The 116,954-nt window shown below is 47.3% G+C and overlaps 1 protein-coding gene and 1 long non-coding RNA gene across 2 annotated transcripts; both read left to right on the forward strand.

The window, feature by feature from the left end:
• Positions 1–20,206: 20,206 nt before the first annotated feature.
• Positions 20,207–29,042, forward strand: LOC144105294 (uncharacterized). Its single transcript, XR_013308748.1, has 3 exons — positions 20,207–20,368; positions 22,253–22,299; positions 29,004–29,042. It is a non-coding gene; the product is annotated as an uncharacterized LOC144105294 (long non-coding RNA).
• A 1,084-nt stretch (positions 29,043–30,126) lies between these two features.
• Positions 30,127–81,554, forward strand: LOC144103498 (uncharacterized). Its single transcript, XM_077636198.1, has 8 exons — positions 30,127–30,189; positions 30,246–30,278; positions 48,123–48,222; positions 58,374–58,480; positions 60,499–60,537; positions 63,295–63,330; positions 69,268–69,412; positions 81,410–81,554. The coding sequence occupies exons 1-8, from the start codon at positions 30,127–30,129 to the stop codon at positions 81,415–81,417; spliced, it is 531 nt and encodes a 176-aa protein (XP_077492324.1). The 3' UTR covers positions 81,418–81,554.
• Positions 81,555–116,954: the final 35,400 nt, after the last annotated feature.

Raw genomic sequence — 116,954 nt, forward strand, 5'->3', positions numbered from 1 at the left:
TCCCGGGCCAGACACCGGCGCTCCAAAAACTGGGCGTGTCCCCGCACTGCTCCGGTCCCCAATGGCACCCCGTCGCGCACACGTGCGAAGGAAACACACGCACACAAAACTCAAAGGAGGGCACACGGGCGACGAGAAACACAGGCAGTAGTCAACGATGCCGTTCGTGGAAGACGCACTCTCCCTTCCCCCAAAAAAGACAGAATACACAACAACCTCCCGGCCCCAACAGTGGCAGCACTACACACACAACTCGAGGGGGTAGAGAAGCCGGCCTTCGGCCACCGGCCTTCGCTATGTGGATCTGTTGGGCTGCTTCACAACACACGCTCGGACTTGGTTATCTCTTCCGTGGATCACTTCGACGATCCTCCCCGTCTTCCACATGTGTCGCGGCGCCTTATCCTCGCGGAGGAGAACTAAGTCTCCTACAGAGGTCTGTCGAGCCTGTTGTTTGCCGCAAGTGTCCGCCGACATTAGCGTCAAAAGATATTCGTTCCGCCATCGCCTCCAAAACTGCTCCAGCAATCGTTTACGGTGCATCCACCTTCGTGTCACAGCTTGCGCTGACGAACTGACATCATGACACGGAGACAGTAGCGACGTCAGTCTCTTTCTTGTCAAAAAATGCGCCGGAATAAGAATTTCGGGGTCTTCTGGCGACGAAGAAATGTAGGTTAGGGGGCGGGAGTTAACAATGCTTTCCACCTCCTGCAGTACTGTTGTAAGCTGTTCGAAGGTGAGTCTTGCCTGGTGTAGGATTTTACGGAGGCGAACTTTCACAGTCCTCACCATCCTTTCCCAGAATCCACCCCACCATGCTGCTCTTTCCACGATGAATTTCCATTTGATGCGTGTCTTGGAACAGTGGTCGTGGAAATTTCCGTCAAACAAGGGGTCTCCCAATGCTGCAAATTCTTTAGAGGCGCTCAGAAAGGTTTTGGCGTTGTCAGTGTATATCACTGATGGCAGTCCTCGTCGGGCGGTAAATCGTCGGAAAGCCAGTAGGAACATTTCGGATGATAGGTTCGAGACAAGCTCCAGATGAACTGCTCTCGTAACGGCGCAAGTGAAGAGAGCAATGTAAGATTTGGAGACCGTGTCCTTGTCCTTAGTGAAGAGCGGCCCGGCGAAGTTATGCCAACCACTTCAAAGGGCGCTGTGGCAGCTTCTCCAGGCTTCGCGCGACCATTGAGGCACATGTTGCATTTGTTTACAACCCTTTTTACTTGTTGAAGTCCTCGTGGGATCCAAAACCTCTCTCTCACTTCTGTGAGGGTGTCTCTAGAGCCGCCGTGTAATGTTCGTAAATGAGCGTCTCGAATAACGAGCTCCGTGAACGGATGACTGGGAGGGAGGAGCAATGGATGCTTCACCTGTTCCTTCTCTTCAGAGAAGTGCAGCCGCCCTCCCACTCGTAGCAGTCCCTCAGGGTCCAAAATGGGCTGTAACTTCTGTAAGCTTGATTGAGATTTCAATGAGAGCCCTTGGCCAAGACGGGATATGTCATCCGTGTATGCTTCTTCCTGAACGACTTTCAACCAGTATGCTTCGACCCTTTCTACCTCTTCCGTTGCTAGACAAGAAGAAACTATGCCCGACGGATTCCGGCAAGCACTTATGAATCTGAACACCCAGTTATCCGTAAAACTCGGAAAAAACTACTGTGGTGAGCCAGGTCTAAGATCGGCATAAATGCCCTTATTTGCAACACCTTTACTTGTTTCCTTTCCTCCGAACTTTCCTCAGGCGTTGGGACGTAACTCTCATTCAGAGCTGGCCAGGACTCCTCTGTCTCTGAAAGCCATGATGGTCCAAACCACCACAGTCGGTCTCCTTGAAGACTCTGTAGAGTCACTCCACGTGTCACACGATCAGCGGGGTTCTGTGAACCGGGGCAATGCCTCCATTCGTCTTTCTCTCTGCAGGTTTGAACCTCGGTCACTTTGTTTCGCACAAACTGGTTCCACTGCAAAGGGTTTCTTTTCAACCAATGAAGGGTTATGCTGGAGTCGGTCCAGTAAATCATTTTCAGTCGACCAGCATACATCATTAAGCAGCCTTCCAGAAACTTGGCTATTCTAGCACCTATCAGTGCACCCATCAGTTCAAGTCGGGGAAGAGTCATACCTTTTAGAGGTGAAACTCTCGCTTTCGCGTAGATGAGTTCCTTGTGAACGCTGCCGTTGGAGTCCTGTAGTCGCAGGTAGGCGCATGCCCCGTACGCTCGCTGACTGGCGTCGCAGATGTGCAACTGTACACTCCGCGGTTGAACTACTGGAGCAGCACATCGGGGTACGGTCAGTGAACAAAGGTCCATTAGCTCCGACTTCCAGTCTTCCAACTTCCTGAAAATATCATTGGGCAATTTGTCATCCCAACCGATGTGCCGTTGCCACAATTCCTGAAAGGGTGCCTTGGCTTGTATGGTAAATGGCACTAGCAATCCCAGAGGATCAAATATTCTGGCGATGGTTTGTAGAACAAGTCTTTTGCAGTTGTGCTCTCTGTCCAAAACGCTTGAGAGAGACTTGGTGGCCACGGTGATCGTATCCTCTGCAGGATTCCAAATAAGCCCAAGAATTTTTACTGTTACAGTTGAGTCATCCCGTCCCTCCTGCGACGCAAATAGGTTTTGCAAGCGCTTTGAGTTCGAAGACCACTTTCGCAGACTCATTCCGCAAGCTCCAAGACTATCGTTGGCTTGCGCGAAAATCTTCTCCGCATCCTTTTCTGTGTCTGCTCCAACCAACAAGTCGTCGACGTAGAACGACTCCGCCAGAAGCGCAGCTATTCTCTGCTTTGGCTCCTCAACTGTCTTAAGGTGGTATTGCAGAGTGGCATTTAGCAGGAAAGGGCTAGCCTTGGTGCCAAACGGCACACGCTTCATTCGCCACTCTTCTACTTCAGGATCAGGTTCTTCCTCTGAAGGCAAGCCGTTAAACCAGAGAAAGCGCAAGGAGTCTCGGTCCTCTTTTCGGACACTGATTTGCAAAAATGCCTTCTCAATGTCAGCTGTCAAAGCGATCTGATGAAGTCGAAAACGAATCAGCAGCTTGACCAGATCAGCTAAGAGACAAGGCCCCTTCTCCAAATGTTCGTTCAGGGAGGAAGACCATTGTTCATGTGAGGAGGCGTCAAAGACAATGCATAGCTTTGTCGTTCTTGAGTCACTGCGCAAAACAGCGTGGTGTGGCATGTAATAATCCTGATCGGTGGCTTGCTGTTCAGGTGTTACACGTTCGGCGTAGCCCAAATCTATGTAGCTCCGCATTGTACTTTCATACTCCGCGCCAAATTCCGGAGTGCGCTGAATTCTTTTCCCTAGGCTCTTCAGTCGCTTTAGTGCCTGTGAGCGGTTGTCAGAAAGTTGTCCACTGTTTTCTTTCCACGGAAGGGCGACTTCGTAGCGGCCGTTCTTCATTCTGATGTTTCTTTCAAACTGACCCACAATCGCTTCCGCTTCCTCATTCGGCCCTCCGGTATGATCCATAATGCCAATGCTTTCCAATTCCCAGAAGCCTTTCACAAGTCTTTCAGTGCTTTCAAGAACTGTGCTTACCCTGAGGACACAGGAGTTGGCTGAATTGTCAACTGAGGTATGCACGGATATCGGACCCTGAAACATCCAAACGAAGACCGACCCCAGGGTAACCAAGTCAGCGCTTTGCTCGGAACGTTGAATTTCGCCCGTCATGAATTTCCACAGGTGTTCAGCGCCAATAAGAAGCCCAATTCCTGGTACCGCTGGCATTCCCGGCAATAGAAGCTTGTCCGCGACGGGCCGTCCTGTCTCTTCTATTGCTCTGACAAAGTTGTTTGCGACAGGCACCTGGACTATGTCGTTGCAGATGAAAAGAACCTCAATGGCCTCTATAATGTATTCCTTGTCACTGTACTGGCTGCGAAGACGTACTTCTACAAGACGACCTCTTTCTGGTGCTGATGTGGCTGTCCCGAATGTACTCAGCTGGATTGAGGTCTTTCCATTTTCTTTGAGGCCTAAAAGTTTAGATATGTCCTCACGGATAAAAGTGCGGTTACTTCCCCCATCCACGATGCCTCGAATGTAACCGCGCCTACCTTCTCCAATAGCCCAAAGCTGGCAGGTTTGCAGAAGAATTTCATTGTTGAGGGAATTTCGGCTGCTTGCATGCAAGCTGTTAATCTCCAATCTTGGAGTCACCTCTAGTTTCTTCGGCTTCCAGTTTGGGTCGCATACTGATAGAACATGTCTGCCGCTACACTTACCGCATTTCAGTCGGCGGCGGCAGACTTTCGAACGATGTCCTCTCAAGGTACATCTGAAGCAGCGGTTGTCCTTTTTAAGCCTTTGCAATCTTTCCTCCCTGTTTATTCACTGTCACAATCTGCAGCGTTGTGAGTAAGTGAGCCGCAGAAAAAGCACTGTTCCCTTACTTTGGAAGTTGCGTGCAGTACAGCAGACGTCGGCGGGAGAGACAACGATTTCTTTTCGCTTTCCTGTCTGACTCGCTTGTTGTCTCTATTGCTGCCAATACCGCTCTTTTCCCGGCTTTCAACTTCGACTGTCAAAAAAGATAGAAGTTCCTCCAGCTCACCGTCTAAAGGGCTCGTGACAGATGTAGGCTCACCGTTCTGAGTGTCGCTAGCTGAACGCGGCCACTCCGGAGTGTTGGCCAGCCGTTTATAATAGCCCACGACGATGTCAGCTGGTAGGGCTTTCAAAAGAAAGTCTATCATCATGGCAGAATAAGTGGTCGAGATCACCTTCAACCCATTCAGTCCGCGCACATGGCACTGAACGTGATCCACGAGCTTCCGCAGGCCTCGCACGTCGTCCGATGATGTTACAGACGGTAGCGATCTCAGCTGGGCAAGGTGCTCCTGTATAATCTGTCGGGTGTCGCCAAAGCGCTTGGACAGAATGTTTACGGCATCGTCGTAGCATTCCCCTGTCGCCTGTAATCCGGCTATCGATGACGCTGCCGCTCCGCTCAGAAGGCTTCTTAAGTAATGAAACTTTTCTCCCTTTGTGAGGTTTCCATTCTCATCAACGGCTTCTTTAAACTGCTCCCAAAACACGCGCCACTGTCGAAGCTCACCGTTGAAGGTCTGCAGCTGAAGGATGGGCAGCTTGACTGCACTGCGACGAACAGCTTCGCCGCCGCCATGTTGGCTTCCTCGTTGTGGCTCTGCCGGGCGTGTAGCCAATAGGCGAGGAGCTCTCAGCAGTTCAGCTTCTTTCGCCTTGAGCTGTCCAAGCATGCCCCTGGCTGCGTCCTCGTACCGCATGACCGTCTCAAACTCAGAAGCGAAGTCTTCATCGGCAACGGAATCTTCCAATTCGGCGTTCAGCTTACGCAACTCGTCGTTGCTGGCTCCAAGTCTTTCGATTAGGGAGCACAGCGTTCCGATGTCTGTCGTGCCCAAAGCTGCCTTGGCCTCGTTGATCAGCTTGGTATTTTGCTGTCGACGCGCTGTTCTCTTTTCTTTCGATCTCTGCATGATTGCGCAGAACACGGACCGTGGCGTCACTCACTTTCTCCGTTACCGTCGCAGCCTGGTTCCAGCTTTCAGAAGATCTCCAAGTCCTGGAGACTGCAGTTCCCGGGTTTCGGCACCATGTGGTCTTTGAGAAAAACTTCGCTTGGGAGAGCGGTCGAATCGTGCGACGGTGAATATTCAGGAAAAAGTGACGACTCGGAGGCGTATTCTTTAACAAACAGACAAGGAAAACTGTATTTACTTTACGGATACACAAAGAGTGGTCAGACAGAACACCCGGCACAAACGTCTCTCTTCTTTGCCGTCTAAAAAGCCACTGTCTTGCCGAGAGTCCGAGGGGCCCGACCGCTTTCAGCTGCATCCGGCCGTTCCGCTGCCCAACTCGCCTCCCGGGCGCCGTCGTCGAAACTCGATCCCGGGCCAGACAACGGCGCTCCAAAAACTGGGCGTGTCCCCGCACTGCTCCGGTCCCCAATGACACCCCGTCGCGCACACGTGTGAAGGAAACACACGCACAAAAAACTCAAAGGAGGGCGCACGGGCGACGAGAAACACAGGCAGTAGTCAACGATGCCGTTCGTGGAAGACGCACTCTCCCTTCCCCCAAAAAAGACCGAATACACAACAGAGACCTTAGCTCCTGCTGAAGAACCTTAGAGGTTTTTATCTTGATCATTCCTTCACCGATCGGCACGAGAGCCACAGGGATGACGTCAATTCCATATTCCCTAAAAAGGTCCAGCGGCAAGCTTTGGGTGGGCCAACTGGCAAACCAGGCTGCCGACCCTCCGCCCGGCGAGGTCAGTGACATACCTGAGCAAAATGCGCCCTCAGGTGCACATTAACAGCGCCTCAGACTTAACCTTAGACCTGGCCAAATCCCCCACGCAGAACGGCCTCACCAGAGATGAGCACGCAGGCACCACCAGGAAACCACAGGTACCACAGGCTCATAACTCGTAGGTAAATCTCACCCCGAAGGCTTACTCGATAAGGACCTCAAAAACCTGGTACCTGGTTTGAATTTTCTTGTTCCTTCTTCATCTTCGCACCCATTTGACGCGGCGAATGCGCACAGCGGTGGCAGCTAGGTTTTGCCGGCGCACCGCGCAGCGGGTAGCAGCAGCTACTCCGCACCACGTGGCTGGTGACGTGACCAACCACGTGATCAGCCACGGCGCCGCGTCACCGGAGGCTGCTCCGCACCACGTGACCAGCCACGTGACAGCGTGGTGGCACAGCCACAGGGTGGCGGTGCCGTCACCGCCACGGCGCAGCTACGCTGAATGCTCGAAATGCTACAGTAATGTAGCTATCGATACAAGAAATCAATACATAAATAATGTGTGCTACTCGGGATCAAGTTACGGTCATACAGTGTACCAAAGCTTGCACAGCGCGTTTTTTTAACTTTTAGAGATTTTTCATTTCTAAAACTGTGAGATACCCATCGGCGCGCTGGGTTAAGCTGGATTGTGTAGCAAGGTGCATAGAGTAGCTCATATGAATGGCTAATTAGACAATTAACCTAATCTACCTTATAAACATTTTTTTTTATTTTAAGGGAAATACTATATTTCGAAATTTATGGCCGTTAACAACTAAGGTGAGCTCTCTTTCCTTATTTTTTGATCGTCAATATGGTTTGAAATATGAAACGTTGAAAAATGCGCACTCGAATGTTTGTTGAGTTAGATTTACGTATTACATCGTTACAAAAAGCGTTGCTCAATGTGCTTTCATCGTTGAAATGAGTTAACTTCTGTTTCGACATCATATAAACCAACTGTGCCTGTAGTTTATTCATAATCAGTGTGAAAAACTTCATTGGTATATATACAATGCGGAAAAGCTCTCAGCCAACTGTGAAATGGTTATGTTACACGTTCGATCTTTCGAACAAAATTTCTGATTAAGAAAATTTTAAAACACAGCTCACATTTCAGGTTGACGCGCCTCCAGGTTCAAAATATAACCGTGCCCTCAAAAATCGCAACTGAAAATTTCATAACCCGTAGGTAAATCTCACCCCGAAGGCTTACTCGGTCAGGATCTCAAAAACCTGGTACATCGCTGTGGTTCCTCTCTTACACAAAAGCACTTCAAAAATTGCGTAATAATCTACATACGTAAAAAGATTGCCCGAGTAGGCCGTGCCAAGGTGTTCTGGAAGGCGTTTGTCACAATATGATAAAAATATATCACTCGAAAAGGGGGCAATACATGAGCAATATTTGGGCAATATATGTAGCGAGCAACATGGCACGCAGAAATAACCTGATACTATTAATATAGTATAATTCTAACATACAACTTTACAGCTTTTTATACTGCAGTGTTTGTGCATTCTTCAAAGCTCCGGCACGCCGCTTTATCGCTTTTTTTGCGATGCAAGACGCGACCGGATTTATCTCGATTGATTGAATCCAGGCAGAGCTCATTCTACGTTGTTCCAGAATGTTCTAGTAACTTTACACGCTTTGTCTCGAAAGTTCGCTATCAGCTTTAAATCGAGCACGGCTGACAGCAGCGGGCATTCTGTTCGACGACAGCCGAGCACGCTTGTTGCTGCGCCGCCGCCGAGTGATTCAGTCCATTGTGGCCGCAAGTCAGCCCAAATAAAGTTTTATTTAGACACCATTTTCGCAACCTTTCTGATCTCCGGACTGCAGTCACCACTTCGTGACAGTATGTTCGCTGATGGCTATTATGAACCGCAGTAACAGACCTCTCACTTCCACTAACTCTCCACAATAGACTTAATTTTGCAGAGGACTGGCGTAACCAACGCTGATGGAAGTTATCCCTAATAAAAAGTGAAACTATAGTTATTTAACCGCTAACGTAATCATCTCATGTACCCTTACAGAATCTCGCATGTTGTGCACGTAACTATGCCCTTTATAGACCTGGGTGAAACTTTGTGCAGTGATCTCAACTGGACGAGTGTGTCGCTGGAGGCATATAATCCACATTACACATACATACACATATTCTTTATTTCTCTAAAAGAGGAAAAGGCCCCTGGTCAAAAAGCTAAATCAGAGTAGCTTGACTAGGCCCGGGGCATATTACAAGGCAGCATAGAGCATACAGAAATTCACGAACATAATAAAGGACAGGGTGAATTCGTATAAGCCATGCACTTTCAAAGCTCAATAGAGACGAAACATGTAATTTTTTTACCAAATAAATAAAGTTGACATGGCACAATATGACAGGCGAGAAGAACAATCCATTAAATTATGATCATACATCTAGAACACAACGCTACTTAATAGTTTAAAGTAATAGACATCAGTACAAGATAAGAAGTTCACTATGAGATAATAGAGATAGAGGGGCGACATTTTCTTTTTATAAGGGGACACAGTGAGGATGTACAAGCATGTACATCAAACAATATTTGAGAGAAAAACTGTCATCCTCCATGCGACTGAGAAAATTTCTCATAAAAACATTTCCATTCTAGGCGGCATTCTCGCATTACAATTCACTTTAAATAAGTGTGTTAGGAACTAAGAATTGCAGCATTTGCTTCCCATAGTTGGTGCGAACCTGAGGTACCGTCCATTTCTTTCTTTGATGTGTATTTCTGGGTGGGTCCACTTTTGTAAGGATGCAAGTTTGAGAAGGAATTTACTACAGTGGGAAGCCATAGATTTCATAAGAAGCAGGACGTTGTACTCAAGCATTTTGTTTACTGGTAGAATATTGTGTTGGATAAAAAACGTACCACGTAATAGGTGGAGGAAATAATACGGATGACCTTTCTCTGCATGTTGCTAACATCATGCAGCTACATGGTGATCATCCTCTAACAAAAGCCTTGGATTTTTAAAACGTCACACATGGCATGCGCAACGAAAGCAAAACCTGCCTGCATACAAATCACTTGTCCGATCTAACGCAGAATATCCCTCTGCTACCCTGAAGTGTAACACGTCTATATAAACAATACCCTGCAATCACTACAGAATTGAGCCACTGGATTCAGTTGTCATTGCTATTCATAAAATATCTCCTTAGTATTGTTAATAGAAAAGCCTGACCTAAAAAACCTGGCCCGTTATTCATGTTTTTTTTCTACAGTGAACTTTGTCATCCTGTCTAGGCCAGTCCTTCGGCACGCATTTCAGTCCGGATTGGTCCTCTCATTCAATGTGCTCGGTCAGCTGCGCACATCAAAATGTTTTCCACTTCATTGCTTTCCTGCTGTGCATTGTCCTGGAACGAATTTCCACATATCACGGCAATCACTTGTCCTTCCATATTTGTGAACTATATAGAGCTTATGTTTGCCAGTAACAAACCTTAATATAATGTTTTATTTATCTGCTTAATTTATTTTACTTACGCTACTGGCCCTTTGTTGATTACGCCAAATGCTGGGGGCTTTTAAGGAGATATAGTAAAGTATAGAAAAATGTGTTTACTTCAGGGGCCCATTTGGGTCCTTTGGCGAAGGTGGTTCTCTTTTCTGCCTTGTTTTTTTTTTGCTAAATGCATTAATTGGCTATTTGAGAATTTTATACGTTAAATGATATGAAATACTTTTAGAAACAACGATGGGATTAGAAAATGAATGAAGGGGAATATCTACTGGATTTTACTTACAGGCTGAAGCTACATCTGTAGCACAGTTCTCCCCATAATTGATGCGCCCGTTGAGGCAACTGTGGCAGCAGCACAACAGCTGTCCAATGCCGTATGCAATAACAGTCGCTGCTTGTGTGTTGTATAATGCCATTACTGCGTTATAAAATTTCTTCTTTGAGGTGAAGAGCCGTCCTGCGAACCACATCTTTATCGCGGGAAGCAGCACAAGTAACTTCGTTCCAAAGAGGACTCAGAGGAGGTGCACAAGCTGGCCTTTCCTGAAACAATGACGAGGTTTTCCGTGCCGTAGGAGTATGCGGCCAACTGTGGGCATAAAGCAGAACGTCATACAGCACCCCATTGAGGCATGCATCCTGCTCTTTTTTTCTTAGAAGTTTGCCACAGGGGAATCAATGAGCAGATACTGTTCCGAAATTCTAATCAGAGTCAGTGCTTGAAAATATGAATTAAGAATATTTTCGAAGTGTATTTTGTATCCACTGCAATTTTTTACAGAGTTTTGTATTTACCTTCTTCTAAAATTATTTGCTCTCAATGTTTCAGCCCTCCACCCTTTTAGGACTTTTCCTTGCTAAAAGAATTCTAAAGATGTAAATAAACTTTCTGAGCTTATGTGTTCTATGATCTCGCTTTGTGTTGTTTTTATAAATAATTTCCTACCGTGCCCGTGCTAGGAGCTTTATTTATTTATTCATTTATTAAGAGAAAAGATTAACGCCATCGCAGGAGATCATTACATAAGAGTAGGGGGAAATACATGAAACGCACTGTGCAAAAATATACATAATACATGAACAGAACTATGAAAACACAAACGAATGCGGTAGCAATGGCAAAATACTTTGAAAGGAAGTGAACGCAATGAAGAGGAGAAAAGGTGTTAAGGTCAGAAGTTAAAATGAGAAAAAAAAAGAAGGGTAGGTATACACTAGCAAGCATAAATAAAATTTAAAGAGGACCAGCAAGAAATGTAGGCATCACATAAAGGCAGTGAGATCAAATATATGCATCAAGGTGCGATATATACTGCAATACAAAAAGTTCAACACAAAAAACAGAAAGGTAATAAATACCAGTAACTGAGCGGATGAGTTCTTGAAATTTAGATACGTTTAATTCGGTGAAAACACTTGACGGCACATAATTGCAATCGGTTATTGTGCCTATAATGAACGATTTTGAGAAAAGCGATGAGCGGTATACGATCCACTTCACTTTAAAGGGGTAAATAAATAAATTTTTCGGTGTAAATTACATTTTTCACAATTTTACGACACATAAGGTTGATGATGGCAGACAGGCCGCGCTCCTGTCTTACTTCTAGCGTCCTCGCCCTCCGAATTAAACGGCCTCCGTATCCAAAAAAATTGGCAGCGGCTTAGCTGGGCTATGCCAGGATATACGTAGCGAGAGGTACATTTCCCTGGCTGAGCTTGTTGTGGTCACTGTTTGTTTAGCAATGAGAGGCATTGGGTATATATATCTTTTGTTCATTTTGCTTGACAGAGACGAAGACTGCCCGATGATCTGTGAAGTAGCATGCAGCGTTCTCAATTTTGTCGATACAGCATTTCGATTTGGTAGAACCGCTTTAGTATACAATCTGTATAGTGGTTCCCCATTCTGTAGTCTGGACGCGAGGGTCCGAAGCTAAATTAAAGTCAAGCCTTTCTTTCATACATTGACTAAGAGAGTCTTATTTCCTGTTGAAATTACTCAGTCACACACAACTGTGAACCCGTGCCGTAGGCTGGTATACACGTGGCAACCACATCAATCGTATGCTTGACAGAGATTCCCGATGCCACGTAGACCTCTTGGATGATAATTCCCCTCTCCAGAAGCCGAACACAGCAGGCTTCACCATTATTCACCGCGATCGAAGGGAGTTGTCTGACAGCGGGTATACTTGTTTCACGTACAAACAGACTCCAGCGTTCTTATTTGGTTCAAGCCAACTGCCAGGCGACAACCTCAGGATCGGAAGAGTTTATCTTCTCTTGTCTATACCACCGTTTAGCAGCGGTTGGACTCTCCTTCTGTGCATGCATGTCAAACGTTGTGATGCAGACGCCCACTACATCTCCACCTTTTGTACGCAATCCTGCGCATGCGACGCGGGGTTCGGCTGCTAGAGCGGCGTGCGGCGAGGCGGCGACAAAGAACGCAGCGCAGCTGTGGGACCTCTCTGGTTACCATGGTATTAGCTCGTGACGTCACGCACGACTCCGACGGTGTAGCGGGCGCGCGGCCGCGGCGACGGCGAAGCGCAAGCCGCACTTGGCTCCTCTTCGGTTGCCGTGGTAACAGCGCATGCGCACAACTGTCCTCTCCCATGTACCGGGAAATGCTCGACTGGAAGCCCAGTGTAGCTATCGCTACAAAAGCTCGTTGCGGCCTCAGCCAACGCGCTTTCTATTTCCTTCTTTGCGGCCCTGTGATCACCGATGTCGATGGGAGCCTCGAGGGGTCCTTTGATGGAGGAGTAGTTAGCGTTCGGTGAGCACAGGCCGGATTCATCCCAGAGGTGGTTCTTATGCGGGAGCTTACGACTTTGCAGCAACTCGCTCGACAGGAGACGATAATCTGATCTCTCTAGGGACCAGAGCTCGTCTTCCCCAGGACTTTCAGCTGGGTTTTTCTTCTCCTTTCGACTAGTCCCGCCACTCTCTTCTCTCCCACCCGTGCGAGCGTCCTCCAAGACTTCCCTTCAGTTGCATAGCCATGGCGTGATCGCAGTAACGCCGGACCAGGGAAGCAGCAGCGTAGTCAGTAGAACCAAAAACGAGCCTTTATTCACAAGTGTAGGGCGTATTTATAAGTAGCCTAGTGGCAGGAAGATAGGAAGGAGCACGTGTTAGCCGTGATGGTCCGAAGCTCAGAAGGATCGCCAGATAAGGCTATAAAAGCTGCGCGCACTTCGAAAACACACATGAAGTTGCAACACCTTTTTTCCCTGCAGAGGCGACCGCACACCTGGGGCGTCCCTATCCCACGCCCTTGAACTGGCTGCTTCGTCAAACGTGTTGTCGCTGCCTGTTTCCTCGAAAGTGGCCCCCACCCGGGACGCCACTCCCTTTCATCAGGGAGTGGTGGCTCCTCGCTGTCGACGTAGTGTTGGCCCCTGCGTGATGCCATGTGGATGACACGCGCTCCTGGAAAACGACGGCGGCCCAGGCCAAAACGAGCCACGTGATCCGCGGACCGTTGAACACGCACGCTCTACGGCAGTTCGAAGGTGGAGACCAACAGATGCGACAAGATGGCCGGAATACAGAGGTGCTGCCCATCTGGTATTAACAATCATATGTGTCGTCACATTAGGAATGTTTGCAGTAACTTTTTATTTTACTTAATTAGTCATGAGACAGGCCTTAGATTTTTCAGTGATGTGCTGCAACCCCAAATAAAGATTTTTATGACCCTTGCATTGAAGGTTAAATACCCGAGTTGAACGAATTTATTCGGTGCCAGCCACCACTGTATCCCTCACAGCCTGACTCGCATTGGTGCGTTAACCCGATAAGAGCAAGCCTACTTCCTATACCTACTTTGAAATGGAGCGAAAAAGAAAACAAACCACATGCACACAGGAAGCCCATACAACTGTTGTTCTGGAGACAACAGTCGCACGCCTACTTGTATTTAGTGCGACTGCCGCCAAGGAAATGACCCCATAGACACGATGGTGACTAACAACCCAGTTTTATTGCTTTGTGGAAAGAAATATACAGGCAGAAGCGAGGAAGCGGAAGACAATATCATATATGATTAGTAGATTGGTCAAAGTAATAAAGGATACATGCTAATACGACTAGAAACTTGGAAGCGTAAAAGTGCCCGTACTGAAAGGAAAACAAGAAAGACTGCAGTAGAACCGAAAGGGTAAGAGTACAAAGAGAACCGTGGCAAAATGAACACTGATACAGCAAAACAACGTGAAGTCATCATTACAAAAATACAAGTACAATACAGTTATTCCTCTGGGTGAAATGCACGTACTGTTTCAAATGTTACAACTATGCAATTGCTGAGGGCAGTTCTGCAGCCACGTATTGTTTATCACGCCCAGATTCAACATCTTACAAGAGCCCAATGGGATCGCCTTGAAGCCGTGAACCGAGAGGCTATGAGGACCATTACGTGCCTTCCACGCATCACACTGGTCATAGCTTTACAAGAGAATGCGCAGCTCAATACCATTGATGAGCTGGTGCAGCAGCGCCGTGAAGCGCGCTGCCTTAAGGCGAGTCTATCGCATGCACTATCGCGAGTCCATGCATGCACTGAGGACTTATGCAACGTCACACTCTATTCTTCAGCCGCCAACGCCAGTTCTTCCCCCATGGAAGTTTGTACAGTTCAGCGACAACAAGCCAACAGATAATCGCCGGCCAACATCTGCTCATTCGACACCATTTCTTCGCCAGAAATTTGACGAACAAGATGCTTGCCTGCCTGAAGGATCCCTTGTGGTCTACGTAGACACAAGCATACAGGACTGCAAATCAACAACAGCTATCTACTGTCCGTGCAGACCTGCCCTGAATCAAACCTCTTGGTTTCAGCTTACGGAACCCCCTTCGTCCTTTTGTGCTGAGCTCGTTGCAGTTCAAGAAGCACTCGGCTCTGTGGCCGACATAACTATGCTCCCTGCGGCCCGCGTTGTCACCCGCACTAACGCCCTTCAAGTTGTACGGTTGCTACGACGTGTTAGCCGATGTCCCACGATATGTCAGGACATCCACCGGCTCGCGGCACGCATCCCGTAGCCAGTGCGTATTCAGTGGGTCCCACGGGATCTGCTGACCTATCAAAGCAAGGCAGATTTAGCAACCCGCCTTGCGAATACAAACTCATAACCGCCTCGGCTCCTTCATTTGGACCATTTTACCCTCCTTTCATCAAGAAAGGAACTCCTCCGGCGCCTCACACGTACCCTCATCCCTCCGTGTGTGGTAACCCTCCCCCGCGGTCCTACCCGTGCAGAGGAGGTTGCGCTTAGGAGGATCCGGGTCGGGGTTGCTCTCACACCAGCCATCACTCGGAAGTAGCCTCAGTACCGAGAATTGTTTCCTCAGCCAGGGTGTCCGATATGTAAACACGAGGACATTGGGGCGACATTCATCACTTACTGTGGGACTGCCCAGCTCTCAAGCCTACAAGGATCCGGCACCTGATGGTAGCATTTCTTTCACCAAGCAAACCTGCTTCTTACATTGCCTGGACGTAGGGACCGTACCATCGTTCTCTGCTGGACTTCATCGAATCAGCTAACCTTTTTCCATTCATTTATTCTCTACTACATCATTCATCACACCTTCACTCATAATTGATGCCCTGGGGCAATAAAGTTTGCTTTAAAAAACTGTGGGACATATCCTTGTCTTCATTGCTGAGAGCCATATGCTCGGTACACAATCTTGTGTCGCTGTTCTCGCCTGTAGCCACCACATGCGATGCTTTGCGCCTTAACTAATCGCTATTTTTGGCTATAAAAACCGTTATTTGAAGCAACGGCATGAAAATACTTGATTATAATACGTTGTGTTAGGCTAAATATCCAACATAGGCGCTTTTAGTGGATATTCTGTGTTCGCACTCGGGTTTGTTGACATATGTGCCGTGTTGGTAAAACACCCGCAGTGGTAATCTATATAATCCATTCTTCACATGGACTACCAAACATAAGCAGTAGTTTCGCTGAAGAATTCGAGTTTCCTGCGGAGGAAAACCTAAGAGAGTGGGCCCTTTGTTTCAGAAACTACGTTTGTTCGAGGGAGGGGAAAGGGAAAGGTAGCGGCATCAAGCATGCGATGAAATTTCTACCATGCAAAAAGGCGGCGGTCTACTGCATTCCTTTTCTTGGGTAAAGTTTAGATATCTAGAGCGGAGACAAGTATTAATATCCCGCTCAGCTAGCACGAGTTATAAGCAAATTGACAACGCCGAGGGACATGGCCTTCCAATGTTTAGTACCTGTAGTTTCCTCGAAAAAGAGGCAACAATGGCTGTCTTTTGCGTTTAGGCAACAGGACAAAGGTACGAGAGACTAGTGCCAGCCATTCACATTGCAGCCACAAAAAAACAGCAGTGGTCAATATTCATGCGATGGTCCTTCTATAAGTATATGAAAGTGTTTGCATAAATATAACTTGTTCGCCTGCATTTAATTGTGGCTTCCTCTGCTGTCCTTTGGCGTGAGCGCATCGCATGCTGTGTTTTCGCAGCACACATGATCATTTTTGTATTGTTTAGATTCAGTTATCTTTTCCTTGGATTTTATGCGTATATGATATTCAGGTGATATACCTTTCAATTGAAAGGCATTGTTAACCTGCGTGCGCGTAGCTCGGAGTCGTCTATGTTTTATCACGCACTGTTAAAAGAAATGTTTAGCACACTGACTTCTTCCTCTTTTTTGGCATCGACGCAGCCACTGCTCATACCCAGAACAATGCCACAACTGCGCCCGTTTCTTCAGCGGAAGTCGGGGGCCCCCTACACCTGAAGAACACCTAGAAATGGCAGAATACTTTTTATTGTGAAGCAATACTACTTTAGGTCGCACTTCAGCCCGTTCCGTGGCGAGGCGGTGGTAGGCACCATTGACCTTTAGCGTGACCTCGCTGCGTGACGTCACACCACGTGACCTAGAGTGACTTCACACCAGCTGTGTAAAAACGGGGCCCCATCTCACGCCGTCGCGAGGCGAGGCGGTAGCCACCAATGGCGGCCTAACTCCCGCTCCTCTCACCAGGGGCGCTACTTTCGGCGTGACGTCACACCAGCTGTGTAAAAACGGGGCCCGATCTCACGCCGTCGCGAGGCGAGGCGGTAGCCACCAAGGGCGGCCTAACTCCCACTCCTCTCGCCAGGGGCGCTACGGTCAGAGTGACGTCACACCAGCTGTATAAAACAGCTCCGCTCTTCTCGCCAAGGCAGTCATACAGCCAGATGTTACGACGGTGCCTACGAACAAGGCAGCTCGGCAGAATGCAAAGAGGAAGCATCAGCGAGCTACAGAGACGGAAGAAGAACGAGAAGAACGACTTTCTGAGCGGCGTGCCCAGTATGCAGCTCGGCGACAACGTGCAACCTCCTCTGTTTAAACAGCAGAAGCAAAGGAAGAAATTATGAGTTTGCCCGACAGTGAGTCTCCTTCTACTAGTTCGGAACGCGACTAAACGGCAGAGGCGTGTCCAAGAAACCCGGAACAGCGGCAGCAGCGGCTCGAGAAGGAACGTGCGTTTCGAGAGAAGGAAAACGAAAAGCGAAGAAAACAGCGTGCAGAAGAAACACCCCAGAAGAGACAAGAGCGTTCGAAGAAAAGACAGGAGAAATCTCTCACCAAGGCTGGCCCTGCTTCGCAATCACCAGGCTTAACCAAGCTAAGCCACGGCCGTTTTATATCTTGCGGTTAACAAAACTGCAGCTTGCGCGCTCCTCGGTGATATGCCTTCATGATGATTCATTACCCAGGCTGGTCGTTACTAAGATATCATCATGCTGACATCGCTGACCGGAACAAAGGGATTTCGCCGAACCGGCGTAACCAACCTTTTGATGCCGAAGCAGGATGACTTCAAAGGAAAATTGTTTTGATTTGGTTTTTGGGTTTAACGTACTAAAGCGACTGAACAGCATATTGATGCCGCGCACTTGAAGATAGCATGTTGCAAAAGCGTGAATTGTTGGGCGAGTTGGTACATGTTGACGTGAAAAAAAAACAGCGAGAAAAGACGCAAGACGAGAGGAAGACGCACACAGGCCGTCGCCGGACTTTCAACCGAATTTATTAAGGTTCCACCACATAATTATAGCCACTACTTGCGCAGGCGCAGATACATGCAACATTCAACAAAGTCCGGACGTCATTACTAGGCAGATAAAAAATTCCATTCTTTGTCAGTAGGAATAACAGATGGGTCACTGATACAAACACGCTCGTTCGTTTTGATTAAAAACGCTTCTAACAGCTCGCGCTCGTGCCTGGACTTCCCGCGGCCGATAATGGTAGCATTGTTCAGCAAAGCTGAGCAATTTTGGCACTCCTTGACATATATGGCCAGGTTGCTCCGTGTACCTAAGCGCAGCGTTCTGCCATGTTCCCTGAGTCGATCGTTCAAACACTTTGTGTTTTCGGCCCCACGAAAGCTTCCCAGCCTTTGCGTCCGTATCTCCGGCTCCAAGCGAGAACCTGCCTGCGAAACCAAGCACCAAACAAAGTTCACGAAGTTTGCTGTGGGGGTAGTATAGTCTATCCCTATTTCTTGTGGGAAAATTTACATTGGGCAGACGGGGAAATGTTTGAACGAGCGACTCAGGGAACATGGCAGAACGCTGCGCTTAGGTACAGGGAGCAACCTGGCCATACATGTCAAGGAGTGCCAAAATTGCTCAGCTTTACTGAACAATGCTACCATTATCGGCCGCGGGAAGTCCAGGCACGAGCGCGAGCTGTTAGATGCGTTTTTAATAAAAAAGAACGAGCGTGTTTGTATCAGCGACCCATCTGTTATTCTCACTGACAAAAATGGAATTTTTTATCTGGCTAGCAATGACGTCCGGACTTTGTTGAATGTGGCATATATGTGCGCCTGCGCAAGTAGTTGCTCTAAATATGTGGTGGAACCTTAATAAATTCAGTTGAAAGTCCGGCGAGTCTGTGTGCGTCTTGCTCTGGTCTTGCGTCTTTTCTCACTGGATTTTTTTTCACGTCAGCATGTTGCAAGTACGTAGACTCCGAAGTAAACATTGTTTTATTGTTCTAAAAAAATTGAATTTTGTTTTCCAATTAAACTAACTGGTCTGGTGTTCACCGTAAAGCAATCATTTTGAAAAAACAACAACATTTTACGACAATAGGTGATACTGCCGCATCGCAGGGTTTCGCTACGGTGAACGAGTTTTAGCTGTAGCGCAGTACCAACAGAGGGGAGGAAGGCACGAGGGAAGCAGCGGCTGGGTAGAGGGCCAGTCACGTGCAAGCCTCGTTTCGCCTTTGTCTTCGCCACAGCCGGAAACTTGTTGAGTGACTGTTTCAAACGCTTCACAGATACCTGGAACTGCGGACGAACAAGCTCTACGGAGGGTACAAATTCAGAGATGGAAGTGCATAGTCAACTAAAGCATAGTTGGTCGTTAACCTCTAAGCCAAGAAGAATAAAGTGCGCGTGTTAGTGCCAGGGGGAACGGACGCAGCCGAGAGGAGGCATTATGTTAAGGACGTTACACGTCGTCTGAAGGACAAAGACCCCAAAAATGAGCAGAGTGCAATACAGGACCAATGCATTCGGGCAGCTGGCAGGCAACAAATCGCAAAGGCCCAAATGTACACGCTGCTGACGTCGGGGCAAAGCGAACATTGAACACTACGTGCCGCCGTCAATGAAACGAGCAGTACAGATTGCGACATCTTTCCTGCATTTTTTATAGCCATTCAAAACAAATTTTCGTGCTCAATGACTCTGTATCTTTCGTCACTTCGAAAGCACCCATCTAACACTGCTTTAAGAGCTGGATTTATGTTGGAAGCGGCAACAGTTTGAAGCAAACTTCATTTCAATGCTGGACAACCTAAAACTCGGTGCAATATCGCTGAAGGCTGATCTGACCATCATTCACAAAGTGCACTTAAATGAAGTCTACATTACTGTAACAGATACGTGGCATTCGCTTCGATAGGCGACCGAAACTAAAGCTGCGTCTACGCGCTTAGCAGCCACACGTGGCAAGGCCAACGGGAAAAGTTGATAAGCGCAATAACTTTTGCAGCTTCCGCCGAATGGGCTCCAACATCGAGGACGCTTTTAGCACGTGTAATAAAATAAAAATAAAAGGAATGTACGCATGACTGCTGAATGTCAACAATTGGTCCATCGGGCTGGAATATAATATGAGAGTTGAGATTGCAGGTTTTATCTCATAAAAGAGCGGAAAAACAGTAGTGACAAAGTGACTCAAAACAAAGGAGAACCCCATTATATCAAACGCAGAGAACAACCAAAAAACAAAAAGGAAAAGGTCCTCTCCTAAACACAGCGGGGATTGGTGCTGCTCTCCAAAGCTGCAGATGAGACATCAAAAAGCAAAAGCTTCAAATGCGAAATGGTTCAAGTACATAAGTCGCCCTCCTCATGCGCCTCGGCTCACAGCAACAGGAGCGGATCACGAAGCATGGCGTCTTCCGCGGTTGTAATCTGCTTTGTTTTGCTGACCGCATTCACGACGGTCCGCTCCGCTGATCCCGGTGACAGTGGTGAGAGCAGTCATTACCTCATTTTGCTTCCATATTTTCTTCCTCGCGCTTACTCTTTCTTCCCAAATTATCGCGATCCTCAGAGCTTCCATTTTGTTGCACAGCAGCCTGAAATTGCTGTTTCTAATGTCCTAGTGAGCCCTACGGGGGTTTAAATTGTGATTCCATCTAACGCAGCTTTGACTTGTGTAGCTATCTCACCAATTGGAGAGCTTCGGTGGCTAAGTGGTGGTGGTGCTCGGCTCGATATACGCGGGGTGAATCCTGGCTGTGGCGGCCACATGCGAAATACTAAAGGCCCGTGAACTGTGCACTGTCAGTGCGGTTTAAAGAGCTTCAAGTGGTTGACATTCCCCGAAGCCTTTAGCAACGGCGTACCTCGCAGCCTGTAACTCGCTTTCTGACGACACACCGTGTAAGACCAAACCAATGTAATTGCCGGTTTATATGTATTTGCATTCATGTAAGATAACTTTAATGCTACAAACGCGATGGTTCGTTTTGAAGGTTTATTTCGTCAAATGCTTCGGGAAGGGGATTCACTGCGTCAGGGAATGCAGTAGTTCTATAGAAATGTATCCTGAAAAGACTACGATCCTCTGAAGCGGTACATTGACGTTTCAGTCGTTGGACCGGCCTTCGCTTGAACAAATGAATCGCAGTCGCGGGCATAACTTATGTAGGCATGTGCACAGCATCTTATACCAAACTATAGTCGTGCAAAGTAAGAACGTGTCCGGCAGGTGGCTTCAAGGCGATATGACAGTCACGCTAGCGGTCTGAATAGCTACGTTGTGAAATTTCCTGTGTTGTGCGTTGTAGTAACACAATGCGGCAGTATCAGAAAAAATTAATAAGTGGTACAGCCAATTACCATTCATGTAGCGTCGTCTTACATCATTGCCATTAAGAGAGGAGGGTGGTGGACATGTAACACTTGCACCTCCCAGATCAAGATGGAGGTTGTATTCGTATTTACTCATTATTATTTCGCTCAAAGGTCCCGGGTACGGGCATTTAAACTCCTCTGATAGCGAATAGTACCCGGTCCTCTAGCGTTTCGACTCCATCTAAATGCTACAGCCGCTGCTAGGATCGAACTTGCGTCTTTCAGGCCGAGCGCAATTACAACTTAGCCACCGCGGCGGCGGCAGTGGAAATGAATTAGCTCGTCAAGGGAGCGGCAGCGCAGTATAGATTCTTCCGCAAAGCACGAAGTTTTCTGCGAAAGCGCAAAAGGTAGGAAGTTGATAGGTTGGAGCAGTGACATTAACTTTACGATTATTGCGAAGGGCAAAAAATGTGCTCGAGTGTGGTGAGTGTGCGGCGTTTCTTCACCTTTCCTCCACTAGGGCGCAGGGATAGCAAAAGAATGGCCATGGAAATCTTCATTTGTGGCGACACAGCAACAGAAAGCAATTGGGACTCGGGAGGCGCGGCCCGGCCGAAAGGTTCGGGAAGCCCGAATATCTAGGAGACAGTATGGGGGTTTCATAGTAACCTTCACCTTCAATTCGAGTGTTTCTGCTTACAATAAGTAGCTTGAACAGAAGGGACGCCTTTCTGTTAGTCTTTAGCAGGAGAAATTGACACCTTCTTTTTCCTCACTGCTGAAAACTGGAAATTTCGTGACACTTGCTCTCAAATGTTACTTAACTCTGCTGGAGCGCCTTAGTTGTTGAAGAGGCGGGAGCCATTAATTTCAGTTAATACTCGTCACTGGCTTCAGAGCTGAAGTTTTTGAACTCATCATGGGAAATTTGTTATGCTTACGAGTGGCGAAAACACCAGGAATCATATGCGACATCTCTGAAAATGCGCACTGTAGCTATGCGGAACTCAAGATTGCAGTTAGAAATTATATATTTTCTTTTGTTTCCTTAGGTTTCTGCGTGAATCTCACACTTCCAGATGTCGGTGGATTGGGAGCGGTAATAAAATTTCTTCTTTTTACTTTTTTTTGGGGTCGCACGTGATAAACCAGAGGAGGTGCACTCATGCTGAATTGTTTTATGTCGAGAGTACACAACAATTTGTTTATCATAGTTTGCATAACTTTTCGTGTAATAATTCGTGTTCAAAAAAATGCAAAATTGCGACTTCGGGTAATATTACCGGCTGATTAAAAATTCACTAAAGTCGCTTGTATATCAATGATAAAAACTTAACTGCGCAATCTACAGCCCAGCAACCAGCACTACGGATTACTGGAGGTTAAACCCATCGAACAGCGGTGTAGCAATTGGAGAGTGATCGCTAAGTCAAGCAAATTAAATTTTTTCCATTACCCGTCGCCACGAAGTCATGCCTTTCAGTACCAAACCGCGCGCACATGCCTAAATGCATATGAAACTTAAAATAGTTAGGCATCCTGAAAGGGAACGGACTTGTTAATAACGTAATATCACCTGGTAACAATAGACTGGCATTTCTTGAACGTCGATTTCATCTCACTCCAGATACAGCGAAATTGTAAATTCCACTGAAGACCTAAATTAGAATACGCAACGGCCATACGGGACCGCACGATGTTATCCTCCTAAACCGTCTCAAAGCAGTTAATATCCTGCTGCAAAATTCGTTCATTCTTCTTAATATATATTGCCACGCTTGAGGAATGGATGGATGGGTGGTTGAATAAGGCTGAACACTTTAAATCATGCAGTGATTCAAGCCACCAAACAATAACTTGTGAAATTTTATTCTTGTCTTGATTTTAGTCACCAGTGAGATAACCTTCCCTGGGTTACTTCTACTCGCTTAAAATATACTTTTCCTTCACTGTCCTTAAACCGCAATGCTTTGAATAAATCAACCCCGCTGCCTTCCACTGCAGGGTGAAGCCCTTTACAGAAAAGTATCAAGTGTTCAGCCGTTTCCTCCTCCTCTCCGCACGCACTGCACAAAGTGTCTATCTCCTGGTACCTGACTCTTTATGTCTTAGTCCGCAAAACTCCCGTCCTTGCCTCAAACAACAAAGAGCTTCTCCTACAATTATCATAGATGTTTTCTTTCGCAATTTCCAGCTTAAAGATTCTGTATCTTCCCAGTGCCGATTTCATCAGCATCCCTGTTTACCCCAGAGCTTGTCCCGCAAATCAGTATGAGGCCGGCACGATGAATGAAATGATTAATTTACTGGCTGAAGTGCTACAATGTCTGATGGCGGGGAGCCGAACGGCGTGTGACGCCGGCACGAGGAGCGAGCTCAATTCCACCGCACTTCGGCGTCATCTTCGACGCCTGGTGCTGCTCCCGCTGAGTAAGACCGCTGCTGCTGCTACAGTAGTCCTCCTCGCTAGTGAAGGAGTCCGGTGAAGCTGGAAGCCGGAACGATACTCTCCGCTTCTGAGGAGTGGCAGAGAAAGATGGAGGAGGGCAGCCGGCCGGGTGGGCAGAGAAAGAACACATGAAGGCCCAGTGGGCGGGGCGTCCTCTGTGAAGGCTGGCTTGAAGCGGTCAGATGAAATGGTGTCAGTACGCCATGAATGTCGACGACGCAGAACTTTAATGTTCTTCCGAGTACACGGAAGGAGCCGTCATAGTGGCGCGGAAGCTGCTTGCGGACAGAGTCTCGGCGAACAAGGACGTGCGTGCAAGTCGGTAGCTCGTATGGAACATGCGAAGATGGTGGAGACTGGCGTCGGAGATGTGGCGCTCTGAGATGGCGGCAAAAATATCGGAGCTGCGTCACGTAATCGGTAGGGTCGGGACTTGTAGACGAATCGGTAGATTCGATAAATTCACCTCGAAGACTGAGGGGTGAGCGGAAGACAAGTTCTGCAGGAGCGCAACGATGATCTTGTTTCAGTGCAGCACGGAGGCTGAGCAGAACCAGTGGTAGGGAGGCAGTACAGTGGGTGGTGTCGAGTTGTGCTTCAAGGGGTGTTTTGAGCGAAAGATGGAAGCGTTCGATCATACCGTTAGTGGTGGGATGTTAAGCAGTAGTTCAAATTCGGGAAGTTCCAAGTAAACTCATAAGGTTATTAAAAAGTGAAGATTCAAACTGGGCGCCACGGTCAGTGGTGATGGTCGAGAGAACCCCGTACCGGGAGACCCAGCCGGCGAAGTAGGTTCCAGCGATGGCGTCATTGGTGGCGTCAGGCAGAGGGAACACTTCTGGACAGCGAGTGAACCGATCGATGCAAGTAAGGAGGTATGAATACCCAGCGGAAGGTAGCCAGGGGCCCAAGGTATCGACGTGGACGTTGTCTAAACGGGCTGACGGCGGAGGGAACGAGCCGAAGCGAGAGGTACTGTCACCTGTCACCACTGCCACCATTTTGCTTGCCCGATGGTGTCCTCTACAAAAAGAACTTCGGCCCAACGGACACTGTCTATCTCCTTTAAGTGACTAGAATGCATTATGACGAAGTTCTGCTTGCGTGTGACGACGAAATTCCTTGGGGCCCCCTCGGGATTTCCTGCATGTTGGCGCGTATACGCCACAAGTATTAATGGCCCAGGCTTGCAGCGGTTGTTCGCCACTACGTACGAACCTGACGTGAATGTCAGCGCCGGAAGACGCCGCCGACTAAGCCAGCCGGGCTCCTAGGGCCTATCGATCCCCCGTGCCTCCCATTTCAACTGGTCGGCATAGACTTACTCGGCCCATTTTCGGCTTCCTCCATGGGTAACCGGATATCGCTGTCGCCTTTGACTATAGCCGCTGCTGTGAGACCAAGGCCCCTCCCCGTGGTACGGCAGCTGGAGTTGCACATTTTTTCATTCACAACATTGTGCTTCGTCACGGAGCCCCAACAATCGCATTAACGGACAGTCACCGCGTTTACGTCGGCACTGACGAGCGAGGTACTTCGACTCAGTGGCACCAACCATCGAAAGACTACAGATTATCAACCGCAAACCAACGGGCTGACTGAGCGGCTTAACTAGACAATTGCCGATATGATTTAGATGTATATCGATGATGACCATGGGAACAGGGACCGGATATTGTCTTACATCACGTTCGCGTACAACACTGCGCTGCACGAAACGACGCTCTTCAGTCCCTTCCATGTGGGTGCACGGTCGCGATGCCTTGACCGTGCTGGACGCCATTCTTCTTCCGGATCCTGCTCCCTCTTGTGTCATGGGCGCTGACCAATTTGTTCGTGACGCTGAAGCCGCTCTCCAAGTTGCTCAGCAGCGAATCCGGCGACAACAAAAACGCGACGACGAGCGTTATAACCTCCGTCGCAAGGAGGCGATTTACACGCCCGGTGACCAAGTCTGGGTATGGAGTCCGATACGCTTGCGAGGGCGCTCTGAGAAGCTTCTTCGCCGTTACTTTGGCCCGTACCAGGTTTAACGCCGCCTCAGCGCGGTAAACTACGAGGTGCTCCTTCAAGGAACTGTCCGATTCTCTCGACAGTCGACGCCCAAAGTAGTCCGTGAGGCGGGAATGAAGCCCCCCCCCTCCCCCGTATTAGTCCCGTTAACCCCTTACCACGAATACACTCGTGCCATTAACTTGCCGCCTCAGCTATGTATTTTTCCCCCGCCCATGCGGCATCGAGTTGATGCCTCTTGGATGAGAGGGAGGCAATGGCACACTGCTGACACTCTGCCGGCGCGAGCTGGTGGCGAACCTTGTCTCCCAGCGCGTGGTCGATCGTCTTCTTTGTCTGAAATGAGCGCGGCTGTTCGGTGAGCCTCGCCCCAGTAAACAGCTGTGCTTTTTACTTTCTGCTACGCTTGTCGATGACAATATGTTGTCAGTCTAGCAGGCTTAAAAAATATTCTTTTTCGGCTATTCTCATTAGTCGCGACCGAGTCGTCGTTTCATTTTACCAGTTTTCATTACCCGTGAACTTATCATTTTCTTTATTCATGCAAGCAAGCATCGCACATATCGCACCACATCAGCCACTCACTCCACACACCCAAACTGTTAACTTTTACGTCTGCTTCTTTCTACGTGGTGTTAAAGGTTGGAACGGCGTTCAACATCATACCCTATACAATAGCTGCTCATCATCGTTCACTCAAAATATAAATTATCTTTAATATATATAAACAAATATTGCATCGCTACTTTTTATATTTATTGCTGATGCCATCTTTTACGTAATACCCTTACCCACGGTATTTAAGGGAATAAAGATAAATGAAGCATCATTCTTGGTGTCATCATTTTGTAGGATGCAGCACTCCCATAAACATTTCTCTAACTAAAGAGACAAATTCTTTACTTAGACATATGTTCGAAACAATTGAGCGAAGAACACTTTTCCAAGAACGAAAGATTGCATTTTAAAGCCTTCAATCAAGTGGCGAACGCAATATGGACACTAAAAAACCTAACTTCCTCTTCATTTTTAAACAACGCAAATATATATTTTTTCCGGTAACCTAAAAGCACAGCCGAAAATCTCCGCCCAGCGGGCAGACGGGTAGAGCGAGTCATGTAGCCTTCAGCTATCCGATTAACGAAGATGTGCAAAATAGAACAGACCACCAGAGCAAAGTCTTTGGCGTGTTCAAGGGGATAACCTCGGGCTTAACCATGTCGATCGAAGTGCACCTTGAATTAAAGTGCTTGGTTTCCTTGTCCTCAATGTTCATTTTTATTGACGGAAAAGGGATCATCGCATCAAAATATATTCATTGGTCATGTTCAGTGTCACTGGCAATAATAACCTTCAAAACGCCTTAGTGTCCATTTGGGCTGTCGATTCAAGGATATTTGATAATTGTTTGAAAACCGATGTTCGGGCGCATAACGAAGCTGAAAGCCGAAATGAAAAACAAAAAGGTAACAAATAAAAGAGCTTCAAGAAAGTAGCCTAAAACCAGAAAGTTATGAGTGCACAAAACACAGGCGGCACAAGCGCTATTTAAATCCCTGGGTGGCAGTTGAAAGTTGCTGGATTTTCGCAAGAAACTGGTGGTCACTGCCAACCGACTATAGCAGGCAGTGAAGTCAGGAAGGCAGCGGCAAATACCCCAAAAAGGAGGCCCTCAAGCCAATGGTAGTCACCGCTTGCATGGCGTCGCGGTTAGTCCCTTTTCTCAAAGGCGCTTCCCATGCACCTGCGATTTCAGGCTGTACTTCCGACCAACATTTATAGCAATGCAGGGGAAGATTGGCAGCAAAGAGATGAAGATAGGCTGTAATCTCCGTGCCGTGGGGAGAGGAGCCTCAGCATTAGCGAACCTGCACCCTCTCTGCATCTTCCCCCTTTACTCGTTAGCACCCTTAGCCTGAACAACGAAGAAGCCACTCACACTGAAAAAAGTGAACCGCGAAAAAAGAAGCCGGAAGGCTAAACGCAGAAAGGACAGGAAATAGATGCTTTTTCCTGTCCCTTCTTCGCTTCGCCTTCGGGCTTCTTCATTCGGGCTGCTTCACTTTTGCCTGAATAGAGCAACTAGCCCAGCAAAAAGTTCTAAGCCACTTACCGTGGCGCGAGGACAAAGGGCCCTCTTCCTTGCTTTCCAGCCTCATTTCCGCTTGATTGCAACTGCGACATTATGAAAACCGGTCCACAGCACTCACTGTCAGGCCTGCTTTAGGGGGCGTTCTTCGCTGCCTTCTTGACTAGTATCGATCAGTCTCGCTGCCTTGGCTTCACGAGCTTGCAACTCTGGTCCTTTAGGAGTAACACAATTGAAGTTGTCTTGGAGCTGATTCTACCGAAGCATTCGAACGATCGGCGGTGAGTTCAAACGGAACGGACCGACGTGCTGCTGTATTCCTGCTGGCTGAATGATGTTCTGCTCTGTCACTCTGGACATGGTGCCGCGCTGCCAGCAGTTCATTCATTCCTCCGTTGTGAGAACGTAATCGCCGAGGCTTGCACGCACGGATGACGGTTTGATCGAATCTAGCCAATGCGCCCGTATCAGCTAGCGCTGTAAAACTCCAACATTCACTTGCTGATGAATGCCGATGAAAGTTTTTCTCAGGCTGGTAACGACGGCGAAAGTACTAAAAATTGCACAGAAAGATTCAGATATAACTTTTCGCTATGCTCAAAATAATATTTATTCATGATTGCTTACCCTCTTAAACTTGTGAAATGCGCGCGCCTTGACTGTACTGACACTCATGACATCATCGATCAGACCAATCAGTGCACTGAATTCAAACCACGTTTTGCAGTTACGTCATACATGACGTTATGCACGCTGAGCAATCACCGTGGCATGGTGCTGTCCTAATGTGAACGCCGCGTGGGGTGTTGCCAAGGCAAATGGCAGTGAGAGTGACGTCGCTGCATGCTTACCAATTAGCGTGATTCAGTGCAACGCGAACGCCGAAGCCGTAGCACAGAGACAACTGCCCTTAAGACGAGGTTCCTTTAGTGCGCCGCTAAAAGTTCCATTTAAACGTCGAGTGCACGCTTACGTGAAAGAACACGCGGAGTCAAATATGTATATTAGACCATATCATCCGAAAATGCCTAACCACACAGCTTTCCTTGCTCTCAGCATGCACTACAGATGTTCTTCCTAACCCTGAGTGAGTGCATTGCCTAGGTATTCCACTATTTAGTGTCAAGAAAAACGCCCTCAGTGCAAGCTTATTCAATTTTATTGCCAAAGTCGATTTCCATAAACGTATGACTGTACCTGGTATAGCTGCAGATGCATGCACTAACATGAAACTAATGATTCTTCCTCACAGTGCTTAGGAGACACGCTTGTGACCTGCAAAACCTCTCAGGTAAGTTTCTTTCAGTGCGCTAGCACCTATAATGTCCATTCCTCGCATTTAGCCGCTGTGTGTTTGTTTGGCTGAAGCCTGTTTTGTGGCAGACTGCTGACCTGCCCAGCGGGTGGCAGGCAAGCTGGCCGTGTGTGTTTGTGTGTGTGTACCTAGCAACCTGCCCATCGTGTAAGGGGGCAGTTCATTAAATCTAGAGAGGCTGCTCGCGAAGGGCAACTTGGGTCGAAGAACAACACAAGCTACCCTAGTCCTACCGATGGCAGCACCTACCATAGAATGGCAGTGGCGCATTGGTTGACCGCTGCACCATAGCGCAAGGACTGGCAGGAATACTGGCATGGATCCACGAATGGAGAGAATGACCAATGCCGCATATCAATCAATAAATCAATAAAAACGTTTTATTAACACCAAAGCTGGGATACATGGTGAAAAAAGCGGCCGGGAGAAAAAGCTGCACATAGCTGTGTACAGTAACTCAATATCGCTATCCGAGCAGCTGCCGTCCGGAAACACTGGATCTTAATAACGAAACCAAAGGAAACACCGAACTGCTAGCACCTAATTTGCATTTGGCCTAACTATGCAAAGCGAACATCTTTTTTTTATTTTAGGTTTTATGAGATGTTAGAGCTTATAATGACCGCCAGAAGCTGTGATTAACAGAGCTGTGACGAAAAGGTCGCTTAACGTTTAGCAATGTTTTAAAATTAAATAACCATGTAGACAGAATAATTTAACTCAGCGCAAAGCATGAATTTTCTTCCGTGTGCCTTCCACATTGCAGATGTCTTTCATTTTGTGACATGGCTACATAGCGAAACTGAGTAACCAAGTACCTAACTACAACTTATAAAGGCCAGGACCTTTAGCACAAAATTGGCATTGCATTTTTTAATTTCTTGAGAAAAGGAATGACATACTGTCAGAGAGCAGCCGAAACGCAGTCGTAGACGTGAAGGGGACGGTAGAGCGGCTGGGGCCTTAATCGCTTAGAGAGCCAGCTCGAGCTCTGCTCTCGCCACAGCGACCGCTTCGTCCTCGTCACGGCGAAGCGCGCAGGTAGCTCGAGCGAGGACCGATGCGTCAGTGGCATTACATAGTTGGGTACTTGCACGGCTTTTTGGATGTATATTCAGAGTGGGTATGCTTATGGCTATTTTGTACTGAAATATTTCCCACCCTCCATTTCGTCCGCAGACACCGATCGAAGTATTGCAACCTCTCTTGGAGGTGAGTCTGTATTTTTGAAATTCAGAAAAATTTGAAAGGCTAATCAAAGTCCGAGATGAAAACTGTCCTACTCTACGATACCTTCATTGCACATAGCACAGAAATTACTAACGAGCCGGAAAATATGTTTCTTATTGGAAACATGGCTGTTATATGTATAGGTCTTTGTAGAAAAAAAAACATGATTCCGGTAAGGCAAGAAGGTCATCATGTTCCAGGACCACATTGGTCATGCTTGAACAGACGGCGTTTTACCAGACACCTTGAGTACCCTACGAATAGAAATGTTCAGACTCTAAGTTTTGCCGTTCATTTCATGATAAATTATTCTAGTTCTTTTTGAAAAATGAGCTTTTAGGTGAAGATTTGCTAATTGCACCATACAATAAAATAATTAAGTGGCTCACTACCGCTATCGTGTGGGTAATATTAATCAGTGGTAAGGCTGCTTTTACAAAAATCGTATTAATCAAACTCCTCGAACCCGCCGTGGTGGCTCAGTGGTTAGGGCGCTCGACTATTGATCCGGAGTTCTCGGGTTCGAACCCGACCGCGGCGGATGCGTTTTTATGGAGGAAAAACGCTAAGGCGTCCGTGTGCTGTGCGATGTCAGTGCACGTTAAAGATCCCCAGGTGGTCGAAATTTTTCTGGAGCCCTCCACTACGGCACCTCTTCTTCCTTTCTTCTTTCACTCCCTCCTTTATCCCTTCCCTTACGGCGCGGTTCAGGTGTCCAACGATATATGAGACAGATACTGCGTCATTTCCTTTCCCCAAAAACCAATTATTATTATTATTAAACTCCTCGACCTTCTCAACATTCGTAAAACTAGCAGCATGGTATAACTAAAGTCCGTGCCCGCAATCGGTGAGACAACAATGATCTCAGTGTTTACTTATACGTTGCGCTATAAAAGCGATTACACTAAGCGTGGCATATAAAATTAAGAAAAAAATATAATTTCGACGAGCTCAGGTAATAATATTAATAATAATTGGTTTTTGGGGAAAGGAAATGGCGCAGTATCTGTCTCCTATATATCGTCGGACCTGAACCGTGCCGTAAGGGAAGGGATAAAGGGGGAGTGAAAGAAGAAACGAAGAAAGAGGTGCCGTAGTGGAAGGCTCCAGAATAATTGCGACCACCTCGGGATGGTTACGTGCACTGACATCGCACAGCACACGCGCGCCTTTGCGTTTTTACTCCATAAAAACGCTGCCACCGAGGTCGGGTTCGAACCCGCGAACTCAGGATCAGTAGTCGAGCGCCCTAATCACTGAGCCACCGCAGCGGGTCTCAGCTAATTTTAAGATATAAAATCGAAAGCTGTCGGCGTTCATTGGGTTCATTGGCTTTGACGCTGACAACGTTCTAGGCGCCGATGATTAAGAGGAAAGTAAAGGCGCAAAACTTGCTGCCTTGGTCAGTGACGCCTCAATCGCACTTTGAGGTACGTGGTGGTGCTGAGAGAGAGACGTTGCCAGCGCATTAGTGCTGACCATCGTTTATAGATCCGGTGGTGCTGACAACGTAGTGGCAGACACGCGTCTCTGCAGCAATAGGCCGCAGCGTTCATTGGGTGACTAACCTCTCGCGATCAAATATTAATTGCCGCCTACCATGGTGACAGCGTGTGCGCGCTGCCTATCATTGTGCGGAACGCGTTCAAAGCATGTTCTTGCAGTCGGACACAAACGCCAACCCGCCGCGTTGGCTCAGTGGTTAAGCGCTCGGCTACTGACCCGGAGTACCCGGGTTCGAAGCCGACCACGGCGGCCGTGTTTCGGTGGAGGCGAAACGCAATGACGCCCGTGTGCTGTCTGATGTCAGTGGACATCGAAGATCCCCATGTGGTCGAAAGTATTCCCGAGCCCTCAATTACGGTCACCCGCTGCGGTGGCTCTGTGGTTATGGGGCTCGACTACTGATCCGGAGTTCCCGGGTTCGAACCCGACCGCGGCGGCTGTGTTTTTATGGAGGAAAAACGCTAAGGCACCGGGGTGCTGTGCGATGTAAGGGCACGTTAACAATCCCCAGGTGGTCGAAATTATTCCGGAGCCCTCCACTATGCAGCTCTTCCTTCCTTTCTTCTCTTGTCTTTATCTTTATCCCTCCCTTTACGGCGCGGTTCAGGTGTCCACCGATATGTGACAGATATTGTGCCATTTCCCTTCCCCAAAAACCAAATTTCAATTCAATTTTCCTCCACTACGGAACCTCTTTCTCCCTTTCTTCTTTAAGTCCATTCCTTATCCCTTCCCTTACTGCGCGGTTCAGGTGTCCGATGATATTTGAAGCAGATACACAGATAATGCGCCATTTCCTTTCCACAAAAACAATTTTTGAAGCGAAAAGCATCACTACGCCAGGTGGTGGTGGTGGTGGTGAAAACGTTTATTCAGAACGGACAGGAGGTGTTTGGATCAGCCCGTAAGGGACCGATCCTTACAAACACTAGGTGGAGGTCCCTAGTTTGGGACCCCAGTGGCGGTAGGCGCCGCCCGGGCGCGCCCGACTAAGGCTTGTTGGGCCTGTAAGTCGTGGCAGCCGAGCAGGGTCGCCTCCCAGTCCTCCCGGGTTGGGTTGGGGATGGGGGGAACGGCCGGGTTGGAGGGGCAGGCCCACACCATGTGATAGGTGTCCGAAGACACCGCGCTACAGTGCGGGCAGTTGCCGCTAAAGGAGGGGTCGAAATGTTTTAGGGCTGCCGGGCACAGCAATGTATCTGTGAAGAGGCGGAGAAGGAGCCGCTCATCCGCCTTCTTGAGGCCTTTACTTGGGCTAGGGTAAAGGCGATGGCTATCTTGATAGTAGGTTGCGATATTTTTGAACGTATAGACCGGATTAAAATCGGGTTCCTGATCAGGTGGGGAGGAGAAAACAGCCCGGTGAGAGAGCGCGCGGGCGGCTCCGTCTGCTGCCTCGTTTCCTGCCAATCCCTGATGAGCAGGGGCCCATATGAGGTGACGGTGTGCGGGGTCCGTATCCCGTATGCAATTTTGGTATATTCGATAGGCTAGGAAGGGAGTGCAGCCTTGTTCGACGTTCCGACAGGCCCCTCGCGAGTCGGTGATTATGTATTTTGAATTGGAATGCGAGGCCGCGAGAGCAGTCGCGACCTCTTCTGCTTGTGTTGAACTGCGCGCTCTGAAAGTGAGGCCGTTAACTGTGTTGCTGTTGTGAACTACCGCGGCCGTGTACCATCCCCCGTGGTGAGGGCCGGAGGCGTCCACGTGGTATACACCTGTTTTGTTGCCATAATATCGGGCTAGCGCTTCCGCTCGTGCCAGGCGCCGACCATTATGGTCTTCTTGTGACATGTTTGCTGGATGAGGCCGCACGTGGAGGGCACGTCTCCACAGTTCCGGGATGTGAAACCTGTCTTCCATTGGAGGGGTGTGTTGGATATGGAGTCGAGCAAGAAGGCGGCGACCCGACTCCGTTAGCGACAAGCGCGTGTACTGGTTTGTAAGGTGCGCCTCCCGGAGCTCCCGGAAAGTATTCACCACCCCAAGGGCCATAAGCCCGCTGTTTGAAGTAGTGATGGGGAGGTCAAGGGCACGTTTAACAATTTTGCGAAGGATGACCTCAAGGCCGTCCTCCTCTTGTTTCCGTAGGTGGAGATAAGGAGTCGAATAGAGAATTCGACTAGTGACGAAGGCGTTTGCCAGCCGCAAGGCATCCTTCGCAACCCTCCGCGTTTGTTGGAAACCCGGCGGACCATGCGGCCCACCTGGTCCCCCACCTTACGGAGTTTGGCCAATGGAGTGTCTGGCCGCCTGTGTTTGTGGATGTAGAGTCCGAGTACCCGTATCTCATCACTTTAGCGTATGGGACCACTCTCGAGAGAAAGATATTTTAGTTGTGCACTTCTGTGAGGGGCGGAGGGGCACAAATTCCGATTTTTTAGGGGACATTGATGACCGCAGCGGCGGGCGTAGCGGTCTACTATCGTCGCCGCTGTTTGCAGGCTGGTTTCAATGTCCCCTGTGCTGCCCTGTGTGGCCCACAGAGTGATGTCATCGGCGTACAGGGCGTGCTGCATGCCGGCGACACCACCCAGCTGGGCCGGCAGGTGCATCATGGCCAGATTGAAGAGCAGCGGGGAAAGTACCGCGCCTTGAGGGGTTCCCCGCGTGCCGAGTAGGCAAGGACCATGCTCTCTATCTTGAATTCGAATGTAGGAACGACGATACATTAAAAATTGGCTTATGTATCGGAATGTGTTGAGGCCACAGTCGGTGTGACTTAGCTTAGTGAGTATGATCTCATGTGTTACAATGTCAAATGCCCTTTTAAGATCCAAGGCGAGTACTACCCGGTCATTATGGGGGCATTCGAGGGGGTCAAGGACTTCCCGATTGAGTTGCAGGAGGATATCCTGTGCGGATCTGTGTGGGCGGAATCCGGACATGGTGCTCGCAAAGATATGTTTGTGTTCAGGATATGTAGATAACCGATCCCGCACCATCGTCTCCATTAGTTTGCCCACACATGAGGTGAGAGAGATGGGGCGGAGGTTATCTGTGTCAATTGGTTTGCCAGCTTTAGGAATAAAAGTAACCAAAGCCGTTTTCCATTCGATTGGCAGGGGGGTGTCCCCGCGCCAAATCGCATTGACGTATTCCAGGAGGGACTGGTATGCCAAGTCGGGCAGGTTCGTCAAAAGCTTGACGGTGACCTTATCCCGTCCTGGCGCAGTGCCCCGTTTCATTTTGGCGAGAGCCGCCCGCAGATCATGGAGCTGGAAAGGTTGATCCAGCTCCTTGTTTTCTCTGCCTGCATAAGAGTACGCAGATCCACGGGGGTCTTGGGCTGTACACAGATACTGGTCTCGACGTTTCTGTGCCATTTGAGTCGTGTTGCCGGGAAAAGCGTGCATGGCTCGCTGCAAATGTTTTTGTGTTTCGGTCCGTGTTTGGGTTGGGTTGATTAGGGCTTGAAAGAGACGCCACGTGTTTCGGCTGGACATTTGTCGCGCGGCCGTGTTGCATCTATCTACCCAGTTGGAGTCGGCGAGTTGGGCCGCGTACTCTGCCGCTTTCTGGGTAAGCTCGGCAATTCGAGCTTTAAGCTTTCTATTGTGTTTTTGGCGTCGCCAACGGCGGAAGAGGCTGCGACGGGCTGCCGAGAGGTGTAGAAGGTGGTTATCCACGTCCGTGACCGCCTCTGAGAGCTGGATGTGTGTTTCATGCGAGGAAAGGTGTGCCAGCAGCTGTTGGGACCATGCTGTGTAGCCTTGCGCGGAAATGGGTGTATTATCAAGTGAGTTAAATTTTTTCCTGAATTTCGTCCAATCTGGGATACGGGCTTGTGTTCTGGGACGCTTGAGGGGGCGTGTGCGTAGTGTAGTGTTAACGAGGCAGTGGTCGCTACCGAGGGTCTCCTCGGTGTTGAGCCAGTCTGCGTGTCGTATGTTGCGAGTGAAGGTTAAGTCCGGGCACGTATCCCATGTCACGGAGTTTCCTAGCCGTGTTGGGCGGACGGGGTCCGTGTGGAGGGTGAGGCCCAACGTGGACGCAAGCTCCGCCAGCCTACGTCCGCGCGACTCCTCCTGCGATAACCCCACAGCTGACTGGGAGCGTTAAAGTCTCCCACAATCAGCAGGGGATCGCGGCCCGCTACTCTTAGCGCGCGGCTAAAGAGGTCCGCAAAAGTCACTCGCTTGAGTTTGGGAGCGCAGTACACGTTGAGTATATGCAACGGCGGGTCCCTGCGGCGGAGTGGTAGGATAGTCACCATTACATAGGAATACTCGAGCTTGAGGTCGAGATCCACTAAGTTGGCTGTGTAGGCTTTGTGAACGAGAGGACATGACGCGGGATACTGTTGGAACGTCGTGTAATTTGATAGTGTGGCGCCGAGGCCTGGCTGCTGGAGGGCAACCACGGCTGGTAGGGACTCGAAGGTTTCAAGGTTGAGGCGGAAATTGGCCCGCTTAGTGCGGTTTTTAAAGCCTCTACAGTTCCAATGTGTTATGGAAGTTGATATGGCTGAATTGGAGATGGCGGAACTCCTTTGATCAAGGTGTCTCGCCATGATTTAAAATTCCTGAGGGGGAGGAGGAGGGATTGGCTGCCCTAGAGCCAGCTACTTGCGCCATCAAGGGGGTGATGATGGAAGGAGCGGGGCAGCTGTCCTCATTGTCCGAATCAATAATCAGACGGTTGAATATTGAAGGACGGGATACGTCCCTAATGGGCCCCGTCCGACGGAGGAGGCGGGGGTTGTCCAAGATGCGCTTTGATACTACCGCGGGGACGGCAGATTTGACCTTGGTCAAGATTTGGTCCATGGCGGTCTCGATCATAGATCGTAATTTAGAGGTTAAGCGCTCCTCCATCGCGGAAATGGCTGTCACGAGGGCAGGCGAGATCTCCGCGTCGCTTTCCATTGCGTCCGAGTTCTGCGGGCTCGGAGCGGCGGACGTCAATTTTGATTCTAAATTTTGAATTTTGTTGAGCAAAAGCTCATTCTGTGCCCGGAGCACGTCGATCTGTTTTTTGTAATCCGCGTCGAGTGCGGAGACGGTAACTGGGGAGGAGGGGGAATGGGAGGAGGAGGAAGCGATCTCAGCCCAGCTGCTCACCTGTTGTTTGCCGTGTTGAGACGCTGATGCCCGGGCGCCGGCAGCGCCATTTGTCTTGAGCGCCAGGAAGTGGCCAGCGTTCCTGCCGCTGGGCCGTGGCGGTGGGGGCGTAGTCTTGTTCCCGGGCGGTGACTTCACCGAGGATGAAGATGATGATGACGTTTTGTTGTCGATGGCGTCAGCGCCACGCGGCGTTCCGCCACCGGCACCTGAATTGGGATGACTAGGCGGCCGGCCAGGTCGATGTTTTCCAGGGAGCTCTGGGCGCCTAGCCTTGCGGCCGGGCACCTTGAGCTGCCTGAATTTCCCCGTGCAGTCCCGGGAGTTGGTGGCGTGGGCTTGCCCACAGACTGCACAGGACGGAGTGCACTCATGCGGTGTCTTCACCCCGTCGACGGTCGACACCGCCCGGCCGCAATTTTGATCCGGGCAGGGGCATGTGTCCGCTCGGTCTCCCACAGTACCGCACCGCACGCAGGCCGGGATCGTTTTCTTATATGCACGTACAAGGGTGACTTCTGAGTTGTAATGAACGTATCGCGGCACCACCTTGCCCACGAAGGTGAGCGCCGCGACCGCTGATGTTCCAAGCTTGCGGATATCGGCAAGCTCTCCAGCACGCCACTGGACCTTGTTTTGCAGGGACTCTCTGGTCTCGTGCTTGGCCACGGTGATGACGCCGCAGCACACGTCACCAGTGAGCTTCAAGTGGCCGTACATAGAGAGCTGGCCTTTCGGTGTTGTTAGTTCGAAGTCCCGCAGTAGCTTGTCGGCGACGTGCGGCTCTCGGGTGCCTGCCACGATCAGGTTTTGCTCCCATGTGGGGAGCAGGCTCAGCGATGCTGCGGCCTTGGTGCCCAGGTAGGCCGCGAACGCTGCTCCCAGCTCACCATGTTGAAAGACATCCTTCAGAGCGACGGTCACCCGGGGCTTCAGGATGATAACGATGTCTTCGGGATGAAGCCGCGGAAGTAGCTTTGGTTTCCAAGCAGGTCCCTGGGGCCCACCGTGAAGCGCTGCAGCGTTGTGCCGTGTTGAGCGGCCTGGCGACGTGGCGTCCGCTTTCTTGGAGTTAGTGGTCCGCTTGCGGGAGCGGCGTTCCACTAGCTTGAATAACTTCAAGTTCTTGATGGGCGCAGAGTCCGGGCTATCAGGCGCTGGATTTGCTGGAACCTCGGACCAGGCCATGGCGTCCGGGTCGTAGCCACGTTGTAGGTTTGCCGAAGCCATCTTGCCGCGGGTGGGCGACTCACTCCCGGCCGGGCGCCGGCGTAGGCGTTAGGCCTAGCGCCGCTGCCACGATACCCAAGTGAAGATCGGCCCTAAAAGGCCTAAATTTTGCCCCACCTGTGTGCGAGAGGTATGCACAGGTAGCTGTCGACTTCGGGAAGCCAAACGCGGCTGTGTTGACGGGGTTGCGGTCGAAGATCCGTGGCTCCAGCCAAAAATTGGCGGAGCCGATGCACTGACGTCCTCTCGCGGCGGCGGCTCTTACAAGACGCCACGCCAGGTAAAGCAGCCGTCGCGTAGGCCTTGAATGATCTTGAGCCCCAACCACATTAGCCGTCTACGACCATATATGGTACTGTTATGGTGTCGAACCCTTGGCCGCTGACCTCTCGACCCATGACCTTTAGTTGACATTTTTTACCTCTGACCTTTGACATTAGGTGACATTTGACCTTAATAACATCCGATTGAGTGATGTTAAGCCAAGTGATGACACCCGATAGGGTTGTTCTAAGACAATGTTATACCACCTCATAGCCACGTGGTCATGTGGGTATTTATACAACGGCTGCCGCGAGCGTGTTCCGGAGCTGCCATGGACGAGCCTAACACGCTAAGAAAGCGTCCTTGCTTTAAGTTTAATTCCAGGGTTATCCAAGTTAAACCACTGGCAATTTTGAAGCGAAAGACTTCACTAAACCAGCTAATCGAGCCGTCAGCGGGACCGAAATTTTGGCCTTGAATGTAGCTAGAGTTCAAACAAGTAAATGACGCCTGCCTCACATATCTCGGTGGACACTCGAACCGCGCCCGTAAGGGAAGTAAAATGAAATGAGAATTGGTTTTAAGGAAAGGAAATGACGCCTGTCTCATATATCTCAGTGCACACGCGAAGCGCGCCGTAAGCGAAGGAAAATTAAAGACGGGTTCAAGAAATACCCGCCGCGGTGGCTCAGCGATTAGGGTGCTCGACTACCGATCCGGAGTTCCCGGTTTCGAACCCGACCGCGGCGGCTGCGTTTCTATGGCGGAATAGCGCTAAGGCGCCCGTGTGCTGTGCAATGTAAGGGCACATTAACAATCCCCAGGAGGTCGAAATTATTCCGGAGCACTCCGCTACGGCACCTTTCTTTCTTCTTTCACTGCCTCCTTTATCCCTTCCCTTACGGCGCGGTTCAGGTGTCCATAGATATATGAGACAGATACTGCGCTGTTTTCTTTCCCCAGAAACCAATTATTATTATTATGTCCATGTAAAGGAAATTACGCCTGTCTCACATTGCGCCATTTGCTTTCCCCAAAAGCTCAATTTTTTCAGTTTTTAATATAATTGGTTTTTGGGGAAAGGAAATGGCACAGTATATGTCTCATATATCGTTGGACACCTGCACCGCGCTGTAAGGGAAGGGATAAAGGAGTGAGTGAAAGAAGAAAGGAAGAGAAAGGTGCCGTAGTGGAGGGTTCCGGAATAATTTCGACCAACTGTGGATCTTTAAAGTGCACTGACAACGCACAGCACTCGGGCGTCTTGTGCTGTGCGATGTCAGTGCACCTTAAGGATCCCCAGGTGGTCGATTTTGGCTTTCTGAAATTATGTGCAGGGTTTGCGCGTCGTCTGGAACAGGATTTGGTACCATATCTCCGCATACAACGAGCAATAATACAGTTGTAGATATCACCGAAACTATATAAATAAATAGTCTTCTGTGAGCGCCTTTTATGTCATTTCGTAGAATGCGAGATGTTTAACAAATAAAATAATGCCTACTACTGTGTGTGTCAGTATGGCTATCTATGAAAACAGCCAGTGGCTTGACAAAAACGTAGCCAGGGAGATGCGGCTTTTTGCTTTCGACCAGGCTTAGCCAGAGCTAAACCACCACAATTTTTTTTTCACCAACGCCGCCTACACAAAACGAGATTGAGGTGTTCACTGACCCAAGGAGCCAGTTGTGCACCTTTCATTTCGGGGGAGATGAACAGCCTCTACAACGTTTTCGCAAAGTAGCCCCTCGCATAGAGGCCATTAAAAACCACTTGAAATCAGCGCCAAGCACCCAGTCATAGTGCTAGGCCACTTCAACACCATGCATGTTTGTTGGGGATATGAATCCAACTGCAGCAAAGGCGCGAAACAAAGGACACTTTTCCAAAACAAGCGACTCACCCTCGTAAACCATCCGCAACAATAGACACGGATTGGAAAGAGCGTTCAAAATAACACCACTCCCGATCTCACCCTCACAAAGAACATCACGCACTGCCACTGGTCGAACACGCACACCTCTCTAGGTAGCGATCACTACATCGCTCAGAATTCCCTCTCACTACCTTCCGTTGCCCACCGCGTCACAAAACATCTGAAGATCACAAACTGGAATCGGTTCCGCAACTTCCGTACCACTGCCCCCACCAACATCGAACATCTAGCACACTGAATGGCAGACCTCACTGAGGATGTGAACATGGCCACGTCTGATATACTGAGCACTCGGGAGTCGGAGGCGACCGATAGCAGACTACTACACATGTGGGAGGCCCACTCCAGCGTGCAAAATCGCTGGCCTAAAACTAACGCAACCGCTCTCTGAATCATAGAATCTCGGACCTGATAAAAAACATCTATGCACACGCAGCACAACTAAGGCGCCAGCAGTGGGGCAGGTGTGCGACCACCTACTTAGAAACCTTGAGTTAAAGGACACGTGGAAATTCTTACGCTGCCTACTAGAACCTGATCACACCAAGAACACACAACAGCGTAGTGTAACCCATATCATCCATAGCCTAGACATGGACTACGACTCCCTGATTCAGAACCTCAAAGCAATATATCTCACGAAAACACCCAAGACTTCTCTTCCACCCTATTTAGGAGCCGAAAACCACAAACTAGACGAGTAAATAACTAAGTGGGAAGTCCGAGCAGCCTCGCTCCAATTTCAGACCACGTCTGTACCCGGAGCCGATCAAATCACAAAAAAGCCCAAAGGCACTTGGATATGGAGTTTTATCCAGGCTAAAACGAACCTCTTCAACAAGCACTGGAATGAAGGCACTCTTCCCGAAGAGTGGACCCACGCTCAAGTTACCTTCATTCCTAAACCCGGCAAACCGCTAAGCCTATCAAATGCGCCGAATCTCGCTCACATCTTGTCTCGGAAAGCCTTTAGAACACGTAATCATCAACAGGTTAAACACTCACATGGAAGCCAACAACCTATTCTCCCAAACGTTGCTGGGGTTTCGAAGGCACCTCTCTACACAAGACATAATGCTTTAGATATCGAAAGACATCCTCCACCCCCGCCACTTCAAACGAACGCGAGCTCTGCTGACCTCAGAACTTTAAAAGGCCTTCGAAACCGTATACCACACGGCCATAATAGACGCTCTGTCCAATCTGGGTGTTGGGCACCGAGCGCAGTCCTACATCGCCGCTTTCCTTCGGGATCGCACAGCAGTAATCCGGGTCGGCCCCGTGAAACCCACCGCTTTCCCTCTGAGTAATCGAGGATCGCCTCAAGGGTCTGTACTACCTCCCTTTCTTTTTAACATCACACTCTTCACGATTACCCACAAACTTTCACAAATTCCGAGACTCTCCCATTCTTTGCACGCACACGAAATCATTATGGGCCACCACAGGCAATGTCGAAAGCGTTGAAGAAACTCTTCAGGCAGGAGCGAACGTGGCGGTGGAGTGCGCGGCCTCCATAGACCTCGCTTGCTCCCCAGCCAAGTCCGAACTCCTGTTACTCCACCCAACCCCACGTAAAAAAATAACGCTTCCATGCTCATCACTATAGATGGGAAGCCAGTGCTAGAAGTGCACTAGCTTCGCATACTAGGCATGTTTATGCAAGACAACGGCCTTAATACCAAGAATATCTCCAAACGCACTGCCAACACGCACCAGATCAGTCAACTGATCAAACGCATAGCCAATAAACACCGTAGCATGCGCGAACACGACCTCCAAAGACTGGTAGAGACATTCGGGATAAGCCGGATGCTGTACTCCCTGCCCTACCTCTGCCTTACCAAAACGGAGACAGAAAAAATAGATGCACTAATCAGACATGCCTACAAGGCGGCCTCAAGTCTGCCCAAACGTACCCCCACCTTCAGTTTCTTACGCATGGAAATCCACAACACGCTCAATGAGCTGACGGAAGCACACTGCAGAGCCCAGATAGACAGACTGTCGTCCACTACCACCGGACGCAACATGCTAGCACATGACAATGAACGGGACATACGGGACATAGTCTACGTAGACGCCGCAGAGTACTCCCAACACTCAGGTTACGCCCTCTGCGTGCTCTCCAACAATCTGAAACACACGACATCAGACTCGATCAGGGCAAACACCTCGATAGAAGCCGAAGAAGCAGCCATCGCGCTAGCGATATTATCTTCCACTGGCACTCTTATCCTGAGCGATTCCAAACCGCCATTCAAAATTTTGTCCGCGGACAGATACATGCTGCCGCCTATAAAATTCTCATCTCGAAACCCCAACCACCTCCCCCATCCAAATAATTCTGGGTACCGGCACGTTCGGGCAATCCCGGTAACGGAGCGGCCCATTCCACTGCTCGAGCGTACTCAACCGAGCTGCGTGTACTTAAGACCCAGGCAGCGCGAAAGACAGGTTGATCGCATATCCCGACATAACGCTACACTACCGCGAAGACCGTCTACTTTACCCCCTGCCACAAACATCGCTGACAAAACAACAACAGACGACCTGGAGAAATACTTCAGTCTCGAGCTTTTCCCTTTCCCTCCCCAACGCTACTTGCGATTTTCTTCTCGTCTGCTCACACCCCCGAATGTTCCCTCTGTGGGCCCCGAGAGCAACATTCGACCACATTATGTTCATCTGCCGACAACTGCAACCACCGGCCCAATGGGCCCTCTCGGACTCGGAGGGGTGAAAGGTCGTGATCTGCAGCTCCTACCCGGCCTCACAACTGAGGCTGGTCCAGTGTGCAGATAAGATAACTGTAAAACACGGGCTGCCGGCCACCACCAACGACCAGGAGCCCGCCCACTTACTAAATTGTGAACTATAAGGGCTCCGCCCATAATAGTTTTTCACCGCCACCACAAAGTTGTCAACGCCAATGAACCCAATGAATGCTGGCAGCTGAATTGTTTTTTTTTTGGGGGGGGGGGTTGAAGAAATGAAATAGAACAGTAACTGTCTCACATATCTCTGAGGACACCCGAGCCGCGCCTTAAGGGAAGGGATAAAGAAGGGAGGGGAAAAAGAAAGTAAGAAAGAGGAAAAGCAAATTTAAAAATTGTATTTTGAGGAAAAGCGCTACGCGGTGCAGCGGCGGAACACATGCGACTCGGTGCAACTAGTGCCCCATGAGCAGTAGTGACTAGACAAGCTAACCTGAAATGCGTCGCTGACTAGCCAAGTGCAACTTTTGCTGTAAAATGCTTTTAACTATAGCTGTGATGAAAAGAATGCTGGTGGAATGCTTGCAGCTGTTTGATAGAGCGTGAGATTAGGGGTAGAAAAAATGGGCAGTGGATTAGCACGGCTATGCAAGGATATATGTAGCGAGAGGTACGTTTCCGTGGCTGAGGTTATTGTGGTCACGGTATGTCTAGCAATGAGAATCATTGGACTCCACCTCGGCGGCTATGCGCCATCTGTTACGCTCGGCAGTTTGGCATATCTTTTTGGCAAGCCGTTCTCATCTCAGTTCAGGTGTCTCCGCTGCTCTCTTTACCTTCTTACCCTCATTCTCTGTTTGCTGAGTAGCCAAGTGCCAGGCGACAACCTGAGAATCGGAAGAGTTACACTTCCTTGTATATACCGTCATTTAGCAGCGGCTGTGCATCCATATCAAACGTTATGATAAAGCCGCCCATTATACCTCCGTTTTATACACAAAGCTGCGCATGCGACGCGCGGTTCGGGTGATAGAGCGGCGTGCGGCGAGGCGGCGACGAAGTGCGCTACTCACCTGTGGAGTCTCTTTGGTTACAACTGTATCGGCGCATGCGCACAACTGCTCATCCGCGTGATGTCACGCACGGCTCCTACAGTCGAGCGGGCGCGCGGCGACAGCGAAGCGGACGCCGCATTTGCTGCTCCTCTTCGGTTGTTATGGTCACGGCGCATGCGCACAACTGGCCTTTACAGAGCACAGCGAAATGCTCGGAAGGTAGCCAAGTGTAGCTCTATCTGAAAAAGTTGTCTGAATGAACGCTTCGAACCCGCCGCGGTGCCTCAGTGGTTAGGAGGCTCGGCTACTGAGCCGGAGTACCCGGGTTCGATCCCGTCCACGGCGGCCGCACTTTCACGGAGGCGAAACCGAAAGGCACCCGTGTGCTGTGCGATAACAGTGAACGTTAAAGATCCCCAGGTGGTCTAAATTACTCCGGAGCCCTCCACTATGGCACCTCTTTCTCTGTTTATTCTTCCTCTCCAACCTTCCTCGCTTCCCTTACAGCGCGGTTCGGCTGTCAACCGAGATATGTATGACAATTGCTGCACCATTTTTTTCCCTTAAAAACCGGTTGTCAGCGTACGATTCGGTTTTGAAATGCCTTAGAACGAAAAGAAGCGGCCTGAAAAAACGTGTTAGTTGTTCTTTAATTGAATTCAGTTAATTGAATTCAGCAACTACGAACATACAACCTTTTCCCGTAAAGTTCAGAGACTGATTGCATTTAAAAAGATGTGTTTAACATTGAAATCATTTGTGCAGCACTCCTTCGAAACAGTCTCCCTTGCCGTCTATACACAGCTTCCAACGCTTGTCGAGGTCTTGGAAAGAGTTCGAAAGCACTTCTTTTGGCAGGGTTCTTAGCTCCTTTGTCGTGGCGTCTTGAATGGCCTCCACGCTCCCCATGCAGCGACCTCTAAGGGCTCTCTTCATGCGAGGAAAAATGAAAAAATCGCATGGAGTGAGGTCAGGCGAGTATGGCGAATGGGGAACTACAGTAATGCTGTACTTGGCGAGAAATTTTGTCACGCTGAGAGCTGTGTGCGGCCTTGCGTTATCGTGGAAAAGTCTCCATTGTCCAGATGCCCATAAGTCAGGGCGACGGCGTCGCAGTGCATCACGTATGTGTTGGAGCACGCGGATTTAAATCGCCTGATACACTGTCTGCCCTTGTGGGACGAACACGTGGTGTATCACACCTCCGGAATCGAAATAAACTATCAGCATCGTCTTTGTTTTGGTCTTCCGTCGCAGCGCCTTTCTCAGCGCCGGAGAGCTTTTGAACCGCCATTATGCGCTCTGCCACTTTGTTTTAGTATCGTATTGAAAACACCATTTTTCGTCTTCAGCAATGATGCTGTCGGCTAATGCAGCATCCTTCTCTGCCTCGGACAGCAAATCAGCGCTCACTGATGCCGGCGTTTCCTTCTGGTCCTGTGTGAGAAAGTGCGGCACAAGCCTGGCATTCAGCTTTCTTTTTTCCTAGTTTTCTTGCAAAATTTGGTGGCTTGTTGCCTTACTAATGTCGAGAGCATCTGATAGCATGCGGACTGTAATAGTGCGGTCATGCTGTTCGATTTTCCTGATCCGAGCCACGTTTTTTTCATTCCGTGAGGTTGAAGGGCGCCCCTGCCCTGTGTCGTCTTCCACCCACGTTCTCCCGGCGACATCGAGGTTTACCTCGAAGGCACGAGAATAAAGGAAGTCCCTCTTATCCGCATCCTGGGCCTTCGGCTTCAGAGCGACAGGAAAGCCAACCACACGTTACAGCGTCTCCGGACAACTGCCCTCTAGATCTCCCGCATGATTTGGCGCATCACCCGCAACCGAAAAGGCATGAGAGAGGAGGATACAATTCAAGTGATACAGGCTCTAGTTATGAGCCGCCTGTCATACGGTCTCCCATTCCTATCACTTCTGGGGAATGAGCGAGACAAAGCAGATGTCATCATCCGTACCGCCTACAAACATGCGTTAGGCCTCCCGATGTACACGGCCAGCTGCCACCTCGAGGACCTGGGACTGACCAACACAATAGAAGAAATTCGAGAAGCCGTCCTAGCATCGCAAAAGGAACGCCTCCTCACCACCAAAGCTGGACGCGAAATCTTGGAAAGAGTGGGTTCCCCGGCTGACATACGCGCCATCCAGGACAACCGAGACCTATCCTCAACTCTGCGAACTCGCGTGTATGTAGCTCCACTCCCGAAGAACATGCACTCGGACTCACAAAAGGGACGACGAAAGGCGCGAGTGGACTATCTGCGCCGCACACATCGACAGGCACAAAATGCTGTATACGTCGACGCAGCCATGTACCCCGATTCAACAAACGGGGTGGCGGTCGTCTTGGACACCAATTTCAAGGAAATCGCCAGCGCCTCCCTACGAAACTGCTCTCCCACAGTAGCAGAAACTGCTGCAATTGCCTTCGCAATCCAGCACGGCGATGCTACGGGAAATGAGTTAAAAATTATTATCGACTCCCTGTCCGCGTGTCGCCTCTTCCTCTCTGGCAGACTTGCACACTCCGTCGCTCCCATTTTGACTACCCCACAAGTTCAAAATTCCACATGCAAGCACCAAATCACTTGGACTCCTGGGCACGAGGGGCTCGAGGGAAACGAGGCCGCGGACAGTCTAGTTCGAGGATATACTAACCGAGCGACTAACCTCCCCGACCTCACCCCTCTCCCCTCTACGTACGGCGAGCGCCTCCTCCTTCTCCGAACACAAAGACAAGTCTATCCCTCACCACACCGTAAGCTAACGGCGGCAGAGGCGAGGGAATGGCGACAACTACAGACGAACACCTTTCATAACCTACACAAGTACCACATAATCTTCCCCGACAGATATGACAGCATCTGCCCCTGGTGTGGCGGAATTCCAACAACATATCATGTAACATGGGGCTGCTCCGGTCCCAAGCCCCCCGAACTAGACAAACATCACGCCGAGGAACAGTGGGAGTCTGCCCTGCTCAGCTCTGACTTGGCGACGCAGCGAAACCTGATATCCCAAGCAAGAGCAACTGCGGTGGACATTGGGGTCCTGAAATAAGGATTCCACACAAAATCTATATTTTCGCCTCTCTATCCTACCTTTTTGAAATAAATGTTTTCTACTACTACTATTACTACCCACGTTCTCCCCGAAACGAGCCCCTTGTGCCACTCGAAAACTCAAGCCCGCGATATTGTCTCGTTCCCGTAAGCGTCACGAAGTAGCTCACACGTCTGCGTGGCTTTCTTGCCAAGCTTCACAAAGAATTTTATGTTTACACGCTGTTCGAGGTGGACGTCCATCTCTCCACATTCACTCACAGTGGAATGCGCAGAGGACTAGTGAAAACGTATTTTTCTACATGTAGTGGCATCTAGCGGCTACCACAGCAATTAACATAAATAGCTCAGGTTAGCCCAAAAAGATGGCCCTACACATACGGACCAACATTTGTTTTGGGGAGTTATTTCTAGAGAAGAAAATGACACAGTCTCGAAACCTTACAGAGAAGTGTTAGCTCGGCATCTATTTTAAGTGTTTATTATGCAAACTTATTTTTAGGCACCTAGTTCAACTATACATCGCCAGCTCCATGCGAAGACACCGCGCGAAAGAGAAAAATTCTCTGCAAAATTTTCATCAAGCGAATCACGCCCGTTAGGTAAAGGAGGTCAGGTTAACGTTGCGCGTCAGGAGGAAGAATTTGGAAGGTTTGTTTGTACCTGCCTAGAGAGAAAGGAAGCGAAACATCCCGGTTTGTTTAACTGGATTCCTTACTACGTGACGGCCTAAGTGCAGCGCTTAGTTTACTTGAAAGCCTTCTGATAGCTTGTTGATCTTGGGGAAGTCCGAACTCGTTAAATGACAGCTTGCTTATACGCCACCATATTTATTTTTCTTGAGTTTTGATCTAAGCAGTTACGCTTCTGACCTAATTTATAATGAATGTCATCACAATCGGTTCACCTGGCACCAGATGGCTTGAAAAATGACATTATCACAGCTGGCATCAAATTCGAAATGCTGTATTCGTTTTCTTTCAGTGTACACTGAAGGTACTAAGACAAGCCGGATCCCCAGCACAAGTTTTGAAGTCTGTCGCCAATATATTTTATCTACTTCTCAACGCCGTGAACCAAAATGGTAAGTAAAAAAAAACCGTACTTGAATATTGTACTCTTGTGCCTTTCTTGGAGTCAACTTTACATTTTGGAATATATTGCACCCACTTGAGGTACGTGCATCTCCTATTCATCTCAAATTTGGCCTTTCTTGCTTTATTTGACCCGCCGCGGTGGCTCAGTGGTTAGGGCGCTCGACTACTGATCCGGAGTTCCCGGGTTCGAACCCGACCGCGGCGGCTGCGTTTTTATGGAGGAAAATCGCTAAGGCGAACGTGTGCTGTGCGATGTCAGTGCAGGTTAAAGATCCCCAGGTGGTCGAAATTATTCCGGAGCCCTCCACTACGGCACCTCCTTCTTCCTTTCTTCTTTCACTCCCTCCCTTATCCGTTCCCTTACGGCGCGGGTCAGGTGTCCAACGATATATGAGACAGATACTGCGCAATTTCCGTTCCCCAAAAACCAATTATTAATTATTATTATTGCTTTATTTGAATCGTTTCTAGTTTTAAATGAATCGTTTCCAAGTAAGAATAAAAATACGCACCTGGGTCAACCTGTCACCGATTACTTGCCTTATTGCCGTTCTTTTTTGACAGATAAATTCAATAACTTCATTATAGGCTCTAGAACGAGTGTTTCCTCCGTTGAATTAAGCTCTTCGTTTTTCTTCGAAATGCAGGTTTTGAGACTTTTTCTTTCCATTTATCGACCAGCGAAGAAGTCTTCAGCGCCGTAATGAACTTAAAATCGACAAGCTGCACTGATTTGATTGGTTTCCAAATAAAGCCAATTAAATTTTTGCGGATCTGTAAGCACCATGCTTAAGCTAATCCTTTAGATTTTAACTCACATCAGGTATATTTCCTGCCCGAATAAAAAATGCAAAAGAAATTGTTAATTTCAAAGGAGGTGACGAAAATAGGTTGACAAACTTTAGGCCAATTTCTATCCTCCCTGTGTTTTCGAAGCCTCTTAAAAGAGTAAGGTCAAGAGAATCGATGGCTTATTTTCGTAACATGCCTTAATAAATTCCAGTCTGTTTTGATTTAGAAGGGGCAAGTCCTCGGATTACGCTTTACTCTTGCAGCCGGGACTTATTTTCAGTAGTATTGAAGCTAAAACTTTACTCTTTCTATTTACGTCGATTTTAAAAATCCTTCCGACTTTCTGAATCATCAAATACGAACCTGTAAATCTGAAAGCTATGGTGTTCATGGTCTTCTTTTTCGTCCTCTTAAGACATGTCCATGGTCTCTCCCTTCAAATTCTTCATTCTTACTTAAATTGGCGACAACAGGTTATTTCAGTCGATAACAGGTTCTTTCAGTCTCGTTCCTTTTTGATTCAATGTGGTGTCCCGGTAGGTAGCCTTCTCAGTGCGTTCGTCCCAATTTCTATGCGAACGATGTCACATTCCTAGCCCATAACTTAAGTTGTATTCAGTACGCCGAAAACACAAGTTTTTTCTTAGTGGCTCCTCTACAGATTATGTTTAAGTAATTAATAGAGGAAATCTGGTTTTTTCTGCTTTCCACAAATGAACCAAAGCTAATGGTTTAGCAGTTAGCTTTAGCAAGACAAAAGCTTGTCTTTTTCGGCCCCTCACTGGATTCTTTTGAAAAAATACCCTGTAGCCAGAAAATAACATCATTGAGTTGTGGGCAAGTCTAAATCTCTCGGCGTTCTTTTCGACTCGCGCACGACATGGTCTGACCATATGATACATATCAAAAGTTCGAAAGCAAGGTTACAAAACCTGTAGGCTTTCTCTTGAGACTTCGGAACGAATCTTTCCCAAAGGACATGCTTCTCTTTTCCACGCTATATTTCAGTCGTACATAAACTACTGTAACTTGGTTTGGGCAACATTTGAGCAACATTATTTGTCTCCTCAAGGAGGCAATTAGACTGATCGCTGGTGCGGGTTACACTGCAGACACGGAAACTTTATTTCCACAATATAAGATTCAGCGTGTGCACGCCACATTTTCGTATCACTCGTTGCGCTGCCTTTGATTCTCACTAAAATCCTAATCCGACTTCCTGAAGATTCTTGCTGGACTTCGGCCATATTAGAAACGCTTTCACATCAAAAGCAAACAAATATTGGACGTTCCTCGAGCGAGAATGTTATATAGAAACCAGAGCCTTCGTTTCGTCTTGCCATACATACAAAGTCATCTTAGCACAAATACCCAAACATCTTTATCGCCCCTATGAAGGACTTTCAGTTATATTTCATCAATGGCGCATAGACTTTCTGATCTTTGCCTAGGTGAAGAATGTCATAAGTACTCCTGTTTTAGGTTCAGCGACGTTGCCTGCATCCTGCTTGACGATCGTTCATCATTCATTACTGTCTTCATTCTAATTTGCTTGTTTCATGAGCGCAAGTATTTCTTCTGTTTTTGCTGCTTTCCATACTACATAATTTTATTCTCTATATCAATGTTCGCCTTGAATGTGCATGTACACTGTTGTTATGCATGTACCGAGCCTGAAGCATCACTCAAGCTAACCTCCTAGCTTTTCGCCCGAGGCCCATTTCCTGCATATCCGGAAATACCCTTTCTTCAAATCCATTTCATTTAATTTGAGAGTCACATTTCTGTTTCCGCGATGTGCTCTCTGCTGTCCCAAAACACCAGCGCTTCCGTCTTCCTGGCCATATCACTCGCCGCTAAGTCCTTTTGGTTTATGCTTTATGGGGATTTAACGTACCAAATCGACTCAGGCTATGAGGGACGCTGTAGTAAACGGCTACAGAAATTTGGAACACCTGGGGTTCTTTAACGTGCATTGGCATCGCACAGTGCACGTGCCTGTAGAATTTCGCCTTCACATACCTTCGACCGCCACGGACGGGATCGAACCCGCGTCTTTTGGGTCAGCAGCCGAGCGCCATAACCACTGAGCTACGACCATGGCCGGTCCTTTTCATTCACCCTTTTTACCCTTAGACATTGACACATTGCAAAGACTGCAATCGGGCAAGGACACATGTGAAAGCTATGTAAAAGGTTGCTACTTACCTGGACGAATCTGAGCGTTTAACAAAGGTTCGGCGGCAGACACAGTTACACATGAGCTGGGCATACGTTAGGATAGCAATGCTCATTGCTCTCGGAAGAGATGTTTAAATTACTCTGACATTCCAAATATCCAGTCTGTTACGCCGTAAGCAATTACAGGTATATCAGAAGATCGTAATAGATTTGTCGCGATCTTTTCAGACTAATTTGATGATGTGGTGGAAAGAAAATAAAGTTATCAAGCTGCGTATCGGCCCCACAGTTCATGAAAACAGAAATATCTTCTTAAAATAAATGTCCTTTGCAGATCCTTGAACTCAGGTTTCTTCTGTAATAACTGCTGATTGCATTTTGTTCTAAAACAAAAACTATCTTTACAGTGTATGGTCAGCCTCTATTTTTCTAAGGTGCGGCGAATATGCAACGCAACAAAATCTTCACTTTGTCTTGCAGGGACGGCAGCATGTCGGTATTTAATTAAGGAAAACTTAGTTGTTGCGCTTACAAACTGTAAAACAATGACTCATCTTCCCAGCGCGCATAAAACACGCGGGAAGAAAGACAGTAGGCACCACGGACGCTGGTGAGTGGTGTGTACTCCGCCTATGTCCGTGTGTTTTGTGCGCTGGAATTATGAGTCGTATTGTTACGAACCGTCAACTAGCCCAGCTCTCTGCTCTTAATGAAAATTTTGTCCACGTTAGGAACTTCAATCTCAATAAAGACAGGCCGTCTCGAACCTCGCGCACTTCAAGAAAAGAATAATACGTATCACACGCGCTCGTAGAAGATTATGAAAAGGAGACTATCTGCAAAGAAATTAAATTGTAGCATTATAGTTATCGAGCGAAAAATTCACGTCGACGAGTAAAGAAGGCTGAGAGCATGTGTTGAGTGTTAGTCTTCCTCTTCCTGCATCATCGTGTTTTTGAACCCTATATAGTTAGCGATGGATATATACCAACTAGCCCAGCGCTTCACGTTAATTTTGGATGCGCCCTCCGTTCTTTTATCTCCCCGTTTCGTTTTGTAAGCAGCCCTCCCCGATGTCCCTGCGAATAGCGGACGTTAGACTCTAACACTGAAAGTGGTTTAGTCGTTGCAGCAAGTACACGATGGTATGCAATTCTAAAAGTGCGCAGCCGCATATTACACGGCTTCGATGCACAGGCAACTCATTAAAACTGCGCACGGATTCTGTTTTTGTACTGCGCCGCAGACTGCATCGACGTTGCTCGGATGACGCTTTGTTTTGTCCAAAATAGTCGGCAGAGTGAAATATGCTTCTGCGACGGCTGCAGCTGGAAATGCAGGCGTTCGTTCAAAAAGGATAACGAGCTCTGCGGCTGTTTTCGTCCTACTTTGCAACTATTTCCGGCAGACATCCGAGAGAGCGTCCTTTTAACGTGCCACAGATGGTGTGCTCAACTCAGGGTCGATTCCTTTTGAAATGTTCTGCATGTGGCGCCCATATGAAGGGCTCCTATAGAAGTGCTGGAAGGCGAAGTGCGTATGATATAAAAATATATAAAACTATGTATACTTTTATATGTTTACCGGGGGATTTCCATCCCTTTTAGAATGATTTATTAAGGTTTTCATGTAATGTGCACAATGCCATGGCGTGAGCACACCGCATGCTCCATACGGGCTCTTTATGAGCCGCACGAAAAATACACTAAGCTACGGGATTTCACTTATGGAACATTTTGCTGGGCATGGAAAATAGCAAACGGCGTGTCACTGCCAAGCGTCTGCCATTGCCACTGCAATAGCATGCGGCTCACATCAAACAATGCGTCCGCGAATGGCGGATTGTTTTAGATGCGACAGTGCCTGTGTATGGCATCACAAGTGTCCGAACGAACGTCGTCGCAGCCGTTCAGTTCCACAACGAACGGAAATATTTCGAGATGTGCATGCGCGCAGTACATTTCTGTGCCCTAGTTCAACAGCACCTGGCTGAAACTAGTGTGATTTCGCACCCTGGTTTGACAGCCTTATGTGCCGTAGACGTCACTCTCCTGAAAAAAGAAAAATAAAGGATGCAGTTTTGCTAAAACAACGCTTCATATTGAATAAGTATCGTGTCTGTCGCCACCGCCAGGCGGCTACTCACTTTAAAAAGCCCCTCACAATTTATAGCAGCGTCCAAAAGAAATGCAGGCACGCATTAGTGGCTGCAAGAACGTCGCACAAATACTTTCTCCGCCTGCTCGAGCAGGAGGCGAGATGTTGCGCGCCTGTTCTGCTGCTTGAGAGGGTGCTGCAGGCATTTTTGCGCCATGCCGCAAAGCGTTTGCCTCTCTCCACAGCCGCGTTCCTAAGCTAGTTAAACATTGAAAATCCGCGATTTCAGGCATTGTGTTAAAGGGAAAAATTCCTACTGATAATTCACATTCATAATCCTACTGAAACAACCGGGAAAAACAATGTTGTCAGCCTTACAGCGACTAAGCATGTTTTTTGCATGCTCCATTTCGGGGCATTTACACTCCCATATATAGAGTGCCAATGTCTATTGCAACAGCTTTCATGGTCTCTGCTGCGGTCATTTCTTCTTGTTGCGATCAAAAGAGAGCGCTATAGCTGCCGTAATGTATTCGAAAACTATAGAGAAAACCACTGTGCCTGAGTGATGTTTTCTTTCACCGTGTGCGCTTTATCGCATTAAGAGCTTCAGAAGCCGCGGTAGGACTGGAACGCATATCTGAAGGAATGCTTTTTACAGTATAGCTTTGATAAACGCGTGCCGCGACGACCCACTGTTCGCTCTGTTCTGTGATCACGTAACCGTCTTTTCCACAAGCCTCTTGCTGCTCTCTTCGTCTTCGGGCGGCTTTTGCGGTAAGGGCGGGGGCAATGGGGGGGGGGGGGGGGGGAGGGGAGGGGGCGTGACAGCATCCTCACCCTGCATAAACCCCGTTTCTCGTTTCTAGCAATATTCGTAAACAGGTACTTGTGCGGTGCGATTTCAGTGCATAGAGAAGATACCAAAGTGGTCGAAAATCTTCCATAGGCCGCCACCACGGCAACTCTTTCTATCTTCATTATTTCACTTACAACTTCCTCGCTTTACTCACGGCATGGTTAAGTTCCAGACTTATATCGGCTTTCATTTCCCTACAACCATTTTGTATATAATCTTTGCCGTGATCGAGTGGAATGCCTGATCATGATACACCCCAAACGCTTCAAAACCTCTGTAAAACTTCGAATGTAGCCGGAAAGGGAGAACCCAGAGGCAAACAGCCGGTTCGATTCACGCTATCATCATCATCATCAGCCTGAGTGTGTCTACTGTAAGACAGAAGCCTCTCCCACATGCCACCCTCCAGTTAATCCAGTATGTGCGAACTGCGGTCACTATATTCCAAAAGACTTCTTTGTCAAGTTCAATTCTTTGTCTCATCCGACCACCTAACTTTCTGCCGCCCCGTGCTACGCTTGCCATCTCTTGGTATATAGTCCGCAACCATGGCGGCTGTACAGGACTGGGGCTGCTAAGCAGCCGTTTTTGCTATCTTGTAGTATTTTAAGGAGCGCTCTTCTACACCGCGATTTTTTAATACCTGCATGACCACTTAGGCTTCGATTGAGTCAAATGCTTTCTCTTAATCTTTGATGGCTATATATCGAAATTGGTAATATTCTCAGCATTTATCTGTGACTTTAAAATAGTATGCGCTTGGGAAGCTGCCGAGAAACACGCTCTTCATTAATATTCAAAGATTTCTTCCCTTATTTTTATTAGACATAATAGGAAGGTTTTTACGCCAGCTGGCATATTGCGCGAGTCTAAGATAGGAGTATCGTCTATATATACTGCTGAAAAAGACAAACGTTTCAAAAATGGAACATTTGCGTATAACTTTATCGCAGTGAAAGACACACGCGATGTAGTTCTTTACTTTTCATTCGCGAAATCGCCAATTTCTCGCTATTACTTTTCTTCTGTTTCCTTTGTTTCATCGTATCTTTCCTGCGAAAATGCTCCACCACAGACACTGGGTTTTAACAAAATCCAAGATACACCGGTTTCCAGTAAACGTTCAGAGGCTTTAAACATGCCGATGAGAATTAGATTGTTTGCGATGTATTTGCCACATTCAGCGTACAGTATGCAACAACAAAAATTTCGAAGATCTATTTTGAAGGCAAATAAAAAACTGAAGTTCATAAAGAGAGAAAAGCGGCAGAGGAAAGGCAAGGAGGTTAAGCAGAAGAATGTTCTGGTTGGCAACCCTGCACTGGGGGAGAGTGATAAGAGGGGCGTAAAAGAATAAGAATTAGAGCAATGTGGCCCGCATCTACACAACAAACGTCGACAAGCGCACTCAAAGTCGCAGGCTACCGGAGCTGTAGCCTGTACACCTTGAGGGCTGCCGAGCGCTGCGACCAGAATGGAATAGATCGACAGTCCTCCATCACTAATACAAGGCAGACAGGCAGCGTAGACGTTCCAATGTGTGGAAAGGCTGCTTGTCGTCGTGGACAAAGTAAGACATCCCGACTTCATCTAAGAACGACGAGGCTGGAGGTGGCACTGTGCCAGCTACTGCAGAGCTTCAAGGATCGGATTGAACAAATCAAGCACCTGCAGTGGATTCTGTGCCGCTGATGTGTGCAAGCTGGGAAGCAGCACGCGCATGGTGTTCACGATTGTCTTCAGCATGTCAATAACTTGCTCGTCTTCGACTTGGGCCGGTTCCTGTCCTACTACCCGACGAGCTGTAGGCTCACCACATTGCGTGCGTAGTGACTGCTCTATCAATGAGGGTGTGCAGTGCTTCAGGAGCTATGGCCAACTCATTTGCCGCTCCCGGTCTTGGACCTAAGTTGTTACTTGTGCTTGATTAGCAATGGGCTCAGGACTTCGGGTGCGCAATACCTGCTTGGTCACTACGGGTGTGTGTAGCTCAGGCAGGAATGACCGAGGCCCATCTGCGACAACCGTCCCTGCCTCCCGAGTCATATGGCTCCCGTACCTTAATGCAATATTCGGAGGGAGAGGACAAGTTGCGGAAATTATGGACCAATCCTTTCCAATGCTCGCTACACGCTTAGAAGGCTAATGACGAGGGTGACGACGTCATCGCACTTATACGGCGGCTTCTCTGTGTGTGGAATCATCTCTTGTCCTTTGTTTGAGCATCGCCCGTTCCCTTTTCATGCAAGTACAATATTTTGAGGCAGCGTCATGAGGGCCGCGGCAATTGGCACACTTAATGACTGTTGCCCGGCAACCATCGCCGCTGTGTGGCTGAGTACAACGTGGGCACATGATGGCGAAAATGCACACACTACTCACGTGTCCTTTTTTCACGCATTTCCTGCACTGGAGATGCTTCGGGACGAAAGGCCTAACTGCATGCCGAAGGTGCCCAACCTTCAAGTACATTGTAATGCAGTCCCCTTGGAAGGTCATGTTCAGGCACTTTGTCCTCCAAAGGCGCTGAGCTGGCAGTATGGCTACACCATCGGTAGCTCGTTGGATTAAAATGGGCAGATCAGAGTCGCGCATGGCCACGTCGGCGTCGTAAATGACGCCTGCCGTAATGCCGCTGCCCAGAAGGACATGGGAACGAACGCTGATGCTGTCGAGCGTTTTGATGTTGCCCAAACTGTCAAGCGCGTTCCGGTCCATGACATGAATGGTGGCGATATTCCTAAAACGATTCCCCCTGACATCTTTAATACTTCCAGGAGTCGCGAGCCTCTAGGAACACAGCCATGGCTTCCCTGTTGATGTGGTTGAGAATATCGGTGGGAGTCTCTGGCACAAACAGGACAGTATGCCCCGATGATCCTCTCTCTATGATGATCGTTGACGTACTCGACGTCGACGAGTCGTCACCTTTGTGCAGTCTTTGTTTGGCCTTCTTGCTTAGGACTCTGATGAAGCCGTCGTCAGCCAAAGAGCCATCACTGGTGGCAGAGCACACCATTGTGCCTGGCTGCTTGCGTCACTCGGGAGGGCAAGACGCTTCCTGTGGGCGGCAGCGGCTGACCTACCGGACTGAGGTCCAACAGCGTCCACTTCCATTACGATCATCAAAAAAGGAGCAGTGGCTTCATTATAGTCTCATAAATTTGAAAGAAACTAAAGAGGCGAAGGGACGGCGTTCTGGTTTAGAACTGCTTCATTGTCTTCAGTTCCTGAATTTCATACGTTACAAGTTTGAAATATAGGGAACTGAAAGGTCAAAATAGAGTGGAGGATGTCTGCCGCAGAAATCCGTCGGATGCTGTTCAACATATGTCTAACGTTATGTACAATGCGTTTTTGCATACGTGTCACACTGAAGTTTAAGAGAACTTTATTTTATTAGTTACAAATAACTCGCCATAAACGGACAGCCGTTGGCAACAGGAATCAATTGTGCGCAATGGTTTTGTATTGTTTAGTTAATAATTGAATGTTTAAGAAAATTAATTTTTTTTTTGTTCCACTGCATTCAACGGGTGAGGTGCACGAAATGTCTGGAGCACACAATTTCGTTTTTTCGCCATGTTTTAGTCTACGCCGCAAGAAAAGTGTTAACAGCGATCTATTACCTTCCATGGACGAAAAGCACGTTCCGATCTTAGCAGCGCATTTTTTCCAACCGCAATGACAATTATGTAAGCGCTATAGCAAAAACAACCCGTCGGATACCACCCGGTTTTTTCCATGTCAACATGATCGTGGGTGTCGCGTCACCCAGAAGCGAAAGGATCACAAAATCGACTGTAGCTTGACTTCAATAACATAAGTCTCCACCATTAGAAAAAGCGAGTAAAGATATCATTCATTGCTTGCTACCCAGGCATGGCGAGACGGTTGTAAGAACTTTACGCGTCTTTATTTGCCAGCGAACTCAGAACGAAACATGGGGGAACATTGTTTGCGGTAGGACAAACTGCCTTCGAGGGCGCAGAATGCTTAGAATGAAGTGAACTTCGCCTACGTAAGAGAAATAAAAAAACACGTTCGGCAGCTAGACATTCCCAATGGCTCTGGATCGAGCTGCCTCCTCTCCTGCGTAGTGCGGATCGTTAAACCTTTTCTTTTTTTTTTACCAAAAGCAGTGGTCTTTAGTACGCCTGCCGACGCTGTGCTGAAACTCTCCTTTCACTGTTGCGCTGCACCGCACAGTGGCCCGTTTTTTTCAGACTGCCGTTAATTTACTGCCTGGATCGGTGAAGTTAAGTGGCTGCAATGGAACAATCGTCGTCTCCGTGCCGAATACATTAGCTGGAGAGGTAAGGAAAAAGCTTGTATCTATAGAAACAAGAACGCTCATTTAACATCGACTTCAACACGCCGATATCTTGAAACACACAGACGATACATACTACGGTGCCTTTATATCACGTTTTGAACAACTGTTCGTTCTGTGTACTGATGAAAGCCTGCACAAAAAGAGCGGAAGAGCTCAAAAGGTTATAGGCAGCTCCACCAGATTAATTTGAACGCCCCCAGCGTCACCGCAGAAGCGGATAGCTTCTTTTCGAGAAGACATAGCCTTTTTAATTCGTGTGAATCGCACGTGAAGGTAGAAGATATTTGTAATATTGAGAAGGCACAGAGTAGGCCCAACACTTGTCAGGCATTGCAAGGCGTATTTACGACAAATGTTCTCAGTAACTGCCGCGCAAAGCTTCTTCGAAGGTGTGGTGTTTCGTTTTTCGCTCCATCTTCTCTTGACTAGTACATAATTATAGTCCCGAAAGAAAGTATTAGCTTTATTAGCTTCAAGGCTTTATTCTTCCTTTGCTAAACAAAAACATTTACCGTAAACAACACACATAGTAGATATGTGTACCATTTGGGGCGAATAAATGATATCTCTCTGCAGAGGAACCGAGGAATACAAGGCAGCGATCTAGTCTTTTCTGTTTGCCTTCCTAATGGAAGGTGAAAAGTAAAAAAAAAGCAATAGTAGACTTGTTGCAATACCAGTGTAATAATTGCGCATATTTGCTTGCCAGTATCCTTCGCAGCCCTCGCAGCACCCTGGCGTCGTCCAATGTGTCGTGAGATATTACTGGGGATATTACAGGACTTTAATTCAGATAGTGATGCTGGTACTAAACGTGACCGGTCCGTCTTCAATAGCAACTGAGAAATTTACGCTCAAAGGAAGAGCATCTTTTTGTGCACGCTTCAAGAGAAAATGGGAAGTGGCTCATCATTAATGAAGTATTGCCAGTGAAGACTTGATCTCAGAAACTCTGTCGGGGCTAGCTCCTGGACAATAGATTTTAATGGAAAAGAAATGATTTGCGGTGTAATCTCATCCTTAGGTTTTTTCGCCATGAGGCTCTATCACAGAGACCAAGTGAAAGCATGTTTCCAATACAACTCATTGCCCGGGTCGGTGCCGGTTTGGCTAACATGTGAAAATACGTAGCGGAGAGAGCCTTACGCATGTTTCCTTTTAAGTCTGTAGCCAAAAGCAAAACAAAACTTCGTAAATTGCCACAAAGAAATGAAGAAACTGTGTGCCTAATGAGAGGTAAGGTGATTACAGAATAAATGTGTCAGATTTCAAGAACACGTACCTCGTACGACTTTCACTGCCTCGCGGAAGTTAAACAATGAGGTCAGCTGAGCAAGTTTTCCCCTAACACCATTTTGTATAGCATGAATGTGCGCGAGGGCAGGCTCCAGATAAATTATGTGTGTGTCTTCTCGCCCCACAATTTTGAAAACCTGGCTGTTCTGGTCCTAGTAAAAGTTGAAAAGCATGCGAGTCACTCACTAATGTATTGTTTTGGTGTGTTTCGGCATTCTAGGTTGCCAAGAAACTAAAATGAATTTTTTTTCGAATTTAGCCCGCTTTGTGCCCTTAACATAGCTTACAAAAAAATATGGGCGAGCCATTGTTTCTTTTCTACTCTCTTTTAGAAAGAAGCTTTCTCAGTGCAAAAAAGAGCGAAAGAGCTACTACCTAATAACGCCACCGCACGTTGGGCTAAACGCTGGCATGTCATCTCTTGCTTAAAGTGATGCTCATGCCAGGAAACACATTATGTCTCAGACAAAACAAAGAGTTGTCGTGTTGTTTACTCCAGTGTTATGGGGGCGCGTACCTGTGTTGGAAAGGTAGGGGTGCCTCCTATATCGGTGAAAAATAAAGTTTATTCTCTCTCTCTCTCTCTCTCAATGTTACGGACAAGGACCTGGAAATAATAGCGCACAATCAGTCTTGAAAGTCATGTATTTTCTTTGTATCTATGTACTCAATTATTTTCTTTTATTTTTTATGTGTTCACAGTGCACCACGAACCTCGGTAACCTGTGCACGACGACAGTGGTATGTATATCCTAACTTCAAGGAATCCTTTGCATTTGAATACATGTTTGCAACGAAACAATTCCAGAAACGCACGTGTAACTGACTACTGCAACGGTTGTTAAGTGCTCAAATTGCATATACATTCTTTTAAGATATATTTTAGTGTGAAAGCACTCATACACTCACAAACACCGAGCAAAGATATAGGAATCGACAAAAAATAAAAATAAATGATACAAATATTCACGACCAGGAGACGAACCCGTTGCGGCAGGAATAAGCTTCGCAGACCGCTGCACGAGAGCACAAAGGTATCGCTGCAGCCGGTCACGCCTCATGTTAAGCTGCAACGCCCTCTCGCACTCTGAGTTGAACATCGTCATCTTCTATCTGCGGTGCGAACAGGTCAGATCAGCTTAACCTCGATCAGAGCTTAACCTGAATGTAATATCGTCTCCAGACATGCCCACGACACAGCGAAGCAGCACCATAAGCCAACCCGGCTACACATCATTTAGCACGTCTACTCGCTTTAGCTACATCACTATACTAATTTTTAAAACACAAGAAATATACACCTCGGCCGGAAATTTCAACGGAGCAGGTTCCAAAATACGCCAATTTCTTTATCTTCTTTTCCTTACCACTGATACTTGTGTAGTATTGAGATGTCCGCTGTAGTGTCGGAAGTGGCTCAGTTGGTTGGGCAGCGGACAGCGCAGTACTGCAGGAAGTCCTGCTGTTAGAACAACAATTGCTTTTGTCTTGTTCCAAAACACTGCAGGAAAATATGTCGTGAGAACATCAAGTTGTATGTTGCGTTTTTTTTTTTTTGGCAGGAATGCGCTTGGAATTTACACCTTTTGCTTTGAACGATGCTTTCATTATAAGTTAAATTATCCAAAGCAGCCAGAATGCCAAAAATAAAAAAGTGCGCTTAGAGCTTCGACTGCCGAATCATTGATCCGGTTCCGAGTCGATTCCTTTGAAGCGAAAGCAAAGCTCACCATGAGGGCACAGCGAACTACAACCAACGTGCTTGCGCTGAACGGACCGTTCAACATATGCGAAGATGTGACGTTGTTGACATCACTACCTACTTTGTTCAACCAAGATTCAGGACGGACAAGGTTCAGAAACGTGCAAGAGATTTGCATGAGTTCACCTCAGCGTTTTCTGTCCGTCTTTAGCATAGGCGTCTTTCACCATCGTCATGTCGATAAAATCACTGCGCTTAAATGTTGTCCAAAACTTTCACAGAGACAGCTCACGAGGCGGCCTCGTTGGAGAACAACGCCAGGTGCATAGCCCTCATTTCTCATTACTAGATGGCGTCGGAAATGGCACCATGAAAGTCCACAACAATGAATGGGCAGAATGCGAGTCACTGTCAAGGAAGAACACACATATTATTCGTGACTTAACAAAGCATTCACTAGAGCACACCCGTATCGCTATTAACTGTTTAGCGGCATAACCGCGACATATACCACATTCAGAGTTTCTAAATGCTCCCAGATAGTATTCGCTGTTTTCATCACCCCTGCAGTGGTTAAAATGCCCTTTCGCGGAAAGCTGCACTACCGGTTATTATTTTTTGCGAACGGTTCGGCCTAACAACTGATCGCTATTCACTCTCCCTCGTCGCTAGAGCTATCGTGATGTGGCATTCACATTCTGAGGAAATGTGGACACTATGCGGACACTGAATTAAATTTCTCGTTGCGAATACTATAGCATTACCTTCCGTTAAACCAGCTTTCTATTATTTTTCATTGTTTTAGGTTCTTTTTCCTGGCAACTGCCGCCGAGCCTCTTTAGGCATCCCTTTTACAGAGAGGCTCCCGCGCACTCCGGTTTCCTGCCAAGATCCGGTTTTAGCCCGATTTTACCACTTATTTCTCTGGCCGAGCAATGGCAGCAACCTGATTTTCCGGCCGTTTTATTTTCGCGCAATATTATTACCACTTTGAAATTTCACGTTGTCTCGCACCGCACGCGACCCATTGAAGAGGTAATCGATCTTCATACAGGGTGATGAACTGGCTCCGAAAAGAGGGTACAGGAAACTCGGTGTAGTCACGCGGTAGGATGATATTGATAAGTTAAGGGAGATATGGAGGGTCCAGTGATGGCGCTGGGACGGAAAAATGGAAATAGATAATAGATACCTTTGTCTTGCAGCTGGCATGGTTAGGTGGCGATAATAATGAAGAGAAGTTTTCATAACGATGATTATGATTATGATGGCTTTCACGATGCTCCATTAACGAGAAGCTTTATCAGTGCTTGCTTTACGCCGATTATAATTCGCTATTTTAGCTACTGATAAGTTCATAGATACTACGATCTTATACAACAACTTGAAGAAACGCGTGCATTAAAAATACACACACAAGCATTGTGGAGGGAATACATCATATACAGACCAGTTGCTGGAATTCATCGGAGATGAGTAAACAAGCTCTCTCAAAAAGGTTTTACTGGAAATAAATATTTTATTATTTATTTTTTATTGATTCTGTCAGCCCTTGTGGGGCTTTTAAAGTAGTGAAAAGAGCGAGAAACGTGTAAGGATAAGTAATGCATCCTTTTGCATATAACGCATTTGCATTTCTGCATATAATGCGTGTATAATTTGCTGCGTATAGTGAAGTTTAAAAAACAAACATTCTCGTAGAATAGTTTTAAATTAATTAAAAATTTGTGGTATGTCGTGTTATATTGAGGTTGCCTTATCATGTTGTCACGCTAATTGTTTTCCTTCGATTTCAGAGCAACCTTGTTCCTGGACTAGTAAACGCTCTTTCGGTAAGCTTCCATTGCAAGAAGAACCATATTCCACTTTTACATTGCGGTTTGGGATAGATGGTAGAGAAATGTGCAGAATATAACCAACTTCGATATATAGCCTTCATTTTACGAGAAAGCATTTGACTTAGTGGACACCTCAGCAGTCATACAGGCATTGCGGAATCAGGGTGTAGATGAGCCTTATGTCAAAATGCTGGAAAATATATATAGGAACTGTACAGCTATCATAGTCCTCCATAAAGACAGCAATAAAATTCCAATAAGTAAAGGCCTCAGGCAAGAAGGCACAATCTCGCCAATGCTATTCACCGCCTATTTACAGGAGGCATTCCGAGGCCTGAATTGGAAACAGGTGGGGATAAGAGTTAATGAAGAATACCTAAACAATCTGGAATTCGCTGATGACATTGTCTTGCTGAGTAACTCAGGGGATGAACTGCAAATCATGACCAATGAGTTAGACATACAGAGCAGTACGCTGGGTCTAAAAATTAATATACAGACAACCAAAGTAATGTTCAACAGTCTAGGAAGAGAACAGCAGTTCACAATTGTCAATGAGGTGCTGGAAGTGGTAAAGCAATTCGTCTACATAGGGCAGGTAGTGACAGCTGATCCGGATCGCAAGCCATGGAAAGGAAAATGATAGGTGTAACGTTAAGAGACCGGAAGCGGGCAGAGTGGGTAAGGGAACAAACGCGTGTTGATGACATCCTAGTCGAAATCAAGGGGAAGAAATGGGCTTGGGCAGGGCATGCACTGGAAGGCAAGATAATCGCTGGTCCTTAAGGGTAACGGAGTGGATTCCAGGAGAAGGCAAGCGTAGCAGGAAGCGGCAGATGGTTAGTTCGGCGGATGAGATTAGGAAGTTTGCAGGCATAGGGTGGGCGCAGCGAGCAAAGAACAGGAATAATTGGAGAGACATGAGAGAGGCCTTGGCCGTGCAGTGGGTGTAATGAGGCTGATGATGATGATTATTATGATGGGCTAAAAATTTATATGTCCACGAAGTCATTTGTTAAATATACTTATTAGAATAGATCGAATTCCAGATATTATTATCCATTAAACTGCGGAGCTGTACTTTTCAGACACAGCTTCTCACATTCAAAAGAAGTATTGCCTAGTATAATTTCTGTGAAAGAATTCGTCGTATTATTCAATATTTGTGTTTTCGTATGAAAGATGCTGCCAATATCTCAAACACACGAAAAAAGCTTAAATAACAGAATTCTGGTCTGCATGTGATGTTTCGTTATTTTCCGAAGGTGCCATTTTTCCGAAAGAGAAGTAGCGTTTTCCACCTAACAGAGAAAATTTTCTCAGAGTACACTCTACAAACATTACAAAAAGGAAAGGTTAGAAACAGGCTTTCTTGCATTTTGCAGCCTTTGCATTTCGGTATCCTTACCATGCAAATTCAAACCCATTTTTTTATTGGCGTTTGTTATTGGAACCTATCCTTCATCCCAAGTTAAGTAAAGTTGCGTAGAAGGCGAAAACATGTACGACACATTGGTGGTGGTTTGTACAAATTTCAGTGAGGCAGGTTTCTTAGAAAGAATATTACAGATATGAAATAAAGAACGTATAAGCTGACAGAGTCAGAATTCCATTATTATCCGTGTTAAAACCTATTTGGTTGAATGATCAGCGTATTCTTAAAAGCTTTAGTAACCAACTGCGAATCCTTCTGGGCCCACTCTTTGCTGTTCCGTTACGAGCCGGACACATGAATCGGCTTGTTGCTAGTCAACATGTACAATACCCTTTCTTCTAAAATATCCTGTTTATTGTATGATATTTTCCTGTAGATACGTTATTGCAGCTACTTTAAGACGCTATTGCGCTCGCAAGACTAGCCGCTATCGTTAGAACCATAAGGAATTCAGCGGTTTTCTTTCGCATCTTCAGCATCTTACTTTTATTTATTTTGACGATCTTGCTCTGTTTCTTTTTTAATTTTTCTCATATCCGTAAATTTGCCGTCCGTCAAACAGTTTGCTATGGTCCTCACAAGTCAAGCCAAACAGCTGCAAAGGAAAGCTATTTGTTATGACACAAGAGACCGAAGACGCAACCACGCCTATCCAGGACATTCATTATACTTATTGAGCTAATTAGACTAGCTAGTAGATCGTAAGGTAGCGACTGCACCAAGTTTGGTCTCATCCCCGGACGTGGATAAATTTTTTTTAAATGCGACGTTTTCCGTGAGCTGCAAAGCTTTTCTTGGCAGCCGCATGGCAAGCTTCTTTAGTTGCTAATGGGTATTTACTTCCTTATTTCAAACATACTGCACGTTGGCGCACTCCTGTGCATTAGGATAAGATTCCTTATGTGTTCTTTTGTTAAATTCAGAACTGCACGTAAAAAAAAAAAACTCTTCTTTGATGTCAAATCTATTATCGAATTATGAATCGAAGATTTTAAAAACTCCCAGTTTTCTACCCACTTCTATGAGTAAAAGGAGCGCTCAGAGATATGTTTTGTACAGATAGGTGCTTAAATATTTGCATCGTACAACTTAGAAAGAAGGCCTCTGCTCAACAGAAGGAAGGCAGTTGTTCGTCTCTAATAGACGACCTTGTTTTTAAGCCCTTTAATTTTTGTTAAAGCTGTGGACATTTCTTAAGAATTGAGCGTAACGCTTATGTTAGGAAAGGCAGTAAAATTGGTTGCAACACACTGTGTTAACAAAAACACAATGGCAATCCTATCATAATCACAACCGCACTTATGCAGTACGCAAGAAATAATTAGTAGCTTAAGCAACGTAGTAATGAAATCAATTAAAACACTTTACAGAGAGCGAAAGGCTTATTGGAGCTAAGGTTTTTAATGTTGTTTTGCTCATAGCCGCTGGCATGCCGCATGATTACTTTGTGGTGTCAGGTGACACGAGGTGTATTTCGGTTGATCACAGCCAGGCGCAACTGCTTCTTCTTGGCTGAAGATTATTGTAGATGTTTTTCGCGTGTTATCTTGAAATTTGTTTACCGGATTTAAACTGGACACGCCCGAGAGAAGATGTGTTTTAATTCTTCAGCAACAACAAAGCACGTTATTTGCTATCTCGGGCGCCAAATTGTCTGGTGCTTTGTGGACAAAATTGTGCCCAATAATGAGTTTCGGTCAAAACAGTTTTGCTGATATCCTGGCCGTTGGACTGCTATCACCACCAGTGGACAGTATAAAACCCTGCATCGGCTAATGTAAAAAAAAGAATATAGTGTAATGACTGATAACAAGGCCACCTTTTCTGAAACAGACGAACAAATCGTTGTGAACACACAGCTTTATGTTACCAAAAGAAGTCGAATATAAATCTTCGCCTTTCAAAAAAGAAATACATACCTTAGGGACAAAATAAAGTTCAGTCTGCAGGGCAATGAGGACAAAAAAGGATCAGTAACGCAAATACTAAAATTATGAGTGGTAAACGTCAAACACAAAACAGTCAGATTCAAAGTAGTGATCAATACAGAGTGATCGAAGAGATATGCACTTGGTTTGATATGAAGGGTGTAACATCCAAACTTTACTCAGTTATGAGGGACACCGTAATGTAAGGCTCTGGAGAATTTCGATCCACTGGGATCCTTTACGTGCACAGAAATAGCTCAGTACACGGGCCTTTAGCAGTACGCCTCCATGGAAATGGGACCGCCGCGCCCGTCATCGAGCCCCATGCATCGAGACAGCAGGGGAGCACCAAAACCACTGAGCCACCGCAGAAGATCGTTAGGGCGCAAGGCAATAAACTGTTACAAACACATATAGTGAGAATTCAGCACATCCGCTTCAAATTACTCTGGTTAGACATTATACAAAACGGCAGCACACCTGGAACGACGTGATCTTGCGCATATAAAGCAATGTACGCCAATTCACCTGCTTTTATTTGCTTGGCGGCAAGTGCACGCTACGAGTGTCTACTGAATCCGCGGTGTGAACTTATAGCCAGCAATGCGAAAAATGGTGCTGGTTGGCTGCACTTGTTTTTTAACTTGATTAGAATAATTCTATTTGTCCGTGATGCTGCCGTTCTTGAGCATCGGCTCTTTCTGAAGGTCTGTCCCCATGTACACTTCTCGTTAGTGCAGTGGTACACAGAACCCTTGTCTTGGGGTAACTCCAGTGACTTGCTGCAATTCACCGCATTCTTGCGCAGCTGCTTGCCAAGAACAACCTGCCCCTTTTTGAGGTGATCGGAAAAGTCTCTCTCTGTACATCTCGGCAGCGCGGCACATCGAGGGCTTTGTGGATCTCTAAGGGTCGCCAGCGGTTAAGGTTGAGTGCTCTCTGAGTTGTACGGCGAGCGCTCATCGCTAACGGGGAGGTGGTTATGAGGATGGCTGGTGGCGCAGTGGACGTGGTGAGAAGACCGGGGTTCTTAAAAAACCAAGGTTGTGGTCGTACTTAAACACGGAGGATATCTAGTTGTCGAGCTCATCGCCGCGGATTCTCTCGAAGAAGCGATCATCCAGTGCCATGAAATTCAGGTGCGTCTCGAGGGGTAGGTAAAGGCACATTTAGACGGGAACTGTGGGTGTAGTGGAATCCTCCAGGATTGCTTTAAATGAATACACAAGCTTGGTAAGGAGGCCACTCAGGGACTTTCGGAGATATCTGAGGTGGTCGATAAGAGTGTGCGAATGGGCCAGAGGCTGAGCTTCAATGAGTTTCAAGCTGAGAAAGCATTGCAGAAGAAGGAGGAAGACGGAATCAGCTATCTGGCTATTGCAAATCCTGGGAGCTAAATCTCAAACTTCTTAAAGATCGCCATGAGGCAGCAGTTTCTCTTTAAATTGTGCAGTTTGTCCGGCTACTAAAAGAGAATTTATTGTTGAGAAAAATAAATATATATATTTGTGCCATTTGATAATCTTATTCACCGAAATTTACAAATACCATCGTTTCTTAAGAGAATGGAGTTGTAAATAAACTCTGGAATCCGCCCCAAAATCTCGGTGTTGACGCCGGAACTTCACCTTCGAAAATTTCCGGTGATGGCAGTACCTGTGTTTTGTTTGATAATCTGTGTTGGCATATAAAAGGTGCTCAATTGATGCCGGTGGTCCCTTTGTCGATAAAACCGAATACCTTATCGATGCAGGCTTACATCTACTTAACCACCCTTGCCGTTTTATATTCCGAAGAACGACGTTAAGCACAAGCTTTGTCATGGCTTTTGGCACCTATTGGTAGTCACATTCTGTACTGAACGACGAGACTTTGCTAAGAAGAGCGATGCAAGAATCTGCGGTCGTACAAGCTATTCTAAACATAATAGAATTCAAGAAAGAATAAATGGTTCCGTGTTTTTCCTCACATCTTGCAGGGTCTCTGTGACGGCTGGGATCGTGAATTTTAAGTCGAAAACGTTACTTCGTTTTCCAAAAGGTTGCAGACCTGTTGGCAGAAATGAAAAAAATTATAGATATTCCTTCTTACGGTGTGCGAAATTAAGTGCCTCGTTCGCTTTGCGAGTTTTTCTTTTGTATCATTGAAATCTCCGCTGCAGCACTGGCGTATTGACATTAGCAATTCACGGCGGATACCAAGGTTGCCGAATCGAATTCAGGCCAGAGTGGGTGCATTTCGATGGAGGCGATTTTCAAAAATGCCCGCGCGTTGCGCGTTGTTAGTACACACCAAAATATTCTGGTGATAAAATGAAGCTTTATTAATGAAAAATGGCGCCTATCACTGCCCACAAAACGAGTCGCACGCTGAACACCAAATATCAATGTACACCATAAACTTCGGTGCCTTACCACGCCTCTACCGTACAAAGCCAGGTCATGCCATACAATACCATACCGTACCTTTACTACCGTACCATTCCATGAGAAAATGAATTGTGCGATTTAAATCTCTTGCTTCATACAGTGCCCTTCTTTTTACTTTCTTCTTTTAATTACCCTCTAGTGCCTGGTGAAGAATGCGCTTAATGACAGTCCTGCGAGCACCGTTTCAAAACTCCTCTGTGACCTCACCAACCTCCTCGACGTTGGTGCCGGCGTGCCCAACACAATTCTCGACACCATCGTTGACGGCATTAAGAAAGCCTTGCGTGAGTATTGCATGGTTCCATCTCTGATCACGCAGTCATCACAAGTGGTACAGCTAATCATACCCGACAGCTTACAGAACACGGTGTGAGCAGGTTCGTTTGTGACAGATGCATACGACGTTGCGTAAAACATATTGCGTTCTTGAGGACCTTGATGGGGCGTCGTTTAGGCTTGCTGGCTGGTTGCTTTTTAAAAAAAAAAACGCTTGATGAAGCGTACGATTCCAGCTTGTCGTGACCGCCGGGGAAACACGAAAAGGGTACCGGCATCACACACGCGAAAGTGCTCGCAGCCCATGCCCAACTAGATCTGGAATGGCCTTATCTAATAAATTTCAGAGTGCTCATAAGCTGAAGAAAATTTCTCCCATTAATAGGTTTATGGGTGCCGTTTATTATTCGTTCATGTACAGTACCTACCTTAGAGCACGTACATAGATTTGCAGGAAACAATATCACGAGTTTTCAAGCTAAGTTGTGTTCTAGTTTTGTGTTATAAACATAGGCTGATTTCGATGAAAATCTCGAATATAAAACTTTCTTGTTCCTGTTATAGTAGCCTAGTAAAATTAATTTTATAAGTGGAGTGTCGTCTTTGAATCCGGCTACCCTGCTATTGTGCTTGTATGAGTTGGACCCAAAACGCGCAGGCCAAGTTTGAACAGCTACCGGTTTATGGAAGAGACAGACTGAATTCATACAGAACTCATGTTGTAGAGGCACCCATGTATCGATCATCACTCGCGTGCTGATCAGCGGTTAAGGATAACTGGCTACGACGTGCTGCAGTAAGAAAGGTTTTGAGTACGGCTATAGTTGGAAAGAAATGCCGTGCAGGGATAGTGCAACAAGCCCGTAAAACGGCGCATGCCGCCGTGGTGGCTCAGTGGTTATGGCGCTCTGCTGCTGACCCGAAAGAGGCGGGTTCGATTGCAGCTGTGGTGGAGGAATTTCAATGGAGGCAAAATTGTAGAGGCCAGTGTACTGTGCGATGTCAGTGCTTTTAATGAACCCCAGGTAGTCTAAATTTCCGTAGCCCCATACTACGGCGTCTCTCATAGCCTGAGTCGCTTTGGGACGTTAAACCCTCACAAACCGACCAAACAAAGACCAGTGAAACGGCGCAACATACCAAAGAAACGTCATCCCGGTTCCTGTGGCTAGGAAGTGGCAGCAGCTCGGCACCACTCTCCTGCATAACACGAGAATTTGCAGCACACTCGATGGTTGCGCACACGTATACATCAAAGCTAAACGAGGGAAAGAGAGGAAAAAGAAGACTCGACTGCCGGTGCTCGCCATTAAACAGCTATCCCAGAGCACTAATGCGATCCATTGAATGTCGGATGGGCATACTGTAGAACGCGCCAGCTCCTCAGAACACACAATGTAGGAACGCTTGGATGTCAAGGGACAGCTATTGCTCAAACAAGAACGTAGCATGAACGCAAGTTAATAGAAAGCACGCAACACGAATTTGAAGAAAGCTAAGCGACCACGCAAGACTAATTTAAATGTACTTCGCTCGCACTGGGTGACGCGCAGCACTTCGGTAAAAACACCACGGATTCTGAATTAGCATTGTGATGCTTTAGCTTTCTCTGCGTAATTTCCGTTGATATAATTTGTAGTATGATCTGAAACGAACTGCAGCAACTCTCCACGCATTCTGAAAAAAAGGTTCCATGTAGGCTTTTCCTGTGCGTCCTGCCTCGACCACTACGATTTTTAGAGTTAGCACACAACTTTGCGTCACGACTGCAGAACACCGCCTTTTGCTACATTTCTTGGAAGCCTAAGAGTCAATCACAAAAAAAAAACAATGCGGGGCTGGGCCTGATGTGGTCTGATAGATAGAAGACTCGGGGTTCACAATCAAGGAGAATAACCAGAAAAGATAAGTCTTCAAGACAGGTAACTTTGCTATCATTAAGCGTTCACCAACATTTCGTGTAATTCGGTTTAGTTCAGTGAAAACAGAACAAAGTTTGCATTTATCTCTCTCCCTTGAGAAGTTTTGAAAGGGAAACTGTTCTACCGCTTTTCCCGGAACAGTTCGCGATGAGGCGCTTGGAAAGCGCTGTATGCAAACCAGCAGCGTCAACGGAGAACGCTAAATAAAATGGTTACTGGGAACGTAAATCTGTTCAGCTAAAGGTTTTTAATAAGCCCTCGCACCTTCAGGCTTTCGTGTCATCAAACTGAAAAAAAAAGCGCTCACAGGCCGCGTCCTTTAAGCAATATTTCGCTGTCGTGTTCGCGTACATCATCAGTACATCGTCAGGAAACGCTACTCGGCCTACAAAGATACGCTAATACAATTTGAGAGCTTCTATATTACAGCTGAATATTTGTCTTTAACTGAATCCAATTGTCAGTGCTACTTAATGCCCACGTTACATGAAGATTTTCCGATGATTATTTTGAGAAAGCGCCCTTTGCTTGTCACAAATTCAGCACGATGTTACCTGATTTCCGCCTTCCACGGTTCTAACTCCGCCTTCTGCGCAAGAGCAAATGTTCGGGCGCGTCCGTATATAACAAATTTTCTATTGCTGTGTCAAACAGAGATGTACGCAAAATATTGTTGTATCACGTCTAAAACAACCTTTTTCATTGAGCTTGCAGCATTTAGATCCAAGAATTCTTACCCGCTAAAGAGGAACTCATCAAATAAAAGCTGCAGGTGTGGGCTTTGACAGCACGTGTCATTGCGTATTTGAAAAGATGTATGCAGAGTGCTCTTAATTGCAGATTAAGAAGCAGATTTCGCATTTGGTGAAAAGCCAGACTGTTATATATGCTGCACAGAAAAACCTGCTTGACAGAGATAAAAAAAAAAACGAACGTTGTAGGACGTTTTCTTAAAGTTGCGCTGGTCAGTTTTGCATGTGCACAGGTTCATTTGATTGCATATCTCTGATGAAATGTACTAAGTACCAGCTGCCAATGCCTGCAGTGGTAGAAGATGACGCACACAAGATCAAAAAAATAAACTGGCTAGGATGTACGCATACACACAACAAATACGCGGGATTTTCCGTTTCTTGCCACTTTCATTTGAAAAGCATAAGCTAAAAAACAAAATGTGCTCTTTCAAATCATTCGATGCGCACGTGGCTTCCCTGTCTGGGTTTAATTTCTGTGTCCTGCGTGCGTACTTTGTTCAAGACGGCGACGCAGCAGATGAGTGCAGCGCATCAAAGCAATCAGAGGAATTAAGACTGGTACAAGGGATGCTGAGAAACGCGCCTTCCTTGACGTTGTCAGTAAAATACCATGCCACCAGTGCTCCTAGGACGATTAGAGTTCGCGCTACGGTGGTTAAAACTTCTACGTGTTGACTCTCAAGCAAAACTGCGCAACTCGAGCAGCTGAGGAGCGAAGTTACTGGCATTGTGGATATTCTTAACCACTCTCCCCAAAAAGTGATTCGGAAGCACAGCTAAACGAAAGGGTTTTCAGGGACTGCAGAAGCTCGTAGGAAAAGAACGTTCCCCAAAGTAGTTCCCTAAGCTGCCCGTAAGTTAAAGCCGTAAGCTGCAGGAACTTGAGATGGCTCTGTTTAGTAGGGTGAGCAGATTAATTGACGTTGGAAGTCTTCTTTGGGCTCTCACGATTAATCTTACGGAGTATTACGGATCCACTCGCACAGACAACCTACATGGAGAGAGGCGCGCACTCCGCTACGACGTCAAAACATGGCGTACAACAGAAATCGCATGTACGGCGACTTTCACCTATATTGAAATTGTACAGGCTCTATTAACGTTCTGCAGTGACAGTAGTGTTGATACCAGTATTCTCAAGCATGTCTATGCACCGCCATGAGTCGTGAGACATATGACGCCACAATTAGTCTTTGCGTAAAGTGCTATTATCCTGGCTGATGTTGCAGCACTTGTCTAAGCAGCATAGGCGTAAGCCGCAATTTCACTTCAAATAAATCGACGCAATCAATCAACCATGAAAATGCCTGTATACGCAAAGAGCCGAGCCCGCGAACCTACTGAGAAATTCTCGGTGTCATTCTGACCTAATTTTCAAGGTTTCTATAGAATCTTATTATCTGTACTACGATTCTTAATGTGCCTGAGCAGGCAGGCATTCGATGGGACCTGATAGCTGACAGCGAAAACCAAGAAATAGGGTACAGGCTGGCAATTAGAGACTCGTTCTCTTCATACCTTAGTTATGAGTGAAGGTACCGTTCAGTAAGAATTGTAGCTCCTCACAAACCTGCACTGGCCAACCGTTGGCCCAACGCTGGGAGCACGTGCCATCGCAGGACAGTAGCCCATCTCTTAACCCTTGAACAACTGCGCCTATGAGCGTAAAGAGGAGCCAAAAATTGAGAATTACATCCTGAATATGCGGGCCCTGACCCATTGCGCTATGGCGTCATACGCTTAAGGCGGAGCTTAAGTGTCCCCTTCCATTTTGAATTCATAGGTCGCCCATAAGGCCACCCGATCATAGGAGATAAGATAGAAGTTGTTTTAGGGTGATCTTGAAGATGATATTTGTATTTTTCGCAGCCAGCTACTCAAAGGTCACTAAGACATCGACCTACTGAAAGTGGAGTCGAACTATGAGCTCATTTACAACAGAGCCTCGCGAAAACCAAAGGTCGCGTAGAAATGTCTAATGGTAATCAGGAGAACGGCTGTACATTAGCAGAAAATGTTGTTCGTCTCATACAATGGCACATCTTGAAAAACCAAGGCAGACGCAACACGATAGATATGCGGAACCAAGCCGCAGTGAAGGAACAATCAGCAAGCAGGCGATACAAGAGAGCGTTAAGACGTTTTCGCGAGGTAGTTGGTTACGAAGCTTCATGAAGTGCACACAGCGCAACCTGAGACACGCAACGCTGTGTTCGTTCTCATTCTTCTTCCCACTGTCTCGGATTGCGCTGTTCACTTCATAATAAAAGAAAGCGACCCTATTTTACAGCCAACCCACATGCCACAAAGGAGATTCATAATCGGCCAAACAGTACTGGTGGGCATATTTGCGTGAAATTGCCGTATAAAGCAACTGCAAACGATACTACTCATGAGCGAGGTTCTTGCACAAGAGAATATTTGCATTGTTGGCAGGTGTCCAGGGTGGAAAATGACGCACTAGATTCACATCGTAATGCCGCTATGTTATAACCTCTATGGCCAGATTAACTGTGTAATGTTCATTTTGAGCAGGGTAGTCATACATATATAATAATGCCTGTTTGAAGGTGTCATGAAAGGCATCGTATAAAGAATGGTTGGATATAGGCTCAACTTAGGATTACGCCCTTGGCGAATGCTATTGCTCGCTCGCCTAGGCTATGAGGATGAGGAGCTGTATTTAAAGCTCCTTCCAGGCGACACGCGAGAAAACGAATGCGTCAAAGGAACTAGCATGCCTCTTTTGGCGAATCTCAATTTCCTGCAGTCGTGCGTTCAAGCCCTTGTACAACTTTTGTTTCAACCTAAGAACCATAAACTGGGAAAAACAGAACAAATGGGAGCTTTTGCTGTACATCGAACAGCCTAGAGTGCAGTAAAGTTTCCAAATAGCGAAAAGAGGTGCCAGTTCATTAGTAACTATACTTCTGCGCTGAGAAGTGGTAATACAAAACAGAATACCTTGTTTGTGAATAGAAAATGACAGCGATACGTATGCGGCAGGTAGTCCGGCGGCGCTACCATGGGGTGTTGAAGCGTGCAACATTTTCTTATAGAGGACCTTTATTCTTGTTACCGTAATTATGCATTCATTTTGTGCACTCAAGGGGGTCTTCGCAAAGGTCAATAAGGAGCCTCGCGGCTTTCATATCCGCGATCTCACAGATAATCAGTCTTGCAAATATACCGTCATTCTTTTGTACAAACCAGAGTACGAGGGGCTCAAAGTTGTTTATCTACTTATATTCGATGTTTACAACAAAACTTCGGATGAAATTAAAGAAGGGGGGGGGGCAGGTTACGTCATGTAAGATGATAGGTATCATTTCAATTGACACGTTACAGCAGGCAATTGTGCGTAAATGCTTTGCATAGCTTTTCTTGCAAATTGGTTACTCTGGCCTGTACAACTAAACTCTGTGGCATCTCTGACACGTTTCAAAAGAGATGTTATCTTGGATGATGGAATGTCTGCGGCTTCTCTGACCCTATTAAAACTTGGATAAACATCACATCTGCAGCTTCTTAAGAGCACATTTGCTTTTAAATCATAACCGTCACGTAATCCTCCGAATCTTTTCAAGCTCGATAGCCGCTGCATAGCCTGGCGACAATGTCACGTTGCTAAATAGCATTGCTGCTTAGTCAAGGACGCTGGGCAAAGACTCAGAAAGAGCAGCATTCAGCAGGAACGTCAGGAGATTTACGAGTCAGTGCACGTTTTCCTGTGAGCTCTTTGTAGTCTTTTTAAGCGCTTGTGGCATCAGCCCGGTCCCTTTTCGGATAGCATCGGCTCGATGCTTAAAATGAATCGTGGCAACACAGTGTAAACGCGTTCGAGTGTGGTACGGCGTTAGGAGATCTAGGTGCGAACCCTTAGGTAGATAGGACTCCAAGCCTGAACTTCATCGACAGGGTCGTAAGGTACCTCCCTCTGACGGAAGTTGTAGAGCTGAGTATAGCTTTCTTGCTGGGCGAAGGTTAAATGTGTAGCCAGCTAGCTGGATGCTTTGCGTGCCGAACGATCTATGCGCCGCCGGCGACGGAAGGGTGTGCAGGACGTGGTGGAATCATTGAGTCGTGCGTGTACCAAAGGGAACGGTGCAAAGCGCGTCGTCTCTTCAAGAGCAGTGTAATAAGTTACCGGGATGTAGGGCAGGAGCCAGTCCCAGTTCTTGTGGTGAGCGTCGATGCGCGTAGAAATCATCCTGGCAATAGCCTTATATAGCCGCTGATGGAGTACATTTCTTTGCGATGATAGGAAAAGGTTTTGAGTTGACTTGGGCCACTGAACCGCATGACTTCTTGGGTAAGTGCGGATGTAAATGCTGTGCTTCGGTCAGTTAGAACAACTTCAGAGGTACCATGAAAAATGGCAATGCTAAAAATTATAAATTATCAATTCCTTCAGGGGTGCCTCATGTAAAGGGTCTCATTTCGCAACACCGAATGACGTAGTCAGTGTTGACTACAATGTACCTGTTACAAAATTATGTCGTTGGAAGTCAGCCCAACAAGTCCATGGCAGTGGAAAACGAGCGGAGGCGGATCAATGGGCCTCAGAAATCCTGCTAGCTCGAAGAGTGGCGCCGTCTGACTCTGGACTCGCGGCAAGTCTTAACATAGCGCGACATTAGCAGCAAGCCTGGTGCAGTAGTACTTCCTGAAGTCCCCCGTCAACGTCCGTGAAAACTCGAGGTGGCCTGAAGGAAGCTCATCGTGGCATGCGTGTTAGACTTCTTCGCGAAGCACCGTTGGCAGTGCGAGCAGGAACACTGTGCTCGTGGGGCAGTAGTTTTTATTGTAAATGACGTCAGGCAGCAAGCAAACGAAGGTAGCCCGCGCGTACTTTCAGCAGTTCAGCCCGTCGGAAACAAAGAACGTGGTCTTACCGCGGTCACGTTCATTCACCTTAATCTTGCAGTATCCACTCCCGACGTCAATAGATGAAAAACTAACGGGAATGTCGTACTCCGTCAGAATCATCATTTGAGAGTATCCGATTAACGCCATTAGGTTAATCTTGCTGAGCCGTCGATAGGCGACGCAAAATCTCATTGTCGTGCGCTTCTTCGCGGCCTGCAAAACTTTCGAATCCACGGGTTTCTGGTCGGCAGTATGACGTCATCCCAAAGCATTTCGTCAACCTGAATCTGAATCGCCTCACGTTCTCTCGATAGGGGCGCTTACGGGTAGGCATTTCGCTATCATCAACTCTTATGCGATGTTTCGTCACCGATGTCGCCTGACCTTAGAGGTGACCCCAAGAGAGTCATGAAAAGAAGCATGCTTTTCTGCCGTAGTTTCTGATCAGCGTTCAAATTAGAATGCCGGCCAGCATTAACTATCCTGTAAAAATGCTCTCTGCGGTCCTTGAACGCCGGCAATCGGCAGTGGGCGACGGGTCATTAACCTCATTGAAATAGGCGATGGCTATATCTTTCGGCAAATGTCGGTATTCGGAGCGAAAGTTCAGGATAAGAAGCTCAACTCGCTTGCAGTGCAGGGCAAGGACTCCCAAGAGTACCGCACATTTGGTGGCTCAACAGTACACACATGTTTTTTTCCTGTGAAGTCCTCCGACGCTTGTGGGTTGTCACATTCCACCGTAGCAAATATACTGGCGCGTGGTGGTACAACTCCGCGGTCGTCAGACACGCAAACAACTGGCCTGCCCAGCTCACTGTCGTCGGCAGGCGACGCACGGTGTGGAGAATGTCACCATGACTTCGCATAAATCGATGACCGCACCATTTCCCCGATTAAAATTAGGGCTAAAGACTAAGTCCTTGAATCACTGAGCCAACACAGCGGAGCAGCCAGTGAAGATCACACCGGTGGTGCTGACTCGGAGCGGCGTCACCACATGACCGCCAGCCGTCCGCATTTGGTGTGTAGACGTTTCTCAAGACAGTGGCAAGACTACGACTTTTAACGGCGGAATCAACGCCTGTGTCTACATGGTGATCATATGGTGGTGGTCAACGATGACACAGATTTGAGCGCAGAAGACATCACTTTCTGGAGTGCGTCGTCGAAGAGGAAGTAGAGCTTAGGGGTGTGGGATTTGTGAGAGTGGAGCATCTAGCGCCGACTGCTCTGGTCGTCGGAAGGTTGGCGGCTCGTTGGGTTGTAGGTGAAGGTGGGAGGAGGAGAATTTTCAAAATAATGTGCAGAGATATCAGCCCTACCCAGAAGTCAGCGTCCTCAGTTTTCCTGCGTGGACCAGAGGAGTCATGAAGAGACAACTGTTGACTTCGGCAAGAAAACCATCGCGGTGATATCAGCCTGAACTGGCGTCGTAGCGGTGGCGCAGAAGAGTGTGTTGGCGGTCAGGTTCTGGTCGATATCACAGGTTTGTTCACCATAGCATGATTGGGGTGCGTCTGGTAAAATCTCTAGCAATAAATACGGGCAATGGCGGAATATGTGCCGGGTTTCACCGCAGAGGAAGCACCCGTATAATTTGTTAGATGTATGCTGCACATGTGCTTTACTGACCGGTGGTCGTGCATCCTTGAGAGTAGGCGAATTCGGGAATCACTGATACAGTGCCGGAAGACCAGAGATGTAGAATGCTGGTGGTGCTGGCGTAGGGATAGCTGCGTAGCGCTTCGCTGTACCACATGGCATACGGTGCAGGCCGTGGTTGGGGTGAAAGCATTGGATGCGCCACTCCACGTAGTTCGTCACAAACGACATCTGACACCTGCACTGCTCGAACGGGTGTGCACTTTGTGTCAGCGTCGTTTTTCAAATGCGCCAGAAGAGGATGTGTATAGAGGCGACGTTAGAGGTCCTGAAATTCTTCCCCTGCTCGACTATCCTGGTGCACGGCACATCACCGTTGGTCAGGCGGGTAAGGACACGAAAATTTTCGAATGTTTTTTAACAAACTGAGAGGGGTATAATGTGCATAATCCAAGGAAGCGGCTTGCTTCTTTCACGTCATGCGGCACCAAAAAATTCACAGCGGCAAATGCTTGCTCTGTATCAGGAAGGACCTCATCCTGATTGAATACATGAACTAAAGACGTGTGCTCCTCGTAAGCTGAATGACATTTTTCGGCTTCCAGTATGAGGCCAGATCACAATTGTCCACAGAGCCGTTTCGAGGCGATGAAGCTGCTCCTCAGAATTCGGAACGAAGAGAATCATGTCATCCCGTTATACGAAACAAGAATCACACTTATGATTGAGGAAAAGCTGTCCGTAACCTCCGAAAAGTTGCTGGCGCTGCGCGAAAGCAAAATATGACGAACTGAAACTTGTATAATTTTTCTGATGCAATGAAAGACATCTCTAAGCGGTCCCTGTCAACGACCGCCACTTGCCAATATCCCGAATTCATATCAGTAGCGGAGAAATATCGGTGTCACTGAGGTGATCCCAATCATCGCCGACTCTTGGAAGGGGAGAAACACCCTTTTCTGACGTTGTTTTATCATTGATAGCCAACACAGAACCGCCTCAGCGACTCTGTAGTCGTGTCACGTCACTGTCTTTTTCGCTGTTTCCTTCACATAACTTTAGGCAGAAACAAGTACTCCAAAATACCCTCTTTAATTGCAGTGTACCGTCTTTGCTCTGTAGAAGGACAACAGGTAGTGCCCATGATATTTGGGATAGTCGAATAAAAGGGGTATCCCAGGTTGCAGCCCACATAGCGGTGCGTTTATTAGAAGAAACTCGATACGATGACTGACGATTACGTCGGAGAGTGCAGTCTGTAATCATGTATTTTATAATAAGGTGCACGCGTCCAACGCGTGCCCATAAATTAAATGCGCTACGGTAGCAGTTGAGAAAGATCTGGAGTTCTTGACCCATCTGACATAAAGCCAGATTCGCATCGTCCTTACGGTCAGTAAATGTGATATATTTGGATGGCGACGCGCTAGTTAAACTCCGCTCGCACTTGATTTAAGTGACCGCATCATGACACGCAACAGTCGTACCCTTATTTAGGTGTTGATGTTCCTGAAGTCATTTAGGAGGACATCAGCTTTCCCGTCTGCTAGAAGTAAAACTTCCCAGACAACTGCGATTTATATTTCTAGAAGCGGCACCTGTTTGCTCTCGACGACACATTCCCTTGTTTTATGGCCAAAGCACCAGCTCCCTCACTTGCTCGTCAAGAATATCGAGTGCAGCTGCCAGTATTTCGTTAGTACGCTGAAATTTTAAGTCGCAACTTGATCGACTCCGCCAGCAGATCGTTGATTGGGCCGTGCTCCTTTAGGAAGTCTACACTGAGGATAGCATCAAAGAAGCATGTGGCTAACACGACGAACGTTTTCTGAAAGGTTTTTCTTGCACCGTGACTCGCGACATGCACCTTACCATGGGCTGAATCAAATGTTCTCCAGTGGTATGCATTTGTGGACCTCCCCAAGGAACATAACCTTTAAGAGCACTGCAGCATGCCCACCAAGCCATGATTATAACTCGCCGAAACCAACTACAAGGGTCGTTACGTCGGTGCAGTCGACTTAGATCTGTAGGTCGGCAGTGGGTAGCATCGGTCTGTGACTATGTCAAGGTGTTCGATCTTGGGTTTGGCGCGTCCAAGCAGGGTTATGGCGGTGATTGGCGGCGAGATGACGGCGGAGATCTTCGGGCTGTCATATTGGCGCTAAGTCAAATAATTGCTAGTCATCTGGAGCTCTATGTGGCGTGAAGGTGGTGGAGACGATTGTACCGGGTGGGAGGTTCATCTCCCTTTCGTCGTAGAACAGCCGCACATCCAGAGGTTGCTACGTCTTAGCATACTTTACCGGAGTATGCTCCTGCAAACATTGCTGAAATCATAGCACATCAGACATCAAAATAAACCTTTATAATAGCCCATACAAGGAGCGTCCTCGGTAAGGTTTTCATTCTGGTGCAAGTTTTCGTAGTGAAATGTTCCTCAGGCAGGACAAGAATATGTTCTAAATCTAATATGTATGTATCCCACTAGAATTGACAATATTATAACCCTCGTAAAATGAAAATCAGTCAGCCGCCCAAAAAAGCTGTCAGAACGTAGCTGGGAGACGCCAAACAGAACAGCATCGACACACGATTCCTTCTTGTCCTTGGTTCCCTTCCTTGATCATGAATCATTATCGTCACATCGATAGGAACGTGAATATGGAGCCAGCTTAACGGACATATAACCTTGCCCGCGTTACTTTGAGTAGTAAGTTGCAGTATGTTTCCCATTTGTATCATTATCATGCATCATGTGCGATATGAAAGCAAGATACGAGCTTTAAGCTTGCATGCTTGGGTTTAAGAGACCGAGGGAACTGTACTAATTCTTGAAATCTCTTTCTTTCAGCGTGCTGAAAAGAACCTTCAATCTTCGTCCTCCAAAAATTCAGAGCGGGAGGTTCATCTCTGCATTTCAAGAAAACATCATCTGCGCAGGAAATTGTAAATGGTTATTTTTCAAGTATATTGATCAATGTCGATAAATAAAACTGCATCTTTGAAGTTAAAAATTAAGCGTTAAGTAAGTTCTTGCCATCGTGCAACAAGAAATTAACCACAAGATTTCAAATATGCTTTCACGTAGAGCAAGGCTTTGTGAAAGCAATGGCTCAGTTTGCATTTCGAAACGACAACTAGACAACTGAGTTTTAAGAACTAAACTTCCATTTGCTCTATGACGGCTCAATCACTTAGCTTGAGCTGAATTTTTAGCAGGTCTAGAACTTCCCTATCGAAGTCTTGCTGTAACTACGATCATTTGCGCGATAATTGCTGGAAAAGTGTCTGCTCGTGCTTAAGAGTGCTCTGGGATACAACATCGTATCACTGCAAGCATCGTGTAATTAACCCGAAAAAAGTACAACTCGCCGCACAAAAAGCTGAAAATTCGGTTCTAATAAAAAACGAAAAATATTGTGTTGAATATTCAAAAAACAAAAAACGAAGACGCCAACCACTAGTGGCATCTCCACGCGTTTGTCGTAAACCTAAAATTATTTTTCCTCGACTTAAAAGGAATATATTAATTTCTGCAGATGTAAATAAATTTTGTTTCGGTGGCCGAAATATTAGTGGTAGCGTGAATAAGGCGCCCAGTGAGGTCAATCCTAAGAACAAACTTGTCAGAGGCGCAAAAAGGGTGGGGGCAATACGTTTTTCACCTGTTAAACATTTCACAGTTGACAAACTGAGAGATGTTGAAACAGCAGGCTAATAGCAAATGATTGCAACCTTAAAAGCAGGACACCTGTGCTTCCACTATCAGAACTTGGTATCCTCTGAGTTTGAAAAATGTGAAGATCTCGTGAAGAGGAAACGTCAGTAGAAACAAAATGTTATAAAAGTTGTTAAATACTGCATGCTTGGGATACAATCTCAGTGTTCTCCTTTATTGCTTGAGAATAAATGAGTCTGCCGATCTTCGGTTGAGCTCCTTTCCTCAAAAAACATCCTTTCCCATTCCTCCACGTGAGCAGACAAGTGTCCTCATATTTAAATATCAACCATAATCACTTAATTAGTAATTAAATATACAGTAATTTGTGATTGGATAATTGAAAATTAATAAAAGTAACAATAAATGTTTCTTTTTGATTTGACATGAACATAAAAGGATATATTGGTGCCTGATTATGGCGCCGGCTGCTGTTTTCCATATAAATGAAGTAAAACAGTAGAATGGGCAACATAATGATCAACAAAGCAATTAAAGCTACAGCATATACGATCCACACAAAAAATAATACAATGAACAAGTCAGAAAGGCTAAAATAAAAGAGAAGAACAAACTATATGTAATGATACTAATCCGTGACATCATATAAGGATATACTATCAGACATGGTATACACAAATCACAATGAATGGTGTAAAAACCACAAATTTAGAAATTAAAAAGAAACAATGCGTTGCATCAGTAACGATGACACACATCAGACACAAACAGCAACACACACACACACACACACACACACACACACACACACACACACACACACACACACACACACACACACACACACACACACACACACACACACACACACACACACACACACACACACACACACACACACACACACACACACACACACACACACACACACACACACACACACACACACACACACACACACACACACATATATATATATATATATATATATATATATATATATATATATATATATATATATATATATATATATATATATATATATATATATATATATATATTAAGGAAACCAACAGTCACCGAAAACCCAGCTGCATAGGGGAAGTTTTTCTATTTTTTTAATTTCTAGTGCAATCAATTGCCTTTAAAGAAAATTACTTATAAAGAAACAGAAATAACACCATGCCGCCGGTGGGATCCGAACTCACGACCTCGTAATATCGCGTCCGGTGCTCTTATATATATATATATATATATATATATATATATATATATATATATATATATATATATATATATATATATATATATATATATATATATATATATATATATATAAGAGCACCGGACGCGATATTACGAGGTCGTGAGTGACCTCGTAATATCGCGTCCGGTGCTCTTATATATATATATATATATATATATATATATATATATATATATATAAGAGCACCGGACGCGATATTACGAGGTCGTGAGTTCGGATCCCACCGGCGGCATGGTGTTATTTCTGTTTCTTTATAAGTAATTTTCTTTAAAGGCAATTGATTGCACTAGAAATTAAAAAAATAGAAAAACTTCCCCTATGCAGCTGGGTTTTCGGTGACTGTTGGTTTCCTTAATATATTTGTCAGACGAGCCCCTCATTTCATTTGTTTGTGTTCTAATAGCATAACGGGGGTCTCGGTTATGGCAGTCTTGATGCCATAGGTAGCATAAGAGGGCTCTCGCACAGTTTCTGCTCTCGCCATTAGATGACGTTCTACGTCACATTTGCGGTATTACAGGACGTGCTACGTTCACAGCTATGGACGAGGGTGGCGCTGGTGAACACTCTCAAGGTTCTCTTACACGCAAAATATAAATACCCTCGAAAGCAAAAGATTGGACAGCCGTCGCCGTAGCTTAGTTGGTAAGAGCACCGGAAGCGATATTCGGAGGTCGTGGGTTGGGATCCCACCGGCGGCATGGTTGTTTTTTCTGCTACTTTATAAGTAATTTTCTTTAAAGCCAACAGATTGGCGCCAGAAATTTAAAAAAAAATAAAATTATTAGTTAAAGAAATTAAAATAAATCTATGGCTAAATGAAGCGTTTCACAACTTTGCATTTTGCCTCTAGCAACCAAATACGTTTATCTGTCTATGCTGCGTTATATATATATATATATATATATATATATATATATATATATATATATATATATATATATATATATATATATACATACATATATATATATATATATATATATATATATATATATATATATATATATATATATATATATATATATATATATATATATATATATATATATATATATATATATATATATATAGCAGACGAGGGAAAGGAAATGAGGGGCTCGTTTGGCAAACAAATGAAGGAAGACAGCAGCCACCGAAACCAAGGTGCATAGGAGAACTTTTCTATCTTTTTTAAATTTAGGCTGCTCATGAATGGGAGAATAAATCTTTTGCTAAAAGCAACCATGCCGCCGGTGGGATCCGAACCCGCGACCAATATACCAGGTGTTCCAGCTAAATGTAACCAAGCTTTGAAAAAACACGGAATGTCCTAGCCGCGTGAGACCAACTGAGGGTTGTTTAGAGTCGCGTGACCTAGTCTGCACTATTTTTTGCCCTTGAAAGTTAATTTGTTATGTCTAATTAGCTAAATGTTTATTTATTGAATTGAGGAACAAAGTGTCAATGTAAAATTTGTAGATAGTCTCTGAGGACAAATCTGTTCACGTTAATGAATATCGATTTTATAGCTTTTTGCTGCACTGGGGGGGGGGAGAGTTTGCACGGAAAGAAAACTAGAAATTTTAACGGAGCCTGCACACACGCTGGATGGTTTCTAGTTTAAAGAAGAATTGAGGCGCTTCCAATACAGAAACACAAAACTAGCGCTTGTGCCGTTGCGCTCTCATTTAAAGCGATTTTTATAGACTCAGGAGGTAAATAGGACATGTAATGGTGGCTGAAAGAACAGGTTAAAGATAATGACAGCAGCAGGAGAAACGGGAGCATAGCAAGGTTGGTTGACCTGTTGAATGATGTTTAATCAACTGAAAATTAGTTTGGCCGATGTTATTAATCGATGAGTGAGTAATCTTGTTGGTCCTGCATCCAAGTGTTTTATAACTGAATGTTCGGCAGAAGACCCTCTGCCCCCTGGAGCCAGACTCCCCTCGGCTCCAGCGCAGGGGAAAACTACAGCAGGTCGTATCGGCTTCAGTATTCCGAGAATTGCGCACTGGACAGCCAGTGCGACGATAAATCCACAACTACAGTCCCTTCTGGAGTTACGACAGGAGTAAGAGCAGCCCTTACCCGGACCTTAGGAAGCGCAACTTCTACTGCACAGGAAGCGTCATCGGGGAAGCGTCATCGTACACGAAGGGATGAGAGTACGTCTGCGGTGCCGGAAGAACTCTTTTTTTTTTGTAAAAATAAGGGTGGCATAATCTAGTCTTACGGTTTTTTTCTTCACTTTCATGTTTGTCTTTCGTATGTGCTATAATGGTTCCTAAAAAGAGTAGCAATTTTGGTGGGCATTTCGGATTTGAACAGCAGCAGTTTTCTGCACTGCTGACATCAAACGCGCCTTGAGAGGAACTAAAAGGACGCCGTGGTCATTGCGTGGAATCTAACGGCGTTAAAAGCTCCCCTCTCAGACACGCGGGAAAAATACTGCTGTGGCATTACTGTATTCTTTATTTTTAGAAAAACTGCACTTAGGGATGGGGCCTATGGTTACCTTTTCGAATTTTCTGTGTTCTTAACAATCCATTAAAAGTGACATAGTGTACATGTATTAAGGCAACAATTTACTGATACCAGCCGAATTCAATCTTTCTATCGTTCCCCTCAAAATGCGTACAGCCAAAACAAGAATAAAATTGGTAGAGACTGGAACTTCGCCTTTTTTGCACTGTAGCTTAGCAACGTTACTCGCAGAAGCCACGCAGAAAAAACTAGGCTATAACCAGATGTAGGTTAATGAGTGCGCGCTGTCTATGTTTATCTGTCGGTGAATTATAAAATACGGAGGCAGCTAAACCAGGAGTCTTGATTTAGAGAGATCCCACCACAAAGAGCGCAAATGCACAAGTAAGTGTAGGGCAGGGCCGATATTTGATTCCATGGAGCTTTTTTTTTGTGACTTCTTGGCGAAAATGGCAGGTGAACAATGTTGGTGTATTTTTTCTTACCTGAGATTTGCAATTGATACAGATCTCAGTGCCTTCGCCACTTGTGAACTCCTGCATTAAGTAGATTTTAGCATGTGATAACAATCTCCATGTTCTTAGCGGAGCCCTCAGAGAGCAGTTGTGAAGGCCTAGCACGGCTTGAGGAAAGCTGCGGCAAAGATATACTTAGCGCTAGGAGGAGAAGAAAAGATTTATTACAGCACTGTACTGATTTAGAAAAAGAAGATGGGGATTGTCACTGTAGTGGGCGGCAGTCCCTATTTAGGGACGCCATTTGCCGCCGCTCGTGCCCGTGCTATCTGGACCAGGGACCACTGGGCCTCCGGGTCTCAACTAGACAAGGCCGCCTCCCTGCCCACCCTAGTTGGCTGAGTTATAACGGCTATACGTGTGTTGTTCTGGCATACCCGCACCATGTGGTATAGGTCAGTATATTGCCCGCCGAATTTGCACCTGCCACTGAATGTGTAGGGTCCACGCGTTTTAGTATGATGGGATTTAAAAAAAAGGCACGGTTTGGAGCCGTCTAAGGCGGAACTTCTTGGTTCTGTCAAGACTCTTGGCGAGTCCCGGCAGTATCCTCGTGCAGAGGCGTAAATGATTTTTATAATCCGCGTAAGATATTAGCCGGATTGGCAAGATTGCCGTGGCAGAACCGGTGGATTGAGTGGAATACAGGGGAGGGATCGCTTGGGCAGCCTCGTGAGTGGCCTCATTTCCCTCAACCCCGTGAAGACCGGGCACCCATACTACCTGTGTTTTTTGCTAATAGCCGAATGCGAATTGCTCTCAAATGCCAATAGTATTCCGCGGGTGACTGGCGCTATTCTACACCGCACGCAATTTCGGCAGGCCTGCGGCGAGTCCTCATTATGTACAGTCAGGGACAAAAGTCTGTGGACAACGTGTTCCCCAAACAAAGCCGATAGCTCTATTAATAGCGGGCGCCTGGAGATCGCACTTGCGGAGATGAAGAAACAAAGCTTTCGCTTTTATCTCCAAAAGTATAGTCGCCATGAGCAGGCTAAAAGCAGAGTTGCTATGGGCCTCGTTTGAGGAAGACGTGGTCCACAGTGTTTTGACACCAACTGTGCGCTGCGTCGGAATGGGCGGCGGCCAGTTCAATCGTCACTTCCTCCAATTTTAGCGCCCAGCTAGTTTTTATCGAGAGCCCGTTCACCTGCTTCCCCTCGTGCACCACAATGGTGCAGACGCCCTTCTTGGTAGGACCCGCTGCATTCACACAGCATATGCCTTTTTTATTCCCGTAGTAATTTGTAATAAATTATGCCTTGGCTTCACGCCTCCCCTGATTACACACCCTACTTATATTTTTTGGGAGTGGCTTAACAGTCAAAGTATATTTATACGCCTGATGGATGTAAACTTTTTGTTCGGTGGTGGGGAGAAGCGCGAGATTGAGGTCTCGGATGACTTGTCTGCCGGCGCTGGCCCCCGACAGTGCGGCTTCTTCTGTGGGCCTCAATCAGCTCCTCCACCGAGTTGTGGACAGCAAGTTGGAGCAGGTGCTCCGCAGGCGCTTTGGCAGGGAGTCCTATAGGGCTTTTTAACCGACGCCCGAACCATCGCGTCGTGGTTCCCAAGATCGCTCTTCTTCAGGTTGAGGTGGGGCGCCACATGCACCACGCCACTGATAATGAACCCCTGGCCCAGAGGAACGGTTTCTTTTTCGGGAGGTCCACCGTGCTTACCGGATATCCTGCCAATGATTCTAATAATTTGTTTGGAGGTTGAGATTATTTTTTTTTTGCAAGGCCGTGGCATTGTTACCCCGGGTATTAATTTGTAATCCCAATACCCGAAGCAAGTACACCACTGGTATCTGGTTGCCATTAACAGAAATATGTATGTCATCGCCTAGGTTTCTAGCTTTTCTAATGTTTAATAGTTCTGATTTGTTCGGAGCGCTTTGCAGACCGCACTCCCGAACGTAATCTTCAACTATGGAGGTGGAAGGTGCTGGGTTCGATCCCAAGTGCCGCCGGGTACCCACCGCTGATACAATGAGTACAAGCTTTCCTTTGGTCTGGTGTAAGGATGAAATGCTTGGTAAATGGGTCTTTGACTCCACCTTGAGACGTTGATTGCAGAGTCACTGACGGCAAACATCGCAGCATCACAGACACACCGCGGAATTCAACTCAGTCTGTTGTTTACCCTTTTAAAACTATGGCATCAAAGGTGCAAATTTAAGGATACATCTGTGTTTTGTTTTTACATTTTTAAAAGCCCATTGTTTATGTAACAATCCGCTATAACAACTGCTTGAGCACAATCATCTCATACTGGTGTGTAATCGGCACATTAACCAAACACACAGAAATAGGTATGAACAGAAAACACTGTTCAATGCGGCGCGCTTCTTTGGAGCTATGAAAGTTCACCTCCTCGGCTCAATACAAAAGCGACGCAGAGAGACAGCTGTCGCGAAGGCGTGTGGGCGGGCGTCCGTACAATACGTAGCTCGATTACGCCACTTCTCCGCCGTGCAATAATGTGCGTACGCAGCAGCAATTACAGTTCTGAACTAGGACTACAAGCAAACGTCTACCTGTCAATTCGAACATTAGCACGAGCAGCTGTCAAACTTCAACTCCCGAAGGTAGAAAATACGACGAAGAAGAACAAAGTAACACACTGATACATAAGGGCGAAGAAGGAGGAGGCGTGTCGCCCATAATATTTTTTTGCTAGTTTCAGTCATTCCACTATTCTACTTCAGCGCATCATGGCTTTTTTTCGCGCGTAAGTACTTCCATGGCATTCAGCACTGTACCTTGGCCAATCCCCCGCGTGGGTATATGCGGTGTTCGCTGAAGTAAACAACAACAACAAAAGAACGAGTGTTGACGTGTTCAAAGGGGGAGGCAGCCAGTTAGAACGGCTTATAAAGAGCGACGTTCTAGAGATCACCCTGGAGGTGGGCTGAAGCCGGCGTTCACTGCCTGTCACACTGCTGTGAATGTGCATCCGTCCCGTGTTCCTCTTCTCTTTTTATACGATAAAGTATACCATCAACTCCACTTTTGGCTCCCACCTTTGCCCGGGCTGTGCTTGCTTCTACGGTTCCGACGGCTTCATAACCTCCAGCCCTGCCGCGGCGCTCCGATAGCCGGCGACACCAGTCGATATCGTCGGCCTTTACAGTGAGAAGTGACACTCAGTTGACTTTCCCTTTTATTTTGTCAATGAAACTGTATCGCACGTTGTTCTTAGTTACAGCAAGCTTATACTCTGTGATGAGCACACATTGAATCCCCGTTGTGCTTTTTGTTGTTTCTAGAATTTCATTGCACACTCGTGGCGTCCGTCTCTCGCGTGTGCTCGTAGCCATGTGCACTCATGCATTGCGTGTTTTATGCATGTTTTCTTTGTAGTTTTTGCTGGTTTAACGTACAAAAGCAACTCAGCCTGTGAGGGACGCCGTATTGAGGGGCTCTAGAAATTTCAACCCGTCCGGGGTTGTTTAACGTGCATTGACATCACACAGTACACGGGCCTCTGGAATTTCGCCTACATTGAAATTGGACAACCGGCGGCCGGGATCGAGCCCGCGTCATGCGGAGCAACAGCCGAGCACCGTAACTACTGAGCCACCACGCCGGCCTGTTTGATGTACACGTCCAGTGGATTAAGTAATTATGTGTATAGGGGCTAGCAATTCCCTCACCGGAACGGGCTACTCTGAAACTCGGCACATCGCACATGACACACAACGAAATACGAAAATCAGTGACACCGATAACCAACATCACACGGACACAGTTCCAAGGCTGTACTGGACGGCAGCGCTGAGCCTAACACGGACTCCCTGCCCGCGAAAACGTTTATACACGCCCCTTGACTCATACGCTCTTCGATCTGCCACGTTTGCAGGAGCGACAAAGATAGCTCGAAACGAGGAGAAAATACTATTGATGCAAACCAATATGGCGTGTTTCAGTTGACCAAATTAAAACATAATTGGACATATTTAAGCATATGATCGAGAAGTTTATTTCGACATTTTTAAAACAATATTTAAAAAAAAATAGGTTGTAAAGCAGACGAATTACGCAACGACACATTTCTGAGAAATATGAAACTTTAAGAGCTTAATGGCGATAAAACTAATGAAAGATGTGCTTGCTGACCACTCACACTGAATGATCACAGAAATTAAAAGGAATGTTTGTCAACAATATTTATTTGCCCACATAAAGGAAAGCAATAAGGAAATAATGCTTACGTTTTGCAGAACAAATCTTGTAGGTTGCTCCTCAATGTAAGATGACGTTCCGACATAAAAGGTGTGGCCTAATCACTCATATCGCAGCTGATCAAAGTAGTTTTTTTTAGAATGTTTCTACTTTCGATACCCGCCGCGGTGGATCAGTGGTTATGGTGCTTGGCTGCTGTCCCGAAAGTCGTGGGTTCGATCCCGGCCGTGGCGGTCGTATTTCAATGGAGGCGAAATTCTAGCAACCCGTGCACAGTCCGATGTCAATGCACGTTAAAGCACCTCAGGTGGTTGAAATTTCCAGAGCCCTTCACTACGGCGTCCCTCATAGACTGACTTTACTTTTGATTGTGACCAGTGGTTCGTAAATCATATTGCTAATACTATCACGTAGTTTTGATAAAAAGCATGTATAGTGGAAAAGCTGACAGAAAGGTGGTAAAACGAATTTCTTATCAGGCTGACTCACACTCATAAATGAATGCGTAACATCGGTCCCGGCGATAGCTATAACCGTGCTCTGCGTTCATAGAAGAGCAGAATTGTCGCCGCTCTCCACAGCGCATTAAAATCTGCCCAACAATTATCGAAATGCGATGCGGACGGCAACCACAACCACCGATCAATTTAGAAGCAGTTGCGTGCGGCGCTGATTAATGTAGATAATGTTTTGTCGCGTCAGGCATCGCAAAAATAATCTACGTGATAAAGCCGCGTACACCCTCGGTTTTACGCATAGAAAAGATTATGAAGTATTATGTCAGTGCCCTCCTCTTAAAGAAACATCGGCCCGACGCTTCAAAACGAAAATCAAGGCGAGGAATAAAATGTATCCGGAACACAAACACAAAGCCTTTATTAGAGCGCTTGGAATGGCTTTAGGCCAACGTCATGCGCATCTTCCATTCAGGCACGGGGTCACTGGGATTCTGAAACTTCATCAGGAACGACCTCATAATCCAGTTCATAATCTGCAAAGGCAGATTAGGTGAGCGGGCCTTGTAACTGCGAAAAATGTTTGCCTTGCAACGGAAAAATTAAGGGCGCAAAAGTTTCAACTCCGTCGGAGACAGTGAATGGCCATTGTAACTCACACTCAGTCGCAGGCTTGTATTCTGCGTCGCGTCTCTTAAGTTGTAGCGTCGCGGGCGGATTGAATGCTGATGTTTGACCCGTTGGCACGCAAGCCGTGCTTCTTCTGAGAGCTCAAGTTAAGCAGGGACATCGAGGCTGTTTTCATGAGTGAAGTTTACGAGCATGAGGTCAAGGGTCCGTCCCTCTTGTCTGCTCTTTAAAAGTGTACCAATTCCGAACATCGAGCGTAGAAAAATTGGCTCGGAGCTACACGCTGCACCCTTACTACTCCCTTGGAGCACAGTTTATATTAATTAGATATCAGCATTCTGATTCCCTCATCTCTTCGTACAAATGTGTGAATTCTCAAAGTGTCGATTTGACAACCAAATTTGAGAGGCTGAAGTTTCGGTTTAGCAATGCCGACTACAAAATGAAAATTACACAAACAAAATATAGTAAAATCAAAACAGACAAAACTACACGTGACCGTCACAGTTTCTACATTCAAAGGCCGACCATCCGAAATAACTCGTATAGATTAAGTTTTTCTGCAAACACCAAATTCCATTGTCACACCTTAGTCACTTACCGACTTTTAAAGAAGCTCAAGAGCGGTGTATCTTCGATCCTATTTATATGCCAGTCTTTTATTTTGTACATGTAGGGAACACCGGATGTCAGGAATAGTGTGCTGCTTTTAATGTCAATTTTCTTTGGTGCACTTTGTGCTTTGTTTGAACGCCTATGTCTGCAATAGCCCTTGATCGTGACCGACACTATGATTAAATAAAAGGCACCATTGTTCCTTCAATTTGTAATGCACAATTTTCGACCTAATGTGCATTCAGACTTCAGGATTGGAAACTTAAGTTATCCGAAGAAACTCAACAAAGGGCAATTTTTACACGCTTCAGCAAACGTTCTTGCATACTATCAAAATATCAGGAAAACGTACCAAAAGTCCAGATTCCTGAAACTAGCAGCCTAGTGAGCGTGTAACCACTTTATTTTTCGATTATGGCAATGAAGTTAGAAAAACCCGAAAATAACTGACATTTTCACGCGGGAGAAATATTTATCTGCAAGATAATGGGGAATACTCTGCTACGACGCTCACTGTTATGAAATATGTTAGTTTCCGCTATTGCTACATGTCATATAAGCTATACTGTCCACAATGTAATGTAAATTACCATGACCAAAGAAACAAAAGCTCGGTACTAACACTGCAGGAAAAACCTGCGAGTTCGCTGGGCATAAAAGTGTGTAAAAAGTACTTCAAAAGTTTCCACTTGTGAAAATGCCACTTTTTCGAAAGGTCCATGTGGCCTGCGCATTTTTGAAAATGAAACAATGTGATTCAAGTTGTTCTCTTTCCGAAGCCGTGTGAGCGATTCGGAACGCTAATCTAGTGACGCGTCTTTCCTTTACTAACGCTGCCTTCCCAACGTTCCTGTGAAGATGATCATCAAGACACCTGTAATTCTGGTTGCTATCATCTTTGTCGTGAGAACCGTGGCTGAAGAATGTAATATCTCGGAGTGTTATGATATGTGCAGTCATGATGGCTCCGAAAGCGGGTGGTGCGTCCGTGACAAATGCCTGTGCGTGAACCGGGCGTCTGCGGACAATGACCTGCGTCGAAGGCAAACCAGGTCCCCTTTTTTCAACAGCGTTTTTTTTTGGAATTATCCCAAATGAAAGAAATAAGTAATAAATAACTAGATTATTGGCCTAGTTCGCTGTCAGCAGTTTTTTGAATGCTTGTTTTTTTTTTGTAGAGAAGGAATTCAATATACGGTACAAAATCACATCAGACCCTCCATAATGCGTGTGAAGGGGAGGTTTCGCGACTTTGAGACACAAAGCTCGTATTAGCTAAATGCATTCTTGTTGCTTGTGCCTCACTGGCGATAAGCTACAAAAACTCAATTTCAGAGGTTTCATTGGCCATAAAAAGCATTGTTGATGGCTTGTTTTCTTTGACCTGAAGACATTTACAAAATGCCCCAACTAAGACCCAACTACGACGCTTTTTATCTACAGCCTTTCCGGTCAGATGACGTCAGATTTTAACCATGTCTGGAGAGCTAATTTTAAACTGATCGATGTATAGCGCAAGTGCACAGTTTTTACTGTTGATATTTTGTGCCTAAATCTATTCGAATTAAATAGTACTGAAGGCGTCATAATGTTCGTCATTATAGGACAAAATATGTTAACCACCGGAGAAAGACCTGCCATTGTGACTTCCAAATAATCCTTCCCAAAACCACTTCACGTCATTTCATCTCCTCAAACTTACTAAACGCATTCTTTCACCTTACCCTCGTGCTACCTGTTTTTTCCCTCCAAATTCACACCGTTCATGCACGCCGTTATTTGTCCAAGTTCAAGAAACATAATAGCCATCTTTGATGGAGAAATCAGCTCTAGCTGTGCATAAGATAGAGAAAATAAAGCTTATGAAAATGTTACAAGAAAATTCATTTATATATTTTGGCATTGCTAAGTTTATAGGTTTAGGTACAGAAGTACGTTCAGAAACAAAGCACATTGGTACAGAAGAGGAGAAGGGAGATTTGATGGCATTTTCTTGCCATATTCTGACGCTCCTAAGTAAGGACTGTGTGGTCTTGGCTGAAGTGTTGTAGTTATTATGGGAATTTACTCCTGAGAGTAGCGAAGACAACCTTGTCCTCCTGAGAAATGCTAGAGCTTTGAAAAACGTATCATTGTTCTGCAAAACGTAAATTGTAGAATAATAAGGGTAGGCAAAAATTAGGAAAGTTCGAATAACGAGTCGAATATCCTCGTATTCAGCTGAATGAACGAATCAGATTATTTATTCTCAAAATTTTTTAGAAACGAAATGAATATATCCTCACGTTTTCTAATAGTTTTCGTATAATTGCCACGAAGTTCGAATAAGGCCTGCCGTATTTTCATTCATGAGTATTCCAGAAACGGGGACTATACACACCGTGTTACCATGCTGCCTCGATCAGTTTGCGTGGGATCGAGGGTTCAGCGTCAGGGTGTGATCCATTGGCGTGACGGTGTTTATGAACCTCATACAAGGCTTCACAGATTGGATGACGCAGCAGAGCGCAGTCACGCTCAGCAAACCCGTAATTTATTCCGGACCTTGGGGGCAACCCTCGAACATAACGTATCGCCCGTGTCACGCAGTGAGTCGTGGCGATTGTTTGTTAGCTGTTGTTATCAACAATAAGTATGGTGGAGCTGCCATAAAAAAAAATGTAAACCAATAAGCTCCTGCCTGTACCACTAAAGTATCACAGGCATAACCCAATCGTAATATAAATGAAAAGGCCCGAAGGCAATGTTGTGCTTTTGCCACCCGTAGGTGGGAAAATAAAAAAAATGGGGTAATGCTACTAAGCGACCCACAGCCGGGGGAGTGGGCCCGGGGAGACTCCCCTGATCTCCCCTGGGACGTAGCGGAGGGGGTGGGACATAGGTTGTGGGAATGGGACTGAGGGAAGGGTTATGGATAATGTGATGGGAATGGGGACAGCGAGATATTGACCCTCATTTTATCATTGCTCGACTCCTGTCTGGCCAGGACAGGGAGGGCGTCGATGTTGTCCAATGGTGCGGCTCCACTCACGGGATGCCCGACCACCCAACGACGCAATAGTTCCGACTCGGAGACACGAAATCCTAACCCGGGGCAGCTGCCTCGGGCTCCTCCACGACATTTAGGGGTCCGGTTCGGACTTGCGAATCGCTGCCCAGCTACTAACCGTCAAGTGTTATTCGCGTGTTTTCAGACTCCGGAAGTTTGTGTGGTGGATCCAGCCAATGGAATTAGACTCCCGGGGACCCACCTGTGCTTCCAACCAACCAACCTTGCACTTATTTCCTCCCCTGGCTTGCTCCACACCTACTGAGGAGGGAGTGTTCAGGGTCGGGCTGACCGGGCCACAAGCCAAGAACCTGGCCGAGGGTGAGATAACCCGGGCCTACTCCACCGCTACTCCATAACATTGACGGTTTTCGCATCGGTCGTACTAAGGTCCCCCTTACCTCGGCGTCCCGCGCTCTAGCCTCACAGCCCCGCGGTCAGCCATCCCTGGCTGCTTCCCCGAGGACATCGCTCCCAAGGAGCCCTTCTGCTGGAAACCCCCGCGCGGACCTGGCCTCTCCGTGGCCAGAAACCGACGCGCCAGCCGGTAGCCACGCACGCCCCCTCGTGCAGAGGCCTTTTGATTTTCGAGCACTTTTCGAGCCCAATTCCGTGAGTCCAACCTGGTTATAAAACCAGGCCTGCCTCCGCACAGGCATCGTACCTCACGTTCGCGACTGGCCCACTCAGTCACTTGGGAGTCGCTGCCACTCCCATGGGGTTTTGCATCCCCAGAGGACGGGCCCCGGCCAGCCCATCCCCACCGCTGGCGTTGCACCGGAACAAAGCCTAGTAGCCGAAACTACACCGGCCCGTATCCGGTGGCAGGGGTGGGGGGGGGGGGGGGCACGAGCAGGCCGCACAGTCGGATTTCCCCCCCTGTTGTTATCAACAGTAAAATGTACAGTCTTGGTCAAAAGTCTTAAGGCCACAGCGTTCAGCTGCAGCGAAATGAATGTTGCTAGAATGCTCAGTGTAGCGGATCATTCAAAACACAAGTCAAGCAGGAAGCTCCTCTACCGCATGAAGAAACATTCTGCTAGCATTTCAAGGTAATTCCTTCTTTAATAGTGCCGCATTGGCTCTATTATGCGGCTCATGCGAAAATCCTTTGACCTTAATACTTTTGACCAAGACTATACTTTTTTATGAGGATAACAAGACAATGATAATGCACTGACTTCGCTTTCGAAACCCCCGAATGGAGATCAGTGTTGCGTCTTTAAGAGATACAGCTATATAAATGCGAAAGCAGCGCTTCGCTGTTCCTCACGATTGCTGATTCACTCTTCGCCCATGAAGACAATACTCATCAAAATATTCGATTCCTTTTGGATTAGGTTTCCTCACTTTTTCTCGTATTCGATTGGGGCAGCAAAACTTTCGCTATTAGTACTCGATTCAGTTTGCAAAAGTACTATTTGTACATACACTCAGAACACAGAAGTTTACCGACCGCGACAAACAGAAAAGCAAGATCCGCTGCAGACAGGGGCTCTGGCATAATATACACCTCTTAGTGCCCTGTGCGGTTCCCCCGTTGCAAATCACACTTGAGGTTTTATAGTTCACATCCATCATCATGCGGTCACCGACGCATCCTGCTTTCGAATAGGTGACCTTGGGATCTTTATGGGGATTTCAGCACGAGGACGCAGAAATGCCGCACTTACAAGGTATTCAATTATTCCGTTAAACATAAGACAGCTATCCATCAGAGTGATTTTTTTTGACAAATTATTTGAACGAGAATATAAATTTGATCTGAGGCACGCTAATTTGAACAATGTATTAAAGGAAGCGGAACAACGCTCGGTCCACAAGTGCTGCCAACTAGATGACCACATTCATCAACACTTTATGCAATGGAAACACAACAATTTTAGAGCATGAAGATTACTGTATACGGTAGGATCATTTCTATATGCCGTGCATTAAGAGGTTTTTTTCGCTCACTACACACTTTTTCTGTACCATATTTCCACTTACATAGGTAAATCGTTAGTACAAATTACATCCCCGAGATAAAATTCATGTCGACGTATTTTGGATGGTATTTGTTTATTCTTCGTGTGGAGTGTAGCTTTCGCGCAGCTCTTTACAGTAGGCATCCTGCATCATGTGTTCAGAAACAAGAATGTGTGAAAACCTACCACTGTATCAATTTGTAAATCTGAATGAACTGTTCGAATAATATGATAGCGCCACTGTGGTTTGAGTAAGCCGGTTTGTGATACTTTTTTGCAGGTTCAACACAAGGCACGTGTCTCAATAGGCTTCTTCGCTGAAGTTATGTATATACACGCTTGGTATATCAAAAATAAGCGTCATCATTGAAAGTGTGCTTGCTGTTGCCGCATAGTAGTGGCAGTAGGCGCTGTGATGCCTTGTCTGCAGTCTATGGGGATGCTTATTGCGCCGTGGCTCTTCGAAAAGCTCTTGCCCGCGGTGGCTGAGTGGTTGTGGCGCTCGGCTGCTGACCCGAAAGACGCGAGTTCGAACCCTGCAGCGGCGGTCGAATTTCGATGGAGGCGAAATGCTAGAGGCCCATGTACAGTGCGATGTCAGTGCGCGTTAAAGACCCCAGGTGGTCGAAATTTCCGGAGCCCTTCACTACGGCGTCCCTCATAGCCTTAGTGGCTTTTGGACGTTAAACCTCATATACCAATCTTCTCAAGGGAACAGTCCATCGCATGTGTCGCATGAGAAAAGCCTGGGTAAACTGGGCGAACTGTTTTCATCATTGGAGGACAAACCGACCCGATTATGAAGATCTAACAGAGTATAATATTTTTCTGCTTTTTCATAACAGCCTCCACTCTTAATGGTCCAACATCCCTGGCACACGATGTACGGCAGAAGGCTCGGAATTGTCTCCGCCACTACCTCGTTTGTCTTTTTATGCTTTTGTAATGTAGCGTCTGTCCTTTTGCTACCACAACTGCCGAGGTATAATAAGAAAAAAATAACAGCAGATTGTCGGGGCGTTGACATGTCGGTAGTTTCCTCTTTGTCACAGTCGTGCTTGTCACTTAGAGTTAAAATTCTTTCAGTTTGTGAACAGTTTGTGCCGTTTGATATTATGCTATCTATTGCTTCATCACGTTCGCACCCCTGCTGTAAAAGCTCAGAGCTGCAAGGAACAACGTAAAGAGACAAAAAATAGGAGAAATACTACTTCCACAATGTTCGATCTTTCTCCTGCCCATGTCAGTATAATAATGACTACGTGAAGTGATTTGCGCCAGCAAGACTGCTGGCTGTATAGATATTCCAAATTATAGGGAGACGGCTTAAAAGTGCTCAGGAATGATTGACCTTAGTTGCCAAACAAGCAGGCAACAATCAAGCAGAGATTGTGGTACAGAACCTCCGGGAGCTGGAAAAATATTATATTTCTTAACCGACTCATGCAAGAGATGCACAACTGGTCAGGCGCGTTTTAATAACTAGAAATGCAGTACGCATGTCTTCGTATTCTCATCGTTGCTTTACGATAGACATGACAAAAGTAGTTAACCTTCGATTGAATAGGTAAACCCTACGTCTGTAAAAGACAATTCTGTCTGAGTGGTGATCACTTTATTGTGGAATCATCAGGAACACAATTAGTTTTATTATCTTTTTAAGTCCCCTTCCCTCAGCCTTTCTGACGTGGTCCTCACAGTGGCTTTCTTCTTTTTTTTGGAAAATACGCAAACTCTGTCCACAAATCAGTTTAAGAATGAGTGAAACGTTCGCGCGTCGCTAAGTGACCGCACAACCACGCACATTGATGTGTATTTTGTGAAACTATGAAAACACTTTTTATAGCGATTGCTACATTACGGTAATTTTTGAAGCCTTCAGCGTGGCGGCGCGCCACCCTGTGGCCACGCTGTCACGTGGTTGGTCACGTGACAAAGTTCCACTCGGCCAGCTGTAGCTATCGCGTCACTCCAAGTTTAATCAGAGCTAAACCACCACCAATTTTTTTTAGCTAACATGCGCCCGCAAACTGGTGACAAAAATAAGCGGCATGCACCCAGAGCAGCAATCGCGTATTTCGGTCGTCGAAGATCAAAATGCCGGTCGGTCTCGACCGCGTTCAGTGTAAAGAGATTAAACAACTATCGAGATTTGAACGATCAAACATCGACTCTCATCTAGATCGAAAACGTGATAAGGGCCATAAGCGCATACGACTGGTGACAAAAAAATAACGTAAGAAAAATGTACCATGTGTCACGGGAGCCTGCAGCCACATGTCTCTTGTTTACATTACACAATTTGAGCCCACGGTCTGCAAACGTTTCTGGGGCGAAGACAATTTCGTTCAAAAAATATTATTTTTGGCGGCTACTGTCAAGCGTGGCAGTTCGGCAAGGACCTATGCTTCTTACCATAGTTTCTTGCTGCGCTGAGGTTCTTGGGCTGCGAAATAATAAAAAAAATGTGTACTTCTTAATCGCAAAGTAATGATATCTGCAAGTAGAGTTTACATAGGCGTTTGTGTGCTTCCATGTGTGCTGACAAACGCAGTTTTTTTTAGGTTTAATTTTACGAAAATGAAAAAGTGTATCATCGTTTTTATACTGCAATAAATAGATATTTTTGACGTTAAATTGCATCATAAACGACCACTTTTAAAGACAGCGCAAAAGAAAACCTACTTTTATGGTAGTTCAATAAATGCGGGGATGTACATCTTCGCTACTTTGTTTTTCAAAATGTGTTCCGCTCTAGCTGTAACAAATAGTCCCACAGACTTCACAGGCAGGGTCTCAACCGTTGGGGCGTGTAAATAAAAGACGAAAGTTTGGCTTTTACAGGAGCATATATTGAGGTTCAGACACATATGTAGACACAACGTCTGAATGCGATGAAGGGGCGTTTTCAGCACTCGGTGGGGAGCGGTGAAAATTATTCATATATGAGCTGAAGCATAGGCAGCACCAAGAAAATATTCTACCAATCTGCGGTCAGCGTTCAAAGCAATACTATTCAAAATTTTGCCCTTTATGAAGGGAAACTTTTGTACAATCCGCGAGCGGAACTTCCCTTCCTGGCATCCTGAATATGTCGCTGCGTTGCAATTGCGTCTGCAATCGTGTGCAGCGAAGGCATCCTAACCGCATTTCCGCGTATTGAGCTTATAGCCCATATTCCATAAGTGTGCAGTACCTACTTGCATAGCGCACGTAAACAATAAGCATTTGTCGGGAAAATTCCTCTTCCTATTCACAACGAACGCCAGATAGAAGAATGAGGGGCACTTATCAGCGGCTGCTCATTATAAGGAAAACAAGCCGCCACCACAGTTCGAGTATGTCTCCACAGACGTCTCAAGTAATATTGCTGGCACTCTCGCATGGCGAAGAAAGTGGAACGCAAGAACGGCGGGGCGCACACTTTCGCCGCCCGGCACCAAGAATGACATGGAAGGTTTTTTTACCTTATTGCCTAGTCCTAGCAGGAACCTCTCTGATGACTTCGGGGCTTCAGCATGGTGAGCTTTGTAGCACTCATTTCAGTTTGATTTTGGCGTCGCCTTAGATTGAAGTAACCTATTTTGTCTCGAAAACAAAAGGTATATAATGAGGATAAGAAGATTTTTTAATAGGAAGTAACTGCGCACTATCGAGTTACCGTCAGCTTCTGGAATTCTACGAGGCAGAAAAACTCCGAGAATACCTGAAATAAAATATTTCAATTTCAGAAGAACCCTTGAGCATGGAGCAGTAGCGGCTATTGATTTTTCTAAAGTATCAGGTCTGACACGTGGAAAATCAGTCATCCGTCGGTTCAGCGCTTTGCGCCCATACGAGAGTGTAATGAGTATATGAGGGGAGGGTGCGGCGAAGAGTAATACATACGGTGCTGCTGCGAAAAGTAACTATATGCCTAAAGCAATTTTACACATGCAACGCTGGTGTTGTCAGTGTGTCGTTAGAATTTTTTGGTATGCTGGGACAGAAAACAAGCTCTTCTTAGCAGGTAGTTTGGTTTGGTTTATTTGGGTTTAACGTCCCAATGCACCTCAGGCTATGAGAGACGACGTAGTGAATGGCTCCAGAAATTTCTACCAACTGGGGTTCTCTAACGTGTACAACATCGCACAGCACACGGGCCTCTAGAACTTCTCCTCCATCGAAATTCGACCGCCGTGGCCGGGATCGAACACGCGTCTTTAGGGCCAGCAGCCGAGCGCCATATGATCAGAGAGGCTCTTCGGGATCCGGCTAGTGTCACGAGCGGTTGCAGCCGCACGCTCTCGTCACCTTCCGCGGCAGGCGCACGGGGATCCGTTGTGCCTTGCCGCTGGACTTCTGGTTCCAGGCAGCGAAGCGAGCGCAGCGAACGCGCGCTCTGGACGCCTTCCCCAGCAAATGCTAGGGAATGGCTTTGCCTCAAGAATGCAGCGCGCACGGGAGAACCCGGCCGCCATTATCGCGCTGTTGTGATCGGGACGCCTTGCCTGGCATTCCAGCGAGGCGCTCGATGCGGCGACGACGGGCCGGGAGTTGCGTTTTCCACGAAGCGCGCCGGAGACCCGACTCGCGTGGGGGAGCTGGGGAAGCCAACCGGTGACAGCCCCACCGAGTCCACTGCGTCTGCGTGTTCCCGAGTTTAGGTAAACAACCCACCCGCGCCGCTTTCGAAGCCGTTTGAAGATGTACCACGCTTCCAGAGAACTCCAAGTGCGTCACTGTGCTGTGTTCGTCGACGACCGACCGGCGAGAGGGACAGTACGGCAGCCCCTTTGCAAGCCACCGTGCTGACGTTTTGTTACTGTTTCACGTGATGTTCTCCCCACTCTCCTTTTCTCTTTCTCTCTCTAAATGGGCTTTGACCCCTTGTTACACAAGTTAGGCAGTTCGGCTCCAGAAATAAACGGAGATGGTTTGAAGAACTAGCTCTCTTTCCTCGAGGCCCGATTAGCGCACGGAAAGCCCAGCTCCTTGCAGCTCCGCTCCTAAGCCACCGCACGGTCACGACAAACTGGCTGGCAGCGACGGGATCACCATGCATCGGAGCCCCATGAATACAGCTACGTGAGTGTCTGACTTATTGCCTTTGAGATTTACCAGGCTCTAGAAGTACGTGTCGGAGCTGGCAGGTGTGTCCGTTATCGGTGACAGACCGTGGTGTTTGTGATCTGTAGCGATGGCGAACGAGCAGGGAGAGTCGAGTGTCGAGCTGATCATGGACCTCAAGTCTTTACGTAAGCCGGAATTGCTGTTGATGTGTAAAGAATTGGGGTTGGAAATGGGAAAGGCCATGCGCAGGCCCCAACTTATCAATGCTATTCTCGCCCTCGAGGCAGACGACGCTGAGCTCATTGAGTGTTGGAAGCTAATTAAAGAACGGGAAAAGAAAGAGGAAGAAGAAAAACGTCGTGCAGACGAAGAGACACGTCGCGAACATGACCTTGAAATGAAGCGATTAGACGTTGACTTGAAAAAAGCTGAGGCAAGTCTTGCTGCTCGTCAGTCAACCAGTGTTGGAGATGGAGGCATTATTAAGATAAAAGATCTGATGCGACCTTTTCAACTGGGAGAGGACATTGATCTCTTTCTGGTAAATTTTGAGCGGACATGCAAAAAAGGGAGTTAACAAGAGGTTCGTGGCCGCAGCATCTGTTGCCTTTGTTGCCGTGTCAAGTCGCGGACGTGATTGCCAGGCTGAGCAAGGAGGACTCACAAATATATGATACAATAAAAGCGACCCTCCTAAAGAGATATCGGTTGTCGCCTGAAGCATTCCGTCAAAGGTTTCGCAAAGGAATGAAATCAAAAGAGGAGACGTACCTGGAATTCGGGTACAATCTAAAGATAAACTTTGTGGAGTGGCTAAAAAGCGCGGACGTTTACGGTGACCTTGATAAGGTCGTAGAATGCATGTGCTTGGAGCAGTTTTTCCGCAGTATACCGGAACCGATGCGGCTTTGGATACTGGATCGAGCGGAAGTAAAAACAATACAAAAGGCCGCCGAGCTCGCAGAGGAATACGCTTCGCGCCGCAGTCTGCAGGAAGAGGGCCGCAGCAGAGATTATCGCAGAGAAGGCGACAGGCGAGGAGAACATTTTGGGCCAACGCAGGCCAAAACCAGCACTAAGTCGTTCTTCCGAGAAAACAGGGGTGTGAAAAGAGAGGAGCCTTTGAATTGTACTTCGCGGGCACGAGCGAAAACTGCTGAGGAAGTGAAGGAGAAAGAAAAAAAGAAGGCTTTCGAAACCCAAAAGCCTATCATTTGCTACAAATGCCAGCAGCCAGGGCACGTCGCGGCGGGTTGTAGAGGTCCGCGCGCAGTGTTCTCCTACGTGAACGGAACCGACGAAAATCTGGCCCTTTTGAAGCCTTACATGCGAGAATTTACTGTCAACGGAAAGTGTTGCAGGGTTCTGCGGGATTCCGCCGCAACGATGGATGTCGTGCATCCTTCGTATGTCAGCGCCACCGATTTCACCGGTGAATGTGCATGGATCCGTCAGGTTGCCCAGGAAGACAGCATTTGTTTGCCTTTGGCTCGCGTCCTTATCGAGGGTCCATTCGGATCGCTTGTCACAGAGGCTGCCGTTTCCGCTAGCCTTCCAAGGGAGTATCCATACCTGTTTTCCAACAAGTCAGAGATGCTCTTGAGACAGCAAGGGACGAGCTTTGAGCGGGGAGACGTAAGTGCGCTGACCCGATCCAAAGCAAGAGCGCTAGCGAGCCAGCTAAGCTATGTTAAGCCCGTGGGCGAGGTAGTGATGGAAGTCGCTGAAGAAAGTGCGGGGAGAAACCAGGGCACAGAGAACAGCGATAGCCAGGGCGCACAGCTAACCGCCAACGTAGAGGAAGGGGCGACGACAACCGACAAACCTGAGCTAGAAAAGTGCACAGGTTCGATACTACCTCCCTCTTGTAGTAACTTCGAGCGCTTGCTTTCAGTACATAAAGCTCAGTTCTTGAAAGAACAAGAGCAGGATGAGCATATCCAGAAATTGTACGTTTGTTACAAAGAAGGGATTTCTAGAAAGAATGTAACAATCCAAAAGAAAGATGACCTACTATTCCGCCACTATAAAGACAAAAGGGGTGTGATATTTGATCAACTGATTGTGCCCAAAAAGTACAGAGAGGACCTCCTTCATCTTGCACATGGGGGCGGATAGTCAGGCCACTTAGGTTTGAAAAACAGCAAGGCTCGCCTACTGCAGGAATTCTACTGGCCTCTTTGTTTCAAGGACATGGAGAGGTTTGTGCGATCTTGCGACAGCTGTCAACGCGTAGGGAAGCCACACGACAAATGCAAAGCGCCTATGCAACTGGTTCCGATTATCACTGAACCTTTCAGGCGCTTAGTGATTGATATTGTCGGGCCGCTTCCGGCTACAAGGGATGGTCATAGGTACCTGCTAACGTTGCTCTGCCCTGCGACGAAATTTCCAAAAGCAGTGCCGCTAAAGGAGCTGAGTTCTACAGAGGTCGTGGACGGGCTGCTTTCCGTCTTTGCGCGAGTGGGCTTTCCGTCGGAGATACAGAGTGACCGGGGCAGCGTGTTTACCAGCGCTCTGACCACTACATTCCTTGAACGGTGTGGCGTCAAGCTTATCCACAGCTCCGTGTCTCACCCGCAGTCAAATAGCGTCGAGCGGTGTCACTCGACTCTGAAACGGGTACTGCGTGCACTGTGCTACGAGCACAAGAAGGAATGGGTCGCTTGCTTGCCGGCAACGTTGTTCGCTCTCCGGACGGTGCGCCACGAGTCGACGGGCTTCGCTCCTGCTGAATTGGTATACGGTAGGAACCTCCGATCTCCACTGCTCATGCTCAGAGAGATATGGGAAGGCCGAGGAGAAGACTCAACAGTCGTGGAGCACGTATTGAACCTTTTGGAGAGACTGGACAAGGCAGGCAAATTAGCCGAAGCGCGTATGAAGGAGAACAGGAGCACTTCAAAGGTCTATTACGACCGTGGTGCCAAAGAAAGGTCGTTCAGTCCGAATGATAAGGTGATGGTGCTGAGACCATCCAAAGCCAATAAACTCGAGATTCAGTGGGACGGCCCCGCTGTTGTTTTGGAGGAGTTGTCGGTGACAAAATACGTGGTGCGAATGCCCGGAAAACGCAACCTTTGCAAAATTTATCACGTTAATCTCCTGAAGCCATATTCAGAAAGACAGTCTATCGTCAACCTAACTTTGAACATGCCAGAGGAGGTCAGTGTGGAAGTTCCAAGCGTCGACGGTGACAGGCACGATTACACGGCAGACGAGATTGAGCGACTTGCCGTTCAGCCAAATTCTGTCGATCCACAGCAGGCAGACAGCCTCCGCAAACTGATTTTCAGAATTCAGGGATTTGTTCTCGCGGCGACCGGGCAGAACGAACATTGTAACCCACGACATTGAGCTGATCGAGAACACACCGGTTCACTCGAAGCCTTATCGAATGTCACCCCACCACAAACAAATCCTCGAACAAGAGGTGAATAAGATGTTAGAGCTGGGAGTCATCAGGGAAGCTGAGAGCGATTACAGCTCGCCAATGATCATTGTCGAAACTCCTGGGAAAGACCCTCGACCTTGCGTCGATTACCGGAAGCTCAATGCGGTGACAAAAGATCAAATTTTCCCAATTCCCAACATCGATGAGAGGATAGAACAGGTGAGTGCGGCCAAGTGCATCTCAACTCTCGACCTCGTTCAGGGTTACTGGCAGGTGCCCCTGACTGAGAAGGCGCAGCAGTACGCCGCATTTGTTGCGCCTTTCGGCATGTTTGCCCCAACTGTCTTGAGCTTTGGTCTAAAAAACGCTCCGTTTTGTTTTTCCAGTTTGATGAGCAAAGTACTGCGCGGCCTGGAGAGCTTCGCGGTTCCCTATCTCGATGACGTAGCCATATATTCGAACAACTGGGAAGAACATCTGCAATACTTGAGAGTAGTTTTTCGCAGGTTACACGACGCCGCTCTGACGGTAAAACCTGAAAAATGTCAGCTTGCCTGTCAGGAAGTTAGCTACTTGGGTCATGTAGTAGGAAGTGGTCTCCGCCGGCCTTCCGAGGTTAAGTTGCTGGCCATATCTTCCTGTCCCCAACCAGCCACAAATTCAGCGATCAGGGCATTCTTAGGGCTTGTGGGCTATTACCGCCAATACATAGCCCAATACTCACAGATCGCGAGCCCTCTCACCGACGCTTTGCGGAAGGATAAACCCGAGCGTGTCGTTTGGGACAGCGCCAAAGAGAACGCCTTGCAATCACTGAAAACGGCGCTTGTCAGTGATCCCGTTCTAAAGTCCTCTGACTACGCGAAAGAATTCATTATACAGTGCGACGCGAGCAACAGAGGAATGGGCGCTGTACTATGTCAAAACGATAATGATGAAAATGAACACCCGGTTCTGTACGTGAGCCGAAAGCTCACGGCCAGAGAAGAAGCTTACAGCGCATCAGAAAAAGAATGCGCCTGTCTGGTGTGGGCTATTCAAAAGCTTGCTTGCTATGTGTCAGGATCGAGGTTCACTGTGGAGACAGACCATTGCGCTCTAACGTGGCTCAAAAATATGTCGGAAAAAAAAGGGCGTCTCCTTCGCTGGAGCTTGGCGTTGCAGCAATTCCCTTTCGAGATGCGTTACAAAAAGGGCAGCAGAAACACCAATGCCGACGGCTTAAGTCTTTGCTTTTGAGGGCAGAAGGGCGTGCTAACAAGGCCTGCGTTATTGGTCCTGGGGCAAAAAGAAAAAAAAAAGAGGGTGCACGTGTTATGTATCTCGGTGTGCACATGTACATTTTTTTTCTATCCTAGCGCTTGCGTGGACTGTGTGTCCTCGAGCAGCTTGGACGCGGCAAGAGTTTCTCTGCTGAGTGTCGCTCCATATCTTTGTTTTTATCCAAAAGAGCCTGGTGGGTCTCCCGGGGAAGAGTTGGACACTTGCTGGTTGTGTTCTTGTGGGCTCGTGAAATTCCTGGAGCCCCTCTGCAGGGCCAGCAACAGACGCTTGGAGAAACAGAAGCAGTTCAGACGAGGACGCCTGCCTCACCGACCCACACCGACAGCGTGGCATCGCATCGCCTCTTCAGGAGACGGTGGTCAACCGTTTCCTTCCGAGAGCGAGTTCCAGGCGAGGGAGGAGCTGTTGTGATCGGGGCGCGCCTTGCCTGGCATTCCAGCGAGGCGCTCGACGCGGCGACGACGGGCCGGGAGTTGCGTTTTCCACGAAGCGCGCCGGAGATCCGACTCGCGTGGGGGAGCTGGGGAAGCCAACAGGATTTATGTGTCCGGTGTATAGTGTACTAGAATACTAGTTCACTATAGTCCGGTGACAGCCCCACCGAGTCCACTGCGTCTGCGTGTTCCCGAGTTTGGGTAAACAACCCACCCGCGCCGCTTTCGAAGCCGTTTGAAGATGTACCACGCTTCCAAAGAACTCCAAGTGCGTCACTGTGCTGTGTTCGTCGACGACCGACCGGCGAGAGGGACAGTACGGCAGCCCCTTTGCAAGCCACCGTGCTGACGTTTTGTTACTGTTTCACGTGATATTCTCCCCACACTCCTTTTCTCTTTCTCTCTCTCTCTAAATGGGCTTGGTCCCCTTGTTACACAAGTTAGGCAGTTCGGCTCCAGAAATAAACGGAGATGGTTTGAAGAACTAGCTCTCTTTCCTCGAGGCCCGATTAGCGCACGAAAAGCCCAGCTCCTTGCAGCTCCGCTCCTAAGCCACCGCACGGTCACGACAGCGCATACAAACGTTCGCCGCCGATACCTCCGAAGTTGCGCCCCCGCCCCAGCCTGTAAGTCCGAAGTCCTTCTTACGTAGCCTTCTATTTCCGAGGAATGCCTCGTTGATGGTTTGTAGCTAGCTGGCCCGCTCTGTGTATTAATTGCAACTGTAATAAATAGCATATGAGTGTTAACGCTGTGTCGTCCCTTCCCTTTGTCCCTCGAGCACGAACCCCTCCGCGGTCAGCGAGCGGGAACGCTGCATCCGCGGAGTGGGAGTGCGGGCGGGGCGAAATGTTTCTCCCCCCATAATTCCACAATTTCCGCCCTCGTGCCCTCTCGTCTCTCTCGTGACCGGGCATGGCCGTTTTCCTGTGTACTTACATAGGTTTAGGATTGCGCCTTGTCCGAAGTGTCCATGTGGCGCTCCTGAGGGAAGCGTTCTACATTATTTAACGCAGTGTCCTTTCACACGCGATGCGGTGGCCAGGTTGCCCGGTAACGGGGAACAGCCATCTGCTGCACTTTGGCGCAGATGGTTTGATGATCGCCGTGCGTCCGCCGTCTTGTGCCAAATTGTGTCCATTATTAGTGCTCTACTTCCTGACTATGTTCGTGGGAGACGATAGTGCTATTTTGCCTTTTTATATTAGCCCTGCTGCCGGACGGCCGTTCAGCCCTCCCCGTGGTTGGTTCGGGGGTTGGAGGACATTTCTTTCCACGGCGGCCCTCATGACTCGGGCCAAAATTACTGTCGAGGGCGCCTCCTTGAGGCGCCCTCTCCTCTTTGGCCTTTTTTTTGGGGGGGGGGGGGGCGTTGTCGGGGCACGAGTTTTCTAACTTTCCGGATGTTTTCCCAGGCGCGTCCATGGGAGCCTCCGCGGGATTTCTTTTTTCCTTTTCTTTTTTTTTTGCACATATCTCTTGTTTTTTAATTGTTTTTTGTAGTGTCTTTTTTATTGTTATTGTTATTTTTTCTAGTTTTTCCTTCTCATTACTCATTTTATTTTGTTTTTTCTCCTGCTTTTCTTTCTTTCCCTCTCTTTCCCTCCCTTTCGTGGCATTGTGCTTTCTCGGGGGACTGTCTGGTCATTTGAGGTGAACATTTCATATGTCCCGCTCTCTGGGAGCCACGTGCCGCGGTTTTCTTTCCCGCGGCATTGTGGTTTTTTCCGGGGAACCTTTCTGGCCATTTGACGTAGGCGATTTATTGTCGTCTGCTCCTCTGAGAACCACATGCCGCGGTTGCATCTGTGTCATTGTGGGAGTACCTGTTGTACCCCCTCAATGCCCTATCTTTCATTATCCCGGCAACTCTTCGCCCTTTTCCTATGAGAGACTGTTCGTGCTTTTCCGTGTACATCTTCCCTTCGCTTACCCATACGCCAAAATATTGGTATTCGGCCACTCGGGGTATTTGGGTATTTCATGGCTTCCTATCGCAAGCTCATGATCAGCTGTATCGTTGAAAATCATCACACCTACTTCGTTGTGCTAAAACTGAAACCTAGACTGTCTCCTTCGTCTCCACAGCAATTAACCAGAGTTTGTAAATCTTCCTGGCTATCTGCTAACAGTACAATAACGTCCACATACATTAAAGCCGGTAGTCTTTCCTCAACAGCTTTTCCGCCTAATCTGTGCGACCGATTCTAACCTAGATTGCTTCCTTGTAGCCTTCTTTCAATACTTCTCATATTGTCACGTAGTGGTGACGGCAGTCGAAGCAGCGATGAAGAGAGACAAAAGGTCTTCTAAAAGAAAACTGCTAATTGGGCTGACTTGCACCCAATTTGGACTTAATCACTTGGCGGCGGCGAAGCGACAAGCGTGCTCGGCGGTCGTTGAGCAGAATGTCTGCCGCTGTCGGCCGTGCTCAATTTAAACCTGATAGCGAACTTTCGAGATAAAGCGTGCAAAGTTACTAGAACATTCCGGAACAACGTAGAATCAGCGCTGCCAGGCTGCGATCAATCGAGATAAATCTAGTCAGGTCTTGCGTCGCAAACAAAGCGATAAAGTGGTGCGGCGGCAGATTTGAAGAATAAACAAACACTGCAAATGTTTGCGGCAATATAAAGCATGAACAGCAGCGGTGGTATGGGAAAACTTTGCCTTATTCCTTTTTTCCCTTTCAGTTGTCATACTCCTAATTCCTTTCCATGTTATTTCAACTTTATTTTCTCGATATATTTTCTGTAGAAAATCAATTATTTCACGACCGATACTTTCATATTTTAATGTGTTCAAGAGGAGTTCCCTGGTAGCGCTGTCGTGTGCACCGCTTATGTCCAGGATGGCAAAATACAGAGGTTTGTTTTCCACCTTAGTTATTTCTATGCACTGGGTAAGCACGAACAGGCTATCATCTAATCGCCTACCACTTATGAACTCGTTCTTAAGATCTCCCAGTATTGCGATCAATCGAGATAAATCTAGTCAGGTCTTGCGTCGCAAACAAAGCGATAAAGTGGTGTGGCGGCAGATTTGAAGAATGAACAAACACTGCAAATGTTTGCGGCAATATAAAGCATGAACAGCAGCGGTAGTATGGGAAAACTTTGCCTTACTCCTTTTTTTCCCTTTCAGTTGTCGTACTCCTAATTCCTTTCCATGTTATTTCAACTTTATTTTCTCGATATATTTCCTGTAGAAAATCAATTATTTGACGACCGATACCTTCATATTTTAATGTGTTCCAGAGGAGTTCCCTGTTAGCGTTGTCGTGTGCACCCCTTATGTCCAGGATGTCGAAATACAGAGGTTTGTTTTCCACCTTAGTTATTTCTATGCACTGGGTAAGCACGAACAGGCTATCATCTAATCGCCTACCACTTATGAACTCGTTCTTAAGATCTCCTAGTATTGCGATCAATCGAGATAAATCTAGTCAGGTCTTGCGTCGCAAACAAAGCGATAAAGTGGTGTGGCGGCAGATTTGAAGAATGAACAAACACTGCAAATGTTTGCGGCAATATAAAGCATGAACAGCAGCGGTAGTATGGGAAAACTTTGCCTTACTCCTTTTTTTCCCTTTCAGTTGTCGTACTCCTAATTCCTTTCCATGTTATTTCAACTTTATTTTCTCGATATATTTCCTGTAGAAAATCAATTATTTGACGACCGATACCTTCATATTTTAATGTGTTCCAGAGGAGTTCCCTGTTAGCGTTGTCGTGTGCACCCCTTATGTCCAGGATGTCGAAATACAGAGGTTTGTTTTCCACCTTAGTTATTTCTATGCACAGGCTATCATCTAATCGCCTACCACTTATGAACCCGTTCTGAAGATCTCCTAGTATTCTATTACTTTCTACCAATGACTGCACTTTTAATTTCACCACCCGCATCGCCTGCCTGTATATGACTGAGGTTATCGTGATCGGTCGGACGGATTTCGTGCTTGTCTTATCGCTTTTCTCTTTATAAATCAAATTCATTTCACTCTGCTTCCAGCTGTGCGGAATTTGAATATTTGTTAGCACTGCCTCCAATGTTTTTAGCAGCATTGGAGGCAGATCCTTTTATCAGCATTGGAGGTTGCCATCACTACTACATGACATCTGGTGGAGGCGCTGGATCTCGTCCATGCGGGAGACACCCCCTGCAAGCCATGGCACCAGCCCTCTGCACTCAACACCGGAGGACGTGTCACCCGTTCATCGGGCCAGCTGACATCTCCAAGGTGAGCAACCTGGGTAGGGGACCCTGCCAGACCACATCAGACAGCGAAAAGACGCTACTACGTACACCACAACTTCGCCACAGATGTCGCCCTCGATCATACTGCAGCAGCCGCGGGTGCGGCCTGTTTTCATTAGATGCTTAGGGGAAGGCGCCGAAGAATGGTTGGACCAATTTGATCGCATGGCATTATTTAACAATTGGGATGCCAGGGCGAAAATCGCACGCGTATTTATGTCACTGGGGGGCTCAGAACGTAAGTCGTACGAAAACCACGAGTCGTCCCTGACAACACGGGGGCTGTTTAAGAAGGAACTTTTGAAGCTTTCATCTGTGTCGTGAGGGAAGAAACAGCCGAACGACTACTGGAGTCGAGGATCCCGCTTCAGGCTGAGCCCGTCCGCGGTTGTGTCGAAGAGATGAAGAGCCTCTTGCCGCGAGGACCAGGTGACAATCGAGGAAAAGAAATTTCAGTTTTAATGCGCGGCGCAAAAAAAAAAACATCTCTTTGCGAGCTTCGTACCCCAGCCGCCAGAAACCGTCGAGGAATACATGCAATAATAGAGCAATCGATAGTTTACTGAATTTTGAGACCATTAAATATTTCGGTAATGAAGAATGTGAGGCGATGCAAGAAGCTTGCCCGTTTGAGAAGATCCTCGAAGTCCGGGCTCGGCAGTGCAACCGCCCCGCTTATGTATGCGAAATTCGTCCGCACACGATGACCACCACGACTACTTGAGGAAAGTTATCCGCGAAATCGTACGCCAGGAGCTACGACGACTGCTGCCAACTTCCTCAGAGCCTCAAGCATCGACCCTCATGGATGTGGTGCGTGAAGTGCAGCAGGCACATGGCACCGGGGCATGACTTATACCGCCGCGGTGCGCAGCCAAAGTCTTCCCACTCAGCGCCAGGAGCCGCATACACCGCTTCAATGGACCCAGTCACCCGCCCGCCCAACTCTGTTGCAAATTCGTCCAAGGAACGCCGACACCTGGAGGACCCCCGACCAGCGCCGGCCGCTCTGCTTCCACTGCTGTGAACCCGGCCAAATTCTTCAGCACTCTCCCTACAATAGAATGGGCTTGCGTGGCTTCTCAATTGACGCTCCACGACCCCGTCCCGGCCAAAGACCTCGTGATATCGACGAGTACCTGTGTCGAGAGGAGTAAGTGTCATCTAGTCGTCTCCCGCTCCCCATCACCGTCCACGCCACGTTTTGAGTCGCCGGGCCGTAGCTACGCATCGGCTCTTCGCCGAAAGTCTCCAGCCCCCGCGGGGGAAACGAAATAAAGCAACAGTTTGTTTGGAGGTGAGGTTGCTCACTAGCAAAACGACGAAGACCCTCCACCGACCCCGCCACATGAAGACGCCCCGTCCACTACGCCGACGCCGCACACAAACACGGGCTCGAGCATGAAGCGACCGGACTTCAAAATGACGTTGCCACCCAGAATAGCTCCGACCACGCGCCCTACCCATGATTCACATACCCGACGAAGCCGCGACCCGACGACGAGGACGACCTGCAACGCAAGAGCCAGGACATCTGACTAAGAGGTGGCTATCGACAGCCTGAAAGTTAGCGCTCTAGCCGACACAGGGGCCGATTATTCAGTGATGAATGGAACATTCCCTGCGCAGTCGAGGAAAGTCATGACCGCCTTGGGTAGCCCACAAATTCGCACCGCAGGAGGACACCTCATTACGCTATCAGGAAGATGCACAGCCCGACTGACTGTCAAAGGACATACCTCTCGTTCGACATTCGTTGTGTCGCAGCAATGTTCCCGCAAATAATATTGAGCATATATTTTCAAAATGAAAATCAGGCGATCATCGACTTTTAAGCGAACCTCATCACGCTTTCAACGGGCGAAGCCAACCCTTCGATGACAACCGTGGAGCAGCATGCTGCATGTTGTATCGTTGATGAACAAATGAGCGTCCCTCTCCGATCAAGCTTAATGATCATCGTATGTTCCACAGATGCCAAGAACATGAAAGTTCTCATCGAGGGGAACCCGGCATTACTTCTAGAGCGATGATTCGGCATCGCAAGAGGAATTGAACATTTCCGCAATGGTCAAGCTAAAGTGCTGGTGACGAACTTCAGCGAACAACACCGGCAAAAAGGAACGACGGTTGCTTTATTAGACGAGCTATCCGACGTTCGCGACGCCTTCGCCCTCTCCTATCGAGCCCCCGAAGATACACCTAGTGAAGATCAGAAGCACGTCTTCGACATACTCATCCATGCCCCCGAACAAACAATACCAGATCCGCAATCTGCATCGAACATACAGCGAGTGCTTCTCGCCATCGCCGAAGGTTCGTCAAACGCCGATTGCCAGCATCGCGTCTTAACCGACCAGCACGCCAGACATCTCCGCCAAAGTCCTTACCGTGTGTCGCCCCATGAACGATAAGCAATCCGAAACCAAGTGGAAGAAATGCTTCAGGATGACGTCATCTAGCCATCGAAGAGTCTTTCGCAGAGACCGGTTGTTCTAGTGAGGAAGAAAGACTGCGCACATCGAATCTGCGTCAATTAACGCCGCTTGAACAACATAACTAAGAAGGACGTCTACCCGGCTCCCCGTATAGACGACACATTGGACCGGGTCTGCAACGCCAAGTATTTCTCGTCTATAGATCTCTAGAGCGGCTACTGGCAAATTGAGGTCGATGATAGAGATCGCGAGAAGACCGCATTAGGCACTCCGGATGGCCTATTCGAGTTCAAGATGATACCATTTGGTCTCTGTGGCGCACCAGCTTAGTTTCAGCGAGTAATGCATTTAGTGCTCACAAACCCGAAGTGGCGAATCTGTCTGGTATATTTCGATGACATTGTTGCCTGCGCCTCGAACTTTGAAGAGCAGCTAGAGAAGCACCGAACAGTACTAGATGCAATGAAGTCGTCCGGTCTGACCTTGAAAGCAGAGAAGTGCCACTTTGCCTATGAACAGCTGCTGTTTCTAGGACACATCGTTGGCAAGGCGGGAGTGCGCCCGGACTAGCAGAAAACAGCTGCTATCACTTAGTTTCCACCGCATAGAGATAAGAAAGCTGTGCGCACATTTCTCGGGCTGTGCTTGTATTAGAGACGATTTGTCAAGAAATTCTAACACATCACTGAACTTCTCACCCAATTGATTGTAACACATTTTCTTCGTCAGAAAGAGTTAGGTGCTGAGAGGTCGCGTTTAGTGGTCGAGAGTACATCGAACTCCTCGACTTTCTCAGCCCACTCCAGCTCCAGAACTTGCGTTCTGCGGTCAGAGCTTTTCAGCACGGCTTCCCACCGGTCGAGCGAAGCATCGGTAACTAGGTCACCCAGAGGTGGCTTTAATTTGCAATCCCATATAAAGTGATCGTAGGTGGCTCTTTGGCCGCAGTGTTTACAGTATGGGTTGTATTGATCTGGATAAATGTGCGCGAAGAGTGACTGGGTGCGTATTGAACTCGTAACCTCTCGTTCCTTAGTCAGGCTTTTGGGCGGAGTGGGAAGCCTCTTCTCTGTTGTTTAAAGTGATTTGTTAGATCATGACACGTGATCATGGGCTTCTTCATGAAATTCAGAGAGCCAGACTCATCCACTGCACGGTCGACGAAACCTCGGTCTTTATTCTGGGTCGCGTCGTTCCCGGATTCCCGAATGGGCTCGAGCCAATGTCAGTTCGGAGTAATATGTGGAGAATTTGGTGGCGTTAATGATTTTAAGGGAGGTGTCTGTAAGTTACTTTGAATACACCGAGACTTAATTTCATACCGACGCAAGCAGCGTGGGCCTAGGCGCTGTCCTTGTTCAGAAAAGCGTCGGACGGTAGAAAGTAATTGCATAATTTAGCCTTTCCCATTCCAAGTGCGAGTCTAACTATTCGACAACTGCGAAAGAGAGCCTTGCCATCATCTGCGCTACGTGGAAATACCGTGCGTACCTGTACGGACGACCGTTCAGGGTGGTCAGCGATCACCACACACTGTGCGGGCTTGCCAGTGTGAAGGACCGCTCCGGCCACCTCGCTCGATGGAGTCAGCGCCTCCAGGAGTTTGACGTCACTGTCGTTTACAAGTCCGGACACGAGCACTCTGATGCCGATTGCTTGTCAGGGGCCCCTGTAGAAGCGGCACCGCCGCACGACGATAATCACGCATTCCTGGGACTCATCAGCTCCAGCTCTTTTGCACGGCAGTAACGCTCGGACCCCGGCCTAAAACGCGTCTCCGAGTACTTGGGAGGCAAGATTTCTTCACCACCCGCCTCCTTCAAGCGATGATTGTATTCATTCTGTGTAGAGAATGATGTCCTCGTGAAGAACTTGGCCGCAAGCAAAGCAGCCGCTCTCCTTGTTGTACCTGCCAGTCTTCGCTAAAAGGTCCTACAGGCTGGCCACGACGAGCCGAGACCTGAACGTCTAGGATTTTCTCGCACGCTTCGCCGCATTCAAGGCGAGTATTCCGAGCCCTCTACAGTCAAGCAGCTCGCAGGGTGGTCTGAAGCTGCTCAAAGCCTCCCGCTCAGAGAAGACGGCCCGCTCTAGTGCATGGACAAGCTCGCGTTGACTAGGCCAGAGCGGCGCTCCTCTTTCCCAAGCGCGCGCGAGTCACGTAGTCAAGTGGCGACCGAGGAGAGGGAACGATTGCGCCAAGCCGCCGGCTCAGCTCCGGCCAAATGAAGGTCACACTGCAGCCCACGGTGAAATCGGCGCCGCTAGGCCACTGAAGCTTTTGAATGAAAAAACCATGGAAAATTCTCTCCAACAAGCCCGCCCCTAATCGTCACATCACACCAGAAGCTTTCGAGCCGCGGCCAGAGGACCTCGACCAGGCCGAGACGACGCAGGCCTACCAAGGGCCCACATTTTTTGGAAATTTAGGAAAGCCGTATCCTTCCCTGGGCGGCGAGGCACGCCGTGGAGACGCAGGAAAGCGGACTCAATCCCCACGGGCGAGCAACCTGAAGGTCAGCTTGAGAGCGCTGCACCGCCCCATTTGTGAAATCGGTCGCAAGCGCGCACCGCCAGGCGCCGCCGAAGCGGTCGCTGATTGGCCGAAAGTGATAAAAGGGAGACCACAGCGAGCCGGACAGCCAGAGGATGTCAGGTAAATACCTCGCATCTTCCCTTTTTGTGGTCGCCATCTAACCCC

Source organism: Amblyomma americanum, chromosome 9 (genome assembly GCF_052857255.1).
Source record: "Amblyomma americanum isolate KBUSLIRL-KWMA chromosome 9, ASM5285725v1, whole genome shotgun sequence".
Lineage (NCBI taxonomy): Eukaryota > Metazoa > Arthropoda > Arachnida > Ixodida > Ixodidae > Amblyomma > Amblyomma americanum.

What these genes read in the sequence shown, in the direction of transcription:
- LOC144103498 (XM_077636198.1), top strand. Translation starts at nt 30,127, where the DNA reads ATGCGTCAGTGGCATTACATAGTTGGGTACTTGCACGGCTTTTTGGAT. An exon ending in TATTGCAACCTCTCTTGGAG is followed by an intron (nt 30,279 to 48,122) that starts GTGAGTCTGTAT and finishes GTTTTCTTTCAG; the next exon opens with TGTACACTGAAGGTACTAAG. An exon ending in CAACGCCGTGAACCAAAATG is followed by an intron (nt 48,223 to 58,373) that starts GTAAGTAAAAAA and finishes TGCACCGCACAG; the next exon opens with TGGCCCGTTTTTTTCAGACT.